Source organism: Gadus morhua, chromosome 12, assembly GCF_902167405.1.
Source record: "Gadus morhua chromosome 12, gadMor3.0, whole genome shotgun sequence".
Classification (NCBI taxonomy): domain Eukaryota; kingdom Metazoa; phylum Chordata; class Actinopteri; order Gadiformes; family Gadidae; genus Gadus; species Gadus morhua.
Genome location: NC_044059.1, coordinates 5,916,586 through 6,024,085, shown reverse-complemented (window position 1 = coordinate 6,024,085; position 107,500 = coordinate 5,916,586). Strand labels below are relative to the sequence as shown.

At 42.5% G+C, this 107,500-nt stretch overlaps 4 protein-coding genes across 6 annotated transcripts in view; 2 read left to right on the top strand and 2 right to left on the bottom strand.

Moving 5' to 3' along the window:
• gabrb3 (gamma-aminobutyric acid type A receptor subunit beta3) overlaps nucleotides 1–1,391 on the bottom strand; it is a 41,317-nt gene extending 39,926 nt beyond the window's left edge. The window contains exon 1 of one of the 2 annotated variants that reach the window (XM_030373093.1): nucleotides 1,122–1,391. In XM_030373093.1, coding sequence (XP_030228953.1) covers nucleotides 1,122–1,216 — 95 coding nt within the window. In that variant the 5' untranslated portion in view covers nucleotides 1,217–1,391. The remainder of the gene's footprint in view (nucleotides 1–1,121) is intronic. The other variant, XM_030373094.1, reaches the window with a different exon arrangement.
• Nucleotides 1–5,963, top strand: part of gabra5 (gamma-aminobutyric acid type A receptor subunit alpha5) — a 22,811-nt gene extending 16,848 nt beyond the window's left edge. The window contains exons 8-10 of one of the 2 annotated variants that reach the window (XM_030373097.1): nucleotides 2,684–2,836; nucleotides 3,528–3,739; nucleotides 4,208–5,963. In XM_030373097.1, coding sequence (XP_030228957.1) covers nucleotides 2,684–2,836; nucleotides 3,528–3,739; nucleotides 4,208–4,510 — 668 coding nt within the window. In that variant the 3' untranslated portion in view covers nucleotides 4,511–5,963. The remainder of the gene's footprint in view (nucleotides 1–2,683; nucleotides 2,837–3,527; nucleotides 3,740–4,207) is intronic. The other variant, XM_030373098.1, reaches the window with a different exon arrangement.
• A 3,218-nt stretch (nucleotides 5,964–9,181) lies between these two features.
• On the top strand, nucleotides 9,182–73,524 carry gabrg3 (gamma-aminobutyric acid type A receptor subunit gamma3). Its single transcript, XM_030373408.1, has 8 exons — nucleotides 9,182–9,306; nucleotides 30,086–30,153; nucleotides 53,129–53,349; nucleotides 57,236–57,318; nucleotides 61,144–61,281; nucleotides 63,162–63,314; nucleotides 65,693–65,892; nucleotides 69,158–73,524. The coding sequence occupies exons 1-8, from the start codon at nucleotides 9,213–9,215 to the stop codon at nucleotides 69,431–69,433; spliced, it is 1,233 nt and encodes a 410-aa protein (XP_030229268.1). The 5' UTR covers nucleotides 9,182–9,212; the 3' UTR covers nucleotides 69,434–73,524.
• An 8,063-nt stretch (nucleotides 73,525–81,587) lies between these two features.
• The window catches only part of oca2 (oculocutaneous albinism II), a 51,197-nt gene continuing 25,284 nt past the window's right edge, over nucleotides 81,588–107,500 (bottom strand). Inside the window, exons 15-24 of the mRNA XM_030373455.1 lie at nucleotides 106,677–106,809; nucleotides 103,692–103,839; nucleotides 102,992–103,049; nucleotides 101,819–101,927; nucleotides 97,125–97,252; nucleotides 95,715–95,774; nucleotides 94,031–94,135; nucleotides 92,314–92,407; nucleotides 90,592–90,685; nucleotides 81,588–82,748 (exon numbers count right to left, since the gene is read on the bottom strand). Coding sequence (XP_030229315.1) covers nucleotides 82,661–82,748; nucleotides 90,592–90,685; nucleotides 92,314–92,407; nucleotides 94,031–94,135; nucleotides 95,715–95,774; nucleotides 97,125–97,252; nucleotides 101,819–101,927; nucleotides 102,992–103,049; nucleotides 103,692–103,839; nucleotides 106,677–106,809 — 1,017 coding nt within the window. The 3' untranslated portion in view covers nucleotides 81,588–82,660. The remainder of the gene's footprint in view (nucleotides 82,749–90,591; nucleotides 90,686–92,313; nucleotides 92,408–94,030; nucleotides 94,136–95,714; nucleotides 95,775–97,124; nucleotides 97,253–101,818; nucleotides 101,928–102,991; nucleotides 103,050–103,691; nucleotides 103,840–106,676; nucleotides 106,810–107,500) is intronic.

The following is a 107,500-nucleotide window of genomic DNA, read 5'->3' as shown; positions in this document are numbered from 1 at the left end:
GGCTCCTTCTACTCACATCTGACCAGGAAAGAGGATGTCAACATCCAGTCACGGATCGCCCTCTACACATAGCGTCACACATGTTGATAATACATGCAATCGCTTTCTATGCAATACACAGCTGCAGAAATACATTATTAGTATGGGGTTGTCCATTGGCAGTTAGACCCCTGAATGGACACAACAAGACTATCCTGTGCCACCTCTGACTTGCTGCCTGCACCTCCTGCTCACAGACACACACACACGGATATACCGGACACGCACGCACGCACGGATATACCGGACACGCACGCACGCACGGATATACCGGGCACGCACGCACGCACGGATATACCGGGCACGCACGCACGCACGGATATACCGGGCACGCACGCACGCACGGATATACCGGGCACGCACGCACGCACGGATATACCGGGCACGCACGCACGCACGGATATACCGGGCACGCACGCACACACACACACACACACACACACACACACACACACACACACACACACACACACACACACACACACACACACACACACACACACACACACCTAAGCCTCCTCCACTCCCCTCCTCCTCCACCACCCCACCCTGACTGGTGGGGTAATGGAGGGAGGAGGAGGGGCTGGAGGGGGGGGGGACCTCGGTTAGCTTAGATAATCTGAGGAGCAAACGGTCTTTAGCGCGCCAAGAATAGCAGGGGCTAGCCTCTTACCTACGGGTTTAGCCCACTAAAGTTATACACGTGTGTGACTCGGGTTGGGGCAAAGCCCAGAGAACACTCAACGTGTACTCCTTGTAAACTCAAGATACTATATAATATAAATCCATACAAATACACGGAAACACAACAATGAAAATACCAAAAATACCCTCTAACAGAACCTGTCGTCAGACCCTTTAAGATAGTTGAACATTGTAGTTGACGGATGCATTATATCAGCGCTGGCAACCATTCTAAATTGTCACCACTTTTAATGATCTGGGAATCTCTTGGGGAGCTCCCTGTGGAGCAGGAGTGGGCCAGAGGAGGAGGGAGGAGGAGGGAGAGAGGAGCTAGGAAGCACCGGACGGGGGGGGTAACAAGGGAGCCGGGAGGAGACCCCTTCCTCAGCTCGACTCACCAGTTTATAAGCATGGCGGCGCTGTTCTCCGCTATGAACGGCAGCTCCCCGTGCACGCTCCAGAAGCCCAGCAGTAAAATCCACCAGACCCGCATCGTGGTTCCCTCTCAGGTCCTCAGAAGAGTCAAGGAGTCCCGCGGCGGAGCAGGGCTGCAGGTCAGAGGTCACCGGAGCCCAGCCCTGGGACAGGGACGCCCTCCGGTCGACATAGTGCAGGTCTGCTGCTGGAGAGCAGAAGAACATCCACAAACCCTCTCCTCCTCCTCCTCCTCCTCCTCCTCCTCCTCCCCTCTCCTACCCTTGGGTCACCTCAGCCCACCCCCGCCCCAGGCATCTGCTCACCTGCCAGAAGTAATAGACACAACAATCTGCACCCCAGTCCCTCTCTCGTTATGTTTGTTTGGGATTTTCTTTTCTTTTTTTTTTTTTTTCCAGATAAAGCTAAGAAAGGAATGAACTGTCCTGAATCAAGTGTCTGTAGCCCGGCCTGACAGAATGGAATGGGTTGTTGCAGCCAGGGGGAGAGGGAGCGAGGGAGAGAGAGAGAGAGTGTGAGAGAGAGCGAGAGAGCGAGAGAGAGCGAGAGAGAGAGAGAGTCCTGCAGGATGCAGATTGTGTCAGGGGATTAGGGCGAGAGAGAAATGGGATTTTGCCAGGAGGAAAGCCACTGTCATCTGTGAGTTTCAGTGTCCGAGCTTCAGTTGAGGGATTTTTTTTTTTCAGGAAAGAGAGAGAGAAAAAAACCTGAAATGCAATCTTCAGTTTGTCAACAGGATGTGATATTGTACTAACAGCAGCATTCCCTAGTCCCATTTAATACACACACAGAACTACTATCCATGCATTGATATATACTGATCTTGGAGTCACATTTAATACAAACCCACAGAACGATTACCCATGCATCCATCTATGCTGATCTTACTATACTGGTAATGCTTTTTATTTGTCATCATGCCAGTTGACCCATATGTCATTATCTGATGCTATTTTTAACCATTTAATACCTTTTAATTTCCTAGCATGCTTTAGGAATTGCATTGGATTTTTTCTACTTCCTACCCCTATTATCTGCAAAGGGAATGTCAATAGCTTGGCTTCCCTCTTGTGGTTTCATGCAACTCCAAAATTAATTAATCTGAACTAAACATAGATAAATCAAAGGAATTTTACCTGTTGGACCCATTATAGTTGCGAATTGGAAAATGGAAAAACCCCAAAAAAATAATATTAGTTATAGGACCTGGATCAGTGTTTAGACGATATAGCAAGCTATGACAAATCGAAGATTATGATGAGTCAAATAAAAGATTATTATGAGTCTTGTCTAACACTGAACCTAGTTTGGCCTTGCTTGCTCGACACAAATTCTTTCAGCCGCGGCAGATTACCTGCCCTTTTAATCTGTAGTTTCACCTCTCCCGTGCGACCTCAAATAATCCACAATTCTTTCAGAAAACTACAACTAGTACCAGGGTGCTCTGAGGACAGCCGGACACAGTTATCATTATTTTTCTATGTGTGCGTGTGCGTGCGTGTGCCTGTGCGTGTGTGTAACACAGGTCAGTACACGGTGATGATGTGTCACTTCTACCTGAAGAGGAAGATCGGCTACTTTGTGATCCAGACCTACATGCCATGCTTCATGACCGTCATCCTGTCCCAAGTCTCCTTCTGGCTCAACCGAGAGTCTGTCCCTGCCCGCACCGTCTTCGGTGAGCCCCAACCCTAAGTGGAAAATAATGTTGTATGAAATTGGTAGCTTTTGCTGAACCTATTTATAGCCAAGGCAAGTTCATAGACATTATTCCTTGAGGGGCGGTATTGGTTAGTCGGTGGGGAAGGCTTCTAGAATTGTTGGGAGAACTGTTATTCAGAGGAACTGTTTTGTAAGTGGTACCTGGGTGGGGAAACGGGATGCAGAATGAAAGATAACGGCTGTTCGGTGACATGCTTTTAGGCATGCGGCAGAGTGCCTACAGGGCTTCATGCCAGAAATCTTCTGAAGTCAGGTGAGGTAGTATAAAGATCCACAAAGTAAATGTCCAGAGCAGGTTGTGATGGAGAAATAGGCCCAACACAGATTTCCCCTAGGAGACTTGGCTTTGGCCATTATTACTTTTTGAATTAGGTGCTTTATGATTTTATCATATCTAAAACACAATAAAATACAATAATTAAAAGTAATTAATAGAAAGTACAAAAAGGTCAAATAAAAATGAATCTAGTAAATTATTATTTTGTAGTAGTCGTGCCGTCTGTTTTCTGATTGGACGAGCCTATTTGGATACCTCGGAGCAACTGAGCCCCTCAAAGTATTCAGAGTGTCTGAAAACGAGGTCTTCTGGTTTTGATGGTTGATCATTTAGTGGCGCTTCAACCTAACCCCCAGCCTCCCTCCCCCAGGCGTCACCACGGTGCTCACCATGACCACGCTCAGCATCAGTGCCAGGAACTCGCTGCCCAAGGTGGCGTACGCCACTGCCATGGACTGGTTCATCGCCGTCTGCTACGCCTTCGTCTTCTCTGCGCTCATCGAGTTCGCCACCGTCAACTACTTCACCAAGAGGAGCTGGGCATGGGACGGCAAGAAGGCCATGGAGGCCCAGCAGCCCAAGGTGTGTGGACCCAGATTACACACAAACATGTGTGTGTGTGTGTAGGCACGATTAATAGCTTAAAAAATATGTGTGTGCGTTTACCAACATTAGACTAAAAGAAGAGTGTGCCTGTGTGTGTGTGCGCGTGCGTGCGTTTGTGTGTGTATAGGCACAAATATTAACTTAAGGAATATCTGTGTGTGTACCCACGTGTGCATGTGTGTATGTGTGTGTATCCGTGTAAATGTATGTATATGAGTGTGTGTGTGTGTGTGTGTGTGTGTGTGTGTGTGTGTGTGTGTGTGTGTGTGTGTGTGTGTGTGTGTGTGTGTGTGTGTGTGTGTGTGTGTGTGTGTGTGTGTGTGCTAGCAATGGTAGATAACAATCACAGATCATTTGGTGTGTTATTGGGGTACAGACTGGTAAGGTGTTATGCTTGGCTACTTATATGTCATACTGGATGTGCTGTCACTTGTGTTTCCCCAGAAAAAGGACCCATTGGCGCTGTCCAAGAAGCCCAACAACAGCTGCTCGGTAGGGGGCATGAACTACCCCTCCCACCTAAACAAGGACGCCTCCATCTCCACCATCTCCAACAGCACGGCGGTCCAGCTGAAGACCTCTGAGGCCAAGCCGCCCGACTCCAAAAAGACTTACAACAGCGTGAGCAAGATCGACAAGATGTCGCGCATCGTGTTCCCCGTGCTATTCGGGACCTTCAACCTGGTGTACTGGGCTACGTACCTCAACAGAGAACCCGTGATCAAGGGAGCAGACGAATCCACGTAGACACCTCCGCTCCTCTCTCTCTCTCTCTGACCTCTGACCCTTCAGGATTTGATAACAATTACCGAGTACTTATCCTCGCTGAGTCACTATCATTTGATTTATCCTTTTTTTTTTTTTTTTTTTTTTTCTTTTTTTTTAAGAATACCATTGCATGTCCAAGCTTCTATTGTCATGGTTGGACTACATGTTTATCTACAATTTGTTTCCCGCCGATACAATCTGACATTGAGGGTTGATATTTATTTATTCTTTTGACTCCAAATAGCGTTTAAACATAAAGCAAGGCCGAATGCTATGCAAAACGACACCCGTGGTGCCACCTATTTCCACATCCCCGCTTTGGAAACAAAGAAAGAGAGGTTAGAATTGGCCCATGAGCAGACCTTGCTTCCTTATTAAAAGCAGAACCAATAGCCATGCTAGTTGCCTTCCAAGTGTAAAAACACACAGAATGCACTGAAATCCCGCCATTTACTTTTTTTTTAAAAAAGGCAGACATGACAGCCATCATCGAATATTGTTTTGCCTTAATTTTAGCTTTTGAAAATACATTTTATTTGAGGGCAGCTTCTGTTTTAGAGTTGCTGTGTTGAAATCCATTGTATGTACATACATATATATCCCCTGCCTATAAAGAATCCCTATTAATCTGGTTAAGTTTGATTCTACGTTTTGCAGGTGATGCATCATAAAGTTGCTCTTAGCTTAGCGCTTCATTGATTTGGTTTACTGAGTTGGCATCGGAATAGCGTGTGCTTTGGCGGTTTTGAGAACATATTTGATGCTTTTTTCAAACTTGTGGCTTTTTCGATATTTTTGTTTGTCTCGTTTATATGCGCTTTGATGAAACTTGTGAATATTCTTAACATTTTGATGCTTTTAAAGGGACAACTTTTTGTCCTGATAGGTTAGTCGCTGTAGATTGAGCTCGAGTAGCGCCTTAGCTAGCTAACAGAATGATTGGATTGTTGCATTTTGACACTTAGCAATTTGATCCTTCTTAAATCATATTGCTTGTTATTTTTTAATGTTGACATGAAATTCCTAAAAGATCAAACCATTGTTTTAAGTTTTTCAAATGCAATAATTAGCCAAGAACAATTTTAAGGACATTTTTCTTTTTTTTTTGCTAATTGACCCTTGACCTCAGAAACCTAAGTGCAGCTTTTTACATTGCGTTGGTTACAAAATATTTCTAACAATGTACTGTAATATTGTTCACAGAACGGTAGTATTATACGAAAAGGGAAAGAGTTCTGGGTACTCTATAGATCACTAGGAGTGGCTCCAGGTCTCATATGAACGGCACGTCACTTTTTAATTAGCTAATACTGCTAAAGGTCATTGGAATACCCAAGTAATATTGGATTATTACAGTCAAACTTACTTTATGTACAGCTGTTCTTTAATGCAAATGTCAGAAGCAATAAATACATGCTCATACAAATTAGAACCAACTGTGAAAATTTGAGTTATTTGCGATTGATCCTCATTCATTTTCAGTGGAAATGACCCCACTGTTCTAATGAGGACCTTACTGTACATTAACATGATGATATTTTCCGATAGAGGAATGGATGTTGACATGCTATCCTTCAGTAAAGCAGTAGCTTAACGAGTGACCCTTGCTTGCTCGGACCAGTATTTAGCACGTGCGACTGTGTATTTAATTATAAACACATCTCTGATCTTCCAGCTTCTACTTCTGCCGTTGGAACGTCAAATCCTTGTGGTGGTAGAAGCAGGGGAGCAGGGGCCTCTCTGTAACATCTGGCTCACATCTGTTTGTCAAGGATTTACATCCACTTAAGTTGTTTTTTATATTCGCTGTAGTCGTACTATAGTACACTCTAAGCTGTCAACGATGCAGGCGAATAACAGCAATCAGAGCCAAGCCGGAGATGCTGTTAGCGCACGTCTTTCCCATTACTCAGCCATGTAATACCTAGCTCACTGCTAGCACATCCTCCTTTCTAACTCAATGTAATACCTAGCTCACTGCTAACACATCCTCCTTTCTAACTCAATGCAATACCTAGCTCACTGCTAACACATCCTCCTTTCTAACTCAATGTAATACCTAGCTCACTGCTAACACATCCTCCTTTCTAACTCAATGTAATACCTAGCTCACTGCTAACACATCCTCCTTGCCAACTCAATGCAATACCTTGCTCACTGCTAACACATCCTCCTCGCTTACTCAATTTAATACCCATCTCACTGCTAACACATCCTCCTCGCTTACTCAATTTAATACCAATCTCACTGCTAACATATCCTCCTCGCTAACTCCCTAGCCGACTGCTATCACATCCTCCTCGCTAACTCAATGCAATACCTTGCTCATGCACTCACTGCTAGCACATCCTCCTTTCTAACTCAATGTAATACCTAGCTCACTGCTACCACATCCTCCTTGCAAACTCAATGCAATACCTAGCTCACTGCTAACACATCCTCCTCACTAACTCAATGGAATACCTAGCTGACTGCTAAGATTTGCCTTGCTAGCTGATTCTTGGAATAATACATAGCTCGCTGAACCCTAGCTCACTGCTACCATCTTATCAAGCTAGCTGACTGTGACAGTGTGATGGAAAACAAACATTAGGCCTATTGGGAATTGGCACAATTGACACACACAGAAAACAGTACTGCTGTATTAAAGCCAGAAGGGCAAATTGAAGCCAATTGTATTATCAGAAGATATTTTTAATGAAATGATCACAATAGTAGCGATGAAACTTGGGGTTGTTCATCATATATTTAGAGGACTTGTGCCACCCCAGGTCCCCCGTGGACATGGCCCTGCTGTGATTGATGTTTCAGAAAGTTATTTTAAAAACTACTACCCATTTGCAAGCTTATTCTAACTATGTTAGCAAACAAATAAAAAATCTCAAGAAAGTGAATAGTTTAGGTTTTGTGGGTGTCAACTAGACTATAAATACATTGATTCATTGGTGCAAAGACTGTGTGAGCTATAATAACATATATTTAGTTTCCTTGATTACAATGACCATCGACGCACTGATTGCACGCATTACCCATTTTAACCACAAGAGGGCATCCGTGTTAAAGGCGTAACAAAACGAGAGATTATGGCTAGCGATTGTGTGATAGATTGCGCCTCATATTACCTGCATGCAAGGCATTTGATTGCATTGTAGCTTGTTTACATAAAGTTCCTAACTAATCAATTCAGGCAATATTTTTTGGAGCAATATAATTTGCACACCCCAGCAAATTAATTAAGTTGTTGTGAAACAATCCATTTATGTATTTTTTTTTGTAGGGGTTAATCACTTCTGAATCACCCTATCAACCGTTTTAGAAGAAGTGAATTTGATGCAGAGTTGAAATTTAATGAAACTGTTCCCCAACCCACAACAATATGAATGACTGGAAGCACGACTGCTGTGACCCCATCCGTACTACCGTTGTTACCCTTCCCATGGGTTTGGCCAACATTTGATGTCCAATCCCCTTATGTGACTTCAAGGAAACATCATGCCAGTTCCAATTTCTTTAAAGACTTCATAGACAATAACTAGACAGGCGTCCGTTTTAATTTTTGAAATAATTTGCAGAAGAAAAAAACAGAAGATCAAGAAAGGCTTGTTGGTTTTTATAATTTAGGCCTATATTAATCTCACATAACGTTTCCTACCTCCCCTCCTCCCTCCCTCCATCCTTCTCTTCCTCAATGTGATGACACCATTTCCTTATTAGATTACATTTTTCAAAAAAAGGAAAGGAGATTCTGCAGGAACTGGAAAAAGTCTCATGCTCGGGAAAACAACCAAGGCACAACCAAGCAAAACACCCGGGGGGGTTGGGCTGAGGGAGGGGTGGAGTGGAATGGAATGGGGGGCTGGGGGCTCCGGTCTGCTTCCACGTTTAGAGTTTGCGCACCTGCGTGTGACCGCCGATATCTGAGGAGTTAAAATCCTCGGAGATACCAACCCCTACCTCCGGAGTGGGAGGTGCTGGTGCCTGTCTGAGAGCAGTCGACATCCCCGAAACATGGACTGGAAACGGCTGGTGCAACAACACCAGAAATGCGCGAATTATTCGGCTGGATTACAAACTATTGACATGTTTCGCTTCATAGATTAGTAGTTCCCCATCTCCATTCTCTGAACAACTGCGCGTCATTCCACGACATATTTGATTTTTTATCTTTTAGGAAGAAAGAAAACATGTCACCAAAATTTTGGGCATACTTGTCACTTTTGTCAGTTTTTCAGACATGGTAGGTGATGCATTTTATTTGACATGTTGAATGTGAGAGTGAAACGCCTGCGCTGCTCTAATTGGATGCAATGTGAACTTGCGGACATGTCCACTTGAACTTAACCTTTTAAGTAATTTCGACGAATGCCACTCTGAAAGAAATGTGGACGATGCTCAGCTTAGTAGCCTGCCCTCATTCAGTCTTAAACAATCTGTATTTCATTAAATGTCTAAATCAAAAGATAATTGGTTGTATGCCTATCCTGAGCCACCTATGGCTTAAAAATATACATATCGGTATTAAGTTTGGACATGGATAATAATAGGCCTAATACAAATTACAATTATTAATGTAAAAACGGAACCATGGATGATGGTGCCTGAGTTTGTGAACAAAATGTAATTAGTCTTTCTCTCCAGCACTCAAACCGTCGTATACGACGAGGACGTAACCGTTAACCAAATGTTGGCGCCAAAAACACATGAAACGGACGCCACGGAAATACTCAACAATTTACTAAAGGAATATGATAAGAAGTTACGGCCAGACATCGGAGGTAAGTCCCCCTGCCACCTACACTGCTCTCTGCTCAAGTAGACTACCTGCTAGTCTGCAGCAGGCCTTTGCCTCCCCACTTAGCCTTCATATAGTTTGGGACTGAAGTCGGTGTCTCCCAACCTCTTCTCTTTTGCACCTGTATGTCTGTGCTACTGTCAAATATTTTGAATATTTTCTCACCCTTATTATCTTTTAATCAATCACAAATCACAAACGGTTCATTGAACAATCAGTGTTCGATCCCCTGAACACCAAAACATAATTGTTTCCTAGTTAGTCGTGTTGCCTCCAACTAACGGGTAGTAGACTAGACTAGACATAATGGAAGCCATCTTGTCCTATCACAAATTACATTGCAGATGGTATGAATGTTTTTTTAATGTTGGCTATTTGCTTTTCCCAATCTCTTTGGTACATAAAATGACACAATAACTAAATCGCTCAGTCCAAAAAGATAGGCTACCCCTGCCACCAGACACCAGCTGGTAGATATGACCATTTGGCAGGAAAATCATTCAGGGTTGCATTTTTTAATGATTGCTTGGCTGAAATCAATGGCGTTTTTAGTTTCAGTTTGAGGCCAAATAGTTGTTTACAGATCGATACCTTAACAAAAGTATTTAAATGGATTGCCAACTCAGTGTCACTAATATGGCACCTTCAAACACACCTGTGTGTGTGTGTGTGTGTGTGTGTGTGTGTGTGTGTGTGTGTGTGTGTGTGTGTGTGTGTGTGTGTGTGTGTGTGTGTGTGTGTGTGTGTGTGTGTGTGTGTGTGTGAGAGTGTGTGTGTGTGTGTGTGTGTGCCCACACACGTGAGCAAGTGAATGTGCACATACACATGCACCACCCAAATGTGTGTGTGTGTATGGCTTGTGGTGGAATATGTGTCAGTGTGTGTGCCCAAAGTATCAAAGATGACAGTGTTATTCACTAACAAGGTGATATTATTGCAGTATATTCGTGTCTCAGAAAGAGAGAGAGCTTTTGCTTGTCAATAACTTTTAATAAGGCCACTGGTGTGTGTGTGTGTGTGTGTGTGTGTGTGTGTGTGTGTGTGTGTGTGTGTGTGTGTGTGTGTGTGTGTGTGTGTGTGTGTGTGTGTGTGTGTGTGTGTGTGTGTGTGCGTGCATGTGCGTGTGTTGGGGAAGAAGCAGGCTTCCAATCTCCCATGAAATGCATTAAACTAGTGACCCGACGCATTACGTGCTACATAACAGCATTGATATATTTCCAACTGATTGTTACTGGAGGAAGCCACTGCAGGGAGATCAGGGAGTGTTCCACTTCTTGTTGTTATTTACTGGGGCCGGCCAATGAAATTCCCTACCTTGATTTTGTGTCTCGTCTCAGCCTGAGAAGATTCTCCAGCTCTCTACTGGGGAATCCTTGTACTCGTAGAAAGATACGTACATATCACTACTCCTCAAGTTAAAGCTAGACAATTATATCTGTATAGAAATACCTCATGATCGAATAAAAGATTGCAGTCAACAAGTGCCGCTTGTACAAGCAGTCAAGTTTGGTTCAAATCATTGTTGATTTCAAGATAAGTTTTGATTAAACCAATTGAAAATGACAGGGCAGTTAACGGTGCTTGGCAACAGCCATCTTGTGCTGTTAAGGTAGTCTCAGCTACCTCTGGTGCTCTGACTGATTGGCAGCTCTGTAACTGCTGGCTATTTTTACCCTCCGTTCCACAATGTTTATTCTGGCAGAGCACAAGTGGACCTGATGACTGAAGACAAGTGGCACACTACATTCAAGATCCATTTCAATAGAATGGAAATACATGGGGACTTGCCATCTCATCTCTGGTCAGGCCTCGAGAGAGAGATGATGATTGATATGATTTAAATTCTACATCTGCGGGAGACACTCTCCCAGAGGTGAAAAAAAGTATCTATTCCTCTCCATTGTCTGGAGCCACCTTTGAAATGACCAATCACTACTTACCTAATGAGAAAGTCTTCCTACTCAGTGCTGGCCTGGAGCTCAAACACTGACTGTCGTGACCCGGACAGTGCATTTGTTTGGTTTCAGCTGCTAAGCTAACCACCTCGGCTGGATTCCAAAGAGTTACTCTGTTCCTCACACTTCAAGCTCCAACATTAGCACTCAAACAATGAACTGGGAGTGATTGGGACGGCTGAGCTGCTTCAGTGTCATTAAAAGGTGGCTTCGAACCGTTAACTATCTGACCAATCACAACCTTCTAACTTTTGATCCAATATTGTATTGCGTTGCCAATAGGCAGCAGTGTTATATGTTAATGTCTGATGACGTATTTGAAGAATCGCTGTTCGGACACACTGATGGATCCTCTGTCCCACCAAGATGAGTCAGTGGCCGATTTATCTTCTGGTTGGCCCCGAGACAATTTGACAAAAGTCGGTATAATAGAAATCTAGAAAAACATCTGGAGATTTAGCAGGAAGTGCGAGGCAAATAGATACAAACGTTTTGAAAGCAGCTCTGGTTCCAGAGACATGCTCCCCCATTTAGTTTTTCAATTATCCTTCTCCTCATATACATCTGGGCCTCGGGGGGGGGGGGGGCAGCGACATGATTAAATACATTCTCCTTGTCCTGTGATTATATTCTTTCAACACGGAGCCACTTAGCAGAATTACTGGCGATACGATTACAACCCGACTTGCTAGTGACAGAAGTAAACAACCTGATTAGAAAATGAGGTTTGGAATTAACATGCTAGCAATTTACATGCTGATGGTTTTGTGGCGCACATATCCGCACTCTTCAAGGGTGCACATTATATTAACATTGGTTAAGACATACAGGTAGGACAAAACCTTATTTAGTAGTATTTAGTGCACATTGCATTGTTCATGTATGAAATCAGTTAAACTTCAGTTGTGTGTAGCCAATATCTAACCACCATCACCATATGTCATCCCTTACAACTAGGTTAAATTATTCAATGTTTGTTCACCATTTAAAATTAAAATAAACATGTTCCCACTGGGTGAGTAGCTTGTATGTAGGATGAAAAGGTGAAATCCTTGCAGCCGAGGCTAAAAATTGGCGGAGATCAGCGAGAGAGGGAGGGCGGGACTTCCGGGCGAGGGATATCCACAGAAAAGTAATTAATTCTTCTCATTGTTGTTCTTCCATCCCTCCTCCCATCCACCTCTTTTTGCTGGTGTCAGTAGAAGCCTTTCAATGTGAACAGATGCACACAGCTCATAGCAAGATGGACCTTCTTGGCCATCTTGGTTATGAACACTAGAATTGAACGGAATGCAGCATGAACGTTCTGTTCCATCACCCTGCTAAGATGGCAGCCAGGGGAATTAGGAAAATTGGCTTCGGACTGGAGAGGACAGACGCATGACCCAGGAAGTTGTAGACTGTATGAGACACAGTAAGGAGAAGACACATTGCTCCAGATGTGTACTTTACAGATCCAAGTGACTGTCAGGGTTCCTCCAGTCTTCCCCGTAGCTCTGGTTCTGTCAGGCGCTGGGTGGTGCCCTAGCTGGCAGTCGCTCTGGGATGACAGGGAAGCCCGGGTAATTGGGTCATGGTGTCCTGGCCTCAGCAGGAGGACCCACATGTCCTTCCTCTCTCTCTCTCTCTCTCTCTCTCTCTCTCTCTCTCTCTCTCTCTCTCTCTCTCTCTCTCTCTCTCTCTCTCTCTCTCTCTCTCTCTCTCTCTCTCTCTCTCTCTCTCTCTCTCTCTCTCTCTCTCTCTCTCTCTCTCTCTCTCTCTCTCTCTCTCTCTCTCTCTCTCTCTCTCTCTCTCTCTCTCCTTTTTTATTATTATTATTCAGATCTCCATTAGCATCCACAGCTGTGGTCGCTATCTTCCTGGGGTCCATAACCAAACATAACAACCATAAACAAAAACCATACACAGACATAAACATACATACAGTACAAAAACCTATTAATATCACAAAAGTTAAAAACACTGCAACACTTCAATACATTGTCAAACCAATTTTAACGGCGTTAATTTTTTTTAGTGCACGATTAACACCCTTTTGGCTTGGCAAACATAGTTTTTTCACCTTCTGTCTAGCAACAACTAGTCACGTTAGAAAAACTACAACACCATACCGGAATCTAGCTATACCGGAAACAAAAGAACAAGCACGCCGCACAAACTTGTTGGGGCAAGCAAGGATACGGAGAAGGTGATAAACTCCTTAAAAGTGTGTGTGTGTTTGTGTGTCACTCTGTTTGAGGCTGCAAGAGAGTTCAATATTGTCATTAGCTGTTACGTCTTTCTGACCAATCGCAGTTCAAGGCCCACCTGGGCTGTACCACTTCAGGAGGGGCCGCTCAGTTACTCCCCTCTAAACAAAATCGACTTGGTTGCGACGTTGACAGTTTGTGAGTGTTGCGTCTGTTGAGTGAGTGAGAGGTTGCGGGCGCACAGCTCAGGCTGCCGGAGGGTGCTGCAAGGAACTTTTATAAACGCAATATTGTTATCCCGCAGTAATCAGCCCGACAGCCCCGAAACATTAACGGCCCACCGGGAATTCTCCCGACTCTCCCGATTACCATGTGTGTGTGTGTGTGTGTGTGTGTGTGTGTGTGTGTGTGTGTGTGTGTGTGTGTGTGTGTGTGTGTGTGTGTGTGTGCGTGCGTGAGTGTAGGAATAGGAATAAGAATAGGAATAATCTTACTGTCCTTCTCAAAACTCTCTGATCTCACTAAAAGGCTAGCTGCACGAAATCAAGGGATATTTAGAATAGAAAAATGTTTACAATTAATCGCGAGTTAACTATGACATTAATGCGATTAAATATCTTAATCGCTTGACAGCACTAATATTTACCCTTGATGCTTCTTATGCTAATGTGTAAGGAATTCCACTGACTGACGGCTCTGTAAATGAGCCTGTCTTAAAAAGCTGTCCTGAAAAAAGAATCCGGTTTCCTATCAACAACGGCATTTTGGGTTTGGGTTACTTTAGCCTCAACGGTCAACCATGACAGACTGTTGTGCATCTTCATGACATTCGTTTTAAAAGTACATTGAAGAGCCAATCTTGCAGCTCTATTTTGAGCAAGCTGGAATTTTTTTATATGTTTTTTAGCGGTGCTGGACCACGCAACCATACAGTACCCTAAGTGAGAAAAAAAATAGAGCCTGAATGACCTGATTCCTGACTGAAGGTGTCACATGGTAAGAGCATTTTCTAGTCATAGCAATACCCTGTCCCATTTTACAGCAATTTAATCAATATGGTCTGAACATAACAACTGATCATCTATTATAATGCCAAGTAATTTAATTTTCCTTACTTGCTCTATTGGAATACCACCCATAGATAGATTTAAACAGGAGTCTCTGGCAATCCTTCTCCTGGTACCAATAATAACCATGCACTTTGTCTTAGTGATTTTTAATAGTCATTTCTGGTCCTCTACCCAATCAGACACAGTTTGTAATTCTTTGCATAATACATCAGTCAGTTCCTTGCATGTAGACGCAGCACAGAACATAGTTGAGTCATCAGCATACATTACTACTTTTGTCTGTTCCAGAACATAGGGCAGGTCATAGGTAAAAATAGAAAATAAAAGAGGACCCAGACAGCTTCCTTGAGGCACTCCATATAGGGTATCTTTTCTGACTGATAAGCTTCCATTGAAAACCACCCTTTGCCTCCTGCCAAACAGATAACTCTCCATCCAAGAGAGGGCAGTATCAGCGAACCTATAGCACTTGAGTTTACCAATTAGCAGTGCATGATCAATAATGTCAAAAGCCACACTAAATTCAAGCATAACAGTGCCCACAATTCTTTTGTTGTCCATTTCTTTAAACCATTCGTCATTCATATGAACAATGGCAGAGTTAGTTGAGTGACCAACTCGATATGCATGCTGGGATTTTGTTATAAGTTCATTATTAATAAAATAGTCTTGAATTTGATTGAAAACAATCCTTTCCAATATCTTGCTCATGGTCAGTACTGGTAGTAGACTGATGGGCCTACTATTAGCCCCAGAAAATATAGCTTTTTTATTTTTTGGCAAGGGGATCGCTTTAGCTTCTTTCCATAATTCATGGCATGATGAATTGGTCTAACATCTATTAAAAATATAACATACAGGAACACAAAGCTCTCTGGCTACAACCTTGAGTAGTATCCCATCCACATTGTTAATTCCAGGAGATGCTTCATCAGAGGTGTAAAAACATTTCCTCATCCATTTCAGCGTCGACATTTTTAAATTCAAAAGAACACCGTTTCCCTTTCATAATTCAATTGTCAATCAATGCATGTGATAGAGCGCCATGTTTAGGAGTCATAGTGGCTCCTAATTTATCAATTTTATTAATAAAAAAATCATTAAAATAATTAGCAATTTCCTGTGGTTTAGTAATGGAAACACCTTTACAGTCAACGTAAGTGTTGTTCATGTTTGATTTCCGTCTCATAATTTCATTCAGTGTTTTCCATATTTCCTTGCTGTTGTTTTAAGCATCACTGAGCTTCTGTTGATAATCTTTTTTTATGTTCTTGTTCAGTTTCGTAACCATGTTCATTAATCTACAGTATTTTTCCCTATCATTCAGGCAACCTGATTGATTTGCAACCTTTTCAGCATTATCACGCTGAGTCATCAAAGCTTTCAGTTCCTTACTCAACCATGGAGCACTGTTATGTCTAGCTGTGTGTTTCCTTAAGGGGGCGTGCTTGTCAGCCACCTTGGTTAGCTTCTCCATAAACTTACTCAATATCTGGATAATTCTCACACATCTGACCACTGCTCATCACTGATGTCTAGGGCTGTAACGATACGCGTATCAAACCGAAAATCGCGATACTCAAAGCCACAAACCTGTCTCGCGGTGTGAGAAGGCAGAAGCGCGATACGCCCTTTCTAACTCTGCGGTCAAATTGTCCGATTGAAATTTGCTAATAATTTGTCTAAATAATAGTCAGCTGACGGCGCCCCCTCCTATCGATGCCGTAAGTATGCGACTGCAATCATCCGTGGCTACGGAGAATCGCATTTCTCCACAGCCGTCGAAGTCCTCATATGCGATATGAACGACATTTATCCAGAGGGGGCCTGTGTGATCCTGTCTCTAGTGTTTTGTGTGATTTGACTGGCAGTTTGTCTGCTTATAGGTCGGAATGAAGCAGCCACCGATTATTGACAGGATGGGTACTTTATTCTACCGGACTCGTTCGCTTCTTCACTAGACACACACGCTACCGCTCGATCTCCTCGCTCGTCCACTCACTCGCTGACGTCACTCACATACACATACGCACACTGCCATTCTCGCGCACACACATATGCTACTCGTAACGCCTCGTTATTGCGACGTTCATGACGTTCAGGTTTTTCTCCATCTATTGAAAGTTAGGCTATTAAACAGGTTGCATTCTATACGGCCTGATTATGTCATTATTTAAGCTACATAGCCTAATAAGAAGCGCTAATAAGGATATTTGACTAAACCAACCAAACAGTTGAAAAAAGCATCCTCCCACTGCAATCTTTGGTTATTTCTTTATTCATTTAGCTATACTTTAATAGTATTCTTTCTGTTCAAATCTGTTCAGTGTTCCAAATTATTTGTTATTAAATGTTACATTAAGTTAATTGGTATATAAGTGTTGTTTAAATAAAATGCTTTTTAAATTTCAAAAAATCGTGGGATGTATCGAACCGTGGGTCAAAAATCGTGATACAAACCGAATCGTGAGTTTGTGTATCGTTACAGCCCTACTGATGTCCTTCACATAGAGGTCATGATTAAACCTCCTGAACGACTAGCCGAATTTTATCTTGTTTCCTGCCTTAGGAACCTTGATTTTTCTAGTAATGGCAACCAGGTTATGATCACTGAAACCTATGGATAAAGATATAGATTTTGAGCAATGCTCTGGAACATAAGTATAGATATGATCAATACAGGTTGATGACTTGGTACCGGTCTTAATAAATACCCTGGTTGGTTGGTCAACAACTTGGGTTAAATTAAAAGTATTGACTTTTGAAAGAAGCTTCTTCTTCAGATGGCAATCTGAAGAAAGGTAGTCAATGTTGAAATCTCCCAGCATAAACAATTCTTTGTTTTTGTCAGAAATGTTATCAATGAGGTTACATATTCCTGTCAAGTATTCTATTCTAGCATTCGGGGGCCTGTAACAACAACCGAGCAGTATAGGCTTTGAATGTGGTCGGTGAACCTGAACCAAAAGAGCCTCTTTATCATCCACCATTAAATCATTACTCACTTTACCTGGTAGTTGACTCTGTATACATGGCAACACCACCTCCATTTTTATTCCTGTCTTCCCTAAACAGAGTGTAGTTCTGTATACTAAATTCAGCATCCTCTAAAGAGGAGTCTAGTTGAGTTTCACTCAAAGCAAGGACATGTATGTCATTAGTTTGGACAATTTGGTCTATTTCATGGATTTTGTTTCTCAGACTACATGTAGTCTGAGAAACAGAATCCATGAAATAGTCCAAATTGTCCAATGTATGTATACAAATGAGCAACTGCAAAGCCCTTTTTTGCTAGGCCTAGGTTTAAGCTTGTCAATTTGTTTTTGTAGAGAACCTTATATTAACTGAATGACCTAAGTCTACCTTTGGCCTTGTACTCATGTGGTCGGTTAAGCTCTCGGACTCACTTTGTTGCCGCACTTAGATCTTTCTTTTACTTATCGATATCACTTTGAGTAGGGCTGGGCGATATGACGATATATATCGTGTGATGATATAAAAATGTCTATTGTTTCATATTATGCTCTATCGTTTTAATATCGTCTTGTCGCAAATCACACTCTTTACGGCAATATTTTACGTCATTTGGACGACGCTTTACATTCTTCCGCACGGCACATGAATGCAACACAAACAAACATGGAGGAGAGTGAACGTGACAATTCTGAACAGGAGAAGGACTCCGACGACCAGCCAAGACAAAGTGAGCTCATATCTAAAAGAGGGGCTACTTCTATCGCATGGACATGGTTTGGGTTTGAAAAGTCGGACACGGACCAGAAAAACGTACTTTGCAAAGTATGCCGCAAACCGGTCCCCTCACCGGACTCAAACACCACCAACTTATTTTACCACCTATGAAAGAATCACGACAAACAGTACGGTGAGAGTCTATGGATGAAATCCACAAAAGTACAGTCCTTAAAACTTATTTGTTATATTATATATTTTTATATTGTGAGCTAGGGCTGGGCGATATGGACAAAATCTTATATCACGATATGAGTAATTTTATATCACGATATGGATATATATCACGATATGGTATTTTTGAAGTAAATTAAAATAATAAATGGCTTAAAATAACCATACTTCACATTTGATCAGTTTTTTCTTTTATTTTGAACTTGAATTTCCATGCTTACAAAGGAGTAAGTAGCGAAACAATCTGTCATTAACTGCAGTGTCATATAGTGCAAACATCTTGTAAACATTGAACTGTTTTTTCAATACAAATAACATTTTTTTTTAAAGGTGTGCTTCACACCTGCCTGGCTGTCAGTCAGTGCATTGTAATATAAAATAAAAATCACAGCATCACACAAATATTTTAAATACTAATTATACACTTATAAAATAAAGTTATGTGCTGTGCAAATAGCTGGTGGTAAAAATAGAACTGTTTCTTCAATACAAATGAGATTTTTTTTCAAGTTAACAGGTAAGTCTCACACCTGCCTTGCTTCAGTCAGTGCAGTGCAATATAAAAAAAATATATATATATATATATATTTTTTTTTCTCTCTCGGTATAAACGATATGGCCAAATCTCTCCCGGTAGACACTTTCATATCGTCCACGGTATGATATCGTCATATCGCCCAGCCCTATTGTGAGCCTTAATTTGCTGCATTGGTTTAAACTTGAAAGTATTCCATGTTTACATTTCGTATTTTATCTACCAATATTTATGTTAGGCCTGTATTCATTTTTGTTTGCCGCTACAATACAAATTTCTACTGTTAAAGACTATTGGTAAGGTTGGTTTTAATATTTTTGAAAACCAACCAAAAAAGTGTTTTCTATTTACCGTTTTATATTTATACATTCATATTTTATATTTTGTTGCATGCATAATTTGCACAAATGTTCTAAATAAAAAGCAGAAAAATAATCATGAGTAAGTTATCTTTATTTGTAGAGTATATAATTCAAAATGTAATATGAAATAGGCCTTTCCATGTGGTCATTTTATATAAACGAATTATTCATTAAATTTACAGAAATATATATCGTGATATAAATCGTTATCGGGATATGAATGACCTATATCGGGATATCATATTTTGGTCATATCGCCCAGCCCTAACTTTGAGGGTAATTCAGGCTCACCTTAATTTCTTGTAGCTCACTCAGAACTGAGTCCACTCTTTGGTGGAGTCCATGATCATTTGAGAAAAACTGTGAAATGCAGTCTCCTGCCTCTTCAGCAGATCCTCATAGAAGTTCTTCTGTTGGTCCAGTCATTCCATAACGGTGTCCATTGTCAAACTCAGGATCACCAGGATCATCCTTTGAAGCACCTTTTAGTCATAGTCATTTAGTCATAGTTGAACAGCTCCAACTTTCCTAATCCAACTTTTAGAAATGATATACAGCAGACTTTCTTACCAAGATGTTACCAGGAGTATGTTTGTTGCTGTTTACAGCTTTGGAACTCAATCCTTCAGATATCTCCACTTTTAAAAACCATCCACCATGTATGAAGCTATGGAAGGAGGTATTTTCAATAGCACAACATATGGCTCTCAAAATGTTCAAAGAATTATTGTTAGAAATCAAAGAAATTAGAGAAGTCCTTCACAAACAAACTGGAGTGTTAAGGCCCATTGACACCCTACGGTAAATACGGATACGGACAGTTTCGTCCGGTCCCGGAGGTGTTTCGTCCATAAATGGGTCCGTCGCCTCTGAGCTTACGAATCCGGAGTGCTCCGGGAGAACCGGAGCAATGCCACCGGAAATCGAGGCGGCAGTATAGAGTCAAAAGTCAGACCATTCGCAAAAATAGATAGAGTAGTATAATATCTGAGATATATATATATATATATATATATATATATATATATATATATATATATATATTGTATTTGACGTTTTGTACTTATATTATACTATATACCTGACATTTTTATTTTATTGATTATTGTTATTGTTCCCCTGCTTTGGCAATGAGTTGTAACTAGTCAACATTTTGAGGAGATAATCTGCGGGTTGGTGAGGGGTGTCACATGCCACCGCACACTTTTTGCACTTTTTTTTGCCGATTTCGGATGACGCAAAGCAAAATCATCTCTACAAATGTCATGTTTGCGATTGTCGTTGCCGTTAATTTGTGAAACGACAGTCACTGCCCTCTAGAGGGCAGTGACTGTCGTTGACTGTCGTTTATTGCGTAACATCCATAGCAACGCTGAAATCAGACGGAGGTATGAAGGGTAGTTCCGGGGGCAACGTTTGGGGCGACGGACGAATTTCGTCCGGATCCGGAGGTATGGATCGGCCTTTAGTGTCAGCGGCCATCCAAGATGGCCGCTTACTGGCAAGGAATGGAGGGACAGGTCATTAAGGAGCAGGCAGGGGTTAGACTGTACAGAGAGAGATCATTAAGGAGCAGGTAGGGGTTAGATAGTAGGGATGGGCACGAGTAGTAAGTTCCAAACTCGAGTGATCGAAGGAATTCCTCGAGGATCAATCGAGTACTCGTTTAATCAAATCTATTTTTAGAATGCAACGCATCTGCAGCTGGAATAGGCCTAATGATGAACGGCAATATTATCAACCAAACATGTAATGCTTATTCTCCATCAAAACAGTCAGAGTTATCATTATTTATTTTTGCAAACGTTCAAAACATTTTCCTTACAAAAATAAATATGCGTCTCACAATTTAAATCACGTCGAACCAAGGCCTGTAACGGTTTAAAGAAAACAAAAACGAAACAAGTAGCCTAACCATTGCAAATAATTTAAAGCTGCAAATAAAACGGCAGCAAATGGACTATGGAAATACTCATTAAAGCTGCGTCTTGCGGCGGTGAAAATAGCCGACACACTTGGTTGCTGCGGGTCTGCTTTCCCGAACTCAACGTTGTGTTTCAGGAGCATATGTTGCCGAATAGTACTTGTAGTACTCTGGTAGCTCGATTTCGCTTGGCATATTTTACATTTCACCTTATGATCTCCTATTTCTTTAAAGCATTTCAATTCTTCGCTGCGCTTTGCTTTAACCGCCATCTCTTAACCTTTTGAATTCTGGCGTGCCTGCGCACGGCACGGCACGCACCTCACAGAAATTTGATACATTTAATTTGCTTTGTGCCCACGGCATGTGTTAGTGGCGTCGCACAGAATTGATACATTTTCTTCAGAAAACTTTGTGAGTGTATATGCAAACTCGAGTTTGCCTGTCCACCAACCGAGTTAATTTGTAACGAGGAGTACTCGAGTAATCGATTCCTCACGCCAATCCCTATTAGATAGTGAATACAGAGAAAGTTCATTAACAGCAGGTAGGGGTTAGAGTAGACAGTACAGAGACAGGTCATTATGGGGCAAGTAGGGGTTAAACAGCACAGAGACAGGTCATTGAGGAGCAGGTAGGGGTAAGACAGCACAGAGACCGATCATTAAGGAGCAGTTCAAGGTCAGACGGTACAGAGAGATCAATAAGGAGCGGGTAGGGGTCTACAGGTAGGTTGTGGACATTGTGGTCCGAACCTGGTACCTTTCGCTTAAATTCCAAACCAAAATGTAATGGGCCCAGTTTCCCGAAAAACTTTTTAAAGCCTTCTTAACGCTACGTCATTCGTAACCTCTACTTTAAGTTCTACCTTAACATTTTGCGTGTTTCCGGAAACATTCTTTGGTACGAATCTCTCTCGTAAATCGTTCGTTGGTAAGGTTGGTCTGAAGCACCTTCTTAGCTCTACCGTATTTCGAGCAATGTTTTATTCGCAAAGACGGCAATATTTTTTAGAACACTGTACATGCACCTGCGCATGATGTGGGAAAAATCGTACTCTGAGCAATCGATTTCAGCACTTTCTTTCTGGACAGCGCCGTGAACCAACGACGTAAGGAGTGTTTCCTAAGAAGACTCCTAAGAGACCGTTCGGGAACCACGCCTATAGAGGTAACCAACTTTGATAAGTCTAAACGTAGGAGTCTTAGTACCGTAAAGAGTGGACGTTCACGGGAAACCGGGCTCTGGTTAGTAGTGGTTAGGGGCTAGCACCTACTGACCTCATGGCCATGGTTGAGATGTTCATCACTATAACAGGATTAAAGATGACAGCACCTAGATGGGAGAGGGAGAGCCGCAAAACATCACAACAAAAGAGTCTGTGTGTGTGTGTGTGTTTACCTGTTTTTGTGCGTGCAACACGTGTGTGTTAACAAGCTCCCTGAACTATTTTACCAAGAACAAAAAGTTCCATGTACAATTAGTTTTTTATAAATGAGCACATGTTTTTGTCAAGGCACGTTCAGAACATTGTTGACTCATGTTGAACTTCAATGCATCAAAATAATACTCTAATAATAGTTACGTGTTCACATGCGTTTGGAGCCCAAAAATGGAACCGTTGTGACAGAATGGATCAGCATAATTGAATTTTATGTAATCTGCTTCCTAATTCATTTTGTCCATCTATCCATGGCATTTCAAGTGATGGAGAAAAGTAATATTTGACTCTAGCCAAGCTTTACTTTTACTAAAACCCTTCATCACAACAACAGCAGCAGCAGCAGAAGCAGCAGCAGCACAGACTCGTTAGAGGCCAGTTTGCAAGCTGCTGCTGTATCTTTTCTGGCTCACGATTCCAAGTCTTATGATATATATCCAAATCTTAAGATCTATATCCAAGAAAACATGGCTCATTATTTTAAATATATATAATAAACAAAACAAGAATTGATTTTGTGTACGTTGTTGGAGGAGGTGAAGGATACGGCGGCGGCGGTGAGCTTGCAAGCAAACACGGATCAGTGAGCTGGGGGTTTGGCTCGGACGCCGATGTCCAGTGGTCCTGTTGTAGGAAGGGGCTGTGTTTGTATTGAGGGATAAACCCTCTTCACGCCTTCTTCTCTGTTGAGTCAGGATAAGATGTTTTCTCTCCAGAACACAGCTCTGGCCCCACTGCCTCCCCCCGTCTCTCCCTCTCTACGCTACTCTACTCTCTTCACCAACTTATATTTCTTGTCTCGATATTATTTTCCCTTCATTCCCTGTGTCTCTCGCTCACTTACTATTTTCCTCTCTCTCTCTCTCTACTGTCTGACTCTCAGACTGCTTTCTCTTCTCTGCATCCCTATCTCCACCTTCTCTCGCCCCTCTCCATTTGTCTCCCTCCTCTCCATGCCTCTGACTATTGGAAGCTTTCAGTCAGCTACTGATTAGAATAGCCTGGTGTAAAAGAACGTCCCCATACCCCTGCACGTCATCTAGCATCTCAAAGTCAAGTGAAATGACCATCCATCACACGGTCCATCCGGGGTCTGACGGCACTCCGCAGAGCCTTTCGCGGTTCCGTTCTGTCAGCAGTTCCCTGTATCACTTCGGGGTCTTTCTGCTGTCCCTCCTCACAGGTACAAAGGTTAAGAATATAAGGAGTATCATATTAGGACCCTAGGGTATAATGATCATAGAATATAGGGACACTAGAGACTCAAGAGCAAAAGTACCCTAGAATAAAATGACTAGAATATAGGGACTCTAGAATTTGGGGAATTCAGAATAGAAGTACTATATAATACAGAAGGACTCTAGAATAGATGATTCTAGAATATAGAAGGACCAGAACATAGGGGCTCTACAACGGAGGGCCTCGAGAGTATACAAGGACTCTAAAATATAGAAGAGATCTATATGAGAACAACTCTGAAATATAGGGACTCCAGAAGGCAGAAGTGGCCTATTTTCTGCTCAACAAAACGCTGCATTATTCATAAAGTAGGTCTGCACCGCTAACAGTTTTCCCTGCTGAAGCCGATCTCCAGTCCTTTGAACTTTGTTTGTGTTAAGAAAAGGTTTAGGATAATTTAGGAATTGGCTGTCATCAACAATATATGCAGTACATTTACCTTTTTTGGTCCTGTACACAAGTAAAAGTTATTTTTACCTTGATTACTTACTCCATAAGATCATAGGTTTAGGTTTGTAAGTAATAGTTTAAAGAACAATGTTAGAGACTAGATAACTAGTTTGGGTCAGTGCGGCCCGTGACCCGGAACTAACCAGACGTCTGCATTAACAAGCAGCACTCCTCGTCCACGTGTCCCTTCAACACCCTTATGAACAGACAGAAATAGACGCTGTATGAAAGATTTGATGTTGATATTTTGTTATTCAAGGGCCAAGTTCAACAAAGGCTGATATATGTAAAGTATCTGATATTGTTCCCTCAAACCTAGTTTTATTTGTTTCCAGAACACTTCTGCTAGTGGTGCATCTCTGCTTCACTGCGCCGGTGCTCTGTTCCCTAATACATGATACTGTCAGGGTTAGTTTGGCTTGCATCTTAAATCAACCGTATTTCTCCAGGTGCATGAGGTTTAAATGCTGATCTGCATATTATATTATTATCTATAAATTATACACTCAGCCTGATAAATAATACACAAGAACTTCCCTGTTCATACACTATGGGTTGCGGCTGAGGTCGGTATATTTAGGGCATCTACAGCAGTGTATCTAACCTATGTGTCCCGATCCCACGGGTCTCTCAATATGCATATTTGGGGTCTTGGGCCCTGCTGGCTTATTATAGTGCATTTTTTTTGTTAACATATTTAATTTAAAAGGTGCAGAAGGTCGTAGCCACGGGCAAACTGCTATTAATTGCCTAGTGTTGCACGATGTGCATACTGGAACATTGGTAAAAAAAAGGTTTATGTGATGGGGTTACAACAATGTGTGTTTAAGCAGATGAAGAAAAAGAGTTTGGGTCGCAGAAATATTCAGACCTGAAACCCGGAAGGTTGATGAAGGGTGATGTTCGTTTGCTGATAAAGGTATTGTCAAACCAACAAAAGACTCTCCCTCTAACAAGTGCACATGGTGGTTTTCAATGGACTAATAAGTTGATGCCATAGAGCTGTAGGCCTGTTACTAAAGCTGTCATAAAACCTGAGGCAGCTCCTGAGTTCTCAAACAATAAGAGTATTAATAGGAATTTAGAACCTTTATCGCATGGTGATAATCTATTGAAACTTGACGTTTCAATTTGCTTCGCACATTAAACTGAATTTATATGCAGTGCACGTCTGTTTATATATCACAGTCTAAAATCTAGATAATTTTTAATTAATATTTAATTTAATGTAGTTAATTTGAAAAACTCTTTATAATTCTCTCCTCTCTACTTTACCAAAAGAAAACAATGAATAGATGTAACCTAATAATGGCTATCTTTATACACTTTATTTATTTCACATGATAAAACATTGTCCTGAGACACAAAAAGGTACATACGTTCAGTAAGTGAACTGCAGCCTGCTCAATTTTGTGCATTCAGAGCACTGGAGTTGGAGTTCCGGGGGTTGAGAACTTGAGACAATAACAAATTATCAACGAATGTTAGTTAAATCATTAATAAATGTTGCACAAATTAAGGGTCGAAAGAACAGATATTTTTGCCATTTTCTGCACTTAGACATCACTTCCTTCCTTTTTCTCTGCAAAACCAGCCAGGTTAAAATAAACTATGAATCAGCCCATAGGCAATGCAACCGAGAGTCGCGGAAGATAACTTTTTTCATTCACTTATTCCCTTTAAGGGTCTGGTGGCCTTAAAGGGAATACAGTGACAGTGGCATTGGCTGATGTCATAAATGCCTCCACAGGGGATGACTTCAAGCCTTGCTGCAGTGGGATAGTCATAATCTTATCTGCAGTGGAGGATGCCATAATCTGCTCTACAGTGGATTATTTAATGTCTACAGTGGTTGATTTAAAATCCGTCTACAGTGGATGTTATCATCAATGCCTTCACAGGGGATGACGTCATTAGTATCTAGAGCCCCAAACGTCCCAGGGAGAAATCAGCAACAACTTTATTTCCTGGTTGCAGATACCTTTGATTTTATTTAATATGCATTCATTGTCACTTTCCCCGGCAGACAAATTAAAACTATTATATTACAGGAGAAAACTATCTAGGTGCATCTAAACCCTGAGGGATTATTAATAACTCAAATTGCCAAGAGTTAATTAACTTCTGGTTTACGTTCCTAACGGCCACCTCAGAGTTCCCAGCTCCACATCTCTGCTAGGCGCCATGGTCACATTCAGACTGCGGAGCCACTCATCGCCTCAGGTGCTCCTTTTCAAAGGACTGTAACAAAGAGGACTCATCTCAGACTGTCCAAAGTCTCTCAGCCTTCCCTTCCTTACTTTTCTTAGTTAGTTTCCCCACTAATAGTACTAAGCAATTGACGACATTTAGTTAAGTAGGTAATTAAGGGGCAGGTAGGGGCAAGGGGGGGCTCAATGATGCCTAAAAGTAGACCATGGACAGTAGTGAACCCAGAACCTTTTGGTTGGGAGTCGGAACACCCTTACCACTAAACTGTCCTTACCCCTGCACTTCACATTTACACCTCATATTCATGCATCACATTTATGCATCTGGTCTACTCCGGCACACACGTCACACCGATATCAGTTGGAGAATCTCTTGTGAATCTCCTTGATCAAGGGCCTCCAGTCCTCAAGAATACGACCATCCAGCTGTCAGTCGACCTGCTCCCTCCAGCCCCTCGGATCTGCTGCTGAAGCAGAGACCTCAGGGCTCTTAAAGCTTCATCCATTCACCCCTTCATCGAACCATCCCTTTTTCAATCCAAAACAACAGTGATGGAGTGGGGCCGGAAGTTCTTTCAAAATGAAACCCATAGGGTGATCAATAGCTGTGGAAAACCGATTTGTGCATCTTTGTAGGATTAGTGAGGAGCAGTGCAGCTGCCCCTGGTTAAGCAGGAGAAGATGGGTCCTGGCTGAGCCCTGTAATGACCCCATACGAGAGTGCTTAGCCCGAGCACAGCACAGCTGACAAATCTCCATCTTAAAACCATCAGCACAAAATCAATTAAAATGATATCAGTCTCCTAACAGGGTCTGGGTTGTAATGAAGGCAAGGGGCGAGAAGGAGGAGATAGTGGTTGGTGTTCGGAGGAGGAGGAGGCGGTCGTCTTGAGGAGGAGGTGGTGGTGTTGGTTGGGAGGAGGAGGTGGTTGGTGTTGGGGGGGAGGAGGAGGTGTTGGTGGTCTTGAGGAAAAGGAGGAGGTGGTGTTGGTTGGGACGAAGAGGAGGAGGAGTCTGAGGAGGTAGTTGGTGTTGGGGGTGAAGAGGAGGAGGTGGTGTTAGTTGGAGGGAGGAAGAGGAGGATAATTCTGAGGAGGGCGGTGGTGGTGTTGGTTCAGAGGGGAGGGACAGGTCCCCATCTCGGAGGCCTGTAGCTTTGAATTACAGTCGCTGCTGGACACCCCGGACCATTATGCTTCCCTGCCTTTGCGACGGACATCCAACCTGAGCCCGGGGTTGTAATTACAGGACGGGACAGGAATACGAGCTCATATTTTCCACCGCGCCGGTCCGTCGTTACTGCCCGGACAAACCCCCTTCTCACTGTAATTTCGCACAAACTGGAACACACAACCAAAATTGAGCGGATGTGTTGTCAGGAATATTCATTGTTTGACAAATTGTTTGTGCTTAGAGAATTGCCAGTCAAAATTCTCCGCTCTCTATATATAGCGCTTTCTAATAAATGTCTCCCATCGGTCCTTTCTTAAATGTGTTTGTTTGTGACATCTGACATGTGTCCCTTACGTAATCTAATCGGCTAAGAAATTGGACCATCTCATTATATACACAGGCCATCAGCGGTTTGGCTGCCTCTCTTTCTCCCCCAGGCTCATAATGGATGTTCATGGGGTTTTGATGGTCATTAGGCCCGTCATTGGGGCTGTTGAGGCTGAATTAATTAACACATCCATCCAGCAGTCGTGGTGAAAGCTCTGCAGTCAGACAGGGGTAACGGTGGGGGAAGAGGACAGGAGAGGCAGGAACAGAGGCCAGGATCCCAGTCTTCCCAGGGGAGTACGTCTTTCAGATGGGTCCCTGATGGCGGGGGAATCGATGCAGGTCTGAGATCTGTCTTCCGGGTCTCACTGAGGAACTTGGAGGGAGGCATGTTGTGTGTGGTCCAGTGGCTCTGTTTAATGAATGTAAGAATTCCGTTTTCATGCAAAAGTTGTTGCCATATTAGTGTTGTCGCCAGTCGCAGTCCACACAGAGAATACCAATTCACACACCTTCTCTCAATTTAGCCGGCAGGAAAGGTCTGAATCCCGTGACGATTAGGCACAAGGCTGGTGGTTCAGCTGTATCCATTTGGGAGACCGTTTACAGCTTTCGGTGGTGAAAAAACACAGGCTTAACCAGCCAAAACAAAGAGGCGATGTGGTCAGACATCTATCAGGCGTAGTGTGGACATGGCCCTAGAGGAGGACGTTAGTGATGAAACCATGTCTATTACCAATGGGCGCATTCACCAGGGAAAATAACATTATTTTCTGTAGTTTCTGCCTCAAAAGTTTAAGACCTTAAAGACTTGTAGGTTATAGAAGCATGGGGAGCCGAAATGTATTTTAGAACATCTGCATAGTCAGCAGGTTCCTTGATTACGACCTGTCTCAGTGTTAAATTGAAGCAGAAAAAAATATGTGTTGCAATTTTTTGACAAGTGTTTACAAATGGTGCCAGACTATCACAAGATATCAGGTGGGTGTTAGAGGTACTTTGCTTTATTTGAAGCTGAAGCTGCTAGATTCTTGCAGGCACAATGAGAACGATTAGAAAAGATTTGCTTCCACATATTCTGTATCAATCGCAAAGACGCAAGACACGACTATAAAACCAAGGCACCATAATAATTGACATTTTGATTGAATTTGAAAATACGATGTTAATCATCTTTTTCATGTTGAAGTATGAAATCGATTGTGCAATCTGATAACATTTCATCGCCCAATATTATTAAGATGACCTCATTGACACATCTGTAAACTTGAGAATTTAAATAACCAATGACGCACTTCTAAGAGTCAACAGCCACTAGATTATATTAAAAAATCTGATTTGCAATGGCTTTTGAACATGAATTTGTAAAGTCTTCGATTTGATGTGAAATTCATGTATATCGGCAATTGTATAATTTCAATTGATTTGGAATCAGCCATCACCATTAAGGTCTGTTCATTCAATCAGTTTCACTTTCATTGCTCAGATGAAAGTGATGCTCTCCTTTTTTGCTGCGATATTAAAGCAATTCAATGTTGAATCCCCGATCATCAAGCCACAGATGAATTCACTTGTATATAGAATAAACGGTGTATATATATATATATATTCTATATCTCTCCAGTGTTGAAAGGAGCACTTTTAGCAGCTGTGATGAATGGAAGTAATTAAGTTGTCTTAGCAGAGAGATGGTTGCAGATGATGGGGGACATTAAGGTGAGCTCCATTCATTAGAACCAACTCTCCCTAAGGCCCGGGCTCAAACCCGAGGCCTCCCTCTTATTATTGAACCCCTTTACTCTGTCTCTATTGGACTCACACACACACACACACACACACACACACACACACACACACACACACACACACACACACACACACACACACACACACACACACACACACACACTTTCGTAAAAATATACGCTCAGATTCTTCAAATCTTTTTGTGTTCTTGTTGCAGTAAAGCCGACCGTCATCGGTGTGGACATCTTTGTGAACAGCATTGGCCCTGTGTCCTCCATCGACATGGTAAGTTGAAGGTAGCCCTACGAAGATGAACTATGCACCAACCACACACACACACACACACACACAAACACACACACTATCTCCTTTCTGGAGATTCTGGCTGATACACGATGAAGAACTGAACTTTAATTTTTTTCATTTGCACTCCTTGTGTTGATGTCCTTTAAGTGTGACTTTAGACGTTCCCCATTGGTTTCAATTTGACGGGTGCAAAGCAGTGCAGTTATCAGACTGGCATGAAAAGATATAACAGGAACACTCCAAGTATTATCACTCCCCCTCAGGGATAATCTGCATAGGGCCACGGGAGGGAGGGTGTGCGTGGGTGTGTGGGTGTGTGGGTGTCTAGTCCCAGCTCACAGGATACCTGGGAGTCCGAGCGGGGCTTAAGCCCACTGTATGACGGAGAGGAGGAGAGGGAGAGGAGAGGGAGAGAGTATGTGAGGAGAGTAAGGAGTAGAAAGAGAGATGGAGACAAAATATAGGAGATACAGAGAAAGGAGGAGAGAGAGGAGGAGGCAGAAAGAGGGAGAAAGAAACAGAGTTAGAGGGAGAAAAACAAGGGAGGGGAAAGAGATCAGAGAGGAGGAGGAGAGCTTAGGGTGGATGTATCCTAAAAGATATCCAGAGGAAATAAAGTAACAGAAACCTGCAAGAGGGAGAGAGAGAAAAAGAAAGTCATTAAACCTTAAGAACACAGATACTAAGGGCCTTATTTTAACGGACTGAAACGCAAGTGGGAAGCGCTAAACGCAAGTAGCTTTGTGGGCGGTTCTATGGCGATGTTGCTATTTTACCGGCAGATAAATGACTCTTGCGCCCGGCGCAAATCTAAAAAGGGTTGGTCTGAAGTAGCCTAATTACCCGTAGGTGTGGTTTGGGCGTAACGTGCAATAAACCAATGAGAGTGCTATCTCCCATCCCCTTTAAGAGCCATGAGCGCATTTGAATCTGAAGAGTTCATATTTTGACAGCGCGCTTGCAGTCTCCGATGATGAGACAGATGCATGACCACATGAATTTCAAACTTCAAATGGCTCAGTTTATGGCCAAATAATATGGCATATTCACACATGGGATAGCTTTTTCTTCCACAACTTCAGAAATACTGAGTCCTCAAATAAATGTCAGCAAAGAAACTTAAAGGTGCCATGACATGCTATTTTATGGATGCTTTAATATAGGTATTAGTGGGCACTAACACAGTATTGAAAGACGTTCCCGAAATTCAGCCGTGGTGCAGAGTTACAGCCACTCCGAGCCATTCGCACATTGAGCTTCCCCCAACTGCGCTGTTTTGGTGTTTGTAGCTAATGCAAATGAGGAGGAGCGAGGCGGGTCAAGGAGGAGGGTGGGGGTGTGGCCCTGAGCAGCTTGCAGCCACGGTACCATGCCCTCTGTTTACAGTGGATGTATTGCAATGGCGAGGCGCACACAGCCTTTAGCCGTGTTCTGTAAATATTCTAGAAAACACGGGAGTCCTGGAGCTCTATATCTAAATAATATCATATAGCCTACATAGATATCTATATCATATAATATATATTATCACGGCCAAAAGCTGTGTGAGCCAATATGATGAATCTCAAACGACCGCGTTGGGTTCTCCGACGTTCCTGGTTCTTCCACGTCCACATCAATGTGAAGTAGACTGAACTGCGACAAGGAGGAGAAAGGGATTGTTGCCGGGCAGCGCTTAGGCAACTCCGCCTCTTGCAGCGCCAAGGCGGTGGTCCCTCGGCAGCGGGAAGCGGGGCTCAAGCGGGAGACATTCGCGGCCAACAATCCCTTTCTCCTCCATGTCGTGGTTCATGTTCTTGAGGGAGTCAAGCCAAAGTTCCTTTCCCCCAATTCATTCTCAACCATGGCTCAGATAACCCCCACTACGAGTCTCGTTGTAGAAATACCAGAGACGAGAGTCCGACGTGTTATGCGCCATAACACCAAAAGCAGAACGGTTATCCAAATAACAAGGAAGTGTACAACACTTGCGTTACAGTCCTGGAGCTCTATATATAAATAATATCATATAATACATAGATATCTATATCATATAATACATATTATCACGGCCAAAAGCTGTGTGCGCCTCCAGACGATATTATGAATCACAAACAACTTCGTCGGGTTCTGCAACGTCTCTGGTTCTTCCACTTTCACATCAATCTGAAGTAGACTGAACCGCGCACTGCTGCTGCCGGCTGCCCGCTGCCGGGCGGTGGTGCTTCGCGGCGGTGGTGCCTCGCGGCAACCGGCGGCATGTTGCAGTTCATGTACTTCAGGGAGACAAAGCCAAAGTTCCTTTCCCCCAATTCCTTCTCAACCATGGCTGAGATAACCCCCACTACAGTCTTGTTGTGGAAATACAAGAGACGTCAAAGAACCGACAAGAAACACTTGCGTTACAGTGTGTATTCACACACACACACACACACACACACACACACACACATGTGGTGCTCGCACGGTCGTGTCTCATTGGCGGGCCAAGTCTCTGGGCGGGCCAGGCAGAGTAAGGGGAGGGGCTTACTGCAGTGTGACGACATAAGAACCACATTCCAAATCAGCGCGCTTGAGCCTCCGTTTTTTTCAAAGGCAAGCAGAACACCTAGTTCTCGTTATACACCGAACGCAAGTTTTAGCCACTTGGGGACCATAGGCAGGCTAGGGGAACTCATATTTATGTTAAAAAACCTCATAAAGTGAGATTTTCATGCCATGGCACCTTTAACACACATAAGATATGCGTAACTGTGGTTCTATTTAATGATCTACGCGATACATTAACAAACATCGTTTCTTACCAGTATTGTATGAATTATCGTTATCGACTTGTGTTCCTAATATGCATGTGTCCCCCCATTAATATACATTGCCATGGACTGTATTATGCGTTACGTGTTTAGTTTGCGTGTGTTTAAACAGATGGACGCACACACGCGCGCCCGGCCCGCATTCATTAATTTTTTTTACACATACACACAGGCGCGCCCGCATTCATTCATTCATTTAAACACTCACTCAACATTTCATGTTTTCTCACGATCAAATACTCATCAATCCTAAAAGTTTTGGGCTTTTACACGTCTGTGTCAAGAAAAGATGTGTTTGCTGTACGGTGTTTGCAGATGCATTGAATAAAAGTACAACTTATTACCGATGTATAAGCTGTTCTCTCCCAAATAAATTACCAAGAATGTGTGGCTAGGTAGATGAGAGAAGCAAAGTGCATGCGCGAGGTGCACAAGCAACATTATGCATGCGCCCTTAAAATAGCATTTGAACAATGCGCCACTGACTTTAAACCTGGTTTGTGGCTGGATTGTTTTCTGAAACTGCAAAATAGCACCAGGGAAAGTTTGCGCCAGAACACGCCTCCTCCTTCTGCCGAACCACCCCTTGGGGCCCAAGATCATTCCTTAATTTACCGACCCGATGCGGTGAAGGGAAAAGGACACGTTCGTCAGTGTAGAAAGTCAATTACTGCAAGATAGGGCCCTATGAGTGGAGTTCATTTTTAATGTTCAAGTATATCAGTGTGTCTGGTTTTAGAAAAATACTGCAGTGACTATTATTTCAGTCAGAGAGCTACTGTAGTGTCTCGTTCATAGAGTGTTGCGTTGACTAAACTCCCATTCAGAGAAATATTCTGGTGACTAAACTCTCAGGGAGATACTGCGATGAGTATAAACCCTCATTCAGAGAGCTACTGTAATGAGTTTACACTCTCATTCAGAGAGATAATGTGGTTATTATATGCATTCAAAGAAAGAAGTTGTGACGATCATTTAGAGATGTGGGGACTTTACTCATTCAGAGAGATATTGTGGGGACTATACTCTCATTCAGAGAGAGCTGTAGTAACTGCTCTCATTCAGAGAGAGCTGTAGTGACTGTTCTCATTCAGAGAGAGAGAGCTGTAGTGACTGTTCTCATTCAGAGAGAGAGAGAGCTGTAGTGACTGTTCTCATTCAGAGAGAGCTCTAGTGACTGTTCTCATTCAGAGAGCTGTAGTGACTGTTCTCATTCAGAGAGAGCGCTGTAGTGACTGTTCTCATTCAGAGAGAGAGAGCTGTAGTGACTGTTCTCATTCAGAGAGAGAGATCTGTAGTGACTTTTCTCATTCAGAGAGAGATCTGTAGTGACTATTCTAATTCAGAGAGAGATCTGTAGTGACTGTTCTCATTCAGAGAGAGAGAGCTGTAGTGACTGTTCTCATTCAGAGAGAGAGATCTGTAGTGACTGTTCTCATTCAGAGAGAGATCTGTAGTGACTATTCTAATTCAGAGAGAGATCTGTAGTGACTGTTCTCATTCAGAGAGCTGTAGTGATTTCTATCTTTCAGAGAGAGAGCTGTACTGACTGTTCTCATTCAGAGAGAGAGAGAGCTGTAGTGACTGTTCTCATTCAGAGAGCTGTAGTGACTGTTCTCATTCAGAGAAAGAGCTGTAGTGACTGTTCTCATTCAGAGAGCTGTAGGGACTGTTCTCATTCAGAGAGCTGTAGTGACTGTTCTCATTCAGAGATAATGAGAACAGTCACTTCAGACTGTTCTTATTCAGACGGATAATGTGGTAAACATCATGCCATTCAAAGATATGTGGTGACTATACTCTCATTAAGAAAAATCTGGTGACTAAACTCATACAGAGAGAGAGATCTAGTGACTATACTCTCATTCAGAAAGATACTGGGGTGACGATAATGTCATTCAGAGAGAGATAGCCTGTAGAGACTAGATCGGCTCAAGGTGTAGTCCGGAGACAATGAGAACGAGACATAGACATTATAATCAATGAGGAAACGAGAGAGCATGATTCAGGAAGGTCATGAAAACAGTGCGTCTACGATTTAGGGAAGAACAGATAAACTGTACTTTATTAATCCCAGACAGGGTGTCACCGCCGAAATTACGAAAAGACCAGAATTTATGTTATTGTTTATAATGTCAAGTAACGTGTTGAGTAGTAGTGAAGTTTGGTTTCCTCTAAAACTCTTCTTATCTCAGTTTATACATGGCCTCCGCAAACGTCCATACTGATATTGATTGGAGGCTGTGGCCTCCACTTGTAAATCGCTTTGTGAAAGTGTCAAGCATCAAACTGTATTTGACTCCGTGTACATAATTGTACGTAATTATGAGCCGACAGCAGTGAAGTCATGATGGGGCTCGCGAATCTCTCTGATAACAAGGAAAAATAACTTGACTTTAGCTAACACTAAAACACTGTAAATAACATTTAACAACATTATCATCACTTACAATCTGCCCAAAAGGATCAAACCAAACAAACAGCAGCCATAAACCCCTGCTGGGACACAAAGCAATGAATAAAATTACATTTAAATAAATTAAGAGACAAAAGAGAAGTGGGAAGACAAAGGGCCAAGTGGCATCGTTGGCCCGGGGCCCAGGTGGCGATGGAGAGCAGGGCACCGCCTGCCGGTGAGTCTGGTGATGAAACACCTGACACAGACACACACACATGCACAGACACACAAACACACACACACACACACACACACACAAAAGCCCATCTCTACATGGACTCCATCCAATGCAGTCAACCATATCGTCTGTTTGGCGTTGCGCTCTACAGATAGAGAGACACTCCCCTGCTTATCTCTTCCTTTGTCTTGATGTCGCTGACTGGCTGCCATGGTCCAAGGGGCCAGGGGGGGGCCATGTTGGCTCCGCAACATCGTCACGATGGACAAAGTACATTTCAAAACGCTAATTATTTTTGTACATGCAATTAGAGTGTGAATGCAATTAGAAGGTAAATTAGCACGTGAATAGGTGGTAATTATGCTACACGCATGTGATTAAGTGGCACCGTGCCGCAATTAACGTACCCGTATATATATGTTTTGGGAGGACGTGGCTCGCTGTAGTCCAAACACAGCCCAAGGATTCTAGCTGCCTTACATTAAATTGGACCAGGCAGCATTTGAATGACCGAGGTCCATAGTCTTCCTGCAGGGTTAGGGTAAGAGTCCTTAAGCTAGATGAGTCCTTATCCCTACCTTCTCCCTAATGAGTGTATGAATATATCTGAATGAATGCAAGCCCCTTTAAAGCATCCCTTAAAAAATACTAATCGTAAAATGAGTAATCTGTACATGTACATCCATGCAAGTTGTGACTTAATGTTCTTGAGGTAGCATACGTAGAATATTCAGAAAGGTTAACATACAATTTAACGTTTGGTTATAACTTTGTGTCGCCGCCATCTTGAAATATATTTTTAGAAGTTGATGATGGATCAAAAGTCGTCCTTCCCGTTAATTGACTATTTCTCCTCCACAATCCATCCCGAGCCTCAGCATCAGACTCTCCAGAGACCACACGGAGGGGGACGTCACGGCGATGAAAGAGAGAGACGGCTCCCCCTCGACGCTCCATTCCTATTACTCTGTATTGATCTCCAATTGGCTTCCATGGGCAACCCTTTGTAATCAAGGAATTTAGCTAAGCCATGGTGAGGTGCATTCACTCACTCTCTCTCTCTAGAAAGAGAGTGAGGGAGAAAGTGAGGGAGAGAAAAAGACCAGTCAGAAAGAGAGACAAAGACAGACAGAGACAGAGAATAAGAGGGACGGAAAGAGACTATGTTGAATTGACAGAAATATGTGCGATCGAGATATTATGCTCCCCAAGAAATGACATTCATAGCAATTAATTTCCTTCTGAATGAAGGTCTGGCAATAAACCCGCTGATAGTCTGCCTCCACACTAATGGCGGGGCCTACACGATGTGGCATGCAGCTTCTGGGACAACTTTCATTAGTTTTATCACTGGTGGTGCACCAGTGCTCGACTACCGGACGGTAACGCGGGCCGGAATTAACACATGCTTCCATCCCCATGGACATCAGACGCTTTGGAGTCCTCTCTATGAATAATCTCACATGTTTTATAAGGGACTAATAAAACCCTTATCATGTTCATTAATATTAATGATAATAATAAAAAATGATAATAAATTACGCCCCGCAAGATCATAATCTCTGGTTGCCAGCACCTAATAATAATATTGTTCTGTTTATATATATTATATATGTAATAGGGCTGTACCGTATGGACTAAAATGTATATCACGGTATGATTTGAGGAATAGACGGTAACGGTATTATATCACGGTATGTTCATTTTATCTTCTGATTTCGATATAAATGCCTCTGAAGGGGTAAAATACTGGAAAGGCAGCAAAACTTAAAAAGAAAAATTAAAATCTTTTCTCAAGTCACTTCCATCTCTGAAAAACACTAATGTTTAATAGTATGGTTTTGTTTCTCCACTTGCTTGCGGACCTTGCCGTATAGTTTTGGCATCTCAAATTTGGCTGAAGTGTGTGCGGGCATGTAACGCGTACCTGGTATCGAGTGTTTTGACCATCTCTTTAAAGCCCTTTCTATCGACATTTTGAAAGGGAACCATGTCCTTAGACAGGTAAACAGTGACAACGTTTGTCATCTCGTTCCACCACTGGCATTTTGTTGTAAGGACTGGCTTTCAAAATGCCTGCGGAAGCAATGTCTGATTGCAGAGACGGCTTCACGCTACCAGCGTCTGTCTCGTACGTTGTGGAATGAGAGCTCGTGAAGGGACTATTGCGCAAGCACGCAGGAGCGCTTGCTGCGCACCTGCGTATTTGCGCAATCGCATACTGCCTGAGAAGGCAGTATCGCTGTCAATCTGTCCCTGGGAAAAGTAACGTGGTGCTGAATTGAAAAAGGAACTATGTTTCGTTACCATATTTTCAGTAGTTGCTCGTAACTTTACTTTTACATGAAAAAGTAGTTAGGGAACTGTATTAACGCATTACTTACTTTGTTACGCGTTACACACAACATTGTCTACTGGTCACACCGGTCCCGAGGTAACGTCAAAATCCATACCGTAGCGCAAATTCACACCGGTATACCTTCAGCACCGTTTATACCGTACACCCCTAATATGTAATATATATTTATTATACTGTTTTCTGCTCCGATGCTTTGTGTGTGAATGAAAAAAAAGAAGACCTTGGTTCGTATTTGTATCGCAGGTCAATTGTGTCACAGGTTCTCAAAAAAAACCTGCCAACAACAAACGAAACCAAGCCGTGGCAGCAGCGCGAGGTGTACAGATGAATCTCTACGACCTAATGAAGTAGTCAGCATGCCTTCCACATAATGGCACTCTGGGTAATAGCGTTATCAAAACATCTCACTGAGATGCTAATATGCAGCAGGGAAAAAAAAGACATCGCTTAATCACCATGTAAGGAAGCCTCGCTGCATCATTTCCCCCTCTACAAAAACAACAGCCCTGTGGGGATGAATCGGACAGCCGTCTTCATCCATTTGGGCTGAACACTCTTGCAGGAGGGTTGATGGAATGGCAGGCGATATATAGACGTCTGTCAACTTACTTTTATTCTATTGTTTGGATTGCAGACAAGACCGTAGTAGAGTGGAGAAAAATCTTGGATGATTGTCGCCTGCCAGACGACAAGTTGATGTACTGCCAACAACAAACAATATAAATACCAAAAATTCCAAAAGCGTTTAAATAGAGGCTAGTAGGTCAAGTTATTTGGAAGACCTAGCAATAATAAGTAGGTAAACAAGTATTGATGGCGTTCTACAGATCTGAAACTTTCTACATTGAACACAGTTTTTATTTTGTAGTAGAGTGAGTCCATGGAAGTGCGGTTAATGGCGTGTGAAATAGCCGAAATAGATATCGATGGTGGCGTGTAGCGAGAGGAGATGAATGTCAGAGTCTATGCAGCATGATTAAAGAACAAGCCATCCATTGAGTTTCCTGCCGAAACATGTCGGATACCACACCGACATGTCATGCCGATTGGGCGGGAGTTCTGCATGTAATCAGGGTTAGTTTGGTCTCAACGCCAACAAGGGATATCAGAATTAAACGGTCGACAGGTGGTTTCCTCGACAGGAAGATGGTAATCAACAGAGAAGGGTGAGTGGCGTGCTTTGATACTGACCTGGCTGGACTTCAATAGTGGATTGCTAACAGAAGGCTCGACTCCCCGCTCTGCCTTACAAATGACGTTACTAACTAACCAGACAACGCACCCTGTGGAGCACATATAATGGCAAGTGGTCGGGGGCGCTGATGGCGACGCGGTGAGGCAATTTTCGACGGAACGCTGGTATAAGACGTTTAAATGCAAAGTCTGAGCGTTTGATTGTAACTATCGCCCGAAGGTCTCCATGACAACAGAGGTCAGGGGGTACCCTATCACAGAAACACATTATCTTGATGAAAAGGGTTTAATTACGACACTGGGTTTTGTATTCTCTGGGCTGCGGCGGCTGTGTATTTATCGATTTGGGTCTCTTTCTCTCCCGAGAACTCTTTGAAATTCAGCTTCCATTGACTCCCAGCTCAGGTGAATTCCCCAGGGTGGGAATGCTTCATGCTGGACGGGAGAGGGAGAGGAGAAAGCCGCGTGGCGTAAAAAACCCTGAAAAGCTTTTGTAAGGGTAGCACAGAGACCCGCCACTAGTCAGGGGCATGGGAATACAAATGGCTTTGCTTTCAGGCCATTTCCACAGCAGCTATGTTACAGATAAGTGTGTGACAGACCAATTTCTTACGTAGAAATTGAAAGGAGGAGGAAAGTACAAACATGCGTGTGCACATGGCGTGATTATAGCGTGACAGTGGCTGATAGCAAAAGTGCCGACCAATCGAAGGAACTCAGTGGCCACTTAGAAGGCAAGGGACAGTACTGATGAACAAGGAGGGCGGAGGGTTCACCTTTGAAAACTTGGAATCTGATATTCTGTATATCAACTACCGCATAGAACGTCAGTCTTTGATACATTCATCTAGACAGAACGTGTCTATCCTAGTTGAAGTCAAGGAGCATGTAGCTTAATATTCTTTGGGGATTTCAATTTCTTAAATAAATACACAAAGTGATCACAAAGATCTTAAAACTCTTGTTTTCAATTGGCCTCATCAGTGTACCTTATTAACATAATTTAGTGTAAAATAAATGCATTCAAATTAATCTGCTGATTAATAACTTGTTCTTTTTTTAAAGTATCGATCTTTGGGTATTTAGAAAAGCATAATCTAAATCGAATGTGTTTATTATCACCGGATGGATAGCTGTGTCTGATAAAGGAAGAGCTTCTTTAAAGTGTAAGTGAACCCCCTGTTTCAGCCTGAAATTGACCACTTAGAGATAACAGAAAATGCTTTTTGAGCGGATAGTTCTCGGTAAGAGCGGGGCTCTTTATCCCATGGTTACATCTCAACTTTGTGATACTTTTTTAGAACCGTTGTTTTGTAAGAGTGTTATATAATGAGTGATGTTGTTTGTGAACTGCATAACACACCTAGGCAATATACTTCCAAAAGGTCACAGAAGCTTAACCCTCTCTAGAAATAAGCCGCTGCCTAAACAGAGCTCCACACAACCACAAACTGATCCACACACACTGTGGCGTTATACTACAAGTGTCCTAGAGGCTTATCCCTCTCTTTGACATGGCAATCAACATCAACCGCTGCACAGGCGGAGCTTCACACGTCCACACACACACAACGGGTCAGTATCCCTGGATCTGGACAATAAAGTGCTCCAGAAAAAAGGCTCTTCGACGTCAAGAACGCCAAGAAGAATGTTGCGTTCGGGGGAAAGTGGAATGTTGGTTGGGACTTGCAAAAACTGGCAAAAACTGAGACTGGCAAAACACTGGCAAAGAGACCCACACAGAGAACAAACATAGGAATTTACTCACAATTTTCTTAAAATTAAAGTTTTTTTTAGCAAGAGGGGGAAAATCGTGTGGATTACTATGTTGATGATCATCAAAAACATTAACCACGTTTAAACCCCGAAAACTGAATTGGGTTCACTCTGACAGATCACTTGGGGAGATGGGTTTCCTCCACTCTAATGAAACCATCCTGTGCTCCAGCACTCTGTTTAATGTGGCCGCGCTCGCTCGGGTTCCACGGCGTCATCGGGGCCGACAGAGGGAGGCTTCGCTGGAGCTGGCCGTGCTCGCTGGCATTTTGACAACACCGCAGCCGCCGTCAGCAGAAAAGCTAGGGGATCCGTCAGCATAATACCAGGCCTTGGTGAAAACGGCTCATCGGGTTGTCATCAGCGTCGCATCAGCTTGCCGTTATGTTCCTATTGCTAGTCTGTACACTGTCCGGTTGTCTAGTTTTGAAACTAGGTTGCACAGCAGTACAAACTTTTTTTTGTAGCTACACCCATTTTAAATTGCATGCTACAATTGTTCTCCGCCTCACTCGGAAGTGACTTTGGACAAAAGGCGTCTTCTAATTGAAAATGAAAGGAAAATCGACCTCCACAAGGCACGTGTATATTTGTTTGTTTGGACAAAGACAATCTGAGACGCCGCGACACAGGCAGTGGAGCAGCGTCCGTTAGTCACGAAGGACGATATTTTACCCAGCCTCGACGTGCGTCTGCTTCAGTGGAGCCGAGGAGTCGGGGTGGTCGTGGTGGGCACCGGAGAACGGAGGGCGGGGGGTCTCCTCCATCTCTCCAGAGGCGGTGGTTCCTGCTAGGTGCTCCACCATTAGTGGCCGTGTCCGCACTCTGACACACTGTGCTCATCTCGTCTCTCAGCACCGCAGTCCTTGCCTGCACATGACAGCCCCCTCTGATGAGGTTCAGAAATAACATGACGACCGCGTGTGGGACTTAGTATTCACCACCAGGCCGAGGGCTGGGAGCGAGCCATTGGAAAGCGGGTGTGCATAGCAAACATTTTGTCTCCTTGCAGGGCGCTTTAATGGAAGAGAATTAAATGAATCAATCATTCACGATTCACTCGGTTACCACACTGCTCAGCGATAGCAGAATGTTGGTTTCTTGTGTGTGAGAGAGATATGTGGTTCAGGTCCTTCTTGCTCAAAACATGAATGAACAGCAGACTTCCAAGTTTTTTGTGGTCAGATAGCCATCACGCTTTTTTATCCTCCAGAGCAAATCAATAAAAGTAAATGTGTTTTTTAGGATGATAAGACTAGGAAAGGCGGAAGAAGACAACAAATCTTTCTGTGACATTTATTGGCACCTAAAATCATGTGTAGGTGTTTGGAGGAATCCATGCATACAACAGGATGTCAAAACCATAGACAACCTGACACAAACATCTCGGCTTAATAATACACTAGCCACCGTATATTTTATACCCCAGTCAATTTCCATATTCAAGCATTTGTGTCACTTTAGGGCTTCGTACTTTTCATATCAGATGTAAATGCATACTATGTGAAATCTTTTCTTGATTTCACATAGTCGTCGCCTGACTGCATATTGGTGTTTATAAAATATTTTTACTTTATTTCTATTGCCTACTTTTTCTCATCTCTTTTTTGTCATCTTCGAGCAGAGCAATTGCAACAGTAACAATTTAATAAAGTAGCACTATGAATCTGAACCATCCCCAGATGAAGGGCTGAGGCAAACAGATGAGAAGCAGAACAGCGTCAGCTCTCTCTCTCTCCGTTTGGCGTTACAAATAGTTCCCAGTTTGGCACCAGGGAGTTTCCCTCACAAATCAAAAGGGAAGGGCGGCCCTGATCACCGCCCTCAGCAGCGTATTGTTAAAGAGAATTATTACCCAGCCTTATTTATTTATTTCCATTCTGACAGGCAATTAGTTTATCTTGGAAAAATAAATAAACACAAAATGACACATGATGAAAAAAGGTATTTCTCCGACCGTTGTCCGTGCGTCTGAGCACCAATTAAAGTCAGACCGCGGTGACAAACGGACGGTGTGCATCTTGGTGTGTCTTACACCACAGGAGCCTGTCCTCCCGGGGGAGGGCAGATAGGGGTCCATTATTTCCCATTTAGCCCACCCTTTCATCCGAAGAGACTGGCAGTCACTTCAGATACATGTCCTGGGGTTTACCTTGCTCAGGGATGTCTACCGGTAGGCTGTAGACATTGGGAATGGAACCCGCGGTGACATCGATGACAGTAATTACAGACAAGGATCTCATACAACTGTGGAAATTCTGATCTGAAAACCATTTACCACACACACACACAAACACACACACAAACGCACACGCGCACACACACACACAAATATTTTGGAGAAAGCTGGAAACTGAATTCAATCCGTGGTTTGACATTAACAATTGTATTTACATTACAACAAATGTCTGGGAAATACAAGCATCTTAATCAAGGAATTCTTTTGATAATTAGTTATGTTGCTCAGCACCATTTTATAACATTTAATTCTATATTTTTAATTTCCTCCTGACCCCTGCTGATCTGTTGTCCCACCTAGCAGCGGTGCTGCTAATCACTGGATTTAAACCACGTCTTTGATTGTGAGGTTGACATTCAGATCCACTGATGAAATTCGAAGTGCCACTCTTGGCACAAAATGGTAATTAGCACTGTTTAATGTTGGGAAAGACCGTGTTGTTCTGGAATCAGAGGATCTGTCCAAGGAGAGACACACAACTCCTATGAGACATAAACCTTTTAAGATATATTTTTTCAAATCAACTTCACGCTCATGTGCCGACCTTGCCATGCTCCCAATTCTATTTTTGAACTATTTTCAGCACTACCTGTGTTTGATCTAGTTTTTGAAGTTGTTTATTTTTCTCTTTCATTGTGTAAATTGGTATGCTACTGGAGAAGTATTAATTCCTTAGGGTATCTATCCATCTGTTTTATTTGAAATTAGGCATTCTTCAATTTGGCTGTATTCACAGTTCTGAGTAGAGATGTTTGTTCTACGTCTGTTCTGAGAGAACTGGAAACCGCTTAGTCAAGATAATCAGTGTTTTATGAATCCTGCCAATATGGACCCATTTAATGAATCACATATAAACCATACATCAATGCAGTGTATCATACACACAGCGTGAATTTAGTGTCCTGCATATGCAAAAAGTATGCTGGACAGTTTGGACCCGGTGGGAGGGATAGATCGCTATAATTATTTATTCTGTTTACTGCCTTCATCAGAACCTCAGTTACTCTGCAGTCCCTTGGCAGTGGCCCACTTAGTCCCTGGCAGACCTACTAAAGTTATGCGCTAGTCTACACTACAGTACAAAACAACACACAACCAAACACTAGTCAACACTTCAGTACCAATAACATTTCAAAATACTCGTTGAAACAAGTACTGCACAATACATTACTAAACGCTACATTACCAAGCATTACACAACTAGACATGTTAGTCAACACTAAAGTACCAAACATTACACAACTAAACACAAGTCAACACTACAGTACCAAACATTACACAACTAAACACTAGTCAACACTACAGTACCAAACATTAGACAACTAACACTAGTCAACACTAAAGTACCCAACATCACACGACTAAACACTAAAGTCCTAAACAATTTAGGTAACACTACTAAACACTAATGAACACTACAGTACAACACATTACACACATTACACTCATAATCACAACAATATACATATAGAAACAACAGCATTAATAACCACTAGCAAACACATCCTTAAATGCTACAAAACAATATTACACTGCAATTTATACAAGACTTCATTAATCCTGTCAGGGAATAGCAGGTGTTTATTAAATTAAACTACAATATCATATCCTTCACCACAGCATTATTAAATACTACAACACACAACTTAACATAACACTACATGACATTACAATAAACTAACATTATTAGGCACTATAAATGACTGCTGGAGTGTGAGGTGATTAAGAAAACATTTTGAATCCAAATGAGCTCAGACAGAGAGAGAGAAGCTTGTAGCGTGTGCGTGCGTTTGTGAGTGATGCTGTATCAAACTTGTACGCCCACCGATACCTAATAATAATTAAACTTCTCAATAACACTTCAGTGACAGAAATAAAGATGACTTCTAGCAACGTCTGTTCAGGGGAGTGAGACTTTATGCCAACACAACCTGGTCTTCCCAGAGAGCACCATTTAAAAAGCACACATGGTTATTGTCTCAGTTGGTGCGCTTTGGGTTAAGGGGGGATTCTGAATGCCGTCATATGCAACACTACACAGTAGTGGAGTTTATGACAACTGTGTAAGAGTTAGGGCTGGGTAAAAATGCACTGCAATTAATTTGTTCTCGATTCAGAATTTTTTTCATCGATTATTTCCATTAAAAAAAAGAACAGTATGCCTAAATTTACATGCACTTTTATATTTGTCCATGTTATGATTATTACTTTTATGCTGCAAGCTTAGCTCTGGAACAATACTATACAATGTTGTATTCCAATACTATACAATGATGTATTCTCTCGTTGCTAATTAAAGCACAATGAAATGGTTAACTCATTTTGAAATGGTTCATTCTAAATAATAAGTAGGTATTTTACTTTTTTTGTAATCTGCACGTATTATTGAATCGATATCGAAGCAATTGGATCAATATCAAATCGAATCAATATCGAATCGAATCAAGACCTAAAGAATCGGAATTGAACTCAATTGTGTGGAACCTGCAATACTCGAGAATACTAGAGTTCACGGATTTTAAAAATAATTCCCCCCCGTTTATTAACCATGATACACTTTAGTCAAAATTAAATCACCTAACCACCTTTGTGTTTTTCTAACCCTTTAAGGAGCACGTAGGTGTAAAAATTTAGTTAAGTTTGGGCGTCGACGCAATGCAATGACCACCCAGTCGCTTCAACGCAGTCGTGAACCTGTTTCGGTTCTGCGTCGGGTTTTGTTTCTGCGTCGCTCCTTGCATCCACCGCAAAGGACGTAATGGGTCCGTAAACCCCCTTGCGTTGCGTCGACGTCCAACCATAACTAAGTCTTTAAGGGGCAACCTGATTAAGGATGCCTACAAGTTAGACTGAATAGGTTATTTCAGTTCCAGTTCTAACATTAAGCTCTTGGCACGGGTATAACCCCCAGACTGCTTGTGTCGAGGTTTTGCAGATGAGTTGCTGGTTTCAGCTGTGTTTATCTCCATCGTGAATGATCGCCAGTTGGCAGCCGTGCGTCACCCAGGTGGGCGCACACTGGTGGCGGAAGAGGTTTCTCACACACACACACACACACACACGCACACACACACACACTTTGAGGGAACGGAAAAGTGCTATATCAACGTCATGAATTAGAGAAAACAGTGTTGATATAATTCAACCAGCTGCTTGCTACGACCACAAAGGGAAGGGCCAGCTGGAGCGTGCACGGTGCAGGGGGGCGTGCACGGTGCAGGGGGGCGTGCACGGTGCAGGGTTGTCCCTGGCGGGTGTGGATGGTGAGACTGCTCCGTTACTCTCCCCCTCCACTGCTGGTCTTGGCACAATCTCTCACACACACACACACACACAGGACAAACACCCCCACACACACACTGTCCTGGAGTCACCTGGGATGTCACATGGACTACTGCAGCAGCACCCACACATGCTGGATGCTTTCTCAGTTAAATTACCTAATCTCTCTGACCTCATCTCTACGACCTCATATCTACGACCTCATCTCTCTGACCTCATCAATATGACCTCCACCCATTGTCTCACCCCCCCCCTTCCATCTTTTTAAACATTATTTAAAAGGCAAACTTTTCTGGTTTGTTGTGGATGAAAGGTACTTGAGACAGCAGAGGTTGAAAAACACTGCATTTAACTATAGTTAAGGGGTCTACGTCACAGGACACTAATGTATATCTAATGTATTTACAATATTGCACTCATTAACCCCACGGTTGTTGCCCCCTAGAAACAATCTTTCTTCTTTGAATTTCATTGCCTTCTTCCTATTTGCCAACCTGTTATTATTCAAACGGTTCCGAGAAGTCTAGAGAACAGGAGACAGAGAGAAAGAGCTTAGTGCGTGTGTCTGGGTTAGAGAGGGGTATATACTGTATATATATATATATATATATATATAGTGTGCGTGTCTGTGTGTCTGTCTGTGTGAAATGGTTTTCAGATCAGAATATCTATAGTTGAGTATAAGATCCTTGTCTGTAATTGCTGTAATAGACGTCACCGTCATAGATTGTGTAGTGTCCAGGGGGTTCAGTCTCCCAGCCCAAAGGTAGTGGGTTCCATTTCCGATGTCCACAGCCTTTCTGTAGCCATCCCTTAATAATAATTAAACTTAGAATTACTTTTCAGTGTCAGAAATATAGATTGCGTCCAGCAATATCTGTGTGGGTGAGTGAGACTGTACATCACACAGCCCTGTCTTCCCAGAGTAGCGACACATCTCAGAGTACGTGACATATTTGCAGCAACTGAAGTCATTGGAATATGGAAATCGATTCAGGGACTGCGTTCCCCTCTGTCGGTTTCTACGTGTAAAACAAGATGAGGATAATTAGGAATGTCCTCCTTGAACTTTTAAAACAGAAGTGAAACCACACATACACACACACATACATAAAGACACACAGACACAGACACATACACATACTCTTAAAAATCCTTTCTTCATTCATCATGGTTTGATGAATACTTTGCCCTCTCGGAAACGATAAAGAAGAGTTGAAATGAAGCGCACGTAAGGGACAGGCAGGTCAACTGAGCATGTCTGGCTTTTTCTACGGCAGCTCACAGGGGACAAAAAGATGATGCTATTACGGGTTGTTGAAAATTCCATCTCTCCGAGAAGGTATGTCCCCCAAGATGTACCCTAATCTCCTACGAAGGGACAACTGTGGTGAAACAAGGCAACCGCATATTACCTCTCTGACTGGCTTACAGCATTCTGTGTTATAATACTCTGTGTCCGGCACTGTCACTCTCAATACAAACTATGATGAATGGCTTCATCTGGCCACCAATCAGCAGATGTTTGAAGGTCGTTTCCCCCACTCACACACCAGTTGATATTAAACAATGTGTGAAAGGTCGTGGCATCGTTTTGTTGTAACTCAATTCATATTAAAACATGCGGTACAAGTGTAACTAGTACATACTATTTTAAATGTACCATTTTAAATAATGTAACGGAAAGGTGAAATCTCATCACACAAGGTAATTTTTGACAGGGAGTAACTCTTAAAACAATAAAACATTAAATAGTCAGCCATCTAAAATTCAGCAAAGTGGGTTGTAATACAGTACTATAATACTTTTTTAAAGTGTATATTTCTCTATCCTCATGACCTTGTACTATAGAATTATATTATCTTAAAATATCTGTTGCTCTATCCTCATTAAAAAACTATTGTTTTATATTCTCCTGTACTACAGCATTATATTGTTTCAAAGTATCTGTAGCTCTATCCTCATCTACTACAGTATTATTATATAGTTTTAAAGTATCTCTCCCTCTATCCTCATTGCCAGTTGCAATATCCTCATCAACTACTGTTTTATACCGTTGTTTTAAAGTATTGCTTTATCCTCAAAGCCAGCATAATAACATTTTTATAAACTATCTAGTTAGTCCATCCTCATCAACGGCAGTATTTTCATCCACTCAAGACAAGTGGATTGACATATACTGCAAAGTTAATATGCCCTGCTTAATGAGCAGTATTGTACTCTGTTATTATCTGGGCCCACAGTCTCGTGGTGAATTATGCGGTACATTTGGCGGTGTCGCGGCGAGGGGATTGATGCTGGGCCAACGGGTGGGTGGGAGACGGCGTACAAGGGACTGACGCCAGCACGGGGGTCTTTTGGGGGCAGACGGCTCGCCAGTGTCTGGGGGGAGATGGAGGCGAGGGGAGGGGTGGATGACACACTCTCAGCCATTCCTCCATAGAGGAAGATAAGGCTCCATTCCACAGATTAGTATTCATGTTAATGTGGAGGGTTAGCTTTACAGTCAGTGCTTACTGTTGAGTCATTTAGGCAGGAGACCATTTCCACAATGCGTCCTGCCATGTATTTTATAGATACATGTCAATGAAGAGCAGGTCGTTTTTATTATTAATTTCTTTGTTCAAGGACGGGTGCTGGTAGAATATGGATAATTGAAGGAATCAAACCCAGAACTTTTGGTCTAGGAGTCAGACACGGTAAACAGACTGCCCTGGAACGCTACCTGAGTCAAACTGCCGTTGCAGAATGAGCCTTCACCAGGGTTCGGTGCTCAGATGCACTCCACTCCAACAATGTAGATTATTCTGTGGAACGCGACAGTTTGTAAAATATTCATTGAAGTGTGTGTGTGTGTCTGTGTCGGTCTGTCTGTGTGTCTGTGTTTGTGTGAGATTGATTCAGATTCACGTTTGAATTACTTTGGAACTGTCCCAGCTTATGTTTGTGATTTTTTTGGTCTCATATTTCATTACGGAGAAAAAACCCTCCGGCATTAAAGTATCTCTCGTTGCCTCTCAAACTAAAACAGATGGGCTTTTGAGTTCCTGTCATGGTCGTTTGGTGTTGTGTTTTGCGTAAGCTTTGCGTGATGCTGATAACTACTATTTAAAATTTAATTTGAGATAAGCCTTTTGCTTTTCATTGTTCTATATTGGGTCGATTTGTCTTCCAACTAGGAGCTGTAATAGCCAAATGACGACAATAAGACACTATCTGTATAGCACACCACATTCATTGAAGTGAGATATTATTGTCATCATAAACTTCAGAGGTTAACTGATCTCCTAAATGAAATAAGCGCAATAGTTGTTGTGTTGTTGACATCTGTTTTATTGTGGTTTTATTACCATGTTGACTCGTTCCCTCAGCAGGACTACATCAGATACTGTGGAACTTATCGCAAGACTACTGCTAATAATGCTACTGCTATTGGGGTCATTCCTATGTTCCCAGGATGTATAGGGAACGTGATGGGAACAGGATCGTGGGTCCTGTGTTCCAAGGGTTAATTTAATTATCTTTATTTATTGCAATTTGTTTTTGTCTCCAAGTTTATTTGTTCTGCATTTATCTATAGTTGATTTGATCACCTTTTATAATTTTTTCTATGACTGAAATCTCAGTGATGAAATGTACAAATCAATGCAGTGATGTCTTTATAATTGATCAGTGGTGTTGTTTGGGACAAAAAAAATAAATGATAAAAAAATAAGTCTGCCTGACCGCCACCACCACAGAATGCATCCATTCTCAGACATTCAGAGACGAAGCACCTTCTTGCTTATTCAATGCACTGTATTCTGTCTGTTGCGACTTTCCTCACAATGGAGTATATGTTCCGACCTTCTCTATATGAGCTGTAAATGTTCTCGCCGCTGTCTGGCTTCTAAACGCCTGCTCGCTTACTTATGTTGGAGTGGAGTCTAATTGGCCCGGCTATTGAAATCACTGCTCAGTGTGCCAGCATTGCAGAGCTGGGGGGGGGGGGGGGGGTCAAAGGTCATTTGACCACGGGTGGAGAGAACAACAGCTTAATTACCAATTCATAAACGGGATCGGCCTGCGGACCCGACCGCTATCTACACCATCGGCCAAGTGTCTCATGAGGCAGGAGGAACGAGAGGAGGATATTTAGGAATAGAAAATAAGTCTGAGACCACAGCGATGGAGACTTTCAGGAACATAGATAAAGGGAAATTAATAATGAAGATAGGGATAGACAGCTGGCCTCTCCAGTGCTGAGTATTCCCTGAACAACGAGCCGGAGAGCCCTTTCAGTGGCCACAGGTTAGAAAAGTATTATATAAATGCTTATCGCCTATGGGGATTGACACGATGGACGTTCTACCAGACAAATGCACTGAACAGCGCCTAGAGCCGATACAGGGTCTCCAATTAGCCTAACCTGTGTGTCTCTCAGCTAGGAAAAGACCAGAGGGAACACAGTCCTAAACAGATCAGTGTTTGGTGTGGTGGTTCCTGCCCTGTGAAAACATTACCAAGGCCATTACATTGTCAAAGATCTCAACCTGCACACTGAATTATGACATTTTTAATTGTTCTACCATGAATAGTTGGTATTAACAAAGAATTTTCGAGACACCGGTTAAATGAAGTGGTAAAAAGTAGTAGAGCTGCATCTCAAAGCCATTACTTAATTTTGATTCACAATGCAAACAAAATACACTGACTGTTCCCATATCAACAGGCTAATCATGTATTTGCATATGGAATGTGGTAGGAGATTAACTCTGATCTTTAAATATTAATAATATAATGAATAAAAAGAATTGTTTTTGTAACGGCTTCGAAACAGTGTTTTAAAAAGGAGCTTGCACACTGCCGCCACAAACACCAACACCAACGTCGGTAACACATGTGGGCGTTGCAGAATTTTTGGGGAAGTGTGCAAACACAGAAACATGCGCCATTAAAGAAACTTACTAAGAATCCTCAACACTGATTGACACATTTAAATAAATATTTTATTTTAAGGTCAAGGGAAGGAAACTTTAACAATAGGTTTGTGCGAAACTCTAAAAAGGGAAAACCAGAAAAGACAAGAACGTGTGTTTTCAACACTGAACCAAACCACCAGCATTTGGTGGAGCATTAGTTCTGACAGTGGACCCCTCTACAGGGGTGAATGGAGGTAGTCAACCCCTGCTATTATCCCCGGATACAGCACGGAACAGTCATCCATGTAATCCAAGCGTCACAGGCTGTGTGTTGACCTCTGATCTCTATGAGTGGGCCTCCCTCCGGAAGGAAGATTTCAGCAAAAGCCATTATGGGGAGTTCTTCAGCAATGTAGTGCAGTGCATCACTGCACCAATGATTTGTATGAGCCTGTATCCTTGTGATACTTTTTGAAGGTCAGTTGTATGTTTAATAAAAAAAAAATGCTACTAATCGAGCATATAAAATAGCCTAGTAGCAGAATAGTTGGTCAGCCTTAGCCCAGAGAAGGTTTGGAACCACAGCCCCAGCCTTTATCGCAAAATTACAATTTAGTCCCAAAAGGCTTTCAATACCACAGATCATTCCAAGGTTACCCACATCATTTGAATGATGTTCATATCCATGAAAAAGATAGTTGCTCTAGCGCGGCTAATGTCCAGGGAGGTAATCCTTGTCCACATTTCTAGAGGACTTTGGAGCTCTCAGGCTAGACAACAGAAAGGTCTTTACACTGAACTCTACGACTAGTTTGTGACATCGGCTTCATCCATGACATTTAGAAAGTAAACCGCTCAATACAGAATGGCTCCTGCTTCTGGTGACTTTTTCGTCTGCTCAATTATCAATAATATGATCAACCTATTATTATTTTAAAGATATAAAGGAGATGATAAAAAAAACAAGGGGATTTTGTCCTGTACATAATAAAAGGCTAATAATAGTACAAGGCTATTGATAAATGTCTGAAGGTTGTTTACTAGAGAAACATACAAATAAGGTTGGAATAGCCTGTCATCAATCAAGCCAATACGTCTCAGTTGATTGGCACCCAAAAACGGATGGGGAAGATTTAGCTCAGAAACTAGCCTTCCAAGGATGCCAATATTCGGGCTTATTGTATAAAGCAATGTCAAATTCTTACCTTACAAGCCTAGAAACACTAGCTGTTTGACTAATGGTAGCCCCCTGAGTGGTGAGATATAAACCGGAGGTCTACAATGGACTGGACCTTTGAGTGCCCACCAGGTTGTTTCACATTCACTTTAGTTTCTTTCTGGAATATCGGGTCTGGGATTGAACAAACACATTCCAAAAAATGAAAGTGTGGTCAATTAATATAAGAGCATTTGTACCTCCTGACAGCACTCAATAAATCAACTGCTCCGAGAAAATAAATAAATGAATAACTCCAGTATCGGTAATTGTAGAAGGCCTTTAATAACACCGTTCAATCATGCCGGTATTAGCCTGAATGAAGTGATTGGCTATGCAAACTGTCTAACAACCTACCTGCCCATCTACCTACCCGTTAGGCCTCTGCCCCTGCAGAGGCCTTACGGGTAGGTAGACGGGGGATTTTTACGGGTAGGTAGCAGGGATGGGATTTTTGGTTTGATACTTTCAATATCTAGCTTACTCTGGCTGGTCCAAATGAGCTTCCCTAGCTTTAAGTGGTGCATTTCATGTATCACATCTGGGACCTTTCTTCCAGGAGTACCAGATAGACATCATCTTCGCCCAGACGTGGACAGACAGCAGGCTGAGCTACAACAGCACTATGAAGATCCTGACGCTGAACAGCAACATGGTTGGCCTCATCTGGCTGCCAGACACCATTTTCAGGAACTCGAAGAACGCCGAAGCACACTGGATCACCATGCCCAACCAGCTGCTCCGGATATGGAACGATGGCAAGATCCTCTACACCCTGAGGTAGGACCCTCGAGACTTCCTTTATAGTCGCTGTGGTGTTGTGTGCTCATTAATTGCCTTGTTGTGTGAAATATCCCTGAAAGCGAGGGCCGTCATTTCTTCCTGTATGGTTCCTCACACAACCTCCCATTAAAAGGTGACATATTAGCCGTTAAAAGCCGTTTTGAAAATGTGCCTCTTCTGACATGTCCACCTAGATGTGTGATGGATAGATCAGTCTACCAGCCTACCCAGTGGACTATAGCAAACGTTGCTTATCTATCAGTCATACATCTAGGTGGACAGGCCCACTTGTGTGGTCAGAAGAGTCCGATTTTCAAAACGTCTTGTAACGGCTTATCATGCTCACACCTGGTGGTATAATATATCACCTTTAAGTTTGATAGTCTGTAATTATTTTCGTTATTTTGGTATTTTTTGAGCCAATCAACATAAACTAATAACTAAAATAAAAAATAAATAAATACACATTCAATCTTGGCATTAATATCAATTTGCCATATCTGAATATTTAAGGCCAGTTCTAGAATTCCAGTGCCGGAACCACAACTGTTTGAACTTATTTGACGGTCTGTTGTTGGTGAACCACCAGATCCTTCTTGCCACTCTTGCCGAACTTGGCATCGCTGAATCTGCTCTCTCCTGGTTCACATCCTACCTGACGAACCGCACCTATCAAGTGACATGGAATGGCTCCTTGTCCAAACCTTGCACGCTTGAAACTGGTGTCCCTCAAGGCTCTGTACTGGGGCCTCTTCTGTTCTCCCTCTATACCAGGTCTCTGGGCTCGGTAATTGCATCACACGGCTTCTCCTATCACTGCTATGCTGACGACACTCAGCTATTTCTCTCTTTCCCCTCATCTGATAAAACCCTGATAATAATAAAAATAATGAAGATTTTCACCTTACAACATCCGCAGAATCCGGCCCTTCCTCACAAGGGAAGCAGCTCAGCTTCTAGTCCATTCACTGGTCATCTCCCGTCTCGACTACTGCAACTCACTCATGGCTGGACTTCCTGCCTCTGCGATTAAACCTTTGCAGCGCATCCAGATGCGGCAGCGCGCCCCGTGTTCAACCTACCGAAGTTCTCCCATGTGACCCCCCTCTTCCGGGACCTCCACTGGTTCCCTGTAGTAGCTCGCATCAAATTTAAGACGATGGTACTGGCATACAAGGCAGTCGATGGAACTGCCCCTGCCTACCTCCAAGCATTGCTAAAGCCACACACCCCAGCTCGATCCCTCCGCTCAACTACTTCAGCTGGACGTCTGGAACCGCCATCGCTAAGAGCTAGCAAAGGCCGTTCAGCAAAGTCACAACTTTTCTCGGTTTTGGGACCTCAGTGGTGGAACAAGCTCCCTGCCACTCACAGGACCCCAGAGTCGCTCACTATCTTCCGAAAAAGACTCAAGACTCACCTGTTCAGAGTCCACCTCGACTCTGCATAGCCACCCTCCTTCTTCTGGCCACCATTGTGCACTGTATTGTATTGTATTGTATTATAGTACTTAACTGTGTAGCAACTGCAGTAGCTGCTATCATGGCTGTAACACGGGGAATTGATTAGCCTAGCGATTGTGGTACTTGCACTTGGTTCTATGAACATCCTTTCTGTACCGACAGCGATATATTGATGCACTTCTTATGACAAATGTACTTATTGTAAGTCGCTTTGGATAAAAGCGTCTGCTAAATGCCCTAAATGTACATGTAAATGTAAATATCATAATTTATACTTCACACTTTGTGTATATAAAGTATGTGTGTCAAATTCTTCCTTGTCATTGCCTACAACTTTACAATGTTGAGCCTTGAATCTGGTTTGGATCTTTGGTGCGCCTTAGCCCAGAGAAAGATTAGGATCCAATTATGTAGCTTCACCAGGCTATCAGTACCAAGGTTTACATGCCCAGTTTAGCAACATCTTTTGAAGATGATGCTAGTGCATATAATGTTTGTCTAGGCATCAGTGAAAGGTGAGTTTTCTCCCAGGTGGCTGCGACCGTACCCGTACTTGAGACAGACTTAAAAGGCCACCATAGTTCAAGAGCATCAATCATGTCCGCCTCTTGGTGAACCTGTTTCGACCTCCGTTAAGGTTCCTAATTGAGTCGCTTGGGATCATTTCACTTAGAATCACATGAGCAACTCTCCGCATAAGTCAGCACTGATCCAATCCAACACGCACAACACATAAGCATGCACTGAGAAATCTGCAAATTGTTCTCATCTAAAAATAAATCTGTTTGTGTTATAAGTAAGGTGATCCACTAGTGCAAGAGATTTCAATTTTGGTTCATAATAACAGATATCGATTTACTCGGGAAAGACTGAGGGTGGGGAGACTTTAGAAATATTTCTAAATATATCCGTGTTCTGCTCCATACTCTACAAACCAGAATGATTATACTGCAGCCTTCCCTCCATGTTTGATTTGAACATGGATGGGCCACACCGTGGAAAGTTAATGAGAAATTACGATGAGGAGGATTCTTTTGGTGATTCACTGGGATGATTTCCCTTCGTCTCTCATCGGTATTCTGTAGGCTCACATCACCATTCTTCCGTTATTCAACTCGGGTTATTCAAAAGGTCAACGGAGCAATTACCACCCCATAAATAATCAAGTCTTCACCGGAGAGTTCCAGCTGAGAAATCTCCTAATTTGTTTTAACTTAATTTATCTGAAGTGTGATTGTCTACCCATGTGGGCTTAATGAAACAAACAATTAGTAATATTGATTATGATAAACTGAATTATGCCTTGAAAATTAGGCATTAGTTGGTTGAGTTCAAGTTTTATTAATACTACTTAAAGCCACATTGATGTTATTAATGTGGTTGTTATAATTTCTCTATTTTATTTGCTTTCTGTATGTTTATATAATATGAGACCATATTTTTAATTATAAAGTGTACTGGGACCATGCTGAATGGTGATAATGCTTAAATATATTGATTGGTTGATGGACAGAAGGCCATAGTGACCCAGATCCATTACTCCAGTTTCTTTCAATTCTAGGATTGAGAAGTCTCCCATTTTCTGGCCAAACACAGCATCAGTATCATAGTGAACTCATCTGTTTTCTGCTAACACAGGAAAATAGCTTAGTCTATGAAAGAGCCAGAGGATCACACAGCAGATTAAGAGCCAAAATAACTAACTTTTTACCCAGAAATCTTCAAAAAACATTCTTTCACTATCACAGCAAAAGTCTTTCAAAAATCGACCGATTAAAACCCCAATATCTTTTGCATGCTTGACCGGACATGCAATTCACCTCCTTCCATCCCGATTTATTTCCAAACAACATGCATAACACCTTATATTTCAAGTTTGGCTTGGTGCCTCCGGTATTTCTGGGTTATTGTCGTAAGCAGGGTGTCCGCGCATCCTTAAAAGGTCTTAAATTCCTGATTCTAAATTTTCTTAAATTCGTTACAAATGTCATATGCTGGTCTTAAATACTGTAACGCAAGGTCTTAAATTTGTCGGGACAGGAATGCTTTTTTTTTCTTTTTTTTTCTCGTGGGACTTTTCAGGAAGGACATGTAGAGAGGCTTCTTTCTTACTAGCTGCATATATAAACGATTATCTGCGTGATTGCTAGATAGTCAGCGACAATGGGTAGGTGCAAATTCAAGGACAGTTGGCTGGAAGACGTCAGTTTATTCCGAAGTTGCCTCGCGTCTGTTGCCAACCCCCACCTTCGCGTGTTTTTTGTCTTAAATTTCGTTCAAGGTGGTATTGAAAAAGGTCTTAAAAAGTCTTAAATTCGACTTGCTGAAACCTGCAGATACCCTGGTGTCACACACACATACACACACGCACACGCACACACACACACACAGTCACACTGTTGTGTCTTGTTACGCTGCAGGCTGACCATCAACGCAGAGTGTCAGCTGCAGCTGCACAACTTCCCAATGGACCACCACTCGTGCCCCCTCATCTTCTCCAGCTGTGAGTACACACACCCTAGACAACACCTGGCTTCTTCAGCGGTTGCAATGGTGTTTCTTTGTCGTCATGGCATTCCCTGTTATTACACGCTTAGTCTGTTAAGCTTCCGTCATGTCATTCATTTAGTTGTTTTATTTTTGTACCATGTCAAACTAGTAAAACTGGCAGATCGGCAGATGTTCAGTATCTTTCTAAAGTGGGGGGCTTAGAAAGATACTTCTTGCTGTGACCCAGATCGTGGTTTCCCTGGAGACGGTATAATATTTTGTGCATTTAAGGTTTTTGCTAAATATTTTTTTTGCGTAAAATGTATATTATTGCCATCCACTTATGACCCACAGTTTAAGGACCGCTGTTCTGAAATAACTTCAGGATATTTATGTAGGTTACAGTCATGCTGAGACTTATTTCCAAACATTAATCAACCAGTTGAATGACATGTTCATGCGTAATATACCAGCTGTGGCTATCTGTGTTTAATCTGTCTCCTAAGAGAAACATTACAAAGAATTATAGGAAGCAATATCCCTGACTTCTTTACAACATTATTGCTTATGAGAAAGATATGATGATTTATCGCTAAATTTGTTTTGAAATTAATGGAGAACACACTGGCAGTTCTAAAAAATAACCAGATTATTAATGTGAGGATAATAATAGATTAGACTAGGAGTCTTAGGTCCAAGCAAACTAGTTGTCACCATTGTGATTATACGTCAGGTTGATAATCGCATTAGAGAATTACACATCTTCGGTTATTAACAAAGCTTTACTGTGCATTATATAGTCAATATAAATAGTCCTGATATATTCTGTATGATAAGTAACATTCTGTCTTGATTGGTAAATTATGTCGATTTTGGCAAAACACGTGTTCGCCCTGATGGCACTGCATGTCAAATCCTAAAAATGCCTATACATTTTGTCGGTCAGTATTCAAGCTAGTAGAACGCCTCTCATTTGATTATTCTTCTCATCATTTAGGAATAATTGTGTTATATTGGACCGGAGTGCATCTTAAACTCTCCCGGTTACTCAGAAACCTTTAATTCTAAATCATGTGCATTGTCTGGGAGTGTAATATATTTGTTACACACACACTACAATTGAGTGCAACCAGATGGTGAAGCCGGAATAAGAACGAGCCAAACACAGTCCAAACTAGAGCTCAAGTACGATACCAACGGTTTAAGGACGGGGCGGCAATTCAAAAGAGCTGCTTAACATAAAACATTTGAGGCAAGCGTTATAGTTGCAGATTATGCGCATGACTTGTCTCCATATCTGCATAGGCAGCTCTTGTTTGGTTAAGAAAATAAATATGAAATGTACCCAATTATTACATAAAGCCACGACTGATGCATTGAAGGTCAGGAGAAAACTCCAACATTTGCAATAAATGACAACTTCTGAAACAGATCAGCCACAGATGACAAGTGAACAGCATTTCACACAAGCATAGTTTTTCACAACTCCACCTTTCAAATAGACAGAAAGGGGTTTTTCGGTTTTTCCTTTTGATCCAAGCTGATCAAGTAGCTTGGTGCGAAAAAAGAACCCTGGGGCACAACTCCCCCATCATGTGAAGGTCAGTGGTGTCACTGAGGGGGATTCTGAGCGCTGATGAACCCAGACCCATTCACTTACTCTGCTGTCTGAGACACACATGGTTCTCTATGGCCCAATCCCAATGTCAAGACTCACGGACTCACAGACTTTGTTGCGTTTTCTCGCAAAATTAATAAGGCTTTAGGGCTGTCCCAATGTCGAATTCCAAAGGGCATGAGGGTTTGAGTCCACCACTTAGCGAGCCCTTTTTGTGAGTTTGTGAATCAGTGCAGACTTCACCTGAGGGAATTACCCACAGTTCAAAGCGTTGTGACGTTTACCGCGGAGACAATAGGGAAATCCGGAAATTAGGAAGGTAAACAACAAAACAACGCTACGGTCAATGCGCGACAAGATGGGAATTTCAGCCTTTTTTTAGTGAGCCGGATCATTTGGATCAGCTCACCAACCAGAGCCGGCTCTTTTGGCTGCCAAACGGCTCTTCATATTACTAATTACCTTTTACAATTCAGCCAAATGTAGCCCGTTCTGACTTATGATTAGTATGTGTATGCCAATAATCACCTAATTCAGTACATCCTTTATACTGAAGTAGTATTCAAAAAGTAAAAATTACATTTTCTAATATCAATAAATTGTTTTCATTGCAAGTGTCACCAGCATCTTTGTCATTAAACGTTGCCAAGGTAACATGTGCTCTCGTCATGTGCTTTCCCAATCCCGTATATACCTATCTGAGCCCATGTGGCCTCACGCACTCACTCACTTAGCACCTGAGATCAATTCATTCCGTGAGTCCTTAGTCCTCAGGGTTCACTTTGGGATTGGGCCTCTCACACATAAGTTAAACCTCAAAGTTCTCATTCAAGACTTTTTTCCTCCTTATTTTCCAGTGTTCAAAATAAATGCAAAACAATCTCAAATGAAATGTATAAAAACAGATGTATGTGGAGTTTCAAAATAAAAGCCAACCAATTTTCCAATATGAGACATATTACATATGATTTTGGATTCAATTGAAAAGAAAATGCCCTGTTATTTCAGGCTCATTTCACTTCAGGGTTATAGGTCACAACCCCATGGGGTCACGCAATAAGTTTCAGAACATTCTGATGTTGATTTTCAAAGTAAAAGCCAACCAAAATCTCCAATATGAGACATATTACATATGATTTTGGATTCAATTTAAAAGAAAATGCCCTGTTATTTCAGGCTCATTTCACTTCAGGGTTATAGTACAAGACCCCATGGGGTCACACAAGAAGTTTCAGAACATTCTGAGGTGGATTTTCAAAGTAGAAGCCAACCAAATTCTCCAATATGAGACATATTACATATGATTTTGGGTTCAATTTTGGGGTCACACAAGAAGTTACAGAACATTCTGATGTGGAGTTTCAAAGTAAAAGCCAACCAAAATCTCCAATATGAGACATATTACATATGATTTTGGATTCAATTTAAAAGGAAATGCCCTGTTATTTCAGGCTCATTTCACTTCAGGGTTATAGTTCACAACCCCATGGGGTCAGGCAAGAAGTTCCAGAACATTCTGATGTGGAGTTTCAAAATAAAAGCCCACCAAACATTCCAATATGAGACATATTACATATGATTTTGGATTCAATTTAAAAGAAAATGCCCTGTTATTTCAGGCTCATTTCACTTCAGGGTTATAGTTCACAACCCCATGGGGTCAGGCAAGAAGTTCCAGAACATTCTGATGTGGAGTTTCAAAATAAAAGCCAACCAAAATCTCCAATATGAGACATATTACATATGATTTTGGATTCAATTTAAAAGAAAATGCCCTGTTATTTCAGGCTCATTTCACTTCAGGGTTATAGTTCACAACCCCATGGGGTCAGGCAAGAAGTTCCAGAACATTCTGATGTGGAGTTTCAAAATAAAAGCCCACCAAACATTCCAATATGAGACATATTACATATGATTTTGGATTCAATTTAAAAGAAAATGCCCTGTTATTTCAGGCTCATTTCACTTCAGGGTTATAGTTCACAACCCCATGGGGTCAGGCAAGAAGTTTCAGAACATTCTGATGTGGAGTTTCAAAATAAAAGCCCACCATACATTCCAATATGAGACATATTACATATGATTTTGGATTCAATTTAAAAGAAAATGCCCTGTTATTTCAGGCTCATTTCAATTCTAAACAGCTACATACATATTTAAATGGTTGTTTACCAGCCATCTGGGACAAACACTTACATCGAGACTCGCTCATGGTTGCAGATGGATACCCACGGGACGAATTGATCTATAAGTGGAGGAGGAACTCTGTGGAGGCGTCGGACCAGAAGTCCTGGAGGCTCTACCAGTTCGACTTCCGGGGCCTGAGAAACACCTCGGACATCCTGAAGACGTCCACAGGTCTCACAAAGCACTTTTATCTTATTATATATCATTGTATTATGTATGCATTTTCTATTTGAACGCAGCTCATTCTAAAATATTTTTGAGCCACCCTTTTGACAATCTTATTGAACGGTAGACATAGCCAATATTCTACCATGTTGACCTTTAAACAAACAAAGCTGTAGGTTTTATAAAAACACAACAGAAGCAGGCTGAGATCAGTAGAGATAGCTTTATAGTATATGAGAGGGATAGCTTTATAGTATATGAGAGAGATAGCTTTATAGTATATGAGAGAGAGAGAGAGAGAGAGAGAGAGAGAGAGAGAGAGAGAGAGAGAGAGAGAGAGAGAGAGAGAGAGAGAGAGAGAGAGAGAGAGAGAGAGAGAGAGAGAGAATTAGACAAGAGGGGTGGGGATGTAGAAAACATCCGCCAAATACACATCGATTCTTTTACAGAACCGTATTCACAGCATTGATCGTATTGTAATTTATATTGAAACAAGGGAGGTGGATTTGAAATCCCTCCTCATCCCTCTTAATCCAACAAGGTAAAGCCTGAGCCTCATCGAGTTTGACAGCACTGTGGAAATCCGGCTCTAGCCTAAAGGCTATGCATTGGAAGTTTCTTATATTGAAGCACTGAAGTAAATAATCCAAAGTCAATCTTTGAATAGTATAATTTATTACATTGAGGAGTCAATGTAATACATATGTTATGCTTACTAAGAAGGTCTGGGCGTCAAGGCTACAGCCTTTGGCCACAGATCATCAAGACATGATGAATGTAAATAAGGTGCCAGAGTAAATTAAAAAAGCATGCAAATATGCTGGAGGGGAAAAAGTGCAGAGTGTTGTGAAAACAGGGAAAGTGGAGCCATGGTGGTTCTTAATGCTAACAAGAATAATTAAGTGGTGGTGGTTCTTAATGCTAACAGGAATAATGAAGTGGAGGTGGTTATTAATGCTAACAAGGATAGTGAGGCTGTGCTGATGTTAATGCTAACAGGGATAGTGAGGCTGTGCTGATCTTAATGCTAACGGGGATGGTGAAGTGGTGGTGGTTCTTAATGCTAAGAGGGATAGTGAAGTGGTGGTGGTCCTTAATGCTAACGGGGATGGTGAAGTGGTGGTGGTCCTTAATGCTAACGGGGATAGTGAAGTGGTGGTGGTTCTTAATGCTAACGGGGATAGTGAAGTGGTGGTGGTCCTTAATGCTAACGGGGATAGTGAAGTGGTGGTGGTTCTTAATGCTAACGGGGATAGTGAAGTGGTGGTGGTTCTTAATGCTAACAGGGATAGTGAAGTGGTGGTGGTTCTTAATGCTAACAGGGATAGTGAAGTGGGGGTGGTTCTTAATGCTAACAGGGATAGTGAAGTGGTGGTGGTTCTTCATGCTAACAGGGATAGTGAAGCGGTTCTGATCTTAATGCTAACAGGGATAGTGAAGTGGTGGTGGTTCTTCATGCTAACAGAGATAGTGAAGACACTCTGGTGGTGGTTCTTAATGCTAAAAGGGATAGTGAAGCCGTGGTGGTGGTTCTTCATGGTAACAGGGACAGTGAAGCTGTGCTCTTAATGCTGACAGAGATCTGAAGTGGTGGTGGATATTCATGCTAACAGGGATAGTGAAGTGGTGTTGGTTCCTCATGCTAACAGGGATAGTGAAGAGGTGGTGGTTCTTCGGGCTAACAGGGATAGTGATGACACGGTGGTGGTGGTTCTGCGTGCTTACAGGGATAGGTAAGCAGAGGTGGTGGTTCTTTATGCCAACAGGAACATGAAGCGTAGGTGGTTCTGCATGCTAACAGGGATAGTGAAACAGGGGGTGTTGGTTGCTCTTCACGCCAACAGGAATAGTGACACGGCACTGGTTCTTGTGCTCCACGCTAACAGGGGACTATGTGGTGATGACGGTGTACTTCGACCTGAGCAGGAGGATGGGCTATTTCACCATCCAGACGTACATCCCCTGCATCCTCACCGTCGTGCTCTCCTGGGTCTCCTTCTGGATCAAGAAGGACGCTACACCAGCCAGGACGGCGCTAGGTAGGCCGTCACAAGCCTCAGGCCTGTCATTAATACAGGGGCCATGTCAAAATGGGCTCAATTTGCATTTGAACAACCAAAAGGCTGACCCCGCCCTCCAGTCTTAACGGTGTAATTAAAGTGATTTCCACCCTTCTCTATCCACTAACCAATATTGAATTTATTTTTGAGTGGGCATCACTTAATGCTATATAAGCTGTCTGTACAGTGAAGACTTTGAGTAAACCCCCCAACTCTAGCCCAAAAAATAATTTCCAATGTCATAGTGGAACATTTAACGTTTATTTGTCAGCTTGCATGCGTCGTTGGTTTGTGTGATATTGTGGTCATTCATATGTCACGCTCAGATCCTCATCCACATGCTTCTTATTCACTCCTTTTGATTTTTGCCTTAACCTTTTTTTTATGTTTACACTTCATTCAATCTCATGCAGTCCTGGGAACAGTTTGGTGAAGGTAATTTTATTTTTTTTCCACTTTTTTTCACCTTCTTTAAGGTTTTGTTCCGCAACTCATTGAACAAGGCTTTGTTTTTAAGGTTATATTAAATATTTTTAAATAATCTTTCAATTGAAGGGTTGAGCTATATATGGCCCTGCTCTCGCAGACAATTTAGTAGAAGTAATCATAAGAAAAGACAGGTAAGGCTCCACACCATGGCAACAGATAGGACTCATCACCATGACAACAGATAAGGATAGTCCCCATGACAACAGGTAAACCTATTCACCCTGACCACAGGTAGGGATAGTCCCCATGGCAACAGGTAGGACTAATCACAAGGCAACAGGTAGGACTAGACAACATGGTGATAGGTAGGGATAATCACCATGGCAACAGAGGTCGGGCTAGTTAACATCAACACAGGTTTACCTCATGACAACAGGTCTATAGTGGCCAGGGGAAAAAATCTAGCGGCATGTCCTCCTGAAATAGACGGGGCCAGCTTGTCACCATGGAAACCGGAGGGGAACAAGCTTCGGTCCCAGTCAGTCCGTCTCCCCCAAGTCTTAAGGAGCACCCAGCGGTGATCAGGAGTGGGGGGGGGCAGGGGGCATCAGAGGTGGAATAATTCCCTCAAAACAACAGCCATGGAGGAAGAGAGGCGTGCCTGCCCTTCATCAGTGTGAATCAGGAGAACTCTCACCTCTGCTCAGAGTATCACATCTGCAACACAAGCCTGGCCTTCTGCTCAGGGCATCACATCTGCAGCACAGGCAGTGCTGGTCTTCTCAGGGTGTCATATATGCCACACAATCAGCTGTGGCAAAGGCACATTCGGATTTTAAAGCTCTCTCCTTATTCCCTTCTCCCAAGAGACCGAAGGAATCCCCCCACATATTGTATTACCCTCACCGACCAAAACAACACCAGCTGGCGTCGCTTCGACATTTCTTTAGTTTGCTTATTCATTGATTTCTGCTTTTTAATGAACTCCTTTTTGGCTTTGATATTCCTGAACCACTCACTGTGATCAGCACTATTGTTAATGTCAGCTCCACGCATCAGGACTCCTGAATCCCAACCCATCTTCCACCACATGCTGAAAACTCATCTTTCCAGAGCGCATCTTGGTCAATGAAAATAAATAATAATAGTAATAATAATAAAAGGAAAATTCTATCCGTCTCTCCGTCTCTATAACCTGTTTCTATATCGTAGCACCTATAAGCATTTCCTTTGCTTATTTTCTTACATGCACTTAAATTGACCTATTTTTTGGGGGGGATCATCTTCATCCTTTCATGCATTAACCTTTAGTCGCTTTGGACAACAGCGTCTGCTAAATAAATGTAATGTAGTATAAATCATAATATCAGTACTAATCATTTGCCAAGTATTATCATTTGTAAGTTATAATGATTCTGCTCATGTGTCCGCGTACTACTCCACTTTCATAACGTCATTCAGACTTAAACCTTTTGAGGGTCAGTTCAATTCCACTGTGAGACTTGACAGTAGCCTACATTCACCTCTCCATGTATGTGTTGGAGTTCTGCGGTCCATGATGAACCATCTAGTCTAATCAATCCATTTATAAAGCACATTTAAAAACAACCAGGGTTGTTAACCACATATGACAGACACGACAGAGAAGAGATAAAAGACTTAAGGCCTCAATGATTGTTTAAATGGCGGGGGGGCTACGTAGTCGAGACAGGGTTTTAAAAATCCAGGTGTCCCTGATCCAGACACCTCATGCTAACCGCTCCCATTGTGCTGGCTGTTTGCTTACATGGTTGACACCGCCGTCGGTGTACGAATGCCCGAATGAAAGGCACTAATTGTGAAGCGCTTTCCTAATCACATGTTAGGAAAGCACTTTATGCAATCCATTAAGCATTTAACATGTCAGTCGACCCTCCCCCCTTTGCCAGGCATCACCACAGTGCTGACCATGACCACGCTCAGCTCTGTGGCGCGCACATCCCTCCCACGCGTCTCCTACGTCACCGCCATGGACCTCTTCGTCACCGTCTGCTTCCTGTTCGTCTTCGCGGCGCTCATGGAGTACGCCACGCTCAACTACTACTCGGCCAGCGCACGCAGACCTGTGCTCAGCAAGCCCCGCAGACCGGTAAGATCTGCCCGGAACTGGATTCAGATGTTTTTATGGGGGGTTATTATTATTTATTTTGCTGCTTGATTCTATGCTTTTGATTTAGTCTTTTTGAAGTCAATTTGGATAAAGGTGCAGGTATTTTCATGGCCTTTTTTGACTTTATGGCCTGGACAGTATAGACCAACAGAGGAAAGTCGGGTGAAAGTAGTATACGGTCTGTGACTCCCAAACAAAAGGTTATGAGTTTGTACCCCTATGTATGCAGTCTACCTGTAGGCATCCTGGAGCAAGAGACACCAACCCCTACCTGCTCCTTAATGACATCGGCCGCTCAAAACATATTCCCTGTAAGACACTTTGGATAGAAGCTTCTTCCAAAGTGACAAATAGTGATTGATGCATAGCATAGCGCAGCAGATCAGAGTCGAACCTGGGTACTAAGAGGATGAAGAAGTTTATGAAACACATCTGACCTTTCAACCTTGACAAATGAATGTCTTTTTTGTGCGTCAACAAGGATGACGCATGACTCAAGCAGTTCGTATCTTTGTAAATAGCAAGTAGAGAGCCGTCATTGATTAACATTTTATATTATCATTCATTACAGTAATATCTGGTTACAATGAAGTAGAAAAATACCATGATTTATCCCATTCTCAAAGTTCCTAACTATAATAATTCAGTCAAAGGCAAACAAAGAACCGCTGCCCTTTCAGAATATGCGGCCATTCCTCTGTTTTATACCATTGTTCAAACCTTCAGATCAGTGGGCTACTGTACTTCATCCGCCTCTGTGGGTTGGAGGCTTTTAGTTCCCCTTTCATTCGGAAACATTTATGACAGGTTTTAGTTTTTTTCTTTTACGGAAATTAACTTTGTTGGATAAGTTTTGGCTAATTTATATAATTTTTGAAATTGGCTATACAGGCTACGGAAGCTGATGAATTAATGATGGTACTTTTGTTCATAAGTTGTAATGCTTTTTGTTTTCAAAATGGTACTTCAACCTTTTCCTTATTTAAATTATCTACACTATCCTTTTTTTATAATAAATAATGTACACTTTGAGCCAGACCGCTAAAGTCAAGTGCTGTTGACACTTGGTTTAACTGTGTAATTCATTTAGAGGTATTTCACCATGTTTAACAGACTGTGAAAACCCTTCTTAGTCAAGCATGGGTTAGATTTCAGTTTAAACCGCATAGAATTTGCTTTGGTTTAGCTTAGCTCTGATAATTAACTCATGGTAATGCACGATTATCAACCCCAAGCAAAGATATATATGTAAGGCTGTGATTACGGCAAGCCAGTATAAGTTCAGCAGTAGTTTATATGGGATCACTCCACCTCAAAACTCGCGGTTAACAGGGTACAGAAAATGTGTGAGGTCCATCCATTTCTACCCAATATCTTGAAGTTCTCACCAATCATACAATACAGTAGGGTTGCCGCGGTATACGGTATTACCGGTGTTACCGGTGTTGAGGCCAACACCGATTACTCGTGATGCACACCGGCAACACCGAGTTTTTTTTGTTTTTTTCAGTAATAAAAAACAAATTCAGAAAAAATGAATAATATAATTATAATTAAGAAAATTAAAATGTGTAGAATAGGCTACAGTTCTGCTCTGTGCGGGAGAATTGTCGCGCCGAGAATTGACGTGCTTCCTTACAAGACCGGTAACCATAGCAACGCCGGTAAACAAACCCCCGTGAAGCCCAATCCCTACGTGAGCTCCCCGCGCTACGGCCATCCGGAGGCGCACAGAGCTTTTGGCCGTGATATTATGATATATAAAATTATATTATACTATATATATACTATTATATATAGAACGTTATAAGACGCCTAGAATTGGCGTGCTGCCAGCCGCTGTCACCGAGTGTGAGAGGGAGTTGATGGAGAAGATGGCGGTTGACCTATAGTTTCAAAGTTAATACCGTTTATACCGGTGTTGACACGAGCGTATTACTCGGTGTGAAAATGTCCACACCGCAGCAACCCTACAATACAGTCACGAAACTCTCCAACACCTTTTTCCATCCGGATAGATTTCCAAACACTAGACACAGGACTTTGTACAGTTACTCACAGTTGTACAGTTATCTGTACTTTCCTTCAGAATTAATTTTACTGAAAAAAAATGTACTTTCACAATCCACAATTTTACACAAATATATATGTACTTTTTACCCTTTCGATTTTCAAAACCGGCTCGTTACTTTAGTTTGAATGCATTTGAGGGGAATTGGGGAATTTCCTTTATTTTGCATCATTGCGTGCCTTCCCAACATTATGACCAATTTCCACCTACATGGTTGGGACAATCGAAAATACGATCTCTATGTGTATCCATGGGTGCATATCACACATTACATTGGTAACAAAACAAAAATGACATAAAAGACAGAGACTAGAGAGAGACAGAGAGGAGAGAGAGAGACTGAGACTTCACCACAGAGAAATTACATCTATGGGAGAACTATAAGCGTAGGAAGTGAGGATGGATGAGCGAACCAGCAAACATTGCCGACGGATCAGATTCAGAACGGCGACTTGTCATTCCCATGTCTTGGCCTTATTTCAGAGAAATGTTTGACGTTTTCTGTTCTCAGAACCATCCTTGAAGAATGCGTTGTGTTAATTTTATTTGACTTTAGAATTTTATCAACATTTGCCTTCAATGATATTAATATGATGTGAGGTTCAGTTCAGCTTTACACAGAAACAGCTGGTAGAAATGTCAAGAGGGCGACATAACTTTTGTACTTTTGCCATTTCAGGCCTGTACTTTTCCACTTTTACTGAAGTAAATAAGCAGAATGAGCACTTTACTTTTATCAGTCTCATTCTTTACTTGAGTAAAGAATGTGTGTAACCACCACTGGGTACGATAGTTTTTGTAGGTGTCGTCGTTATTGGAGGGTACCGAGTTATATGTCATGTACTCCTATTCTGTTTTAGGTTATTTGTTCCTACACCGAGCCGATTCCACCAGGAGAGAACCAAACCCCATACATCTTGTACATTGGTTTGCATTGGAAGACCCCCTCTAGGTCAACCCCTTGTTATTGCATGCATAACTTCCTTATGGCTGACAAGGTTAACCGGTTAACTGCCATTAGGCGTTGATGCAACACACCTGGCCCCCTTATTAAAACTGAATTGATCCCGCGTTTACAGGAGAGCAGGAAGGGGTTTGGGACTCCTTTAAACCCTTGTATTGAATGAAATCTCCATGACTAAACCTCTGCTCCGCTTCCTTCCTTTCAAGCAGTATTCAGGGTTGGACATACGGCCGCCGCACACCGTCATCGCCCTCAACAACGCCATGTACTGGCGGGAGTTTGAGGACGCGTGCGTCTACGAGTGTCTGGACGGCAAAGACTGCCAGAGCTTCTTCTGCTGCTACGAGGAGTGCAAAGACGGGGGCTGGCGAAAAGGACGCATCCACCTCGACCTGCTGGACCTGGACGCGTACGCTCGCGTCTTCTTTCCCACCTCCTTTCTGCTCTTCAATGTGGTGTATTGGGTGGGATACCTCTACCTTTAGCCCGCCAACGGGAGAGCACGAACCCCACCGGAGGAACAGAGACCTCGCAGAGATGGAGGGGAGGTGAACGAGAGCCCTGATGTTCTCTGGATTCTTGAAAGCATCAAACTGTTGAAGATGAACAGAGCTACGGAGACCTCTCTGACTTCAGGAATAAGAACGACACTCTGAAGAACTCCGTTTGTATACCAAAACACTCACAGGCCGGCGGACTATTGCAGAGATGCAGAGGAGCGAGAGGGAGGGGAGGGAGACAGAGAGATGATGAGGAGGACTTGAGCTGCGTTGTGTACCACAGGTCAGACCCAGTGGAGGAGCACCCAAGGGTGGGGTAGGAGTGTCCACAGTGCCTTCCTCCGAAGGGGTAGCAACTATCAGCTACACTCATCAGGGAAATAATGACCACAATGCGCTTGCGGTCGTAGTCTTGGTGAACGAGGCAAAAGTTAATGGAAGCAACACTGCGAGAGATTCCCCCGGGACTATGGCCCGTAGGCGGTGACTCAATCCTCTTGTCACTTTATGTATTAAGCACCTATAGTTGACTCTTAAAAATCGGTACTCCATTTTCTTTTTTTGTCCACCCCACTTTGTTTTTTATGGGTTTTGATTGAGTCTCACAGTTCTCATGCTTTCGGCTGTACAGCAATGGCCAGTAATCAAGAACCGTGGGACTCAATCAAAACACTATGTAATCAAAACAAAGTGGGGCGAGCAACATTGCTGATTGCCTCGTTTTTGAGATTCAAAGCTGCAATCACCTTGATTAACAATTGATAGAACCATTGGTAACACTTTATACAAGTCAAGGAGTCTCGATTTATCTTTACAATTGGTAATAGATCATTGTACGTTATTTACAAAAACCCTTAATATAGCACTAGCATCAACTTCTGAAGAGTTACCCTCATCATTATCAAAAGAATATGCTGGATGACTTGATATCGGTGTTTTGGAATAAATCGAACACCACTGGGGAGGTCAATTAATGCACTGAGCTAGCTTTTTTTTTTTTCTTTTTTTTTTAAACACAACAAATGACAATAATTGAAAAAAAAAAAACATTATGTACAATATACTGACATCCACAGGCCTTTACCTTTAATTATGTATCTCAGTGTTCATCCCTACTACAAAACACAACATAGAGTTAGCTTAGTTCATTTCCAAATGGTTTGATCTTAGTCACATCTGTGCTAAGATCAATGCTAGCACCATGGAATTGCCTTAGAGTATTACATCCAGAGCTGAGATGAGCAAAGGGAAAAGTCATATCCATCCATTTATATATATATATATATATATATATATATATATATGAAAAAACATTCATAGTAGTTGATCCATACATGGTCCGAGTTAAAGCATTTGAGCTTGTTTGATATAATTGCGACTTATGTGCCAAATAGTTCACGTATGTGCCAAGTTATTCTTGTTTTCTTAAATGATACCGTTAATGAAATCATTTCAGAGACTTTTGATCAAGCACACGTAGTAACACTGGGAATTGGTTGTGGAAGGGTTAAGGTGACGATTAAGTATTGACATTTTATTCATAATAAAATACCCATGTCAAGCCCATTTCAATACAGTTGCATTAGCAACTGTTATCACTGTTAGTCACTCGGACGATTAGGTTTGTGAGCTTTGGTTCTCAATTGCTTCAGTATTCAACAAACGTTCACGTATGACTTCTAGGCCTTACTGTTTTGATATACTTGTGTGGATGTTGGTGGTTTATAATTGCTGGTGGGGTATACTGTTGTGTTGTTGCTGCTGCTGCTGTTTATTCTGGTTCCCTGCAGCAGAGGCGGTTCTCAGGGGCAGCAATAATAAGGTCCTTGGAGTGGTGCTACACTGTACAATATGGCCCTCTTTTAAATCATCTTTGGAATAAAGCACTCCACATCAAGTGCTGTGAGTGTTGGGTGTACCACACTCTGGCTCAAATTCACCCGAAACGTTTTATAGATAGATAGGACTTTATACTCTGGGGTATTCATAAGAAAATATTAAAATGTGTATCGTATTAGTTTGTTTGTTTTAAGTCTGTGACAGACAGTGCTTTCATTTTGATCGCCACATGTAAAAAAACAAACAGGATTTATTGATAGATTAGGAGAAGAAATGGAAGATTTGAAATCCATCCTGTAATGCATTTTGGGATTTGATGTGTAAAACATTTCTGAAAGCGATGCAGAGACGTAGGGGCCCGAAGTGAAGTGCTAAATGTTACAGCCCCAAACCTGATGTGTGGTTACTACAGTCATGTAATGTTTGGGTGTTTGGTTATGCTTCACATATGATGTTAGACAGTATGTGGAACAGCACAACATAGGTGATGGGGTTTACATGCAACATTCATCCATATCCGACTTTTCACACATTCATGAGCAATTCATATTTATAATGGATTATACATTCATGCGACATGTAGCAGGTTTAAAAAATTAATAAACGGCAGACAAATTCATATCCAGTTGAATGCACATTTAAATTGCTACACATTTTTGCCAACAAAATATTATTCATACCAGAATACATTATACATTACTATAATTTAAGGAAAACCATTTTTCCAAAGGTTATTTTTCCAGTCTCCTGTGATTGCCATAACTTTCAGTACAACCGACAGAAAACGACATGCGGACCACCAAGGAAGCTGGAACTAACTATCACCTTGGTATTATTTAACATGTATATCTAGCACTTAACATTAAAATATATTCTTTGTATTAGCTACCTTTAAATACAAGTTTAATAAATACAAATTCCAACTATGTTTTGTTGGTTTGAAAAAGACACAAAAAATAAAAAGTGTTATTTTTTTAAAGACACATTTATGGCCCTCAAATAGTTTAATTAAACAATAAATGGAATGAGAATTAATGATTGTTTCCCGGGATAGTATTACAGGGGACACGTGAGAAATGTATTATTTTGATGCTGTAATAAGTTCAATGACACAGCCAGGCCAGCCAATGTCCAACCTAATTACACCAAAACATAACTCATCTTGGTAGAGGTGCAAAGCATCAATCCCATCCCAATTACCGTTACTGTGAAGAATAAAAAACCAAAGACTAACTGTTTCCTTAGAATTAACAGATATAAAATACATATTTCATCAAGAAACTTTACATTCTAACTGCCGTACGATTTGGCTGACGAACTTCGAATCAAACTGTAAAATTAGAACCATTCCATGAATGTCTCTCTGTTGTACAAAGTTCACATTTAGTGAACGTTCACATTTGTCTCATAAATATCACGGAGCATCTGCCATTTTCCCAGACATTTATTATTCAGTGTTTTATTTAAACAACTCCACATGCGGAGGAGTCATATTAAACATACTTAAATCCATCTTTGGATATCCACGATGGACTTAAGTGTTCAAATTACAATTTAAATGACATTAAAAGTCATAGATAAATTGAGATAATACAGTACGCTGTAGTTCATGCTTAAAACTGCTATCAATATTTCATAGACACAGACTCAATGTTTTTAGTATTTCAGGAGGTACTGTCCAGTGTATTGATGCTGTGATGCCATTTAAAATCACGTTGGTTGAACTAATGTAATGCTTTCATCTACAATCTAAAAACATGCAGTAATTCCATGTGAAAGTACTGAACAGTTAGAAGGCATAATATATGAATTTATTTTCTCTTCATGATGTATATCATTGCGTTCTATATCTCAATACTTCAGAAGCAGTTTGTTAAAATTATTAGAAGAGAAGGGAAAGGTATTTTAGTAGTAGGAATTGGTTTTATCTATCCTGGACAAAGACTGTATATTTCTTGTTTAGCTGTATTTGTATGATTGTCTTTTGACATAATAAATGCCAAGAAAGATGACCATTGTATCAACCGGCACATCGTGTTCATAACTGATTACAAGTGGTAATAAAACTGTTAAAAAAACGCTTATAAACCGATCATTATCAAGCATTCCAACATGCCAAACCCTACACTGCTAAAAATACTAGGTAACCAAATACGCAAACCCCCCATTTTAATAAGGACCTTATCAAGTGCCCAAGGTTACATTCTCAGGGCCCAACTTAACGCAAGGTAAGTGTGACGGCAAATGAGTAACCAGGCAGTGCCCTAGAGGACATAGGACAACATGGAAGTATTTTCAGCATCACCGCCTCGAAAACAATAAATGAGTTCATTGCAATACATATATGGGTACCTGCCAATTACTATCTCTCTTAGGATCCTTAGGGGAAATCCATTATGGCCCTTTTTGGGCCGATACCGATATGTCGTTGACTTAGGCTGCAGAAAACTATATTGCCACTTTATTTGTTCATTTTTTTTTTCTGAAGAAAGATTAAATTAAAATAAATGAAGCTAGGCTCCGACTCTACCATTGGGGGAAGTATGTAGATGGACAATGGACGCTATGGACAATTTCACACTAATGAAGACGGATGAAAGGAAAGGGTCAGGTAAAAAAACATTTTTTTTTTCTGACCCTTTAAGAATGTTCCTTAATTAACCTTTCATCTTAATTGTATCTGTTCAATATCAATCAGACACACAAGCAGACATATTTTCCGTATGTAAGTTAATAAAAAAGTATCTCAAATATCTCGGCATAGTTGACATTTCTTTAAATCCCATGCTAAGCATTTCACCCTTTAACGATGTATCTAAATGGCACGTAAATGTACTTATTATTCATGACATACCACATGGTCATTGAATTGAGTGCCATTGAAGAGTTTTTAATGAATCCTTTAGTTCATAACAGGCAATTAACAATGGGGAATAAATGCCCATCACGAATACCAGAGATTTAATTGAACTAAGTCAACTGAAATTAGCTTGCTTTTTCTGAGAAAGCAACAAAGCAAAACGGTATTAACTATAAAAAAATATATAAATCATTTCTGATCTTACAGCTTTGGCAGAACAACCAATCTTTTGAATAATGAAAACATTAATGTTGTTAACAGTTCATTTGGAACGGACTACTCGATCGCCGTAATTTAAAAAAAAATTAACTCTGGTAGAAATAACGTTTGAATAACTCAAAATTCACATAATGAAAATGCCCATCGGAACCGCATATTCCACAACAGTGTCAGACAGAGTTTGTCACAACTTTGTCACAACACTTGAAGGATGAATCAGGAGTCGTGAGTTCAACGCTGTGTCACTCATCTGTTGCATTGTGTGCACGATGGCTCGATAAGAAATCAAATTAAGTCGATGCCATGCAGTGTTCATTTCTCCAATCACCTTGTACATTCAGCATACAATGTGCCATTGTGACTGTGTTGTCTTCCCGCCATACATATGCTAATGCTCCATTGTTGGACAGAGAAAGAGTTACACAGCATGCCGAGTTTCAGTCTGTTGTGATCAACCCAGAGACGACCGCCTCAACTCCTATACCCTCCTGTCTCCTACTTCACATGGCCATGGATCAGAGCCACTCACAACCCTCCCAGTGCAACCACACAGGCAAGGACATTGAAATGCACTATGTCTTGGCATTTTACTGTTTAACTTTATATTAGATGCCTTTGGAAATTTCTTAACTTTCTGTTTAATTAAGAATTTCTCCAAGTAAAAGCCAGACTGGAATGGCCCAGAAGTATTCCAATTAAGTGTTGATACCTTAGTCCAGGATTGCAGGGAAACTGCTAACGCAATATTGTTTATTTCCGAAGAACATGTTGGAAATTATGTATTGATTTGATTAGAAAAGCTGAAATTGGCCACTTTAAAGCAATTACCAGTGAAAGTCAAGATGAACATTGAGGAAAATTTGGCAGTGCTTCTTTCTTCATGTTTAGAGATTCCTCAGTTTTTTTACATTTTGGGGTTAAAATGTGAATGAATTCTAGGATATTAATGATGAGTTTTGACAAGCAGGGGATGTCCTTTGTCATTGTCGTGCAGCAGAACCGGACCACGAATCAAAGGCGTAACCGACAATGAGCAGGAAGCAGGGTTAATTACTGCAACCTGTCCTTTCATTGTGTCTTTCTGAGATGTAAAACTGCCCTTCTCTGAGACAACACTCACATCTGCTATGCCACTGCAATCGTCAGAAGAGAAAAAATCTTGAGGAAATTCACACACTCGTTAGCATCCACCACAATTACTCCAAGAACATAAATCACAAACTTGAGAAATGAACAAATTCAGCATTCAGTTTCTTTATTCAAAAGAAGCACATCAAGTGAATCGTTCTGAATGTGGCGATGCCATTTTAGTTTAACCTCTGCAAATGTAGAGCATTAAATATTTACAACCGTGTAAAAGGTCATAAACAATAAGGGAGCACACAGCAGTAGGCAGGTTCTTAGAGAATAAAAATATCAAGGCATGACCTTTAGGCCTTTAACAATATGGAATGTCTAAATATGGATGGTATATAGAAAAATGGTTGTATTATACATTTCAGAGAGGTTTTCATAAATATGGTTTCTTTATTAAAAAAAAGAAACCATATTTATTAACTTTATGAAAAAATAAAAAAAGAAACAAGCAAATAAACATCCATTACATTTGTATTTTTACTTGCTATTTAAAACCTTGCATTGAAAGAAGGGTCTGGAGGTAAGATGCAAGGAGAGAGAGTGGAAAAGAGCAACATTTTGACACTAAACAGCCATCAACATTTTTGTGAAGAGCATGGGGATGAGTCATTTGAAGTTGTTCCATTGAAATAAAGCCTCCTGTTCACCTATTACAACAATGTCAACTACAGCAGGGAGCTGATGTGGAGCTAACTCAGACGGACCGAGCAGAATGATAATGTACATAAGTGTAATTTGCTGTTTGTTTTCAGATTATTTAGTTTTTTTGCTGTACCTTCTCCGCTTTTCATCATTTTTTTTAATGCATCTATGCATCCACTGCACTCTGTATATACTTACACTGCTATTATGTAGCAAAGTTGAAAGAGCTGTGACTTTTTAGACTGTTCCATTGATAAAAAAAATATTCGTAATTCTTATGGTGTACCCAGCCTTGACCAAATCAACGACTAGCTTGGCATACAGCACGACTTTGCTTCCTAGCTATTTCTGTAAAAGCAACAGATGATTGGTTTCTTAAACAAACCGCATTTCTATTAACAAATTCTCAATGGCCTCAATGGCAACGGACGATCGCGTCGAAAGACGTGGGAAGGTTCAAGAACATTCGCAAACTCGTTCATTGCGCGACAAGACAGATAACACTTATTTTACAAAAAATTAAATTTATTAGCGTTCATAACTTTATATGTATATGGTATTGTATTGATTTTATCTATTTCCCTACAGTAATAGCTAAATGTTATGGGGAATAATAATAATAAAAAACATTTACCAGTTAGTAAATGCCTGCTCACCTATCTACCATCTATCTATCTATATCTATCTATTACCTATAATCTATTATCTAAATTAAGGAAATTAAATTAACACAAGCTAGCTAGACTATGATACACTTTAAACAGTCAGTTTACTATCTAAATTCGATTAAACAATTAAATACAATACAAATATAAAGTAAAAACAAGTGTTATCTAGCGCAGTGATTTTCAACCTTTTTGGAGCCGCGGCACACTTTTTACATTTACAAAATCCTGGGGCACACCACCAACCAAAATGAGATAAAACGACACAATAACACAGTACATATAATATATATTGTAGTGGCGATTTGTCCTCAATGAAACAATAACTTGAAAATTAAGAAATCAAACAAAGCAACGTAATCAAAATAGCCGCTGAGGCACCAGGGGGGACAAATCTTACGCAGTGCAGGGGAAAGAGTCAACTGTCCAGTCGTGAATTTAGATTTCTGCAGGTTTATTTTCCGATCTTCCAAGCAAACAAAACAAATGCGACAGTGTGAACCAGCAGCCTCACTCCTTTGTCTCTCTCGTACAGCTGGTAAAAAACCATGACCCTTCCCAGTGCCTGTCTTACCTATGCCCTCCCCCTCTATATATATATATATATATATATATATATATATATATAGGCTAGTAATAACTTCAAAACAAAAGCATAAACAAACTCAAATTAACTAATTTATAATACAAACGAGAAAATAAACAAAAGTCATATTATTTTATATTAAGCAAACAAACTAAATAAATGTTTTACAATTAAATCTAAGAACTGACTAGCTCCAACACATATAGTTAATAATATAGTTTCTAAATGTATTTATACTCACTTAGTGTGAAACCTGGGCCTGTTTCGATTAACACAAAATGGATATCCTGGCAGGAATGGTAGAAAGACACACACGAAGCTCTTCCTCAACAGCTCTGTCTCTCTCTGTTTTAATGTTTAATTACCATTAGGGCTGGCCCGAATGCCATTTTTCAGGCTTAGAATACTCGTTGGTTTTTCCGAGCGAATATTCGAATACTCGTTCCAGAAAAAAACACCATAAAAACAACATTAATAATCCCTATATACTCCCTGGAACCGATTTTGACAGTATCTGCATATTTTGTTGAATGTTTAATAGATTTTGAACGTTAATTAGTAGGCCTAATGGTGCGGCCACACCAGACGCGTATCTCGCGTACTTCGCGTATGAAATCGCCATTTTCTCCATAGGGAACCATTGGTTTACGCGCGTATTACGCGTATTTCGCGTATTAAGCAACATTTTACGCGCGTATAGCGCGTATGTGGCGCGTATATTTACGCGCAATACGCGCTATACGCGCGTATATCGCGTATATCGCGTACATTTCAAAAGAGTTCAAAAATTGAACTTTTTACGCGAAGTACGCGAGATACGCGTCTGACGAGACACGCATTGCCCAATCAGCGTTGAGCTTGACCCGACGTCACTGGCAGAGAGTAGTGAGCTTGGACAGAAGCATACGGCCGACATCTTACTTTTTTCTGTGTGGAAATAGTAACATAGTTACGCCATTAAATGCTTTTATGGAAACATTTCTAGCGAGAAATGTGCATTTTACTTTCATAATGTTCACTCGGTGAATGTGAAGGATGTTTGGTTTGATAGTTATGACGAAGAGGGAACGCTCCGTTCACTTGCATGGACAGAGTCTCTGGTTACTAAGCAACCTCAACGTCTTGGCGGACTATTTCTCTGCTGGGAAACACACCAGACACACCATGTGAAGTTATTTAACCCGATTATTGTTATTTATATCCGAGATTATTTAATCTAACCCGATCTAAACTCTATCACCCAAACACACGGCGGCGTTGGGGTTTCCTACCTCGGACTCCAGCGCAGCCACGGCCGACAACTTTCTTTATTCTGGGTGGAAATAGTAACATAGTTACGCCATTAAATGCGTTTATGGAAAAAATTTTAGCGAGAAATGTGCATTTTACTTTCGTAATGTTCGCTCGGTGAATGTGAAGGATGTTTGGTTTGATAGTTATGACGAATAGGGAACGCTCCGTTCACTTGCATGGACATGGACTCATCTAGGCGAGTGACGTAGGCGCGTATAGCGCGTATTGCGCGTATGCGACCATTTTTGACACAAAATGGTCAAGCAACATTTTACTCGCGTATCTCGCGTAAAAAGTACGCGAGATACGCGTCTGGTGTGGCCGCACCATAAGTAGGTAGAAGTTCTTTAGTTTTTCCCCGTGAAAGCGAACAGCTGTTGTTCCGTTCCAAATCAGCTGTCCTCTGCCATCTCAGCCCTTACGGGAGCTTTTCAATTCATCCTGGAACGTGCATCTTTTCAGGGAATTTGGGCAATAAATTGATTGTCTTATGTGTCCATATTAAATCCATTATATTGTTCGGGTATTCCCAAGAAGCTCACGCTCTGCAGCAAGCCAGTCACAGTTGATTGGTGCGGCGCTGTACAGCGAACGTAAACAAACGACTAATTCGCATTTCGTCAAGTATTACTTTTCCTCCCGAGATCCCGTTAATGTTGTGTTATAAAGTAAAGGGAAACAAGATATCTGTTCTTCCTCCACCTCTCTCGCTTCTCTGCTTGGTGTCGCTGACGCTTATAGTTTGCCTCCCTCGCTCTTGTAACGTCACGTACGTGGAAAAAAAACAACCAAGCTCCGAATACTGATTTAAGCTTCGAATACTAATTTTCTGAGTAGCCGTTAAATGTAAAAATCCATAGATTAGCCGCACCGTTATATAAGCTGCAGAATCGAAAAATGGGGGAAAAAAAGGCGCGGTTTAATCCGAAAATTAAGGTACATTATCAATAAAGTGTAATTACACTTTATTACAGCACAGACACGTGACCCGACAATGGTTTATTCGGTGATATTAGAAAATTTCCCACGGCACACCTGACGATCTCTCGCGGCACACTGGTTGAAAATCACTGATCTAGCGTTATCTTTATTATACGTCTTTGGCCACATGAGCGCGATTTTTTTTTTTTTTAAACCTGCCTGGCAACGGACAACCCCTTACGTAATCTGATTACGTAGGCGGTACAAATTTGGTACCCGGTACAAATTTGGTGTGACACCTAGAATTGAATAGAATAGAATCTTTATTTGTCATTGGGTAAATACAGTGTATTTACACAACGAAATTAAGGCGCAGATCTTGTTCAGTGCTTTTTTAAATAAATAAATAAAATAATAAATAGAATACAGTTCGAATATATATTATATATATATAATATATTATATATATATATATATATATAATATATACACACACACACACACACACACATATATATTATATATATATATATATATATATATATATATATATATATATATATATATACACACATCCATTGTTTCCTCCATCATGGTCATGGCTCGCATTTCCAGTCAAGGGAAACATGCTATTATTTGGTTCAAACCTGGAACCAACTTTTCAGGATCCGATATCTTTTATCTAAATGCTCTAAACAGTTCAGAATTAGGTGAGCAAACCGAAAAGGGAACAATTTCAATGTTGGGGGAGAAGGGATAAGAGTTATCCTGGCTATTGCCAGACCAAGCTCAAATGGTAGATTGCACGTTGGTCTGGGGAAGCTGCTGTCATTTTCTTCAGCACAAGAGGCGTTTGCTATATTGTTTACTATAATTGTTTGCTATATTTTATTATGTAACTCTAGGCCTACTGTGAACGGTTGTGGCAGTTTCTTTGACCTTAATCCCGCAAACTTCACCAATAACTGTCCTAGTTATGTTCAACCCCCTTTCCGATACCCCATTCCGATACACTGGTCTGACAAACCTGTGTCGCTTTTGTCCATTAACAATATCTTTCATGTGTTACTTAAGTTGTTACCAGAAAGTTCTGACCTTAAGTTAATAATAACCTATATAGGCCTAGTGAATCATTTTAATTGCCGTGCTCCACTTAATTGCAGAGTAGAGAATCACTTTAATCCTCCTTTAATGAACGAGAGCAGTGAATCCGGAGGAGTAAAACATCGTCATTAGTTCACATGGCCAGCCGAACAATAGTCCGTGGAAGAGTTGATGGACTACTACTCATGGACCTATTAAAGAAAATTAAAGCTACTACTGTGTAGCCAACACGCTCATTTAAGCTTTTATATACACAGTCAAGGCTCGAGGAAGGCTGCTGTTGTACAAACCTGTTGCCAAGACGATCGAATTTGCAATCTGGCCAAGAGCCAGATTGTGCGTCTACTACAATCTTCAAGACTCGATTCAACAGCTGCCAAATAGACGCATATTTATCAACACCTTTTCTTTGGCAAGTTTTGAATGGTCATACATTTGGTAACTCACTGTTAGAAGAAAGCTGATGGAAGATCGAATGTCTGGTTAGCATCTCTGTGAGTGTGTGTGTAGCCGAGGTTGCACTCGGAACTTATTACGTTAATTCTTTCAAAATAAAGGCTTTGTACAAATACGGACGCAACCGTCTCTGCGTTCCGACGTAATCTCAACGCACCTGTTTTCAAATTAAATCAGGTATGCAGGCAGATGAGTGGCGGGAACTCTAAGGGGACCAAATAGGTTTTAGATTTCACATTATGGAAGATAATGACGTCAGCGGTTCTACCTATTGGGTCTAAACAGTGGAACTTTATGAGCCATCCATGTGTTTGACCTTAATAATAATGCATTTCCAGTTAAATTGCATCGTATTGCATTTACCTATTTACACATAGACATAAATGGTGAAATGTAAAAAAAACACAAACAAACTAATTAAGGAAGATCCATGAGAAGCCAACATGTTGACATCTTTATTTTCGATCAGTGTATCAAAGTTACAAAGTTTGCAATGGTTGGAGATACTATACAGTTAGATGGGCAGCGTGAAGGGCCTCTCCTCAAAGTGCTAGAGAAACTCCTTTATACTGATGAAACGTGAAGTGATTTGATTCAAGGGATCCATTATAATTCCCCCAATACTGAGAACGTGTTAGCATCAATCTACATCACTAAACTAGGTTAATGCTCTAACGTTGGCACTTGAATTGTTTTAAAGTGTGCAGGATTATTCAGTTTAACAAGATACAGGGCGTTAATATTTGGCCATAGCTCATAAATCTTAATGAGACCATTGTCACTATAAAATCCCTTTTATTGGGTATTACAGTATACTTTCTGTACAAATAAGCACATGGTTATCTTTGTGGGCAGATCAAAGTCATACTGATGAAACAACCAGAGAAACACCATTTGCACTGTGAGGAATGTAGCCAATTGTATAATCTTTAAAGATATAAATTGTCTGTACACATGCCCATACGGGACATATAGCACCACACAGAACAAAATGTAGCCATTTAGCTTGACGCGTCAAACTCTTCCCTTGGCTTTAACATGAATACAGTTAAATTACATGTTTCATCTTAAGATTGACTATAGAAGGTTTAGTCGAGTTGAGACCATGAGCTACTTCTGTTGGTGGGATCATCAGGAGATGTTAATATTTTTCTTACATACTGTACATCTGTCAGTTGTCTAGTGAGCGCGTTAGAACCATGGTTGTAGGGCCTTCTAGAAGGTTCCATCGACATCATGGGCTAGCTTCATGTGTTCACTCACTGTAGATCAGCCCTGGGTATCAAACCTTCTGGGTCCGGGGTTTAAACCTATTTCTACCAAAACCGGGACTGGTTAGACATCCAGCCAGTATCATGGGATGTTGAGGAAGGAATCACCTCTTTCCCCCCCCCCCCCCACAAACCCACACACACATCACTACAACACACAGACACACACACACACACATTAATTTGCATCCACAGCGTCTCTGTGTATGTGCAGCCCGCTCACAGGTTCCAGCCCAGGCCGATGTGGGTAACAAGCAGGTAGCACATGCCGATCACACACGTCATGATCATCATGGGGAAGCCCAACCTGTAGTTCAGAGAATACACTGTTATAATACATGTTATCAGTTAAATAACAGAACACACCTGTCATGATCAGTTCAGAGAATACAGGGTTATAATGCATGTTATCAATTACATAACAGAACACACCTGTCATGATCAGTTCAGAGAATACAGGGTTACAATGCCACTTACATATCACATACATCTAACGTAAACACGTCACGGTCAGACGTGTTATCATACATGTTATATGTAACCAAACAAACATGTAATCAATGTCATGGGCAACCCCAACCTGTAGACCACAGGACAACACGTGTCATATATCACATGTGATCCATACACGTCGTGATCATCATGTTATATATCACATAACACACACAGATAACAGAACACACAGCATAATCCTACAAGCATTGAACAGCAGGCTGTTCTTAAGGAACATACTCAGTCCTTAGACAGCCTCATTCCTGCCTATTGTCACTCCATCAGCACTGTGTGTGTGGGGGGGGGGGGGGGGGGGAGCATCTAGCAGCCTTAGATCAGAGCCAAGCCCTGCTCAATGCCTCAGAGTATTCTAAAGGCCTGCTCTGCTCGCTTTGTCTTCCCTGCTCACGCGGCCATCAGATGAGGTTAAACTTCTAAGAGGGGTGTCGGCGGCACTAGAGCTCACAGGTTTTATCTGCAGACTGCATAGCACAGGATTTTGATTCTGTTCCGTGGAGAAGAGTAACAGAGGCTACCGGTTACACTGTGCCGTTGATGCATGTTAACGTAGCTCCAAGTGTGAATCCTAGAGGATAGTGATACACGAGAAAGCATCTCCTATCTAATTCTATCTCTACAGATCCAGACAGTGGTTCTGTTATGAAAGCCAGTTAATAAATAACTTAATTTCTCTGTTTGTCTTTCTCCCTCCCACGCTATAAAATGAAGCAGCTATTTTTTCCAGAATTGTTGAAAGTGAGCTTAGACATTAGGACAATCCAAATAATAATTTAATCACACACTACTTAAACGGCCATTGGATCCACGGTATTCTACCCTGGCTAATTCAATCAGAATACATTTACTCAAATCAAACAGTTTAAAGACCAGTGTGTGGGGAAATGTAAATGTTATAGGACAATCTGTAATGACCTAATCAACTCCAATCTGCAGAACATTCACTCGCATCCTAACCAAGACGCCAGGGAATGGATCGGCAATCGAAGGTCTGAGTGAGACTGGGAGCACACAGAGTTTTTCTTTGGGTCTTAGCCTCCGTCTGCAGATCAGTTTCGGTTAGGGATCTGACTGCAGAGGACTCCAGATGGTGGGTGGGTTTGGATGAGGACCATGTCCTATATGACCACATGGCTCTAGTCTCGAGCCATGGATCTGTTGGGTGCTACTCGCTGGCCCACATAAGCCGGGCTTTTGGGGGTTTGTGCTACAGAGAGAGAAGTAGGGAACAGAGTGTAAGTCTCTCTCTGTCGCAGCGTCGAACATCGCGAGTATACAACTCTGGTTGTGAAAGGCGTGTTGCGAGTGGTTCATGTATGCAAGGGGTGTTGTCGTTTTTTGTGTGTTTGTGCTGTTCGGTTGTCCAACACAATAGAGAATGGTGGGCCGTGAGAGTCAAGAGTTTTTGGGAGGTGTTCGTTCCTGATGAGATTGGTCCCACAACGACAACACTCACTCGCCACCTCTTAATGTCAAATCACGCTTGATTCAAGCTTGAAGCTAGAAAATAAGAGGAGGCGGTTATGCATTTTATTTGTCTTATTGTTGAACGCATGAAATATGCTAAATGGTGCTTCAGCTAATGAAACAAATGCAATGAGTGATGTTGAAAGACACTGGCTTATTTCCACTTAAACTCCAGTGCTTGACAGTGGGAAAGGTAGTCTAATGGTTAGGGTGTTTGACTCCAAGTGGAAAGTTATGGAATCTGACCCTTAATATCTGCAGTCTACCTTACCTTTTTCACAAACCCTAACCGCTTTCATAACCTGCAAGTTGCTTAATATAAAACTGTCAGAAAAATGACACAAAATAGGGTCTATAAAGAATATAATAAGATAACTGTTTGATCTACGTTTGACCTACGTGAAGTCCTCACTCCGTTCAAAAGTCACCTTAAAGAATAACTTTTGACAGAGGGTCTGTGTCTACTGGAGCTTTCCTTGCATTTATTCCAGATGTTAACAGTATTAGTCTGCTCCGTCTGCTCCAATACTCCCCATAGAAATACCTCCTGGCACTGTTAAGCAAACACAGCCACAATACCGTAATCTTGCCTGTGGCTGCGTGGGGAAATGTCACATTGGGCTACACGAGTACTTAGGGTAAACTAATAAATACCAATTGGGATAATGGGCAACAAAGCATTTAGGTGGTGATAAAGTACAATCTCTTCAGTTACCTATTGTGTCTCTCCCACACAAAAGGTCAATGTGGTTAGGAACAGCAGAAGGCACCACATAGTAAGCCACGAAGCAGATGTGTCCACAGTCCTCAGATGAAGGATGGCGAGGGGTTTCCTTTCCTAACATATCAGCTCCCTCGGAGCAGAACAAGGCGCTGACCTTTCCTTGGCCGTTCTGCTCCCCATTTCAACGTCTGACAGAGTCATCCATTCGCAACACTTCATGGCGTGATGAATGGAAAACATTTTTCTGTCTGTTTGCATTATTATAGCTCCTATGCTGCAACCTACTCCTCTTAAATCGACGTCAAAAGTTCCTTCTCTAGTTTGTAAATAGTCTAGTAATGCTACAATCCCACAGAAAACAAGAAAAGAGCACGGTTGGCTTTCTTACCCCCAAGAAAAACACGAGTTAGCTTTTTAAATTTAATCTAGAGGGGGTCATTTGAATGTTCAACAAAATCCTAAACTTCCCCGATACGATCTTATTAGCAGCGTTCATGCGTAACGCTTTAAATCCTGCACGGCCCAGAATCTCTCCATCTGTTGTACTGTAGCCGTGGTTAGGCTTCTGGGGATATCTTGAAAACTCTTTGGGCTGGCTACCATACTGTGGAAGAGAGACTTAATTAGCTTCCAAAGCCTATTAAACCCAATTATCAGCAGGGAGATGACTCCGGATCACAACCAACACTCTCATTACCAGCGCTTGATGAGCAGAACAATAGTTTATCTTTCCTTGTGTTCCGACAATAGCCCAGACCAGCTGATTTTTCCCACAGATCCTAATGATGGGGTGCGAGTAATGACAACGTCGGAAGACCCATGTGATCCTATATTGTTAACAGCTGTTGGTGAACGGACTAATGGTTCACATGCAGCTGACCAAGGTTGTGTGTTGTACATCAGGCCGTTACTCGAACGCCATCTATGGATGCGCAGATTTGGTCATCATACGGACAAACTGACTCAACCATTCCAAGCTAGGCCACTCATGGTGCGGTTTGATCGGATCCTGTTGGTTGTATCAGGTCCTTTCATTGTGGGACAAGGACCTATTATGGTTTCCACTGCTACATGTTGACATTAACATGTTAATACAACTGTTGTATCCGGGAAAACATGGATCCTTTAGTGGCTAAGGGGTTCAACTCCCAGACCAAAGGTTCTAGGATCAATCCAAAATATCTGCAGCCTTGCTGCAAGGGTTAGGCGCAAAAGTGCCCTGACCCTTTTATTAATAATATATATACATATGAATTCACTGTAAGGCACTTTGGATAAAAGCTAAATTACTGAAAAGTTGATATATACGTTTTCTCAGACATTAATTTCTGCATTTTTATGCAGAGATGAGAGAGAGATGGGATGAGAGATAGGAAAAGAGAGAGACAGAGAATGGATGAAGAGAGAGAGAGAGAGAGAGAGAGAGAGAGAGAGAGAGAGAGAGAGAGAGAGAGAGAGAGAGAGAGAGAGAGAGAAGAGAGAGAGAAGGGAGGAGAGATAGAGGGACCCAGAGTGAGAGGGGGAGAAGGGATGGAGAGAAAGTAAGAGAATACTGGAGAGAGACAGGGATAGACAGGCATGAAGAAAGCAGTACACAGCAGCACACAGAATCCTGGGGAGCTGGTTCAGCTCAGCATTAAAAACACTGCTCATGGGGCCGGTGGCTCACCGGGTAGGGCGCATACCATTACGGCTCAGTCCTGATTGCAGCGACCCGGGTTCGATTCCTGCCCGTGGTCCTTTGCTGCAGGTCCACCACTCTATCCCCCATACCTTCCTGTCTATCTCACTCTATAATAGAGCATAAAAATGCAAAAAAAAATCACTCATGAAGAGGGTTGATTAGCCATGAAGGCAGCTCTGATGTGTTGTAAGACGGCTCTCTTGAAATCACCTCTCTGAGACTCTCCTCAAACTTAACAGGTTCCAAACTGGGGGGGAATCAGGACACTGTAAAATAAGATTTAGACACACACACATCCAATTGTTGTTGTGCAGGTGCTGAAATAGTAAGGTATACTGCTCCCAGGGTGTTTAATTGAGAAATATATATCTAAAACAAGAACAAGATGTTCCCGTCGAAGCTCCAATGCGATCGAAATGTGATATTATCTCTACCACGGCCCAGTACTTTCTGCTGTGCAGCTGACCTGAGTTTACTAAGTGCTACTACAGTCCCTGCCTTGGGTCCTGTTGGCAAGGCTTCAGGCGTGTCCAGGACTGTGTGTCTCTGCTGGGTGACACCTCAGGAAGTTCCCTGCCAGCTGCCCAGAGCGGTTTCCCTGTGCCAGAGGGTAAAAGGGATCCCCCTTGTATTTCCACACAGCCATCCCATAATAACCAGATATTACCGTCCCCTGTGGTTCCTTCCCTGCTATATGCAGCGGTAAGCCCAGGCCCGTCTACCTGAGATGGAGCACGAGAGCGGAGTGCATTTTATAAATGACACCCTGAACGTAATCTCGCAGTGCATTAACCACAATACGCCAATATAACTCTAATGGGATTTTAAACCAAATGGATGTAATTGCTACAATTTTACAGTCTGTAAAATTGTGCTGTATTATGATGTGCCATGGGAAGTGTGGAAAAGCTAATTGCAAATGATCAATTATGGCACGCATTCCCCGACACACACACACACACACACACACACACACACACACACACACACACACACACACGTGCACGCAGTGAAAACTGTGTGCGTGTGTGTGGGTGTGTGTGTGAATGTCGAGATGGGTAGATGACTTGTGTGAGCATTATCTTGTATATCTACTGCCCCCTTTTTTTAATGATAGTTAAAATATCTATATACGACAGGCCCTTGTGAGAAACATTTCTGATTCTGTTTTAAAACATGCTCTATAAATAATTTGGATATAATTTGAAATAATTTTAATAATTATTGTTATAATTGTGATTATTAATAAGACAGTGAATATTATCCCACAAATCAGGTTGAGAATCACTAGTATCGTTTAAATGAACCCGGAGCAGGATGAATTAACATTGGCTTCACTTTTCAGGACACAACCCATATGAACCAAGTGAGGGCCATAGAAACGCTACTGTAGATGTGTGAATAACACAGCTCTAGATTAACATTGTGAGGACCAAGTTGGCGTCGTTGGCAATGTTTAGAGTTGTTTTCTCACCAAGGATGTTGAGGCTGTAATCACGAAACTGTAGATGAATCAATGAAGTAGACTAGAGTCTGGTGCTGAATCGTCCCTGAAGGATGACGCTGAATGGTCCCTGACCGATGACAATGCCCATCTGACGGAACTACTGCCCCACTTGGCGGCAGGTCGGGCTAACTTTGGCCCGACCTCAGAGATGGTACATGATAGGTGTTTGAAAGACAGCTCAGAGGTCTGACTCTTGAGGACTAAGAGGAACTGGATGAAGTGGGCTCTCGTTGAAATGAGCAGTGACTCAAACTGCTGGCACCCATACTCTCCACAATTGTGACAGACACAAACTGAGCGGTGAGAGTGTGGGAGGATGGGTCACCACATGATGAGGTGGGTTACCCATCTGGACTGGAATCTCTTGTGCTTTCACACCCTTGTGCTCCTTTAAAATAGCCCTGGGAGCCAGACGAATCTTGCGAGCTCATGTTTTATTTGCTTCCACACAAAATGATTTCTGCCCGATACGAGATAGACCAACCAATCGCAACCGTTTAGCTTATATGAGAGGGGATGAATACGATGACAATCATTCACGACAACAAACACGGCTGCCATTGAAAACTGGACGGTATATTTTCGCTAAAAGAAGAACAAACGACTTCACTTTAAGCTTTTGTTGGGAAGAAAGATATATGTTTTTCTTTGCTCAGTGCTGGTTCACCCGTTGCGTAGCTATGATTGGTTGGAGGCCTATTTGAGTCCAGAGACATTTTGGTCTGTGCCCATGGTGACACCCCTTGAAAATCGAAAAAGAGCGGAGAAGATCCAGACTAATGGCATGTGCAATTTGTCTGGCGATGCCAGCCTACCTTTACACAGAAAGTTAAGGGTTTCCAAGGTATAGGACAGAAGAAACATCAATTAGTCGTCACATATGTTCAGTGTATGTAATGGCGGCGAGATGGAAAAAGGTTATAAATGCTTCTCCTTGCTTCAAAGAAACAGCCAGAAAAGTTTGATAGAAATCGGTATGAAACCCCTCTAAAAGAGGAGGCACTTAATTTAATAATAATCACATGGAGAATGTTCTGGTACTGTAATCACGCCGCAATCAACTGATTGCATTCAAGTTAAATCTTCCTCGTATTCAAGGTTCCACTGTAAAATAATGACCGTTAGGAATTCTGGGAAAATAAAAGAAGAAACGGCGAGTGAGGGAGGGGGCGATGGGGCAACGTCTGAGAGACGCTGAACGAAAGTGAGAGGATCACACAAGCCTTCAGTTACGTGGTCTTCTTATCAGGCACGTGGAAAACGAAGGTGTTTATTACCTTCACCACTCCCCAGCACACTCCTCTCTTCTGAGCCTAGCATGCATACACTGTGGCAGAGTTTTTATTCCTGGGATTTGATTTACTCGTTATGACTAATGATGCACTTGACTTCAGAGCTTCAGTCATCTGCGCTCGTCAGGTGAAATTTCATATGTCAAGCAGAGGCTGAATTTCCCATGATGCCTCTCTGCTGGTGGTTTGCTCGTAGGGACCAAACTAAGAGGATACTAAATGACCAAATCCGAGCAGGTAGACAGGGATAGAAAGGGGACGCCAACTTTCTCTCCATGGTAAGATGCGGCGATTGCATGTCATAGACTTCCTTCTATATCAGCCGGTCAAAATGGTTAGACCTTAGTCACATCACCGAGGGGTACGGTCAGAGCAACAGCAGCGGCGGTCCTAAACACGTCTTGCTGTATACCACATATTCGGGGCATAACATGCAAACTAATTCCCAAGCCCTTATCATGTCAGGTCAACTAGTCTGGCACAGCAAGGAATACCGTAGTCAAAGTACTGCCTGTTCCAAATTGCTTTTTGTCCGTGTTGAGAGTGCAACCTTGAATCTCTTCCGAAACTGCATGCCATTTAATGAGCTCATGCTTTTTTGAACAGATCTTAAAAATAAAAGTTTTATTTTCTGAGCGAGCGAGAAGGAAGCTTCTTGGGAACTTCAGTTGAGCGACTACATACTATTGTCAGGCCAAGGAAATAGATCACAAATAAGATTGATAAGATGTGTCACACTTTGCTATTTTCTAATAAAAGGAAGGATCAGTTTCCTTGAAAATAAAGTATTCTCAACTGACGTAATTGTTGGGGGAACGCAAATCCCGGACAGATGTGGTCAGTGGTCCAACTTTTCCCCAAAAAGTTTTTGTGGAAACCAAGTCGATGTTGAGGATGTTGTTAACCAAGCCTGATGGGCCCACTTTGAGTTAGAGAACAAAGTGCTGTGATGACAGTACGACTGACCTGAAGAACTCCATGAAGGAGAACCCGTAGCCGTGCTGCTCTGCGATGCCAGCACACACCACGTTCGCCGAGGCACCGATCAGCGTTCCGTTTCCTTCAAAACACGACAAAACAGTCAATGTTAAAATAAGTCTTTGTTCTGCTTGATTGACAGGAAAAATCTAAACTTTATTTTCTTCTCTCTCGAAACATTGTAATGGGGATGCAGTGAGTGAAATGAAAGAACGAAAGCATGTACTGGTGGGTGCCTCAACCCCATTGGCTCCCAGCACTAAATGCCAACCAATCATAGAACTGGATCACCGCGCCACAACCCCTCTGGAAGGCCCGGGCTTAAGGACACATATTCATCAAGAATTTGCACCAGATTATGTCTGCTGAATTCTGGCGGTTTTTTTGTTGGTCTGTCAACAGCAATATGTCAAAAATAATGGAATGAGTAATGGAGGGGAAGTTTATCAAGACACAGGGAATAAAATGATTAACTTTGTTTATCAGAGTCCTTGAGAAAAGTGACAGCCGATCAGGCCGCTGATACAATGCATCATGCGTATGTGATTATTCCATCAGTCTGTCAGATACAGACTGGTCTACAGATTTATCTATCATCTGGTTATCACAGGCCCATCCTTCCCCTTTCAGCTACCATTAGCTTGATTGAGGAGTAATATTTGAAAAACATGAAATATCCACTGTACTGTTGGTTGAATCATGTTTTTCTAGCAGAGCTCTTATTCTACTAACATATGCATTACTATCGGTCTATATATATATTTTGAAGTTATACATTCATTTACTTTGGGACAATAAAGTCTTACGCCTGGTATTAAGTATCACTGGGGTTATTTATTACTATTTGTATTTCTTTCACTATGTCACTATTTTCAGTTTGTATGTTTGCTACAGAGTGTCTAAAGTGGTTTCCAGGGCCTTGGCGGGTTGCCCTGCCTGTGACTGACGGGGGTCCGTCACAGTGGAGTTGATTAAACCCAAACTACGGCGACAACTCTTTCACCCATCTGCCCGTCCGTGAGCGGCCCTGCTGTGTTGCACAGGCTAAAAGGCCAGCGTGTCAGCGGCTTCGGGGGCTGCGTTTACAGATTCACAGGGGGGTGGGGTGGGCTCAGCTGCGACAAGCGCGAGCCCCGACAATCACCTGCGGCACAAACATGTCGCCCCCCCTGACAGGGCTCATCTATAAAAAAGAGTCAAAGTCCTCAAAGTGCTGTGAGAATCTATCAAGAGCATCCGGAGGCCAGTGGCCAGGCGACTTTAGAGAAGGAATGGAGAGACTATGGAGGACGATGCATGCCTGTTGGGATGCACACAGGGGAATGGGTTAGATTGATTTAAGACCAAAGCTGGAAGGTGAGGGGGAAGATGTTTGAGCCATCCAGGTTATGCACGGAGAGGATTCTCTGGTTGATTTCATGGTGTGTAGAGGAAGATGGAAATTGGTGATCTGAGGGTACTGAAGATGTTTTTTTTTGTGATCTCTCGGGGGTTGTGGGAACTGGAAGCTAAATCTTGGGTGATTTCAGGAAGTTGAGGAGAAAAGGAAAGTTTGGGTGATTTCAGAGTTTGAGGAAGAAGAGGATGAAGTTTGGGAGATCTCAGGAAGTTGAGGAAGAAGAGGAGGAAGTTGAGAAATGTCAGGGTGTTTGGGGAAGAGGAGGATGAAGTTTGGGTGATTATGGGTGTGTGGTGAAGGAGTCAGCTCACCTCCCAGACAGGCCCCCATGGCAAGTGCGAAGATGAGAGGTTTGATGGGGAGGTTGACATCCTCGTCCTGACTCAGGTTGATTAGAACTGGAATCTGAGGACAGACGCGGACTGGGATCAGGAAGACAAACCCCGCTGGTAACTAAACTTAGTACCCTTGTCTTGTCTGTCATTTTAAACAGTAACAACAAGTTTTTTGGAGCTACTCCAAGTTTGATTGTATTTTTTCATTGTTCTCAGCGTCACTTGTCAGAAGCTTTAGATAAAGTTGACAGCTGAAGTGACGAATAACAGAGACAAAATGCAAGTTATGGCAAGGATACTTCTTGCAGTAGTATAGCGTTTATGCTTTCTAAAAATTTACAGTATTGATGTAGATTATGCAAAGTGAACACAAGCCAGGTTGTGATTTGTTGGTTGGATGATAAAGCGAGATGCTGTGTTTTGGCTGTTTATCCACAGCAGGATAGTACATGTAAGTAATTAGGCACACGTAACGATCTACACAATACATACACAAATACACACACACACACCCACACACCTCTGATGATTATCTTAAAATGAAAGCATTTAACCTCTTTAAAAACAATCAAAAACCGGTTTAACAGTGCGGAAAATGGGCTAGCCAGGCCACAATATTACTGTTCAGTCTATTTACCGACAGTGCTGTATTATAAAGCGTTTTATAGATGGTATTCAAAGAGATCGATGGAGCAGTCGCTATAGTTAGCTGCTTATCACTTATCACGTTCTACCATTCAGCCCAAATAACGCAGGACAAAGCAGACAGTATTTATGTCAATTTGGGGATACAAATGCAGTTTGGTAGTTTGGTGTCTGTGTTTGACCCTGAAGTCAATCTGTCTATCTGTCAACCACAATTAATCAGTTAGAGGAGGGGAGCACAGGATCCAGCATGGGGACGAGAGGAGGTAAGGAGGGGGAGGGGAGGGGGAGGAGGGGGAGGAAGAGGAGGGGGAGGAGGAGGAGGAGGAGGAGGAGGAGGAGGAGGAGGGGAGGTTAGTAAAGAAGTAAACATTGAGTTCCATGATGGAACATTAACAGCCTATTGGCCAGCCGATCTAACTCACTCTGGTATAGATAGACGCAAACCATTTTCTGGTCATTTTCTCTTCTATTTATATTTGTATTAAACATGACTATTTCTACTGTAATTGTGGTCTTTGTAACCCCCAGCACACCCTGTTCCAAAGCTTTAATTGCAGAGAACTGGAGCGGAATTGAATGTAATGATCGCTGGCTAAATGAAAGCCCTGTTTTCAATTTGGAGCGACTATCATTTTCCAAGAACTAGATCTGAACTTGCATAAGGAATATTGATTTAAAGAAACAGTTTCTGAAATAATTGAATCTCTTTGTCCAGCTCCGACCCTCTCTAAATGACTTGCCGTCACCGCCCATCAATGTCAGCTTCCAAAAATGAAATATCACAGAGCTGGATACATGGTCTGTCTGGAAGACGTCTAAATAAAGATATGTCTTTGAGTTTACATGTACTTTTTGTTCTCTGATGGGATTAAGTTATGAACCTCAAACACTAAACATGCTCACATTAGGCTATGAGATTTGAGTAGACCTAGGTCTTAGTGAATCTTCTAGCAACTGTTTGAGGCTGTATTATTCCTTTAAGAATCCTGTTGTATACAGATCCCTTTACAAGATAATATTCTCACAACTCTCATGTTCCTCCTACCATGGTGGCGGTGAAGGGGATGTTGTCTATGAGCGAGGAGGCCAGGGCAGAGATCCACATCACCAGGATGATGGCTATGGCCAGACGCTGGTCTTCTGGCACGGCCTGAGACACGCACACAAACACAGAAGGACGGATGGTGAAAGGCTGCCCTCTCTGGCAAACTGCTCAACCCCAGCAGATGAGCAAACACAGCAGAACCCCATGGCCAAGTCACAGGCCGGAGACTAGAGGGCCCCTCTATTCAGACAGAGAGAGACATGGAGAAGGGAGAGAGAGATCGACGAGGAGAGAGATAGAGAGAGGCAGGAGAGTTAGAGATGGAAAAGGAAAGTGAGACGGAGGGAGAGAGATGGAAGAGGGAGATTGCAGAAGAGAGAGATGGAGGAGGAAGAGAGAGAGAGGAGATGAAGATGTTGTTGGCCAAAACTTTTTTCGGGGTTTTTTGGGGGTTGGAGTTTCGGCCAACCCCCAAATCGCTGCGGACCAAACCCTGGAGCACGTCCGGAGCGTTACGTGTGAAACACAACATTGTGCAAGAGTGTGCACGTGTGAAACACAACATTGTGCTGGAGCGTGCACCTGTGAAACACAACAGTGTGCAGGAGCGTGCACAAGTCACGCGGGAGCGTGCACGTGGGAAACATAAGGTCTTGCGCTGGCGTTGTGCCCTGCGTGGCAGCAGATGGACAGCTATCGCCTCACTCAGACAGACATCTGTCTCCCTGTCTCTGTCACAGACCCAGACTTTATAGTGTGTCGAGAGTGTGTGTGTGTGTGGTTGCGTTCGTGCGTGTGCGCGTGTGTGTGTGTGTGTGTGTGTGTGTGTGTGTGTGTGTCTATGTGTGTGTGTGTGTGTTGTATCAGTGTTGTGTCAGTGTGTGTTTATGTGTGTATTGTGTAGTGTGTGTGTATCAGAGCAGGATGTGTTATGGTTTGTGTGTTGTGTGTGTGTGTGTGTGTGTGGTGTGTGTGTGTGTGTGTGTGTGTGTGTGTGTGTGTGTGTGTGTGTGTGTGTGTGTGTGTGTGTGTGTGTGTGTGTGTGTGTGTGTGTGTGTGTATCAGGTTAAGAATGCATGCGTATGCTCTGTGTGTATCAGAGCTGGTATATGTGGAACTCAGAGTTGGCCTGTCAGGTGGGATTACTGCCAGCCGGGCGGTGGCTCCCCAAATGAAGGCTGACACAACCCTGCTGCAGGAAACACTCCTGCATGCTGCCCGCCCGCCAGACCCCTCGACCACGGCTAACACCGGGGCTGATATCGCCCTCACGCTGCACCTCAGTGCAGTCATTAGTACACATCATTCTAATACTATAGCAGCCACTGCTAACTAGCTATCTACTTGGACTGTATCCAACTCTTGGTATAGCATCTAGAGTAGCTTACCCGAATGACTAATGCCAACTTATCACTTAATAACTTCATCATAGATAATCAACCTCCCACCTGGTATTAAAATAAGGGCCCTTTACGACATTGCATTAGATTAGTCTAGGCCTGCATGTCCCGATAGTATATAATGTCATTTAGTGACTCATAATAAGCCTCAATGCAATGCTGTTACTTTGTTAAGTTATCAATAACTAATCATTCTAAGTGGTCTCGCGGGGGGAGTCAGCGAAAAATAGAAGAAAAGAAGGAGGAAGAGAAGAAAAACATGAAACGTGATGAAGATGACTCACCTTGATCAGAAGAGCTGTCTGCACTCCTATGTAGTCGATGAGCTGCAGCTGAGCCAAGGCCTGCAGAGACAAGAGGAGGTGAGGAGGAGGAGAGCACAGGATCCAGCATGGGGACGAGAGGAGGTGAGGAGGGGAGGAGGAGGGGGAGGAGGGAGGAGGAGGAGGAGGGGAGGGAGGAGGAGGAGGGAGGAGGAGGGAGGAGGAGGGGGAGGAGGAGGAGGAGGAGGAGGAGGGGGGGGAGGTGAGGAGGAGGGGAGGAGGAGGAGGGGAGGAGGAGGAGGAGGAGGGGGAGGAGGAGGAGGGGGAGGTGAGGAGGAGGAGAGAAGGAGGAGGAGGAGGAGGAGGAGGAGGGGAGGAGGAGGAGGAGGAGGAGGAGGAGGAGGGGAGCACAGGATCCAGAATGGGGACGAGAGGAGGTGAGGAGGGGGAGGAGGAGGAGGAGGAGGAGGAGGTGGGGGAGGAGGAGAAGGAGGAGGAGGAGGGGGGGAGGGGGAGGAGGAGGGGGAGGGGGGGGAAGAGGGGGAGGAGGAGGAGGGGGAGGTGAGGAGGGGGAGGAGGAGGAGGGGGGGAGGGGGGAGGGGAGGAGGAGGTGAGGAGGGGGAGGAGGGGGAGGAGGAGGGGAGCACAGGGTCCATCATGGAGGCATGAGGAGGAGGGGCATGAGGAGAACACTGAGTCCAACATGGAGGACACCCACAGCTAATCTTCTGAAATGGGGGCTACAGGTGATTCAATCGGAAAGTGTAAACTTTACTGAATAAAGACTTTGAGAAGAAACTGAACCCGACACAAAAAGCAGTCAGGCAGTCGCTAAGGAGGTAAAGCGGGTTTAATTGTAACCAGAAGGTCGCTAGTTCGATCCCTTGCTGAGTGTTCCAGGTCCCCTTGAGCTATATCGATCCCCGGCTGAGCGTTCGAGGTCTCTAGTTCGATCCCCGGCGAGGTCTCCCTGAGCATGACACCTACTGTAACGCTAACTGCTCACGAACCAGCTTGCTGTCGCCTTGCATGGTTGACACTGCTGTCGGTGTGTTCATGTGTATATTAATGGTTGCAAGTCGCTGGACAAAAGCGTCTGCAAAATGCCTTAATTGTAAATTAAAGCACTTTTTTCAATCCTGCTGAGGCGGCTTCTTCCTCCACTTCCTCTTTCTGGAGGCGTCCCCATGTTTATATTTTAAATCATAATGAGGGGATTATAAGAAGAAAAAGAATCATGGAACAACCTTGTTGGAAAAAAATCGACTCTAATCTACTGAATATGCTTATTTTATCATTTAATTTAGAAATCCTTTTTGTAGCGATTGTACTTGACTGAAATTATTGAATTGATTATAATTATTTAGTGATTCTCATCACATCTAATATGAATCTGTATATCTGTTCGGGACAGGTCTGTGTGTTCCGTACCTCCATCAAAACGAAGAGACCGGCGAAGAAGAGCAGCGTGGCCCACTCGACGCGATGCAGGATGATCTCAAAGTCCTGGATGTCTGCCAGGACCAGCAGCCACAGCGCGCCCAGGATGGCGATCCAGCCTGAACAATCGTCAATAAGCACGTTGATCACCAATAAACAATATCACCAGCCAAATTGATAATCATTAAACGACATTCCCGTTCAATCTTACGTCTAAATTCATATCCACAATCAATAAGAAATACCATTAAAAAAAAATCATAATTCAAAAAACAATCAACAAATAACATCAATGATCAGTAGGCAAGACAGCACCCTTTTCTGTTCATGTATGAACAGCTTAGGACCCCTGAGGATCCCTAGCTCACAGACTCTGTCTGATCAGCAGTAAAAGGTAAACAAAGTTCACTATTCTGCTAACTCTAATTAGTACATTACTAGAAACCTTGTTTTTTGCAGAGTAATGTTGGACGACATCAAGCTAAATTAAGCTGGCTGTGGAATAGCTTAAATAATATATTTGGAACCTACTTGAGTAATAGCCCCCGGAACTCGCAGAGAACGCAGCAGTATAAACATTTCACCAGAAGAGAAGAGAATGAGAGCTCTGTGCATTTGAACGGGCGGTGGTGTTGGTGTGCAATGATGTGGAGAAGATGTCATTAAACAGGTAAGCTTTGCTAATGTCTTGGCAAAGGGCCATCTAGGAAGACATTTTACACGTGACGGGAATAATTAGAAGGAAAGAGGAGGACAATAATGTCATTTTTTAGGACAGACTGAAGTCCATGTTTTTAGTCTGTACTTATACTGTGTTTGATAAAGTGTACAGTTTTAGTAGGGTATTTGTGCTGAAAAATGGGTTTGTCACACTCAAACATACATGAAGAAAAGGTTATTGATTCTACCATCAACCCTTCTCAAATTAATCTGCCAATATGCCGGCCAAGCCCTTTGAGACTGTCAAGGATAGAGTGCACAATTTTCCATGACGCCAACCAACGTTAACAGATGAAAAATTAAATAATTAATCATAATATTTTAACTTCATATTTAGGACATGAAATTAAAAAGGAACATTGACCAGAGGTTTTGTACATAGTTAATGGTTTCTCTATCGAGGAATGGTTTCTCTGTAGTGAATGGTTTTCTCTGTAGTGAATGGTTTCTCATGTAGTGAATGGTTTCTCGATAGTGATATGTTTTTTCAGATAGTTTTCAGTAGTCGTTTTTTACATGCCAATATATCCGTCTTATACCGGCATGGTCCGTGCATTGTACAGTGACCAGAGTTTATTATACCGGCTTGATTCGCACCCCAATTTTACACCTCTCAACCCTACACATATTGGGGTGTTCATTTTTACAATTACAATTAGAGGGATTTAGCAGACGCTTTATCCAAGCGACTTACATCAGACATCGACACACTAAGGGCAGAGTCAACCATGCAAGGCGACAGCCAGCACGTCAGGAGCAGTTAGGGTTGCTGGGGATCAAACTGCAACCTTTTGGTTACAAGACAACTGCTCTACCTCCTGAGCTCAAGCTGACCCCATTTTCATTGTAAATGAGTTTAGAATGGCATCACAGAACCAGGGGCAGAACCTGGATAGAGTTGGTGATGACGCAGCGACATCAACATGATGTAATTCTAAATGAAGAGACTGCGAAATCCGCAAAGCTGCTGACCATCATTGGAGAGAAGGCGATGCAGTCGCATTAACGAAGACATTGAAAGATGGTGCGGTCTACGAGAAAGTAGCAGAGGAACATTGCGTACGAGGCTTTTGTCGGGATATAAAAACAAGTGTTCAGCAAACTCAAGAATATGTTGGCGTTTTTGCACTTTTAAATAGTTAATCGCGTTTGGTAGCCTACACTCAGATGTAGCATACTCATTCTTGCATGCGAGTGGATTGAAAAAAAAACATTCAGAGGTATTCAAAATTATTCTAAAAGAGGTCTTCCCTCCATGCGTAGCCCCGCCTACTCCAATGAACCAAGAAAGCCGGCACCGTGACGAAGGCGGAATATACCCCCTCGGTTTTACACAGGCAAGACAGCGAAACTGAAGTATGTTTTCCAGAGTGTGTAAAAGCAGAATCCCCAGCAGGGCCACCGGCGGTTCGCAGGGATATTAAATGGACTTCAAACGCAAAACCAATCAGGCCGCATGAGTGGGTCATGTGGTCAAATGAGCTTTCATCATCCAGCATTGCTTGCATTACCCGTAATCGTATCTGTGGTCAGGGAGGCGAGGATCCTTTCCCTGCTGAAAACATTACGGTTGAATGATGGATTTGATAGAAACAAATCATTCCTATGTAATGTAGAATGAAACCCCCAGCGAGTGTTGCCCTTATTATCGCTATTCGTTATCACGGCAAGTGGATTACAAGACATACAGCCCCCCTGCTACCAGCCGGCCTCCTCTGTCGTCCATCTAGAGTCCCGCCCCAAATGTAATCAGGCTTGGCTTCCCACAGGTCCTTCATTTAAAAGAAGGACACTTGTTGTCCGTCATTTAACACAACACTACTTGTCAATGCAGATCAATGGCGACACAACGGACACCAACGCAACAAAGCCGAACGGCATCAACTTAGATTTAAATAGGTCGGAAGAAAGGGGAGAAAGAAGCTCCCTAGGTTTGGCTGTCCAGTGAGGAGCAGACAGCCTACTAGCGCTCCAATTACGAGGAGGCTGAGGCCATGGTGACAGCTCATTCATCATACACAACACAACACTGTTTTTCCGAATATCTTTGGCGAGCCGCCTCTAATTGCAATTCGTCAGCACCAAGTGGCGGAAGACACTGCCAAGGCTAAAAGATATTGAATGGTTCAGCCAAAAACATTGCCGTATACATCTTCTAAGATTAAAGAAGGGTTAAGTGATTCAGAACCACCAGGGGGCAGAAAGTATGACTGTAAACCTATAAAATGAGTGCTTTGCTCGGACACCAAAATGATCTTGATTTCACAATGGTTGTTCTTGGAAGACGGCCATGCTTTGAATTCAGTTAAATTCTAACATACAGGCCTTATATAGAATTAGTAAGACACATTTTGACCAGGCTCAGATCTGTACCTGGTCTCTTATTGCTGGAGGATGATTACGTGATGGCATATTGCCACAACAACTTGTGAAAAAAAATGTTACATTATTTTTTTGGTCAAAAGTGAAGGGTTACGAAAACGAATTGTACAAAAATGAAGGGTTACGCAATATCGTAATCATGTTAACCAGGTGACTCAGAGGGGAAGGCAAACATGTTGCCTGGTTCCAAGGGCTCTACCGTCTGGGACAGACATAGTTGTGCTATTGTAGGGATTTTGCATAATTGTGTACAAAAACATGTACGTGGATCATTAAAAATCAAGTCCATAATAAGAGCTAAACTAAACCAAATGAACGTGTAATGGCGTCTCATTTCCTTAAAGTGCTGTTGTGGCCAGTTATCAGGGCTGATTGTTCCCTGCTTTCTGAGTACATTAATAATAAGCTCTGTTTGAATAGAGAGATCTCTCTCTCTCTCTCTCTCTCTCTCTCTCTCTCTCTCTCTCTCTCTCTCTCTCTCTCTCTCTCTCTCTCTCTCTCTCTCTCTCTCTCTCTCTCTCTCTCTCTCTCTCTCTCTCTCTCTGGCGTATGTGTGAATGTGTATATGTATGTGTGTGTGGTGTGTGGGGGGGGGGCGGCAGATTGTGTTATTAACTGAACACGTCTGCTTTCTGAGCTTCAGCAGAGAGCATTTGGTTAACTTCAGTGTTAATTGTGCTTACAGGCTAGATCCACACAGCAGAAAAGCAGCTGTCGACAGACACAATGACAATGAAGCCCAAGATGGAAAAGTCCCAAGGAAGAGATAAAATCCTTATCTTTATATCCAAGATAAGGGATATACTGGTTTAAGAACGCGACAACAGAAAACGGGCAGGATAGTATACGTGTGGCTAGGGTGTTTGACTCCCAGCCAAAAAAGCACTTGGTTAGATCCCCAATGTTCACCACCAACCTATAAGCGTCTTAGAGTAAGATGACCCCTAACCACTACCTGCTTTTTAATTGCATATGTGAATTAACTGTTCGGTGCTTTGGAGCATCTGCTAAAATAATTGATTCTGATTCTAATTATAAAATGGTGAATAACAAATAGGAAAACACTGTTCTTAAGCACCTGGTACACTGAGGGAGTATATTTTACATCTTTTTGGCTCTTACATCCTAAATGTTTCTATATCTAAAGTGAACAGAACCACAGCTTTTAGGTTATCTGTAATGTATCTCCGGTCGTAATGAAACACATTTCATGGAGGAGGATAAAGAGGAGGAGGAAACGACAAAATGTTGGTACGATAACGTACAGCAATGGGCTTCTATTCACCGTAGAAAAATATAAACCTTTAAGATGTAAGATAACTGGATCACTATTACCGCCTCAGGACAGTATATGGTATACTGGACACAGTATACCAGGTATTTATGAACAATATTGTAGTAATAAGACACTGAGCTGGTGGCTTACAGCACCTCGGAGTTGACGACAAACAAGTCTACTAGATTTGATGTTTTCAGAAATCATTTCAGAAACAACAGTTACACCCGAGTTGGAAGATGTTATTGGGGGACATGGACGGACGGGGTAAGGGTGGGGTGGGGTGGGTGATGGGGGCTGGGTTTACCGAGGTCCAGGTGGATGCTGGGAACGAAGGAGTTGAGGAAGAACATGAAGATGACGACTGCGAGGACGGAGACACACTTGACCAGCAGAACCGTGTCGGTTATCCTGTGCTGTGGGGCGCAGAGAGAGAGGGGGGGGGTGTGATTGGGGTTGCTGTTGTGGTCTTCATTAAGTTCATGTGTTAAAGGGCTCATACATGGATACACAATGACCCCCTCCACTTTGTGTCGGTAGTAATGTTTTTTTAATCATTGTTTAGCAATTGATCATGAAATGATTGTCTGATTAATTGATGAATTTAGGTCATTAAGGAGTGAAATTGTTGTGTTGAAAACTAGAACTACCACCGTGTTTGTGAATAATGACAGGATAGGGAAGGGCGACAGTCGAGTGAGGAGAGACAGAAGACTGAAGAGAGACAGTCGAAGGAAGAGAGACAGGGGAGTGAACAAAGACAGGATAATAAAGAGAGAGAGTCAAGGGGAGAGAGACAGTCGAGGGAAGGAAGACAGTCGAGGGGAAGAGGGACAGCCAAGTGAAGAGAGACAGGAGAGTGCAGAGACACAGTCCAAGGAAGAAACAGGAGAGTGAAGAGAGACAGTGTGGGGAAGAGAGACAGGATAGTGAAGGGAGACGAGTGAGTGAAGAGAGACAGGAAAGTGAACAAATACAGGATAGTAAAGAGTGACAGTCTGGGGAAGAGAGACAGTCTGGGGAAGAGAGATAGGAGGGTGAATAGAGACAGGTGATTGAAGAGGGACAAGGGGGTTGAAGTGAGATAGGAGAGTGAAGAGAGACAGGTGATTGAAGAGGGACAAGGGGGTTGAAGAGAGACAGGTGATTGAAGAGGGACGACGGGGTTGAAGAGAGACAGGCGAGGGAGGCGAGTCAGGAGAGTTTGTTGATCAACGAGGTCCTTTTAACCAGGAGTATTGATCCTCCACCTTATATATACATTGCAAATACACACACATTTGTATGGGCTTTTGTCCCCTCATGAAAAGGAGAGTGAGGAAACAGGCAGGAAAGTGGGTTGAAATAGAGAGAGGGAATGAGAGGTAGCATTGCGACGGCGGTTCGGAATAGAAACCTTTTGCTCCCCTTGGAGTGCTGCCTTTGTGGTTAGCACCTTGGCACACCTCCTCTCACTCAGTTTACGTGTTGTTATTTGTACCTTTTTCTGAAGCTCCTTAATGTTCTGCTCCCAGTTCTTATCCTCCTGGGATATTTCTCTGCAAACGGAATAAAGAGTTTGGTAAATGTTGAATACATTGTAATTAAAAATTGTCATTAACTAAATGACATTAATTGCACAATAACTACATACGTTTCGGCATGCAGCATATTTCCTATGTCACCATATTTAATTATGTTAAATATATTCTGATATAGGTCAGGCATTGCTACACAAAGTAGTATATAAATATAAACTACAATACTTCTACTTTGTGATTACAGAATTACTTCTCTTGAATCAATTCAGTACACCTAATTACTTACTTCAAACCTTTCAATTATAAATAAACCCCAAAATCTCATTTTTATTTCAGTTGAAAGCTGTTCCTTCTGGGACTTAAAAAGTGTCTTTCTTTGTTTTTTTATGTCGTTAAAGGAACTACAAGAGGTCTGCAATTTCCGGCTCAAAACACACTTCCAGAGTGGTCGTTTTCGACTGGCCACGCACCCAGCCTGAGTGGGTAACACGTGCACTCTCACAATTTTGTGCTTTGCCTCAGATCGCGTTTTCTGAACCTCCGGCTCCAACGGGGGTGTTCCATACCTTCCTTACCCAAGGAAAATGTCACTCAACACCAGCGTCTCTGCGAGTAGCCGTAGTGACGTTCTATTAAATAACAGTTATCTGGTGTCTCTACCTCTGGAAGGTCTTCATCATGTTACGCAGCGCGCTCTCCAGGTTCAGGACCTTCTGCATCAGGAGACACTTGATGGCCGTCTCCTCGCGGCTCGCGGGGTTGATCCGCTGGGCCGTCTGCCGCCACACCAGGATCTCATGCTTCAGCTCTGCATGAACACAACACACAAACACAATCATTAAGACATGGACGCATACACACACACACACACACACCAACAGACGCACACCGACGGTGGTGGTGGTGGTGATGGTGTTGGTGTTGTTGGTGTTGGTGTTGTTGGTGTTGGTTAGTAACAGGTGATCTTGGTGGTTAGTGACTGGTGGTGGTGGGGATGACGTGGTGGTGATGGTGGTGGTGGTGTTAGTGGTAGTTAGTTACTGGCGGTGGTGGTGGTGGTGACGTGGGGGTGGTTGACGCGGGGGTGGTGAGGTGTGTTATGGGTAATGGCTGCGGGTCCCTGCACCAGCTGGGGGATATATTAGCGTGTTTGCACTCAATAAGCTCTAAGCCCTCCCGCTGGGAAACTAATGGATGGAGGAGAAGGGGCTGCGGTGACCAGCTCTGGGCGGGAGCCCTCGCTACGCTCCGCCGGGAGGAAGTGCCAGCGGGGAACTCTTCCTGGATGACGGGTGTTGCTAGGTGACCCTAATAGCGGCTTAATTGGTGCAGGGGAAGAAAAACAAACAGTTCCTGATTAGCGAAATGGAGGGAAAGAAAATCGCTAATGGAGGAGAGCTACGATTAGGCTGAGCTCTGACCGCTGGGAGGATCAGGAGCGACCCAGAGGACACACGTCTCAGAGCTGACGAAGGACCATTATAGACCAGTAGGGTCATCTTCAAACCAGCAGGGAACAGAATAAACTAGGAGAGACCGGCAGTAAAGTCCAGTAGAGAGACCAACTGAGACCTCGGGATACCAACAGAGACCAGTAGAGGCCAACGGAGACCAGTAGAGACCATAAGGGGCCAGTAAAGACCAACAGAAAGCTGCCGCCACCAGTATGCCTTCCTTCTCTTCCTCACCCTCATTTCTAGGCCTGAAGAGGAGGATTCTAATGTTCTACCCCTGTGGGTGCTTCACTCTATGGGGATGGGTGTCTTATAGATGCTTCTCGCCTTAAAGCGTCCATTAGAAACAACTCCATGTATTTCTACGTGATTAGTTTTCCCATTAAGGTTTATAACGCAGCAATCTTGCGTCCTGCACCGAACCTGAGCTCCGACACCAGGGAGATTAAAATGTTGAACGGCATGCCGGACAGATGCATTATCGACAATAAACTGTGGCTCCCGGACATCTTGCCCAAGCAGGGATTAACTAGGATGGTTATTATGGCTGTGGTTATTATTGTGGTTCCCTTCTGATAAGGCAGAGAGGAGACAGTAGCCCACGGCCATATATGTTAAACAGCACCGTGCATTTGCTGCTACATGGGGGCTATCTCCGTTTTCTAATTGAGACGTTTAGCCGCCGTTGTTATCCAAAGCGACGTACGGGGAATGCTTCCAGACACATGGGCTGGCCTGGAGGCATCTTCCTCTGCGGGCAGACAGCGAGTGCTGGATTCAAACCCCGAACCTTTCGGCTCGGAGTCAGACAGCCCTGCCAACGGCTACCTTACCATACTCCCTACTTGGCGACTAAACACATCTGACAATCGTTTACAAAATAGTAAGGAAACCCCCAAGTCCTTGAAGCAAAGTGTGAACTGTACACAAATGCCAGCCTCCCTCTGCTCCTAGCAACCGCAGTCCTCTCTTAACACAAAGAGTTGAGCGGACAGGCAGTTGGGGGAAGTTAGCTTTAGCACTTCACCTCGCAAGACACCCCACGCGGAGTGCCACAAAACATAAGCGCCTGGCCGACCTTTGTGCAGGGAGTGATCCAACCAGACGCAGGGCGTGTTGATGCTTTTAGCGCCACATGCTCCATTCTCCTCCATTGCACATCCATCGCGACAATGCAACGTGGTCATAGTTAATCGCGCTTGATTGTCTGTTTGGTATTTTATCACTGTAACTATCGAGATAGGTGGGAAGGGACATCTTGCTCAATGATGCTTACAGGTTAGGCTGATAGGGGGGTGGAACTGATAGGGGGAATGGACCCTTCTGGCTGGGAATCAAACACACTAACCATGACACGATCATGGTCCCCTAGGAGCATTGTTTCGATTTAGGACTACTACACACAAATGCAATTATGAGGGGCCAGGCTGAGTTGGTTTTGATTGGTGCATCGGTTAGCGTTTCATTAATCACTGGATCAGTCTGAAGAGGCTCTTTAGACGTCTGAGAGATGGAATGCGGCCGGTCTGGGGGATAGGTCCCAGGCAGGGGACATCAGAGTAATAACATTATGACTCTGATCTCACAGTCATCTGATAATGGGGGGCCCGCAGCCGTGTGTGTGTGCGTGTGTGTGTGTGTGTGTGTGTGTGTGTGTGTGTGTGTGTGTGTGTGTGTGTGTGTGTGTGTGTGTGTGTGTGTGTGTGTGTGTGTGTGCGCGTGCACTCTAGATAACACAAACACACAAACATTGAACAATGCGTGCAAAAACGCACGCACTATGCACACCCATTGTTTGCATAGTGCGTGCGTTTCTGCATGCGTGTAACAGAATGTAGGAAAGTGCCTGTGTTAGCAGCCAGACGGATGTGTGGGGGCTGAATTCTATGCTATTCTAATAAAGTATGTAATATTCCATACTATTCTATTAATCTTCTTATCGAGGCCATCTGCATGGGGAGAAGGTTAGCCGACACTGAAAGGCTTCTAATGAAGGGTAAAAAGTTTCAAACAGAGCTGGTCTTAATGGTTCATTAATCACGATTCACGACCACAATACATCTGCGTGGAGGCTGAGCTCGTCCAGTCCCTCTGTCAGTTCCGTTGTGTCCTTGAGACCTTGACAGCTGATCCCGTTCGGAGGTGCTTTCAGAGGCTGTCTAGGATACCGTGTACAGAGGTTCAGACGTACCAACGATCTCGCTGGACTCCTTGTTGTAGAGCTTCTTGTTCCAGTATAACAGGCGAAGCATAGGGAAGGAGGTGACGAGGACCAGGACGATCCCCAGGGACATGTACCCCGTGAAGCCCGCAAAGTCGATCCCCTGTGGGACACAGGGAAATCATTCACAGTTACCTCCACAGGAATCTATGATTATTATGGAAAATCTTCAGGCACAGGGACACATAAATAAAACATCAAAACGCAACGGAGCAAGGTGCCGTGTGTTTAACCGCAGATTAACGTTCTTTTTTTTTAAACAACTGACAGAAATGTGACACAGCACACTTTCAAAAAAAAAAAATAACACACAATATCGACTAACAGAATGTTGAAAATAATTTGTTGGCTCTTATCTAGTTGTTTTTGGCCAGGGGGACTTCATTGTTGGGACCAGATGGTGAAAAGATGAAATAATTTTTTACATGATCAACAACATCCACTAGTTCATGTGCTGCAAAGCCATTTAATTTCTGGGTTAAAAAAACAACTTGAAAAAAGGATAGTGCAGTGGTAAGCGTATTCGACTCCCAGCAGAAAAGTATTGGGTTTGATGCCTCAATTTTCAAAGTCAACCTGTAGGCATCCTATAGAGTAAAATTCCCGATAACCACTACCTGCTCTTTAATGACCTGTCTCTGTACTGTCAAACCCCTACCTGCCCCTTCATAATATACATCTCTTTTCTCACTTAGTTGCTTTGGATTGAAGCGTCTGCTAAATGACCAAATTTTACAGAAATTTAAACACCAATAGCTAACACCACCTCATGTCCCATGACATGAGAATCTTTT

Coding starts and splice junctions, on each gene's coding strand:
- gabrg3 (XM_030373408.1), top strand. CDS start 9,213: ATGTTGGCGCCAAAAACACATGAAACGGACGCCACGGAAATACTCAAC. Junction 9,307..30,085: donor GTTACGGCCAGACATCGGAG/GTAAGTCCCCCT, acceptor TTCTTGTTGCAG/TAAAGCCGACCGTCATCGGT. Junction 63,315..65,692: donor ACCAGCCAGGACGGCGCTAG/GTAGGCCGTCAC, acceptor CCCCTTTGCCAG/GCATCACCACAGTGCTGACC.